Consider the following 144,179-nt stretch of genomic DNA (forward strand, 5'->3'; position numbering starts at 1 on the left):
ATAAGTTTCACAGAATGCATCTGTGTAGTTTTTATTTGAAGATATTTTTTTCCCAATGTTGGCCTCTTAGCGCTTTGCATGTCCAATTGCAGTTTCTACAGAAAGAGTGTTTCAGAACGGCTCAATCAAAAGTAAGGTTCAACTCTGTTAGTTGAATGCACAGAACAGAAAGAATTTTCACAGAATGCTACTGTGTAGTTTATATTTGAATATATTCCTTTTTCCACTATTACCCTCTTAGCGCTCCGAATGTCCACTTGCATTTTCTACAGAAAGAGTGTTCAGAACTGCGCAATCAAAACTAAGGTTCAACTCTTTTAGTTGAACAAACAGAACAGAAAGAAGTTTCACACAATGATTCTGTGTAGTTTTTATTTGTAGACATTCTTTTTCCCAATATAGGCCTCTTAGCGCTCAGAATGTCCAATTGCAGTTTCTACAGAAAGAGTGTTTCAGAACGGCTCAATCAAAAGTAAGGTTCAACTCTGTTATTTGAATGCACAGAACAGAAAGAAGTTTCATACAATGCTTCTGTGTAGTTTATATTTGAACATATGCTTTTTTCCACTATTACCCACTTAGCGCTACGAATGTCCAGTTGCATTTTCTACAGACAGAGTGTTTCAAAACTGCTCAATCAAAAGTATGGTTTAACTCTGTTAGCTGAATGCTCAGATCAGAAAGAAGTTTCACAGAATGCTTCTGTGTAGTTTATATTTGAATATATTCCTTTTTCCACTACTACGCTCTTAGCGCTCCAAATGTCCAGTTGCATTTTCTACAGAAAGAGTGTTCAGATCTGCTCAATTAAAAGTATGGTTTAACTCTGTTAGCTGAATGCACAGATCAGAAAGAAGTTTCACCGAATGATTCTGTGTAGTTTATATTTGAAGACATTTCTTTTTCCACTATTACCCTCTTAGCGCTCCGAATCTACACTTGCATTTTCTACAAAAAGAGTGTTTCATAACTGCTCAATCAAAAATATGTTTTATCTCTGTTAACTGAATTTACAGATCAGAAATAAGTTTCACAGAATGCATCTGTGTAGTTTTTATTTGAAGATATTTTTTTCCCAATGTAGGCCTCTTAGCGCTTAGCATGTCCAATTGCAGTTTCTACAGAAAGAGTGTTTCAGAACGGGTCAATCAAAAGTAAGGTTCAACTCTGTTAGTTGAATGCACAGAACAGAAAGAATTTTCACAGAATGCTACTGTGTAGTTTATATTTGAATATATTCCTTTTTCCACTATTACCCTCTTAGCGCTCCGAATGTCCACTTGCATTTTCTACAGAAAGAGTGTTCAGAACTGCGCAATCAAAAGTATGGTTTAACTCTGTTAGCTTAATGAACATATCAGAAATAAGTTTCACACAATGCTTCTGTGTATTTTTTATTTGAAGATATTATTTTTCCCAATAGAGGCCTCTTAGCGCTCAGAATGTCCAATTGCAGTTTCTACAGAAAGAGTGTTTCAGAAAGGCTCAATCAAATGTAAGGTTCAACTCTGTTAGTTGAATGCACAGAACAGAAAGAAGTTTCACACAATGCTTCTGTGTAGTTTATATTTGAACATATTCTTTTTTCCACTATTACCCACTTAGCGCTGCGAATGTCCAGTTGCATTTTCTACAGACAGAGTGTTTCAAAACTGCTCAATCAAAAGTATGGTTTAACTCTGTTAGCTGAATGCTCAGTTCAGAAAGAAGTTTCACAGAATGCTTCTGTGTAGTTTATATTTGAATATATTCCTTTTTCCACTACTACTCTCTTAGCGCTCCAAATGTCCAGTTGCATTTTCTACAGAAAGAGTGTTCAGATCTGCTCAATCAAAAGTATGGTTTAACTCTGTTAGCTGAATGCACAGATCAGAAACAAGTTTCACAGAATGATTCTGTGTAGTTTATATTTGGAGACATTCCTTTTTCCACTATTACCCTCTTAGCGCTCCGAATCTCCACTTGCATTTTCTACAGAAAGAGTGTTTCAGAACGGCTCAATCAAAACTAAGGTTCAACTCTTTTAGTTGAACAAACAGAACAGAAAGAAGTTTCACACAATTCTTCTGTGTAGTTTTTATTTGTAGACATTCTTTTTCCCAGTATAGGCCTCTTAGCGCTCAGAATTTCCAATTGCAGTTTCTACAGAAAGAGTGTTTCAGAACGGCTCAATCAAAAGTAAGGTTCAACTCTGTTAGTTGAATGCACAGAACAGAAAGTAGTTTCATACAATGCTTCTGTGTAGTTTATATTTGAACATATTCTTTTTTCCACTATTACCCACTTAGCGCTACGAATGTCCAGTTGCATTTTCTACAGACAGAGTGTTTTAAAACTGCTCAATCAAAATTATGGTTTAACTCTGTTAGCTGTATGCTCAGATCAGAAAGAAGTTTCACAGAATGCTTCTGTGTAGTTTATATTTGAATATATTCCTTTTTCCACTGCTACGCTCTTAGCGCTCCAAATGTCCAGTTGCATTTTCAACAGAAAGAGTGTTCAGATCTGCTCAATCAAAAGTATGGTTTAACTCTGTTAGCTGAATGCACAGATCAGAAAGAAGTTTCACCGAATGATTCTGTGTAGTTTATATTTGAAGACATTCCTTTTTCCACTATTACCCTCTTAGCGCTCCGAATCTCCACTTGCATTTTCTACAAAAAGAGTGTTTCATAACTGCTCAATCAAAAATATGTTTTATCTCTGTTAACTGAATTTACAGATCAGAAATAAGTTTCACAGAATGCATCTGTGTAGTTTTTATTTGAAGATATTTTTTCCCAATGTAGGCCTCTTAGCGCTTAGCATGTCCAATTGCAGTTTCTACAGAAAGAGTGTTTCAGAACGGCTCAATCAAAAGTAAGGTTCAACTCTGTTAGTTGAATGCACAGAACAGAAAGAATTTTCACAGAATGCTACTATGTAGTTTATATTTGAATATATTCCTTTTTCCACTGTTACCCTCTTAGCGCTCCGAATGTCCACTTGCATTTTCTACAGAAAGAGTGTTCAGAACTGCGCAATCAAAACTAAGGTTCAACTCTTTTAGTTGAACAAACAGAACAGAAAGAAGTTTCACACAATGATTCTGTGTAGTTTTTATTTGTAGACATTCTTTTTCCCAATATAGGCCTCTTAGCGCTCAGAATGTCCAATTGCAGTTTCTACAGAAAGAGTGTTTCAGAACGGCTCAATCAAAAGTAAGGTTCAACTCTGTTATTTGAATGCACAGAACAGAAAGAAGTTTCATACAATGCTTCTGTGTAGTTTATATTTGAACATATGCTTTTTTCCACTATTACCCACTTAGCGCTACGAATGTCCAGTTGCATTTTCTACAGACAGAGTGTTTCAAAACTGCTCAATCAAAAGTATGGTTTAACTCTGTTAGCTGAATGCTCAGATCAGAAAGAAGTTTCACAGAATGCTTCTGTGTAGTTTATATTTGAATATATTCCTTTTTCCACTACTACGCTCTTAGCGCTCCAAATGTCCAGTTGCATTTTCTACAGAAAGAGTGTTCAGATCTGCTCAATTAAAAGTATGGTTTAACTCTGTTAGCTGAATGCACAGATCAGAAAGAAGTTTCACCGAATGATTCTGTGTAGTTTATATTTGAAGACATTTCTTTTTCCACTATTACCCTCTTAGCGCTCCGAATCTACACTTGCATTTTCTACAAAAAGAGTGTTTCATAACTGCTCAATCAAAAATATGTTTTATCTCTGTTAACTGAATTTACAGATCAGAAATAAGTTTCACAGAATGCATCTGTGTAGTTTTTATTTGAAGATATTTTTTTCCCAATGTAGGCCTCTTAGCGCTTAGCATGTCCAATTGCAGTTTCTACAGAAAGAGTGTTTCAGAACGGGTCAATCAAAAGTAAGGTTCAACTCTGTTAGTTGAATGCACAGAACAGAAAGAATTTTCACAGAATGCTACTGTGTAGTTTATATTTGAATATATTCCTTTTTCCACTATTACCCTCTTAGCGCTCCGAATGTCCACTTGCATTTTCTACAGAAAGAGTGTTCAGAACTGCGCAATCAAAAGTATGGTTTAACTCTGTTAGCTTAATGAACATATCAGAAATAAGTTTCACACAATGCTTCTGTGTATTTTTTATTTGAAGATATTATTTTTCCCAATAGAGGCCTCTTAGCGCTCAGAATGTCCAATTGCAGTTTCTACAGAAAGAGTGTTTCAGAAAGGCTCAATCAAATGTAAGGTTCAACTCTGTTAGTTGAATGCACAGAACAGAAAGAAGTTTCACACAATGCTTCTGTGTAGTTTATATTTGAACATATTCTTTTTTCCACTATTACCCACTTAGCGCTGCGAATGTCCAGTTGCATTTTCTACAGACAGAGTGTTTCAAAACTGCTCAATCAAAAGTATGGTTTAACTCTGTTAGCTGAATGCTCAGTTCAGAAAGAAGTTTCACAGAATGCTTCTGTGTAGTTTATATTTGAATATATTCCTTTTTCCACTACTACTCTCTTAGCGCTCCAAATGTCCAGTTGCATTTTCTACAGAAAGAGTGTTCAGATCTGCTCAATCAAAAGTATGGTTTAACTCTGTTAGCTGAATGCACAGATCAGAAAGAAGTTTCACCGAATGATTCTGTGTAGTTTATATTTGGAGACATTCCTTTTTCCACTATTACCCTCTTAGCGCTCCGAATCTCCACTTGCATTTTCTACAGAAAGAGTGTTTCAGAACGGCTCAATCAAAACTAAGTTTCAACTCTTTTAGTTGAACAAACAGAACAGAAAGAAGTTTCACACAATTCTTCTGTGTAGTTTTTATTTGTAGACATTATTTTTCCCAATATAGGCCTCTTAGCGCTCAGAATGTCCAATTGCAGTTTCTACAGAAAGAGTGTTTCAGAACGGCTCAATCAAAAGTAAGGTTCAACTCTGTTAGTTGAATGCACAGAACAGAAAGAAGTTTCATACAATGCTTCTGTGTAGTTTATATTTGAACATATTCTTTTTTCCACTATTACCCACTTAGCGCTACGAATGTCCAGTTGCATTTTCTACAGACAGAGTGTTTTAAAACTGCTCAATCAAAATTATGGTTTAACTCTGTTAGCTGTATGCTCAGATCAGAAAGAAGTTTCACACAATGCTTCTGTGTAGTTTATATTTGAATATATTCCTTTTTCCACTGCTACGCTCTTAGCGCTCCAAATGTCCAGTTGCATTTTCAACAGAAAGAGTGTTCAGATCTGCTCAATCAAAAGTATGGTTTAACTCTGTTAGCTGAATGCACAGATCAGAAAGAAGTTTCACTGAATGATTCTGTGTAGTTTATATTTGAAGACATTCCTTTTTCCACTATTACCTTCTTAGCGCTCCGAATCTCCACTTGCATTTTCTACAAAAAGAGTGTTTCATAACTGCTCAATCAAAAATATGTTTTATCTCTGTTAACTGAATTTACAGATCAGAAATAAGTTTCACAGAATGCATCTGTGTAGTTTTTATTTGAAGATATTTTTTCCCAATGTAGGCCTCTTAGCGCTTAGCATGTCCAATTGCAGTTTCTACAGAAAGAGTGTTTCAGAACGGCTCAATCAAAAGTAAGGTTCAACTCTGTTAGTTGAATGCACAGAACAGAAAGAATTTTCACAGAATGCTACTATGTAGTTTATATTTGAATATATTCCTTTTTCCACTGTTACCCTCTTAGCGCTCCGAATGTCCACTTGCATTTTCTACAGAAAGAGTGTTCAGAACTGCGCAATCAAAACTAAGGTTCAACTCTTTTAGTTGAACAAACAGAACAGAAAGAAGTTTCGCACAATGCTTCTGTGTAGTTTTTATTTGTAGACATTCTTTTTCCCAATATAGGCCTCTTAGCGCTCAGAATGTCCAATTGCAGTTTCTACAGAAAGAGTGTTTCAGAACGGCTCAATCAAAAGTAAGGTTCAACTCTGTTATTTGAATGCACAGAACAGAAAGAAGTTTCATACAATGCTTCTGTGTAGTTTATATTTGAACATATTCTTTTTTCCACTATTACCCACTTAGCGCTACGAATGTCCAGTTGCATTTTCTACAGACAGAGTGTTTCAAAGCTGCTCAATCAAAAGTATGGTTTAACTCTGTTAGCTGAATGCTCAGATCAGAAAGAAGTTTCACAGAATGCTTCTGTGTAGTTTATATTTGAATATATTCCTTTTTCCACTACTACGCTCTTAGCGCTCCAAATGTCCAGTTGCATTTTCTACAGAAAGAGTGTTCAGATCTGCTCAATCAAAAGTATGGTTTAACTCTGTTAGCTGAATGCACAGATCAGAAAGAAGTTTCACCGAATGATTCTGTGTAGTTTATATTTGAAGACATTTCTTTTTCCACTATTACCCTCTTAGCGCTCCGAATCTACACTTGCATTTTCTACAAAAAGAGTGTTTCATAACTGCTCAATCAAAAATATGTTTTATCTCTGTTAACTGAATTTACAGATCAGAAATAAGTTTCACAGAATGCATCTGTGTAGTTTTTATTTGAAGATATTTTTTTCCCAATGTAGCCCTCTTAGCGCTTAGCATGTCCAATTGCAGTTTCTACAGAAAGAGTGTTTCAGAACGGCTCAATCAAAAGTAAGGTTCAACTCTGTTAGTTGAATGCACAGAACAGAAAGAATTTTCACAGAATGCTACTGTGTAGTTTATATTTGAATATATTCCTTTTTCCACTATTACCCTCTTAGCGCTCCGAATGTCCACTTGCATTTTCTACAGAAAGAGTGTTCAGAACTGCGCAATCAAAAGTATGGTATAACTCTGTTAGCTTAATGAACATATCAGAAATAAGTTTCACACAATGCTTCTGTGTATTTTTTATTTGAAGATATTATTTTTCCCAATAGAGGCCTCTTAGCGCTCAGAATGTCCAATTGCAGTTTCTACAGAAAGAGTGTTTCAGAAAGGCTCAATCAAAATAAGGTTCAACTCTGTTAGTTGAATGCACAGAACAGAAAGAAGTTTCATACAATGCTTCTGTGTAGTTTATATTTGAATATATTCTTTTTTCCACTATTACCCACTTAGCGCTACGAATGTCCAGTTGCATTTTCTACAGACAGAGTGTTTCAAAACTGCTCAATCAAAAGTATGGTTTAACTCTGTTAGCTGAATGCTCAGATCAGAAAGAAGTTTCACAGAATGCTTCTGTGTAGTTTATATTTGAATATATTCCTTTTTCCACTACTACTCTCTTAGCGCTCCAAATGTCCAGTTGCATTTTCTACAGAAAGAGTGTTCAGATCTGCTCAATCAAAAGTATGGTTTAACTCTGTTAGCTGAATGCACAGATCAGAAAGAAGTTTCACAGAATGATTCTGTGTAGTTTATATTTGGAGACATTCCTTTTTCCACTATTACCCTCTTAGCGCTCCGAATCTCCACTTGCATTTTCTACAGAAAGGGTGTTTCAGAACGGCTCAATCAAAACTAAGGTTCAACTCTTTTAGTTGAACAAACAGAACAGAAAGAAGTTTCACACAATTCTTCTGTGTAGTTTTTATTTGTAGACATTCTTTTTCCCAATATAGGCCTCTTAGCGCTCAGAATGTCCAATTGCAGTTTCTACAGAAAGAGTGTTTCAGAACGGCTCAATCCAAAGTAAGGTTCAACTCTGTTAGTTGAAAGCACAGAACAGAAAGAAGTTTCATACAATGCTTCTGTGTAGTTTATATTTGAACATATTCTTTTTTCCACTATTAACCACTTAGCGCTACGAAAGTCCAGTTGCATTTTCTACAGACAGAGTGTTTCAAAACTGCTCAATCAAAAGTATGGTTTAACTCTGTTAGCTGAATGCTCAGATCAGAAAGAAGTTTCACAGAATGCTTCTGTGTAGTTTATATTTGAATATATTCCTTTTTCCACTACTATGCTGTTAGCGCTCCAAATGTCCAGTTGCATTTTCTACAGAAAGAGTGTTCAGATCTGCTCAATCAAAAGTATGGTTTAACTCTGTTAGCTGAATGCACAGATCAGAAAGAAGTTTCACCGAATGATTCTGTGTAGTTTATATTTGAAGACATTCCTTTTTCCACTATTACCCTCTTAGCGCTCCGAATCTCCACTTGCATTTTCTACAAAAAGAGTGTTTCATAACTGCTCAATCAAAAATATGTTTTATCTCTGTTAACTGAATTTACAGATCAGAAATAAGTTTCACAGAATGCATCTGTGTAGTTTTTATTTGAAGATATTTTTTCCCAATGTAGGCCTCTTAGCGCTTAGCATGTCCAATTGCAGTTTCTACAGAAAGAGTGTTTCAGAACGGCTCAATCAAAAGTAAGGTTCAACTCTGTTAGTTGAATGCACAGAACAGAAAGAATTTTCACAGAATGCTACTGTGTAGTTTATATTTGAATATATTCCTTTTTCCACTATTACCCTCTTAGCGCTCCGAATGTCCACTTGCATTTTCTACAGAAAGAGTGTTCAGAACTGCGCAATCAAAAGTATGGTTTAACTCTGTTAGCTTAATGAACATATCAGAAATAAGTTTCACACAATGCTTCTGTGTAGTTTTTATTTGAAGATATTATTTTTCTCAATAGAGGCCTCTTAGCGCTCAGAATGTCCAATTGCAGTTTCTACAGAAAGAGTGTTTCAGAACGGCTCAATCAAAACTAAGGTTCAACCCTTTTAGTTGAACAAACAGAACAGAAAGAAGTTTCACACAATTCTTCTGTGTAGTTTTTATTTGAAGATATTATTTTTCCCAATAGAGGCCTCTTAGCGCTCAGAATGTCCAGTTGCAGTTTCTACAGAAAGAGTGTTTAAGAAAGGCTCAATCAAAAGTAAGGTTCAACTCTGTTAGTTGAATGCACAGAACAGGAAGAATTTTCACAGAATGCTACTGTGTACTTTATATTTGAATATATTCCTTTTTCCACTATTACCCTCTTAGCGCTCCGAATGTCCACTTGCATTTTCTACAGAAAGAGTGTTCAGAACTGCGCAATCAAAACTAAGGTTCAACTCTTTTAGTTGAACAAACAGAACAGAAAGAAGTTTCACACAATGCTTCTGTGTATTTTTTATTTGAAGATATTATTTTTCCCAATAGAGGCCTCTTAGCGCTCAGAATGTCCAATTGCAGTTTCTACAGAAAGAGTGTTTCAGAAAGGCTCAATCAAAATAAGGTTCAACTCTGTTAGTTGAATGCACAGAACAGAAAGAAGTTTCATACAATGCTTCTGTGTAGTTTATATTTGAATATATTCCTTTTTCCACTATTACCCTCTTAGCGCTCCGAATGTCCACTTGCATTTTCTACAGAAAGAGTGTTCAGAACTGCGCAATCAAAAGTATGGTTTAACTCTGTTAGCTTAATGAACATATCAGAAATAAGTTTCACACAATGCTTCTGTGTATTTTTTATTTGAAGATATTATTTTTCCCAATAGAGGCCTCTTAGCGCTCAGAATGTCCAATTGCAGTTTCTACAGAAAGAGTGTTTCAGAAAGGCTCAATCAAATGTAAGGTTCAACTCTGTTAGTTGAATGCACAGAACAGAAAGAAGTTTCACACAATGCTTCTGTGTAGTTTATATTTGAACATATTCTTTTTTCCACTATTACCCACTTAGCGCTGCGAATGTCCAGTTGCATTTTCTACAGACAGAGTGTTTCAAAACTGCTCAATCAAAAGTATGGTTTAACTCTGTTAGCTGAATGCTCAGTTCAGAAAGAAGTTTCACAGAATGCTTCTGTGTAGTTTATATTTGAATATATTCCTTTTTCCACTACTACTCTCTTAGCGCTCCAAATGTCCAGTTGCATTTTCTACAGAAAGAGTGTTCAGATCTGCTCAATCAAAAGTATGGTTTAACTCTGTTAGCTGAATGCACAGATCAGAAAGAAGTTTCACCGAATGATTCTGTGTAGTTTATATTTGGAGACATTCCTTTTTCCACTATTACCCTCTTAGCGCTCCGAATCTCCACTTGCATTTTCTACAGAAAGAGTTTTTCAGAACGGCTCAATCAAAACTAAGGTTCAACTCTTTTAGTTGAACAAACAGAACAGAAAGAAGTTTCACACAATTCTTCTGTGTAGTTTTTATTTGTAGACATTATTTTTCCCAATATAGGCCTCTTAGCGCTCAGAATGTCCAATTGCAGTTTCTACAGAAAGAGTGTTTCAGAACGGCTCAATCAAAAGTAAGGTTCAACTCTGTTAGTTGAATGCACAGAACAGAAAGAAGTTTCATACAATGCTTCTGTGTAGTTTATATTTGAACATATTCTTTTTTCCACTATTACCCACTTAGCGCTACGAATGTCCAGTTGCATTTTCTACAGACAGAGTGTTTTAAAACTGCTCAATCAAAATTATGGTTTAACTCTGTTAGCTGTATGCTCAGATCAGAAAGAAGTTTCACAGAATGCTTCTGTGTAGTTTATATTTGAATATATTCCTTTTTCCACTGCTACGCTCTTAGCGCTCCAAATGTCCAGTTGCATTTTCAACAGAAAGAGTGTTCAGATCTGCTCAATCAAAAGTATGGTTTAACTCTGTTAGCTGAATGCACAGATCAGAAAGAAGTTTCACTGAATGATTCTGTGTAGTTTATATTTGAAGACATTCCTTTTTCCACTATTACCTTCTTAGCGCTCCGAATCTCCACTTGCATTTTCTACAAAAAGAGTGTTTCATAACTGCTCAATCAAAAATATGTTTTATCTCTGTTAACTGAATTTACAGATCAGAAATAAGTTTCACAGAATGCATCTGTGTAGTTTTTATTTGAAGATATTTTTTCCCAATGTAGGCCTCTTAGCGCTTAGCATGTCCAATTGCAGTTTCTACAGAAAGAGTGTTTCAGAACGGCTCAATCAAAAGTAAGGTTCAACTCTGTTAGTTGAATGCACAGAACAGAAAGAATTTTCACAGAATGCTACTATGTAGTTTATATTTGAATATATTCCTTTTTCCACTGTTACCCTCTTAGCGCTCCGAATGTCCACTTGCATTTTCTACAGAAAGAGTGTTCAGAACTGCGCAATCAAAACTAAGGTTCAACTCTTTTAGTTGAACAAACAGAACAGAAAGAAGTTTCGCACAATGCTTCTGTGTAGTTTTTATTTGTAGACATTCTTTTTCCCAATATAGGCCTCTTAGCGCTCAGAATGTCCAATTGCAGTTTCTACAGAAAGAGTGTTTCAGAACGGCTCAATCAAAAGTAAGGTTCAACTCTGTTATTTGAATGCACAGAACAGAAAGAAGTTTCATACAATGCTTCTGTGTAGTTTATATTTGAACATATTCTTTTTTCCACTATTACCCACTTAGCGCTACGAATGTCCAGTTGCATTTTCTACAGACAGAGTGTTTCAAAGCTGCTCAATCAAAAGTATGGTTTAACTCTGTTAGCTGAATGCTCAGATCAGAAAGAAGTTTCACAGAATGCTTCTGTGTAGTTTATATTTGAATATATTCCTTTTTCCACTACTACGCTCTTAGCGCTCCAAATGTCCAGTTGCATTTTCTACAGAAAGAGTGTTCAGATCTGCTCAATCAAAAGTATGGTTTAACTCTGTTAGCTGAATGCACAGATCAGAAAGAAGTTTCACCGAATGATTCTGTGTAGTTTATATTTGAAGACATTTCTTTTTCCACTATTACCCTCTTAGCGCTCCGAATCTACACTTGCATTTTCTACAAAAAGAGTGTTTCATAACTGCTCAATCAAAAATATGTTTTATCTCTGTTAACTGAATTTACAGATCAGAAATAAGTTTCACAGAATGCATCTGTGTAGTTTTTATTTGAAGATATTTTTTTCCCAATGTAGCCCTCTTAGCGCTTAGCATGTCCAATTGCAGTTTCTACAGAAAGAGTGTTTCAGAACGGCTCAATCAAAAGTAAGGTTCAACTCTGTTAGTTGAATGCACAGAACAGAAAGAATTTTCACAGAATGCTACTGTGTAGTTTATATTTGAATATATTCCTTTTTCCACTATTACCCTCTTAGCGCTCCGAATGTCCACTTGCATTTTCTACAGAAAGAGTGTTCAGAACTGCGCAATCAAAAGTATGGTATAACTCTGTTAGCTTAATGAACATATCAGAAATAAGTTTCACACAATGCTTCTGTGTATTTTTTATTTGAAGATATTATTTTTCCCAATAGAGGCCTCTTAGCGCTCAGAATGTCCAATTGCAGTTTCTACAGAAAGAGTGTTTCAGAAAGGCTCAATCAAAATAAGGTTCAACTCTGTTAGTTGAATGCACAGAACAGAAAGAAGTTTCATACAATGCTTCTGTGTAGTTTATATTTGAATATATTCTTTTTTCCACTATTACCCACTTAGCGCTACGAATGTCCAGTTGCATTTTCTACAGACAGAGTGTTTCAAAACTGCTCAATCAAAAGTATGGTTTAACTCTGTTAGCTGAATGCTCAGATCAGAAAGAAGTTTCACAGAATGCTTCTGTGTAGTTTATATTTGAATATATTCCTTTTTCCACTACTACTCTCTTAGCGCTCCAAATGTCCAGTTGCATTTTCTACAGAAAGAGTGTTCAGATCTGCTCAATCAAAAGTATGGTTTAACTCTGTTAGCTGAATGCACAGATCAGAAAGAAGTTTCACAGAATGATTCTGTGTAGTTTATATTTGGAGACATTCCTTTTTCCACTATTACCCTCTTAGCGCTCCGAATCTCCACTTGCATTTTCTACAGAAAGGGTGTTTCAGAACGGCTCAATCAAAACTAAGGTTCAACTCTTTTAGTTGAACAAACAGAACAGAAAGAAGTTTCACACAATTCTTCTGTGTAGTTTTTATTTGTAGACATTCTTTTTCCCAATATAGGCCTCTTAGCGCTCAGAATGTCCAATTGCAGTTTCTACAGAAAGAGTGTTTCAGAACGGCTCAATCAAAAGTAAGGTTCAACTCTGTTAGTTGAAAGCACAGAACAGAAAGAAGTTTCATACAATGCTTCTGTGTAGTTTATATTTGAACATATTCTTTTTTCCACTATTAACCACTTAGCGCTACGAAAGTCCAGTTGCATTTTCTACAGACAGAGTGTTTCAAAACTGCTCAATCAAAAGTATGGTTTAACTCTGTTAGCTGAATGCTCAGATCAGAAAGAAGTTTCACAGAATGCTTCTGTGTAGTTTATATTTGAATATATTCCTTTTTCCACTACTATGCTGTTAGCGCTCCAAATGTCCAGTTGCATTTTCTACAGAAAGAGTGTTCAGATCTGCTCAATCAAAAGTATGGTTTAACTCTGTTAGCTGAATGCACAGATCAGAAAGAAGTTTCACCGAATGATTCTGTGTAGTTTATATTTGAAGACATTCCTTTTTCCACTATTACCCTCTTAGCGCTCCGAATCTCCACTTGCATTTTCTACAAAAAGAGTGTTTCATAACTGCTCAATCAAAAATATGTTTTATCTCTGTTAACTGAATTTACAGATCAGAAATAAGTTTCACAGAATGCATCTGTGTAGTTTTTATTTGAAGATATTTTTTCCCAATGTAGGCCTCTTAGCGCTTAGCATGTCCAATTGCAGTTTCTACAGAAAGAGTGTTTCAGAACGGCTCAATCAAAAGTAAGGTTCAACTCTGTTAGTTGAATGCACAGAACAGAAAGAATTTTCACAGAATGCTACTGTGTAGTTTATATTTGAATATATTCCTTTTTCCACTATTACCCTCTTAGCGCTCCGAATGTCCACTTGCATTTTCTACAGAAAGAGTGTTCAGAACTGCGCAATCAAAAGTATGGTTTAACTCTGTTAGCTTAATGAACATATCAGAAATAAGTTTCACACAATGCTTCTGTGTAGTTTTTATTTGAAGATATTATTTTTCTCAATAGAGGCCTCTTAGCGCTCAGAATGTCCAATTGCAGTTTCTACAGAAAGAGTGTTTCAGAACGGCTCAATCAAAACTAAGGTTCAACCCTTTTAGTTGAACAAACAGAACAGAAAGAAGTTTCACACAATTCTTCTGTGTAGTTTTTATTTGAAGATATTATTTTTCCCAATAGAGGCCTCTTAGCGCTCAGAATGTCCAGTTGCAGTTTCTACAGAAAGAGTGTTTAAGAAAGGCTCAATCAAAAGTAAGGTTCAACTCTGTTAGTTGAATGCACAGAACAGGAAGAATTTTCACAGAATGCTACTGTGTACTTTATATTTGAATATATTCCTTTTTCCACTATTACCCTCTTAGCGCTCCGAATGTCCACTTGCATTTTCTACAGAAAGAGTGTTCAGAACTGTGCAATCAAAACTAAGGTTCAACTCTTTTAGTTGAACAAACAGAACAGAAAGAAGTTTCACACAATGCTTCTGTGTATTTTTTATTTGAAGATATTATTTTTCCCAATAGAGGCCTCTTAGCGCTCAGAATGTCCAATTGCAGTTTCTACAGAAAGAGTGTTTCAGAAAGGCTCAATCAAAATAAGGTTCAACTCTGTTAGTTGAATGCACAGAACAGAAAGAAGTTTCATACAATGCTTCTGTGTAGTTTATATTTGAATATATTCTTTTTTCCACTATTACCCACTTAGCGCTACGAATGTCCAGTTGCATTTTCTACAGACAGAGTGTTTCAAAACTGCTCAATCAAAAGTATGGTTTAACTCTGTTAGCTGAATGCTCAGATCAGAAAGAAGTTTCACAGAATGCTTCTGTGTAGTTTATATTTGAATATATTCCTTTTTCCACTACTACTCTCTTAGCGCTCCAAATGTCCAGTTGCATTTTCTACAGAAAGAGTGTTCAGATCTGCTCAATCAAAAGTATGGTTTAACTCTGTTAGCTGAATGCACAGATCAGAAAGAAGTTTCACAGAATGATTCTGTGTAGTTTATATTTGGAGACATTCCTTTTTCCACTATTACCCTCTTAGCGCTCCGAATCTCCACTTGCATTTTCTACAGAAAGGGTGTTTCAGAACGGCTCAATCAAAACTAAGGTTCAACTCTTTTAGTTGAACAAACAGAACAGAAAGAAGTTTCACACAATTCTTCTGTGTAGTTTTTATTTGTAGACATTCTTTTTCCCAATATAGGCCTCTTAGCGCTCAGAATGTCCAATTGCAGTTTCTACAGAAAGAGTGTTTCAGAACGGCTCAATCAAAAGTAAGGTTCAACTCTGTTAGTTGAAAGCACAGAACAGAAAGAAGTTTCATACAATGCTTCTGTGTAGTTTATATTTGAACATATTCTTTTTTCCACTATTAACCACTTAGCGCTACGAATGTCCAGTTGCATTTTCTACAGACAGAGTGTTTCAAAACTGCTCAATCAAAAGTATGGTTTAACTCTGTTAGCTGAATGCTCAGATCAGAAAGAAGTTTCACAGAATGCTTCTGTGTAGTTTATATTTGAATATATTCCTTTTTCCACTACTATGCTGTTAGCGCTCCAAATGTCCAGTTGCATTTTCTACAGAAAGAGTGTTCAGATCTGCTCAATCAAAAGTATGGTTTAACTCTGTTAGCTGAATGCACAGATCAGAAAGAAGTTTCACCGAATGATTCTGTGTAGTTTATATTTGAAGACATTCCTTTTTCCACTATTACCCTCTTAGCGCTCCGAATCTCCACTTGCATTTTCTACAAAAAGAGTGTTTCATAACTGCTCAATCAAAAATATGTTTTATCTCTGTTAACTGAATTTACAGATCAGAAATAAGTTTCACAGAATGCATCTGTGTAGTTTTTATTTGAAGATATTTTTTCCCAATGTAGGCCTCTTAGCGCTTAGCATGTCCAATTGCAGTTTCTACAGAAAGAGTGTTTCAGAACGGCTCAATCAAAAGTAAGGTTCAACTCTGTTAGTTGAATGCACAGAACAGAAAGAATTTTCACAGAATGCTACTGTGTAGTTTATATTTGAATATATTCCTTTTTCCACTATTACCCTCTTAGCGCTCCGAATGTCCACTTGCATTTTCTACAGAAAGAGTGTTCAGAACTGCGCAATCAAAAGTATGGTTTAACTCTGTTAGCTTAATGAACATATCAGAAATAAGTTTCACACAATGCTTCTGTGTAGTTTTTATTTGAAGATATTATTTTTCTCAATAGAGGCCTCTTAGCGCTCAGAATGTCCAATTGCAGTTTCTACAGAAAGAGTGTTTCAGAACGGATCAATCAAAACTAAGGTTCAACCCTTTTAGTTGAACAAACAGAACAGAAAGAAGTTTCACACAATTCTTCTGTGTAGTTTTTATTTGAAGATATTATTTTTCCCAATAGAGGCCTCTTAGCGCTCAGAATGTCCAGTTGCAGTTTCTACAGAAAGAGTGTTTAAGAAAGGCTCAATCAAAAGTAAGGTTCAACTCTGTTAGTTGAATGCACAGAACAGGAAGAATTTTCACAGAATGCTACTGTGTACTTTATATTTGAATATATTCCTTTTTCCACTATTACCCTCTTAGCGCTCCGAATGTCCACTTGCATTTTCTACAGAAAGAGTGTTCAGAACTGCGCAATCAAAACTAAGGTTCAACTCTTTTAGTTGAACAAACAGAACAGAAAGAAGTTTCACACAATGCTTCTGTGTAGTTTTTATTTGTAGACATTCTTTTTCCCAATATAGGCCTCTTAGTGCTCAGAATGTCCAATTGCAGTTTCTACAGAAAGAGTGTTTCAGAACGGCTCAATCAAAAGTAAGGTTCAACTCTGTTATTTGAATGCACAGAACAGAAAGAAGTTTCATAAAATGCTTCTGTGTAGTTTATATTTGAACATATTCTTTTTTCCACTATTACCCACTTAGCGCTACGAATGTCCAGTTGCATTTTCTACAGACAGAGTGTTTCAAAACTGCTCAATCAAAAGTACGGTTTAACTCTGTTAGCTGAATGCTCAGATCAGAAAGAAGTTTCACAGAATGCTTCTGTGTAGTTTATATTTGAATATATTCCTTTTTCCACTACTACTCTCTTAGCGCTCCAAATGTCCAGTTGCATTTTCTACAGAAAGAGTGTTCAGATCTGCTCAATCAAAAGTATGGTTTAACTCTGTTAGCTGAATGCACAGATCAGAAAGAAGTTTCACAGAATGATTCTGTGTAGTTTATATTTGGAGACATTCCTTTTTCCACTATTACCCTCTTAGCGCTCCGAATCTCCACTTGCATTTTCTACAGAAAGGGTGTTTCAGAACGGCTCAATCAAAACTAAGGTTCAACTCTTTTAGTTGAACAAACAGAACAGAAAGAAGTTTCACACAATTCTTCTGTGTAGTTTTTATTTGTAGACATTCTTTTTCCCAATATAGGCCTCTTAGCGCTCAGAATGTCCAATTGCAGTTTCTACAGAAAGAGTGTTTCAGAACGGCTCAATCAAAAGTAAGGTTCAACTCTGTTAGTTGAAAGCACAGAACAGAAAGAAGTTTCATACAATGCTTCTGTGTAGTTTATATTTGAACATATTCTTTTTTCCACTATTAACCACTTAGCGCTACGAATGTCCAGTTGCATTTTCTACAGACAGAGTGTTTCAAAACTGCTCAATCAAAAGTATGGTTTAACTCTGTTAGCTGAATGCTCAGATCAGAAAGAAGTTTCACAGAATGCTTCTGTGTAGTTTATATTTGAATATATTCCTTTTTCCACTACTATGCTGTTAGCGCTCCAAATGTCCAGTTGCATTTTCTACAGAAAGAGTGTTCAGATCTGCTCAATCAAAAGTATGGTTTAACTCTGTTAGCTGAATGCACAGATCAGAAAGAAGTTTCACCGAATGATTCTGTGTAGTTTATATTTGAAGACATTCCTTTTTCCACTATTACCATCTTAGCGCTCCGAATCTCCACTTGCATTTTCTACAAAAAGAGTGTTTCATAACTGCTCAATCAAAAATATGTTTTATCTCTGTTAACTGAATTTACAGATCAGAAATAAGTTTCACAGAATGCATCTGTGTAGTTTTTATTTGAAGATATTTTTTCCCAATGTAGGCCTCTTAGCGCTTAGCATGTCCAATTGCAGTTTCTACAGAAAGAGTGTTTCAGAACGGCTCAATCAAAAGTAAGGTTCAACTCTGTTAGTTGAATGCACAGAACAGAAAGAATTTTCACAGAATGCTACTGTGTAGTTTATATTTGAATATATTCCATTTTCCACTATTACCCTCTTAGCGCTCCGAATGTCCACTTGCATTTTCTACAGAAAGAGTGTTCAGAACTGCGCAATCAAAAGTATGGTTTAACTCTGTTAGCTTAATGAACATATCAGAAATAAGTTTCACTCAATGCTTCTGTGTAGTTTTTATTTGAAGATATTATTTTTCTCAATAGAGGCCTCTTAGCGCTCAGAATGTCCAATTGCAGTTTCTACAGAAAGAGTGTTTCAGAACGGCTCAATCAAAACTAAGGTTCAACCCTTTTAGTTGAACAAACAGAACAGAAAGAAGTTTCACACAATTCTTCTGTGTAGTTTTTATTTGAAGATATTATTTTTCCCAATAGAGGCCTCTTAGCGCTCAGAATGTCCAGTTGCAGTTTCTACAGAAAGAGTGTTTAAGAAAGGCTCAATCAAAAGTAAGGTTCAACTCTGTTAGTTGAATGCACAGAACAGGAAGAATTTTCACAGAATGCTACTGTGTACTTTATATTTGAATATATTCCTTTTTCCACTATTACCCTCTTAGCGCTCCGAATGTCCACTTGCATTTTCTACAGAAAGAGTGTTCAGAACTGCGCAATCAAAACTAAGGTTCAACTCTTTTAGTTGAACAAACAGAACAGAAAGAAGTTTCACACAATGCTTCTGTGTAGTTTTTATTTGTAGACATTCTTTTTCCCAATATAGGCCTCTTAGTGCTCAGAATGTCCAATTGCAGTTTCTACAGAAAGAGTGTTTCAGAACGGCTCAATCAAAAGTAAGGTTCAACTCTGTTATTTGAATGCACAGAACAGAAAGAAGTTTCATAAAATGCTTCTGTGTAGTTTATATTTGAACATATTCTTTTTTCCACTATTACCCACTTAGCGCTACGAATGTCCAGTTGCATTTTCTACAGACAGAGTGTTTCAAAACTGCTCAATCAAATGTACGGTTTAACTCTGTTAGCTGAATGCTCAGATCAGAAAGAAGTTTCACAGAATGCTTCTGTGTAGTTTATATTTGAATATATTCCTTTTTCCACTACTACGCTCTTAGCGCTCCAAATGTCAAGTTGCATTTTCTACAGAAAGAGTGTTCAGATCTGCTCAATCAAAAGTATGGTTTAACTCTGTTAGCTGAATGCACAGATCAGAAAGAAGTTTCACCGAATGATTCTGTGTAGTTTATATTTGAAGACATTCCTTTTTCCACTATTACCCTCTTAGCGCTCCGAATCTACACTTGCATTTTCTACAAAAAGAGTGTTTCATAACTGCTCAATCAAAAATATGTTTTATCTCTGTTAACTGAATTTACAGATCAGAAATAAGTTTCACAGAATGCATCTGTGTAGTTTTTATTTGAAGATATTTTTTTCCCAATGTTGGCCTCTTAGCGCTTTGCATGTCCAATTGCAGTTTCTACAGAAAGAGTGTTTCAGAACGGCTCAATCAAAAGTAAGGTTCAACTCTCTTAGTTGAATGCACAGAACAGAAAGAATTTTCACAGAATGCTACTGTGTAGTTTATATTTGAATATATTCCTTTTTCCACTATTACCCTCTTAGCGCTCAGAATGTCCACTTGCATTTTCTACAGAAAGAGTGTTCAGAACTGCGCAATCAAAAGTATGGTTTAACTCTGTTAGCTTAATGAACATATCAGAAATAAGTTTCACACAATGCTTCTGTGTATTTTTTATTTGAAGATATTTTTTTTCCCAATAGAGGCCTCTTAGCGCTCAGAATGTCCAATTGCAGTTTCTACAGAAAGAGTGTTTCAGAAAGGCTCAATCAAAAGTAAGGTTCAACTCTGTTAGTTGAATGCACAGAACAGAAAGAAGTTTCATACAATGCTTCTGTGTAGTTTATATTTGAACATATTCTTTTTTCCACTATTACCCACTTAGCGCTACGAATGTCCAGTTGCATTTTCTACAGACAGAGTGTTTCAAAACTGCTCAATCAAACGTATGGTTTAACTCTGTTAGCTGTATGCTCAGATCAGAAATAAGTTTCACAGAATGCTTCTGTGTAGTTTATATTTGAATATATTCCTTTTTCCGCTACTACTCTCTTAGCGCTCCAAATGTCCAGTTGCATTTTCTACAGAAAGAGTGTTCAGATCTGCTCAATCAAAAGTATGGTTTAACACTGTTAGCTGAATGCACAGATCAGAAAGAAGTTTCACAGAATGATTCTGTGTAGTTTATATTTGGAGACATTCCTTTTTCCACTATTACCCTATTAGCGCTCCGAATCTCCACTTGCATTTTCTACAGAAAGAGTGTTTCAGAACGGCTCAATCAAAACTAAGGTTCAACTCTCTTAGTTGAACAAACAGAACAGAAAGGAGTTTCACACAATTCTTCTGTGTAGTTTTTATTTGTAGACATTCTTTTTCCCAATATAGGCCTCTTAGCGCATAGAATGTCCAATTGCAGTTTCTACAGAAAGAGTGTTTCAGAACGGCTCAATCAAAAGTAAGGTTCAACTCTGTTAGTTGAATGCACAGAACAGAAAGAAGTTTCATACAATGCTTCTGTGTAGTTTATATTTGAACATATTCTTTTTTCCACTAACACCCACTTAGCGCTACGAAGGTCCAGTTGCATTTTCTACAGACAGAGTGTTTCAAAACTACTCAATTAAAAGTATGGTTGAACTCTGTTAGTTGAATGCTCAGATCAGAAAGAAGTTTCACAGAATGCTTCTGTGTAGTTTATATTTGAATATATTCCTTTTTCCACTACTACTCTCTTAGCGCTCCAAATGTCCAGTTGCATTTTCTACAGAAAGAGTGTTCAGATCTGCTCAATCAAAAGTATGGTTTAACTCTGTTAGCTGAATGCACAGATCAGAAAGAAGTTTCACAGAATGATTCTGTGTAGTTTATATTTGGAGACATTCCTTTTTCCACTATTACCCTCTTAGCGCTCCGAATCTCCACTTGAATTTCTACAGAAAGGGTGTTTCAGAACGGCTCAATCAAAACTAAGGTTCAACTCTTTTAGTTGAACAAACAGAACAGAAAGAAGTTTCACACAATTCTTCTGTGTAGTTTTTATTTGTAGACATTCTTTTTCCCAATATAGGCCTCTTAGCGCTCAGAATGTCCAATTGCAGTTTCTACAGAAAGAGTGTTTCAGAAAGGCTCAATCAAAAGTAAGGTTCAACTCTGTTAGTTGAAGGCACAGAACAGAAAGAAGTTTCATACAATGCCTCTGTGTAGCTTATATTTGAACATATTATTTTTTCCACTATTACCCACTTAGCGCTACGAATGTCCAGTTGCATTTTCTACAGACAGAGTGTTTCAAAACTGCTCAATCAAAAGTATGGTTTAACTCTGTTAGCTGAATGCTCAGATCAGAAAGAAGTTTCACAGAATGCTTCTGTGTAGTTTATATTTGAATATATTCCTTTTTCCGCTACTACTCTCTTAGCGCTCCAAATGTCCAGTTGCATTTTCTACAGAAAGAGTGTTCAGATCTGCTGAATCAAAAGTATGGTTTAACTCTGTTAGCTGAATGCACAGATCAGAAAGAAGTTTCACAGAATGATTCTGTGTAGTTTATATTTGGAGACATTACTTTTTCCACTATTACCCTCTTAGCGCTCAGAAGGTCCAATTGCAGTTTCTACAGAAAGAGTGTTTCAGAACGGCTCAATCAAAACTAAGGTTCAACTCTTTTATTTGAACAAACAGAACAGAAAGAAGTTTCACACAATTCTTCTGTGTAGTTTTTATTTGTAGACATTCTTTTTCCCAATATAGGCCTCTTAGCGCTCAGAATGTCCAATTGCAGTTTCTACAGAAAGAGTGTTTCAGAACGGCTCAATCAAAAGTAAGGTTCAACTCTGTTAGTTGAATGCACAGAATAGAAAGAAATTTCATACAATGCTTCTGTGTAGCTTATATTTGAACATATTCTTTTTTCCACTATTACGCACTTAGCGCTACGAATGTCCAGTTGCATTTTCTACAGACAGAGTGTTTCAAAACTGCTCAATCAAAACTATGGTTTTACTCTGTTAGCTGAATGCTCAGATCAGAAAGAAGTTTCACAGAATGCTTCTGTGTAGTTTATATTTGAATATATTACTTTTTCCGCTACTACTCTCTTAGCGCTCCAAATGTCCAGTTGCATTTTCTACAGAAAGAGTGTTCAGATCTGCTCAATCAAAGGTATGGTTTAACTCTGTTAGCTGAATGCACAGATCAGAAAGAAGTTTCACAGAATGATCCTGTGTAGTTTATATTTGGAGACATTCCTTTTTCCACTATTACCCTATTAGCGCTCCGAATCTCCACTTGCATTTTCTACAGAAAGAGTGTTTCAGAACGGCTCAATCAAAATAAGGTTCAACTCTCTTAGTTGAACAAACAGAACAGAAAGGCGTTTCACACAATTCTTCTGTGTAGTTTTTATTTGTAGACATTCTTTTTCCCAATATAGGCCTCTTAGCGCTCAGAATGTCCAATTGCAGTTTCTACAGAAAGAGTGTTTCAGAACGGCTCAATCAAAAGTAAGGTTCAACTCTGTTAGTTGAATGCACAGAACAGAAAGAAGTTTCATACAATGCTTCTGTGTAGTTTATATTTGAACATATTCTTTTTTCCACTATTACCCACTTAGCGCTACGAATGTCCAGTTGCATTTTCTACAGACAGAGTGTTTCAAAACTGCTCAATCAAAAGTATGGTTTAACTCTGTTAGCTGAATGCTCAGATCAGAAAGTAGTTTCACAGAATGCTTCTGTGTAGTTTATATTTGAATATATTCCTTTTTCCACTACTACGCTCTTAGCGCTCCAAATGTCCAGTTGCATTTTCTACAGAAAGAGTGTTCAGATCTGCTCAATCAAAACTATGGTTTAACTCTGTTAGCTGAATGCACAGATCAGAAAGAAGTTTCACCGAATGATTCTGTGTAGTTTATATTTGAAGACATTCCTTTTTCCACTATTACCCTCTTAGCGCTCGGAATCTCCACTTGCATTTTCTACAAAAAGAGTGTTTCATAACTGCTGAATCAAAAATATGTTTTATCTCTGTTAACTGAATTTACAGATCAGAAATAAGTTTCACAGAATGCATCTGTGTAGTTTTTATTTGAAGATATTCTTTTTCCCAATGTAGGCCTCTTAGCGCTTAGCATGTCCAATTGCAATTTCTACAGAAAGAGTGTTTCAGAACGGCTCAATCAAAAGTAGGGTTCAACTCTGTTATTTGAATGCACAGAACAGAAAGAATTTTCACAGAATGCTACTGTGTAGTTTATATTTGAATATATTCCTTTTTCCACTATTACCCTCTTAGCGCTCCGAATGTCCACTTGCATTTTCTACAGAAAGAGTGTTCAGAACTGCGCAATCAAAAGTATGGTTTAACTCTGTTAGCTTAATGAACATATCAGAAATAAGTTTCACACAATGCTTCTGTGTAGTTTTTATTTGAAGTTATTATTTTTCCCAATAGAGGCCTCTTAGCGCTCAGAATGTCCAATTGCAGTTTGTACAGAAAGAGTGTTTCAGAAAGGCTCAATCAAAAGTAAGGTTCAACTCTGTTAGTTGAATGCACAGAACAGAAAGAAGTTTCATACAATGCTTCTGTGTAGCTTATATTTGAACATATTCTTTTTTCCACTATTACCCACTTGGCGCTACGAATGTCCAGTTGCATTTTCTACAGACAGAGTGTTTCAAAACTGCTCAATCAAAAGTATGGTTTAACTCTGTTAGCTGAATGCTCAGATCAGAAAGAAGTTTCACAGAATGCTTCTGTGTAGTTTATATTTGAATATATTCCTTTTTCCACTACTACTCTCTTAGCGCTCCAAATGTCCAGTTGCATTTTCTACAGAAAGAGTGTTCAGATCTGCTCAATCAAAAGTATGATTTAACTCTGTTAGCTGAATGCACAGATCAGAAAGAAGTTTCACAGAATGATTCTGTGTAGTTTATATTTGGAGACATTCCTTTTTCCACTATTACCCTCTTAGCGCTCCGAATCTCCACTTGCATTTTCTACAGAAAGAGTGTTTCAGAACGGCTCAATCAAAACTAAAGTTCAACTCTTTTAGTTGAACAAACAGAACAGAAAGAATTTTCACACAATTCTTCTGTGTAGCTTTTATTTGTAGACATTCTTTTTCCCAATATAGGACTCTTAGCGCTCAGAATGTCCAATTGCAGTTTCTACAGAAAGAGTGTTTCAGAACGGCTCAATCAAAAGTAAGGTTCAACTCTGTTAGTTGAATGCACAGAACAGAAAGAAGTTTCATACAATGCTTCTGTGTAGTTTATATTTGAACATATTCTTTTTTCCACTATTACCCACTTAGCGCTACGAATGTCCAGTTGCATTTTCTACAGACAGAGTGTTTCAAAACTGCTCAATCAAAAGTATGGTTTAATTCTGTTAGCTGAATGCTCATATCAGAAAGAAGTTTCACCGAATGCTTCTGTGTAGTTTATATTTGAATATATTCCTTTTTCCGCTACTACTCTCTTAGCGCTCCAAATGTCCAGTTGCATTTTCTACAGAAAGAGTGTTCAGATCTGCTCAATCAAAAGTATGGTTTAACTCTGTTAGCTTAATGAACATATCAGAAATAAGTTTCACACAATGCTTCTGTGTAGTTTTTATTTGAAGATATTATTTTTCCCAATTGAGGCCTCTTAGCGCTCAGAATGTCCAATTGCAGTTTCTACAGAAAGAGTGTCTCAGAAAGGCTCAATCAAAAGTAAGGTTCAACTCTGTTAGTTGAATGCACAGAACAGAAAGAATTTTCATACAATGCTTCTGTGTAGTTTATATTTGAACATATTTTTTTTCCACTATTACCCACTTAGCGCTACGAATGTCCAGTTGCAGTTTCTACAGACAGAGTGTTTCAAAACTGCTCAATCAAAAGTATGGTTTAACTCTGTTAGCTGAATGCTCAGATCAGAAAGAAATTTCACAGAATGCTTCTGTGTAGTTTATATTTGAATATATTCCTTTTTCCGCTACTACTCTCTTAGCGCTCCAAATGTCCAGTTGCATTTTCTACAGAAAGAGTGTTCAGATCTGCTCAATCAAAAGTATGGTTTAACTCTGTTAGCTGAATGCACAGATCAGAAAGAAGTTTCACAGAATGATTCTGTGTAGTTTATATTTGGAGACATTCCTTTTTCCACTATTACCCTCTTAGCGCTCCGAATCTCCACTTGCATTTTCTACAGAAAGAGTGTTTCAGAACGGCTCAATCAAAACTAAGGTTCAACTCTTTAAGTTGAACAAACAGAACAGAAAGAAGTTTCACACAATTCTTCTGTGTAGTTTTTATTTGTAGACATTCTTATTCCCAATATAGGCCTCTTAGCGCTCAGAATGTCCAATTGCAGTTTCTACAGAAAGAGTGTTTCAGAACGGCTCAATCAAAAGTAAGGTTCAACTCTGTTAGTTGAATGCACAGAACAGAAAGAAGTTTCATACAATGCTTCTGTGTAGTTTATATTTGAACATATTCTTTTTTCCACTATTACCCACTTAGCGCTTCGAATGTCCAGTTGCATTTTCTACAGACAGAGTGTTTCAAAACTGCTCAATCAAAAGTATGGTTTAACTCTGTTAGCTGAATGCTCAGATCAGAAAGAAGTTTCACAGAATGCTTCTGTGTAGTTTATATTTGAATATATTCCTTTTTCCACTACTACGCTCTTAGCGCTCTAAATGTCCAGTTGCATTTTCTACAGAAAGAGTGTTCAGATCTGCTCAATCAAAAGTATGGTTTAACTCTGTTAGCTGAATGCACAGATCAGAAAGAAGTTTCACAGAATGATTCTGTGTAGTTTATATTTGGAGACATTCCTTTTTCCACTATTACCCTCTTAGCGCTCCGAATCTCCACTTGCATTTTCTACAGAAAGAGTGTTTCAGAACGGCTCAATCAAAACTAAAATTCAACTCTTTTAGTTGAACAAAGAGAACAGAAAGAAGTTTCACACAATTCTTCTTTGTAGTTTTTATTTGTAGACATTCTTTTTCCCAATATACGCCTCTTAGCGCTCAGAATGTCCAATTGCAGTTTCTACAGAAAGAGTGTTTCAGAACGGCTCAATCTAAAGTAAGGTTCAACTCTGTTAGTTGAATGCACAGAACAGAAAGAAGTTTCATACAATGCTTCTGTGTAGTTTATATTTGAACATATTCTTTTTTCCACTATTACCCACTTAGCGCTACGAATGTCCAGTTGCATTTTCTACAGACAGAGTGTTTCAAAACTGCTCAATCAAAAGTATGGTTTAACTCTGTTAGCTGAATGCTCAGATCAGAAAGAAGTTTCACAGAATGCTTCTGTGTAGTTTATATTTGAATATACTCCTTTTTCCACTACTACGCTCTTAGCGCTCCAAATGTGCAGTTGCATTTTCTACACAAAGAGTGTTCAGATCTGCTCAATCAAAAGTATGGTTTAACACTGTTAGCTGAATGCACAGATCAGAAAGAAGTTTCACCGAATGATTCTGTGTAGTTTATATTTGAAGACATTCCTTTTTCCACTATTACCCACTTAGCGCTCCGAATCTCCACTTGCATTTTCTACAAAAAGAGTGTTTCATAACTGCTCAATCAAAAATATGTTTTATCTCTGTTAACTGAATTTACAGATCAGAAATAAGTTTCACAGAATGCACCTGTGTAGTTTTTATTTGAAGATATTCTTTTTCCCAATGTAGGCCCCTTAGCGCTTAGCATGTCCAATTGCAGTTTCTTCAGAAAGAGTGTTTCAGAACGGCTCAATCAAAAGTAAGGTTCAACTCTGTTAGTTGAATGCACAGAACAGAAAGAATTTTCACAGAATGCTACTGTGTAGTTTATATTTGAATATATTCCTTTTTCCACTATTACCCTCTTAGCGCTCCGATTGTCCACTTGCATTTTCTACAGAAAGAGTGTTCAGAACTGCGCAATCAAAAGTATGGTTTAACTCTGTTAGCTTAATGAACATATCAGAAATAAGTTTCACACAATGCTTCTGTGTAGTTTTTATTTGAAGATATTATTTTTCCCAATAGAGGCCTCTTAGCACTCAGAATGTCCAATTGCAGTTTCTACAGAAAGAGTGTTTCCGAAAGGCTCAATCAAAAGTGAGGTTCAACTCTGTTAGTTGAATGCACAGAACAGAAAGAAGTTTCATACAATGCTTCTGTGTAGTTTATATTTGAACATATTCTTTTTTCCACTATTACCCACTTAGCGCTACGAATGTCCAGTTGCATTTTCTACAGACAGAGTGTTTCAAAACTGCTCAATCAAAATTATGGTTTAACTCTGTTAGCTGAATGCTCAGATCAGAAAGAAGTTTCACAGAATGCTTCTGTGTAGTTTATATTTTAATATATTCCTTTTTCCACTACTACGCTCTTAGCGCTCCAAATGTCCAGTTGCATTTTCTACAGAAAGAGTGTTCAGATCTGCTCAATCAAAACTATGGTTTAACTCTGTTAGCTGAATGCACAGATCAGAAAGAAGTTTCACCGAATGATTCTGTGTAGTTTATATTTGAAGACATTCCGTTTTCCACTATTACCCTATTAGCGCTCCGAATCTCCACTTGCATTTTCTACAAAAAGAGTGTTTCATAACTGCTCAATCAAAAATATGTTTTATCTCTGTTAACTGAATTTACAGATCAGAAATAAGTTTCACAGAATGCATCTGTGTAGTTTTTATTTGAAGATATTCTTTTTCCCAATGTAGGCCTCTTAGCGCTTAGCATGTCCAATTGCAATTTCTACAGAAAGAGTGTTTCAGAACGGCTCAATCATAAGTAGGGTTCAACTCTGTTATTTGAATGCACAGAACAGAAAGAATTTTCACAGAATGCTACTGTGTATTTTATATTTGAATATATTCCTTTTTCCACTATTACCCTCTTAGCGCTCCGAATGTCCACTTGCATTTTCTACAGAAAGAGTGTTCAGAACTGCGCAATCAAAAGTATGGTTTAACTCTGTTAGATTAATGAACATATCAGAAATAAGTTTCACACAATGCTTCTGTGTAGTTTTTATTTGAAGATATTTTTTTTCCCAATAGAGGCCTCTTAGCGCTCAGAATGTCCAATTGCAGTTTCTACAGAAAGAGTGTTTCAGAAAGGCTCAATCAAAAGTAAGGTTCAACTCTGTTAGTTGAATGCACAGAACAGAAAGAAATTTCATACAATGCTTCTGTGTAGCTTTTATTTGAACATATTCTTTATTCCCCTATTACCCACTTAGCGCTACGAATGTCCAGTTGCATTTTCTACAGACAGAGTGTTTCAAAACTGCTCAATCAAAACTATGGTTTAACTCTGTTAGCTGAATGCTCAGATCAGAAAGAAGTTTCACAGAATGCTTCTGTGTAGTTTATATTTGAATATATTCCTTTTTCCGCTACTACTCTCTTAGCGCTCCAAATGTCCAGTTTCATTTTCTACAGAAAGAGTGTTCAGATCTGCTCAATCAAAGGTATGGTTTAACTCTGTTAGCTGAATGCACAGATCAGAAAGAAGTTTCACAGAATGATTCTGTGTAGTTTATATTTGGAGACATTCCTTTTTCCACTATTACCCTATTAGCGCTCCGAATCTCCACTTGCATTTTCTACAGAAAGAGTGTTTCAGAACGGCTCAATCAAAATAAGGTTCAACTCTCTTAGTTGAACAAACAGAACAGAAAGGAGTTTCACACAATTCTTCTGTGTAGTTTTTATTTGTAGACATTCTTTTTCCCAATATAGGCATCTTAGCGCTCAGAATGTCCAATTGCAGTTTCTACAGAAAGAGTGTTTCAGAACGGCTCAATCAAAAGTAAGGTTCAACTCTGTTAGTTGAATGCACAGAACAGAAAGAAGTTTCATACAATGCTTCTGTGTAGTTTATATTTGAACATATTCTTTTTTCCACTATTACCCACTTAGCGCTACGAATGTCCAGTTGCATTTTCTACAGACAGAGTGTTTCAAAACTACTCAATCAAAAGTATGGTTTAACTCTGTTAGCTGAATGCTCAGATCAGAAAGAAGATTCACAGAATGCTTCTGTGTAGTTTATATTTGAATATATTCCTTTTTCCACTACTACTCTCTTAGCGCTCCAAATGTCCAGTTGCATTTTCTACAGAAAGAGTGTTCAGATCTGCTGAATCAAAAGTATGGTTTAACTCTGTTAGCTGAATTCACAGATCAGAAAGAAGTTTCACAGAATGATTCTGTGTAGTTTATATTTGGAGACATTCCTTTTTCCACTATTACCCTCTTAGCGCTCCGAATCTCCACTTGCATTTTCTACAGAAAGTGTGTTTCAGAACGGCTCAATCAAAACTAAGGTTCAACTCTTTTAGTTGAACAAACAGAACAGAAAGAAGTTTCACACAATTCTTCTGTGTAGTTTTTATTTGTAGACATTCTTTTTCCCAATATAGGCCTCTTAGCGCTCAGAATGTCCAATTGCAGTTTCTACAGAAAGAGTGTTTTAGAACGGCTCAATCAAAAGTAAGGTTCAACTCTGTTAGTTGAATGCACAGAACAGAAAGAAGTTTCATACAATGCTTCTGTGTAGTTTATATTTGAACATATTCTTTTTTCCACTATTACCCACTTAGCGCTACGAATGTCCAGTTGAATTTTCTACAGACAGAGTGTTTCAAAACTGCTCAATCAAAAGTATGGTTTAACTCTGTTAGCTGAATGCTCAGATCAGAAAGAAGTTTCACAGAATGCTTCTGTGTAGTTTATATTTGAATATATTCCTTTTTCCACTACTACGCTCTTAGCGCTCCAAATGTCCAGTTGCATTTTCTACAGAAAGAGTGTTCAGATCTGCTCAATCAAAAGTATGGTTTAACTCTGTTAGCTGAATGCACAGATCAGAAAGAAGTTTCACCGAATGATTCTGTGTAGTTTATATTTGAAGACATTCATTTTTCCACTATTACCCACTTAGCGCTCCGAATCTCCACTTGCATTTTCTACAAAAAGAGTTTTTCATAACTGCTCAATCAAAAATATGTTTTATCTCTGTTAACTGAATTTACAGATCAGAAATAAGTTTCACAGAATGCATCTGTGTAGTTTTTATTTGAAGATATTCTTTTTCCCAATGTAGGCCTCTTAGCGCTTAGCATGTCCAATTGCAGTTTCTACAGAAAGAGTGTTTCAGAACGGCTCAATCAAAAGTAAGGTTCAACTCTGTTAGTTGAATGCACAGAACAGAAAGAATTTTCACAGAATGCTACTGTGTAGTTTATATTTGAATATATTCCTTTTTCCACTATTACCCTCTTAGCGCTCCGAATGTCCACTTGCATTTTCTACAGAAAGAGTGTTCAGAACTGCGCAATCAAAAGTATGGTTTAACTCTGTTAGCTTAATGAACATATCAGAAATAAGTTTCACACAATGCTTCTGTGTAGTTTTTATTTGAAGATATTATTTTTCCCAATAGAGGCCTCTTAGCGCTCAGAATGTCCATTTGCAGTTTCTACAGAAAGAGTGTTTCAGAAAGGCTCAATCAAAAGTAAGGTTCAACTCTGTTAGTTGAATGCACAGAACAGAAAGTAGTTTCATACAATGCTTCTGTGTAGTTTATATTTGAACATATTCTTTTTTCCACTATTACCCACTTAGCGCTACGAATGTCCAGCTGCATTTTCTACAGACAGAGTGTTTCAAAACTGCTCAATCAAAATTATGGTTTAACTCTGTTAGATGAATGCTCAGATCAGAAAGAAGTTTCACAGAATGCTTCTGTGTAGTTTATATTTGAATATATTCCTTTTTCCACTACTACTCTCTTAGCGCTGCAAATGTCCAGTTGCATTTTCTACAGAAAGAGTGTTCAGATCTGCTCAATCAAAAGTATGGTTTAACTCTGTTAGCTGAATGCACAGATCAGAAAGAAGTTTCACAGAATGATTCTGTGTAGTTTATATTTGGAGACATTCCTTTTTCCACTATTACCCTCTTAGCGCTCCCAATCTCCACTTGCATTTTCTACAGAAAGAGTGTTTCAGAACGGCTCAATCAAAACTAAGGTTCAACTCTTTTAGTTGAACAAACAGAACAGAAAGAAGTTTCACACAATTCTTCTGTGTAGTTTTTATTTGTAGACATTCTTTTTCCCAATATAGGCCTCTTAGCGCTCAGAATGTCCAATTGCAGTTTCTACAGAAAGAGTGTTTCAGAAAGGCTCAATCAAAAGTAAGGTTCAACTCTGTTAGTTGAATGCACAGAACAGAAAGAAGTTTCATACAATGCTTCTGTGTAGTTTATATTTGAACATATTCTTTTTTCCACTATTACCCACTTAGCGCTACGAATGTCCAGTTGCATTTTCTACAGACAGAGTGTTTCAAAACTGCTCAATCAAAAGTATGGTTTAACTCTGTTAGCTGAATGCTCAGATCAGAAAGTAGTTTCACAGAATGCTTCTGTGTAGTTTATATTTGAATATATTCCTTTTTCCACTACTACGCTCTTAGCGCTCCAAATGTCCAGTTGCATTTTCTACAGAAAGAGTGTTCAGATCTTCTCAATCAAAACTATGGTTTAACTCTGTTAGCTGAATGCACAGATCAGAAAAAGTTTCACCGAATGATTCTGTGTAGTTTATATTTGAAGACATTCCTTTTTCCACTATTACCCTTTTAGCGCTCGGAATCTCCACTTGCATTTTCTACAAAAAGAGAGATTCGTAACTGCTGAATCAAAAATATGTTTTATCTCTGTTAACTGAATTTACAGATCAGAAATAAGTTTCACAGAATGCATCTGTGTAGTTTTTATTTGAAGATATTCTTTTTCCCAATGTAGGCCTCTTAGCGCTTAGCATGTCCAATTGCAATTTCTACAGAAAGAGTGTTTCAGAACGGCTCAATCAAAAGTAGGGTTCAACTCTGTTATTTGAATGCACAGAACAGAAAGAATTTTCACAGAATGCTACTGTGTAGTTTATATTTGAATATATTCCTTTTTCCACTATTACCCTCTTAGCGCTCCGAATGTCCACTTGCATTTTCTACAGAAAGAGTGTTCAGAACTGCGCAATCAAAAGTATGGTTTAACTCTGTTAGCTTAATGAACATATCAGAAATAAGTTTCACACAATGCTTCTGTGTAGTTTTTATTTGAAGATATTATTTTTCCCAATAGAGGCCTCTTAGCGCTCAGAATGTCCAATTGCAGTTTGTACAGAAAGAGTGTTTCAGAAAGGCTCAATCAAAAGTAAGGTTCAACTCTGTTAGTTGAATGCACAGAACAGAAAGAAGTTTCATACAATGCTTCTGTGTAGCTTATATTTGAACATATTCTTTTTTCCACTATTACCCACTTAGCGCTACGAATGTCCAGTTGCATTTTCTACAGACAGAGTGTTTCAAAACTGCTCAATCAAAAGTATGGTTTAACTCTGTTAGCTGAATGCTCAGATCAGAAAGAAGTTTCACAGAATGCTTCTGTGTAGTTTATATTTGAATATATTCCTTTTTCCGCTACTACTCTCTTAGCGCTCCAAATGTCCAGTTGCATTTTCTACAAAAAGAGTGTTCAGATCTGCTCAATCAAAAGTATGGTTTAACTCTGTTAGCTGAATGCACAGATCAGAAAGAAGTTTCACAGAATGATTCTGTGTAGTTTATATTTGGAGACATTCCTTTTTCCACTATTACCCTATTAGCGCTCCGAATCTCCACTTGCATTTTATACAGAAAGAGAGTTTCAGAACGGCTCAATCAAAACTAAGGTTCAACTCTCTTAGTTGAACAAACAGAACAGAAAGGAGTTTCACACAATTCTTCTGTGTAGTTTTTATTTGTAGACATTCTTTTTCCCAATATAGGCCTCTTAGCGCTCAGAATGTCCAATTGCAGTTTCTACAGAAAGAGTGTTTCAGAACGGCTCAATCAAAAGTAAGGTTCAACTCTGTTAGTTGAATGCACAGAACAGAAAGAAGTTTCATACAATGCTTCTGTGTAGTTTATATTTGAACATATTCTTTTTTCCACTAACACCCACTTAGCGCTACGAATGTCCAGTTGCATTTTCTACAGACAGAGTGTTTCAAAACTACTCAATTAAAAGTATGGTTTAACTCTGTTAGCTGAATGCTCAGATCAGAAAGAAGTTTCACAGAATGCTTCTGTGTAGTTTATATTTGAATATATTCCTTTTTCCACTACTACTCTCTTAGCGCTCCAAATGTCCAGTTGCATTTTCTACAGAAAGAGTGTTCAGATCTGCTGAATCAAAAGTATGGTTTAACTCTGTTAGCTGAATGCACAGATCAGAAAGAAGTTTCACAGAATGATTCTGTGTAGTTTATATTTGGAGACATTCCTTTTTCCACTATTACCCTCTTAGCGCTCCGAATCTCCACTTGCATTTTCTACAGAAAGAGTGTTTCAGAACGGCTCAATCAAAACTAAGGTTCAACTCTTTTAGTTGAACAAACAGAACAGAAAGAAGTTTCACACAATTCTTCTGTGTAGTTTTTATTTGTAGACATTCTTTTTCCCAATATAGGCCTCTTAGCGCTCAGAATGTCCAATTGCAGTTTCTACAGAAAGAGTGTTTCAGAACGGCTCAATCAAAAGTAAGGTTCAACTCTGTTAGTTGAATGCACAGAACAGAAAGTAGTTTCATACAATGCTTCTGTGTAGTTTATATTTGAACATATTCTTTTTTCCACTATTACCCACTTAGCGCTACGAATGTCCAGTTGCATTTTCTACAGACAGAGTGTTTCAAAACTGCTCAATCAAAAGTATGGTTTAACTCTGTTAGCTGAATGCTCAGATCAGAAAGAAGTTTCACAGAATGCTTCTGTGTAGTTTATATTTGAATATATTCCTTTTTTCACTACTACGCTCTTAGCGCTCCAAATGTCCAGTTGCATTTTCTACAGAAAGAGTGTTCAGATCTGCTCAATCAAAACTATGGTTTAACTCTGTTAGCTGAATGCACAGATCAGAAAGAAGTTTCACCGAATGATTCTGTGTAGTTTATATTTGAAGACATTCCTTTTTCCACTATTACTCTCTTAGCGCTCAGAATCTCCACTTGCATTTTATACAAAAAGAGTGTTTCATAACTGCTCAATCAAAAATATGTTTTATCTCTGTTAACTGAATTTACAGATCAAAAATAAGTTTCACAGAATGCATCTGTGTAGTTTTTATTTGAAGATATTCTTTTTCCCAATGTAGGCCTCTTAGCGCTTAGCATGTCCAATTGCAGTTTCTACAGAAAGAGTGTTTCAGAACGGCTCAATTAAAAGTAAGGTTCAACTCTGTTAGTTGAATGCACAGAACAGAAAGAATTTTCACAGAATGCTACTGTGTAGTTTATATTTGAATATATTCCTTTTTCCACTATTACCCTCTTAGCGCTCCGAATGTCCACTTGCATTTTCTACAGAAAGAGTGTTCAGAACTGCACAATCAAAAGTATGGTTTAACTCTGTTAGCTTAATGAACATATCAGAAATAAGTTTCACACAATGTTTCTGTGTAGTTTTTATTTGAAGATATTATTTTTCCCAATAGAGGCCTCTTAGCGCTCAGAATGTCCAATTGCAGTTTCTACAGAAAGAGTGTTTCAGAAAGGCTCAATCAAAAGTAAGGTTCAACTCTGTTAGTTGAATGCACAGAACAGAAAGAATTTTCATACAATGCTTCTGTGTAGTTTATATTTGAACATATTCTTTTTTCCACTATTACCCACTTAGCGCTACGAATGTCCAGTTGCATTTTCTACAGACAGAGTGTTTCAAAACTGCTCAATCAAAAGTATGGTTTAACTCTGTTAGCTGAATGCTCAGATCAGAAAGAAGTTTCACAGAATGCTTCTGTGTAGTTTATAATTGAATATATTCCTTTTTCCACTACTACGCTCTTAGCGCTCCAAATGTCCAGTTGCATTTTCTACAGAAATTGTGTTCAGATCTGCTCAATCAAAAGTATGGTTTAACTCTGTTAGCTGAATGCACAGATCAGAAAGAAGTTTCACAGAATGATTCTGTGTAGTTTATATTTGGAGACATTCCTTTTTCCACTATTACCCTCTTAGCGCTCCGAATCTCCACTTGCATTTTCTACAGAAAGAGTGTTTCAGAACGGCTCAATCAAAACTAAGGTTCAACTCTTTTAGTTGAACAAACAGAACAGAAAGAAGTTTCACACAATTCTTCTGTGTAGTTTTTCTTTGTAGACATTCTTTTTCCCAATATAGGCCTCTTAGCGCTCAGAATGTCCAATTGCAGTTTCTACAGAAAGAGTGTTTCAGAACGGCTCAATCAAAAGTAAGGTTCAACTCTGTTAGTTGAATGCACAGAACAGAAAGAAGTTTCATACAATGCTTCTGTGTAGTTTATATTTGAACATATTCTTTTTTCCACTATTACCCACTTAGCGCTACGAATGTCCAGTTGCATTTTCTACAGACAGAGTGTTTCAAAACTGCTCAATCAAAAGTATGGTTTAACTCTGTTAGCTGAATGCTCAGATCAGAAAGAAGTTTCACAGAATGCTTCTGTGTAGTTTATATTTGAATATATTCCTTTTTCCACTACTACGCTCTTAGCGCTCCAAATGTCCAGTTGCATTTTCTACAGAAAGAGTGTTCAGATCTGCTCAATCAAAAGTATGGTTTAACTCTGTTAGCTGAATGCACAGATCAGAAAGAAGTTTCACCGAATGATTCTGTGTAGTTTATATTTGAAGACATTCCTTTTTCCACTATTACCCTCTTAGTGCTCCGAATCTCCACTTGCATTTTCTACAAAAAGATTGTTTCATAACTGCTCAATCAAAAATATGTTTTATCTCTGTTAACTGAATTTACAGATCGGAAATAGGTTTCACAGAATGCATCTGTGTAGTGTTTATTTGAAGATATTATTTTTCCCAATGTAGGCCTCTTAGCGCTTAGCATGTCCAATTGCAGTTTCTACAGAAAGAGTGTTTCAGAACGGCTCAATCAAAAGTAAGGTTCAACTCTGTTAGTTGAATGCACAGAACAGAAAGAATTTTCACAGAATGCTACTGTGTAGTTTATATTTGAATATATTCCTTTCTCCACTATTACCCTCTTAGCGCTCCGAATGTCCACTTGCATTTTCTACAGAAAGAGTGTTCAGAACTGCGCAATCAAAAATATGGTTCAACTCTGTTAGCTTAATGAACATATCAGAAATAAGTTTCACACAATGCTTCTGTGTAGTTTTTATTTGAAGATATTATTTTTCCCAATATAGGCCTCTTAGCGCTCAGAATGTCCAATTGCAGTTTCTACAGAAAGAGTGTTTCAGAAAGGCTCAATCAAAAGTAAGGTTCAACTCTGTTAGTTGAATGCACAGAACAGAAAGAAATTTCATACAATGCTTCTGTGTAGTTTATATTTGAACATATTCTTTTTTCCACTATTACCCACTTGGCGCTACGAATGTCCAGTTGCATTTTCTACAGACAGAGTGTTTCAAAACTGCTCAATCAAAAGTATGGTTTAACTCTGTTAGCTGAATGCTCAGATCAGAAAGAAGTTTCACAGAATGCTTCTGTGTAGTTTATATTTGAATATATTCCTTTTTCCACTACTACTCTCTTAGCGCTCCAAATGTCCAGTTGCATTTTCTACAGAAAGAGTGTTCAGATCTGCTCAATCAAAAGTATGATTTAACTCTGTTAGCTGAATGCACAGATCAGAAAGAAGTTTCACAGAATGATTCTGTGTAGTTTATATTTGGAGACATTCCTTTTTCCACTATTACCCTCTTAGCGCTCCGAATCTCCACTTGCATTTTCTACAGAAAGAGTGTTTCAGAACGGCTCAATCAAAACTAAAGTTCAACTCTTTTAGTTGAACAAACAGAACAGAAAGAAGTTTCACACAATTCTTCTGTGTAGCTTTTATTTGTAGACATTCTTTTTCCCAATATAGGCCTCTTAGCGCTCAGAATGTCCAATTGCAGTTTCTACAGAAAGAGTGTTTCAGAACGGCTCAATCAAAAGTAAGGTTCAACTCTGTTAGTTGAATGCACAGAACAGAAAGAAGTTTCATACAATGCTTCTGTGTAGTTTATATTTGAACATATTCTTTTTTCCACTATTACCAACTTAGCGCTACGAATGTCCAGTTGCATTTTCTACAGACAGAGTGTTTCAAAACTGCTCAATCAAAAGTATGGTTTAACTCTGTTAGCTGAATGCTCATATCAGAAAGAAGTTTCACCGAATGCTTCTGTGTAGTTTATATTTGAATATATTCCTTTTTCCGCTACTACTCTCTTAGCGCTCCAAATGTCCAGTTGCATTTTCTACAGAAAGAGTGTTCAGATCTGCTCAATCAAAAGTATGGTTTAACTCTGTTAGCTTAATGAACATATCAGAAATAAGTTTCACACTATGTTCTGTGTAGTTTTTATTTGAAGATATTATTTTTCCCAATTGAGGCCTCTTAGCGCTCAGAATGTCCAATTGCAGTTTCTACAGAAAGAGTGTTTCAGAAAGGCTCAATCAAAAGTAAGGTTCAACTCTGTTAGTTGAATGCACAGAACAGAAAGAATTTTCATACAATGCTTCTGTGTAGTTTATATTTGAACATATTTTTTTTCCACTATTACCCACTTAGCGCTACGAATGTCCAGTTGCATTTTCTACAGACAGAGTGTTTCAAAACTGCTCAATCAAAAGTATGGTTTAAATCTGTTAGCTGAATGCTCAGATCAGAAAGAAATTTCACAGAATGCTTCTGTGTAGTTTATATTTGAATATATTCCTTTTTCCGCTACTACTCTCTTAGCGCTCCAAATGTCCAGTTGCATTTTCTACAGAAAGAGTGTTCAGATCTGCTCAATCAAAAGTATGGTTTAACTCTGTTAGCTGAATGCACAGATCAGAAAGAAGTTTCACAGAATGATTCTGTGTAGTTTATATTTGGAGACATTCCTTTTTCCACTATTACCCTCTTAGCGCTCCGAATCTCCACTTGCATTTTCTACAGAAAGAGTGTTTCAGAACGGCTCAATCAAAACTAAGGTTCAACTCTTTTAGTTGAACAAACAGAACAGAAAGAAGTTTCACACAATTCTTCTGTGTAGTTTTTATTTGTAGACATTCTTATTCCCAATATAGGCCTCTTAGCGCTCAGAATGTCCAATTGCAGTTTCTACAGAAAGAGTGTTTCAGAACGGCTCAATCAAAAGTAAGGTTCAACTCTGTTAGTTGAATGCACAGAACAGAAAGAAGTTTCATACAATGCTTCTGTGTAGTTTATATTTGAACATATTTTTTTTCCACTATTACCCACTTAGCGCTACGAATGTCCAGTTGCATTTTCTACAGACAGTTTCAAAACTGCTCAATCAAAAGTATGGTTTAACTCTGTTAGCTGAATGCTCAGATCAGCAAGAAGTTTCACAGAATGCTTCTGTGTAGTTTATATTTGAATATATTCCTTTTTCCACTACTACGCTCTTAGCGCTCTAAATGTCCAGTTGCATTTTCTACAGAAAGAGTGTTCAGATCTGCTCAATCAACAGTATGGTTTAACTCTGTTAGCTGAATGCACAGATCAGAAAGAAGTTTCACAGAATGATTCTGTGTAGTTTATATTTGGAGACATTCCTTTTTCCACTATTACCCTCTTAGCGCTCCGAATCTCCACTTGCATTTTCTACAGAAAGAGTGTTTCAGAACGGCTCAATCAAAACTAAAATTCAACTCTTTTAGTTGAACAAAGAGAACAGAAAGAAGTTTCACACAATTCTTCTTTGTAGTTTTTATTTGTAGACATTCTTTTTCCCAATATACGCCTCTTAGCGCTCAGAATGTCCAATTGCAGTTTCTACAGAAAGAGTGTTTCAGAACGGCTCAATCTAAATTAAGGTTCAACTCTGTTAGTTGAATGCACAGAACAGAAAGAAGTTTCATACAATGCTTCTGTGTAGTTTATATTTGAACATATTCTTTTTTCCACTATTACCCACTTAGCGCTACGAATGTCCAGTTGCATTTTCTACAGACAGAGTGTTTCAAAACTGCTCAATCAAAAGTATGGTTTAACTCTGTTAGCTGAATGCTCAGATCAGAAAGAAGTTTCACAGAATGCTTCTGTGTAGTTTATATTTGAATATACTCCTTTTTCCACTACTACGCTCTTAGCGCTCCAAATGTGCAGTTGCATTTTCTACAGAAAGAGTGTTCAGATCTGCTCAATCAAAAGTATGGTTTAACACTGTTAGCTGAATGCACAGATCAGAAAGAAGTTTCACCGAATGATTCTGTGTAGTTTATATTTGAAGACATTCCTTTTTCCACTATTACCCCCTTAGCGCTCCGAATCTCCACTTGCATTTTCTACAAAAAGAGTGTTTCATAACTGCTCAATCAAAAATATGTTTTATCTCTGTTAACTGAATTTACAGATCAGAAATAAGTTTCACAGAATGCATCTGTGTAGTTTTTATTTGAAGATATTCTTTTTCCCAATGTAGGCCTCTTAGCGCTTAGCATGTCCAGTTGCATTTTCTACAGAAAGAGTGTTCAGATCTGCTCAATCAAAAGTATGGTTTAACTCTGTTAGCTGAATGCACAGATCAGAAAGAAGTTTCACAGAATGATTCTTTGTAGTTTATATTTGAATATATTCCTTTTTCCACTATTACCCTCTTAGCGCTCCGAATGTCCACTTGCAGTTTCTACAGAAAGAGTGTTCAGAACTGCGCGATCAAAAGTATGGTTTAACTCTGTTAGCTTAATGAACATATCAGAAATAAGTTTCACACAATGCTTCTGTGTAGTTTTTATTTGAAGATATTATTTTTCCCAATATAGGCCTCTTAGCGCTCAGAATGTCCAATTGCAGTTTCTACAGAAAGAGTGTTTCAGAAAGGCTCAATCAAAACTAAGGTTCAACTCTGTTAGTTGAATGCACAGAACAGAATGAAATTTCATACAATGCTTCTGTGTAGTTTATATTTGAACATATTCTTTTTTCCACTATTACCCACTTGGCGCTACGAATGTCCAGTTGCATTTTCTACAGAAAGAGTGTTCAGATCTGCTCAATCAAAAGTATGGTTTAACTCTGTTAGCTGAATGCACAGATCAGAAAGAAGTTTCACAGAATGATTCTGTGTAGTTTATATTTGGAGACATTCATTTTTCCACTATTACCCTCTTAGCGCTCCGAATCTCCACTTGCATTTTCTACAGAAAGAGTGTTTCAGAACGGCTCAATCAAAACTAAAGTTCAACTCATTTAGTTGAACAAACAGAACAGAAAGAAGTTTCACACAATTCTTCTGTGTAGTTTTTATTTGTAGACATTCTTTTTCCCAATATAGGCCTCTTAGCGCTCAGAATGTCCAATTGCAGTTTCTACAGAAAGAGTGTTTCAGAACGGCTCAATCAAAAGTAAGGTTCAACTCTGTTAGTTGAATGCACAGAACAGAAAGAAGTTTCATGCAATGCTTCTGTGTAGTTTATATTTGAACATATTCTTTTTTCCACTATTACCCACTTAGCGCTACGAATGTCCAGTTGCATTTTCTATAGACAGAGTGTTTCAAAACTGCTCAATCAAAAGTATGGTTTAACTCTGTTAGCTGAATGCTCAGATCAGAAAGAAGTTTCACAGAATGCTTCTGTGTAGTTTATATTTGAATATATTCCTTTTTCCACTACTACGCTCTTAGCGCTCCAAATGTCCAGTTGCATTTTCTACAGAAAGAGTGTTCAGATCTGCTCAATCAAAAGTATGGTTTAACTCTGTTAGCTGAATGCACAGATCAGAAAGAAGTTTCACCGGATGCTTCTGTGTAGTTTATATTTGAAGACATTCCTTTTTCCACTATTACCCTCTTAGCGCTCCGAAACTCCACTTGCATTTTCTACAAAAAGAGTGTTTCATAACTGCTCAATCAAAAATATGTTTTATCTCTGTTAACTGAATTTACAGATCAGAAATAAGTTTCACAGAATGCATCTGTGTACTTTTTATTTGAAGATATTCTTTTTCCCAATGTAGGCCTCTTAGCGCTTAGCATGTCCAATTGCAGTTTCTACAGAAAGAGTGTTTCAGAACGGCTCAATTAAAAGTAAGGTTCAACTCTGTTAGTTGAATGCACAGAACAGAAAGAATTTTCACAGAATGCTACTGTGTAGTTTATATTTGAATATATTCCTTTTTCCACTATTACCCTCTTAGCGCTCCGAATGTCCACTTGCATTTTCTACAGAAAGAGTGTTCAGAACTGCGCAATCAAAAGTATGGTTTAACTCTGTTAGCTTAATGAACATATCAGAAATAAGTTTCACACAATGCTTCCGTGTAGTTTTTATTTGAAGATATTATTTTTCCCAATAGAGGCCTCTTAGCGCTCAGAATGTCCAATTGCAATTTCTACAGAAAGAGTGTTTCAGAAAGGCTCAATCAAAAGTAAGGTTCAACTCTGTTAGTTGAATGCACAGAACAGAAAGAAGTTTCATACAATGCTTCTGTGTAGTTTATATTTGAACATATTATTTTTTCCACTATTACCCACTTAGCACTACGAATGTCCAGTTGCATTTTCTACAGACAGAGTGTTTCAAAACTGCTCAATCAAAAGTATGGTTTAACTCTGTTAGCTGAATGCTCAGATCAGAAAGAAGTTTCACAGAATGCTTCTGTGTAGTTTATATTTGAATATATTCCTTTTTCCACTACTACTCTCTTAGCGCTCCAAATGTCCAGTTGCATTTTCTACAGAAAGAGTGTTCAGATCTGCTCAATCAAAAGTATGATTTAACTCTGTTAGCTGAATGCACAGATCAGAAAGAAGTTTCACAGAATGATTCTGTGTAGTTTATATTTGGAGACATTCCTTTTTCCACTATTACCCTCTTAGCGCTCCGAATCTCCACTTGCATTTTCTACAGAAAGAGTGTTTCAGAACGGCTCAATCAAAACTAAAGTTCAACTCTTTTAGTTGAACAAACAGAACAGAAAGAAGTTTCACACAATTCTTCTGTGTAGCTTTTATTTGTAGACATTCTTTTTCCCAATATAGGCCTCTTAGCGCTCAGAATGTCCAATTGCAGTTTCTACAGAAAGAGTGTTTCAGAACGGCTCAATCAAAAGTAAGGTTCAACTCTGTTAGTTGAATGCACAGAACAGAAAGAAGTTTCATACAATGCTTCTGTGTAGTTTATATTTGAACATATTCTTTTTTCCACTATTACCCACTTAGCGCTACGAATGTCCAGTTGCATTTTCTACAGACAGAGTGTTTCAAAACTGCTCAATCAAAAGTATGGTTTAACTCTGTTAGCTGAATGCTCATATCAGAAAGAAGTTTCACCGAATGCTTCTGTGTAGTTTATATTTGAATATATTCCTTTTTCCGCTACTACTCTCTTAGCGCTCCAAATGTCCAGTTGCATTTTCTACAGAAAGAGTGTTCAGATCTGCTCAATCAAAAGTATGGTTTAACTCTGTTAGCTTAATGAACATATCAGAAATAAGTTTCACACTATGTTCTGTGTAGTTTTTATTTGAAGATATTATTTTTCCCAATTGAGGCCTCTTAGCGCTCAGAATGTCCAATTGCAGTTTCTACAGAAAGAGTGTTTCAGAAAGGCTCAATCAAAAGTAAGGTTCAACTCTGTTAGTTGAATGCACAGAACAGAAAGAATTTTCATACAATGCTTCTGTGTAGTTTATATTTGAACATATTTTTTTTCCACTATTACCCACTTAGCGCTACGAATGTCCAGTTGCATTTTCTACAGACAGAGTGTTTCAAAACTGCTCAATCAAAAGTATGGTTTAAATCTGTTAGCTGAATGCTCAGATCAGAAAGAAATTTCACAGAATGCTTCTGTGTAGTTTATATTTGAATATATTCCTTTTTCCGCTACTACTCTCTTAGCGCTCCAAATGTCCAGTTGCATTATCTACAGAAAGAGTGTTCAGATCTGCTCAATCAAAAGTATGGTTTAACTCTGTTAGCTGAATGCACAGATCAGAAAGAAGTTTCACAGAATGATTCTGTGTAGTTTATATTTGGAGACATTCCTTTTTCCACTATTACCCTCTTAGCGCTCCGAATCTCCACTTGCATTTTCTACAGAAAGAGTGTTTCAGAACGGCTCAATCAAAACTAAGGTTCAACTCTTTTAGTTGAACAAACAGAACAGAAAGAAGTTTCACACAATTCTTCTGTGTAGTTTTTATTTGTAGACATTCTTATTCCCAATATAGGCCTCTTAGCGCTCAGAATGTCCAATTGCAGTTTCTACAGAAAGAGTGTTTCAGAACGGCTCAATCAAAAGTAAGGTTCAAATCTGTTAGTTGAATGCACAGAACAGAAAGAAGTTTCATACAATGCTTCTGTGTAGTTTATATTTGAACATATTCTTTTTTCCACTATTACCCACTTAGCGCTACGTATGTCCAGTTGCATTTTCTACAGACAGTTTCAAAACTGCTCAATCAAAAGTATGGTTTAACTCTGTTAGCTGAATGCTCAGATCAGCAAGAAGTTTCACAGAATGCTTCTGTGTAGTTTATATTTGAATATATTCCTTTTTCCACTACTACGCTCTTAGCGCTCTAAATGTCCAGTTGCATTTTCTACAGAAAGAGTGTTCAGATCTGCTCAATCAAAAGTATGGTTTAACTCTGTTAGCTGAATGCACAGATCAGAAAGAAGTTTCACAGAATGATTCTGTGTAGTTTATATTTGGAGACATTCCTTTTTCCACTATTACCCTCTTAGCGCTCCGAATCTCCACTTGCATTTTCTACAGAAAGAGTGTTTCAGAACGGCTCAATCAAAACTAAAATTCAACTCTTTTAGTTGAACAAAGAGAACAGAAAGAAGTTTCACACAATTCTTCTTTGTAGTTTTTATTTGTAGACATTCTTTTTCCCAATATACGCCTCTTAGCGCTCAGAATGTCCAATTGCAGTTTCTACAGAAAGAGTGTTTCAGAACGGCTCAATCTAAATTAAGGTTCAACTCTGTTAGTTGAATGCACAGAACAGAAAGAAGTTTCATACAATGCTTCTGTGTAGTTTATATTTGAACATATTCTTTTTTCCACTATTACCCACTTAGCGCTACGAATGTCCAGTTGCATTTTCTACAGACAGAGTGTTTCAAAACTGCTCAATCAAAAGTATGGTTTAACTCTGTTAGCTGAATGCTCAGATCAGAAAGAAGTTTCACAGAATGCTTCTGTGTAGTTTATATTTGAATATACTCCTTTTTCCACTACTACGCTCTTAGCGCTCCAAATGTGCAGTTGCATTTTCTACAGAAAGAGTGTTCAGATCTGCTCAATCAAAAGTATGGTTTAACACTGTTAGCTGAATGCACAGATCAGAAAGAAGTTTCACCGAATGATTCTGTGTAGTTTATATTTGAAGACATTCCTTTTTCCACTATTACCCCCTTAGCGCTCCGAATCTCCACTTGCATTTTCTACAAAAAGAGTGTTTCATAACTGCTCAATCAAAAATATGTTTTATCTCTGTTAACTGAATTTACAGATCAGAAATAAGTTTCACAGAATGCATCTGTGTAGTTTTTATTTGAAGATATTCTTTTTCCCAATGTAGGCCTCTTAGCGCTTAGCATGTCCAGTTGCATTTTCTACAGAAAGAGTGTTCAGATCTGCTCAATCAAAAGTATGGTTTAACTCTGTTAGCTGAATGCACAGATCAGAAAGAAGTTTCACAGAATGATTCTTTGTAGTTTATATTTGAATATATTCCTTTTTCCACTATTACCCTCTTAGCGCTCCGAATGTCCACTTGCAGTTTCTACAGAAAGAGTGTTCAGAACTGCGCGATCAAAAGTATGGTTTAACTCTGTTAGCTTAATGAACATATCAGAAATAAGTTTCACACAATGCTTCTGTGTAGTTTTTATTTGAAGATATTATTTTTCCCAATATAGGCCTCTTAGCGCTCAGAATGTCCAATTGCAGTTTCTACAGAAAGAGTGTTTCAGAAAGGCTCAATCAAAACTAAGGTTCAACTCTGTTAGTTGAATGCACAGAACAGAATGAAATTTCATACAATGCTTCTGTGTAGTTTATATTTGAACATATTCTTTTTTCCACTATTACCCACTTGGCGCTACGAATGTCCAGTTGCATTTTCTACAGAAAGAGTGTTCAGATCTGCTCAATCAAAAGTATGGTTTAACTCTGTTAGCTGAATGCACAGATCAGAAAGAAGTTTCACAGAATGATTCTGTGTAGTTTATATTTGGAGACATTCATTTTTCCACTATTACCCTCTTAGCGCTCCGAATCTCCACTTGCATTTTCTACAGAAAGAGTGTTTCAGAACGGCTCAATCAAAACTAAAGTTCAACTCATTTAGTTGAACAAACAGAACAGAAAGAAGTTTCACACAATTCTTCTGTGTAGTTTTTATTTGTAGACATTCTTTTTCCCAATATAGGCCTCTTAGCGCTCAGAATGTCCAATTGCAGTTTCTACAGAAAGAGTGTTTCAGAACGGCTCAATCAAAAGTAAGGTTCAACTCTGTTAGTTGAATGCACAGAACAGAAAGAAGTTTCATGCAATGCTTCTGTGTAGTTTATATTTGAACATATTCTTTTTTCCACTATTACCCACTTAGCGCTACGAATGTCCAGTTGCATTTTCTATAGACAGAGTGTTTCAAAACTGCTCAATCAAAAGTATGGTTTAACTCTGTTAGCTGAATGCTCAGATCAGAAAGAAGTTTCACAGAATGCTTCTGTGTAGTTTATATTTGAATATATTCCTTTTTCCACTACTACGCTCTTAGCGCTCCAAATGTCCAGTTGCATTTTCTACAGAAAGAGTGTTCAGATCTGCTCAATCAAAAGTATGGTTTAACTCTGTTAGCTGAATGCACAGATCAGAAAGAAGTTTCACCGGATGCTTCTGTGTAGTTTATATTTGAAGACATTCCTTTTTCCACTATTACCCTCTTAGCGCTCCGAAACTCCACTTGCATTTTCTACAAAAAGAGTGTTTCATAACTGCTCAATCAAAAATATGTTTTATCTCTGTTAACTGAATTTACAGATCAGAAATAAGTTTCACAGAATGCATCTGTGTACTTTTTATTTGAAGATATTCTTTTTCCCAATGTAGGCCTCTTAGCGCTTAGCATGTCCAATTGCAGTTTCTACAGAAAGAGTGTTTCAGAACGGCTCAATTAAAAGTAAGGTTCAACTCTGTTAGTTGAATGCACAGAACAGAAAGAATTTTCACAGAATGCTACTGTGTAGTTTATATTTGAATATATTCCTTTTTCCACTATTACCCTCTTAGCGCTCCGAATGTCCACTTGCAGTTTCTACAGAAAGAGTGTTCAGAACTGCGCGATCAAAAGTATGGTTTAACTCTGTTAGCTTAATGAACATATCAGAAATAAGTTTCACACAATGCTTCCGTGTAGTTTTTATTTGAAGATATTATTTTTCCCAATAGAGGCCTCTTAGCGCTCAGAATGTCCAATTGCAATTTCTACAGAAAGAGTGTTTCAGAAAGGCTCAATCAAAAGTAAGGTTCAACTCTGTTAGTTGAATGCACAGAACAGAAAGAAGTTTCATACAATGCTTCTGTGTAGTTTATATTTGAACATATTATTTTTTCCACTATTACCCACTTAGCACTACGAATGTCCAGTTGCATTTTCTACAGACAGAGTGTTTCAAAACTGCTCAATCAAAAGTATGGTTTAACTCTGTTAGCTGAATGCTCAGATCAGAAAGAAGTTTCACAGAATGCTTCTGTGTAGTTTATATTTGAATATATTCCTTTTTCCACTACTACTCTCTTAGCGCTCCAAATGTCCAATTGCATTTTCTACAGAAAGATTGTTCAGATCTGCTCAATCAAAAGTATGGTTTAACTCTGTTAGCTGAATGCACAAATCAGAAAGAAGTTTCACAGAATGATTCTGTGTAGTTTATATTTGGAGACATTCCTTTTTCCACTATTACACTCTTAGCGCTCCGAATCTCCACTTGCATTTTCTACAGAAAGAGTGTTTCAGAACGGCTCAATCAAAACTAAGGTTCAACTCTTTTAGTTGAACAAACAGAACAGAAAGAAGTTTCACACAATTCTTCTGTGTAGTTTTTATTTGTAGACATTCTTTTTCCCAATATAGGCCACTTAGCGCTCAGAATGTCCAATTGCAGTTTCTACAGAAAGAGTGTTTCAGAACGGCTCAATCAAAAGTAAGGTTCAACTCTGTTAGTTGAATGCACAGAACAGAAAGAAGTTTCATACAATGCTTCTGTGTAGTTTATATTTGAACATATTATTTTTTCCACTATTACCCACTTAGCGCTACGAATGTCCAGTTGCATTTTCTACAGACAGAGTGTTTCAAAACTGCTCAATCAAAAGTATGGTTTAACTCTGTTAGCTGAATGCTCAGATCAGAATTAAGTTTCACAGAATGATTCTGTGTAGTTTATATTTGAATATATTTCTTTTTCCACTACTACGCTCTTAGCGCTCCAAATTTCCAGTTGCATTTTCTACAGAAAGAGTGTTCAGATCTGCTCAATCAAAAGTATGGTTTAACTCTGTTAGCTGAATGCACAGATCAGAAAGAAGTTTCACCGAATGATTCTGTGTAGTTTATAGTTGAAGACATTTTTTTTTCCACTATTACCCTCTTAGCGCTCCGAATCTCCACTTGCATTTTCTACAAAAAGTGTGTTTCATAACTGCTCAATCAAAAATATGTTTTATCTCTGTTAACTGAATTTACATATCAGAAATAAGTTTCACAGAATGCATCTGTGTAGTTTTTATTTGAAGATATTCTTTTTCCCAATGTAGGCCTCTTAGCGCTTAGCATGTCCAATTGCAGTTTCTACAGAAAGAGTGTTTCAGAACGGCTCAATCAAAAGTAAGGTTCAACTCTGTTAGTTGAATGCACAGAACAGAAAGAATTTTCACAGAATGCTACTGTGTAGTTTATATTTGAATATATTCCTTTTTCCACTATTACCCTCTTAGCGCTCCGAATGTCCACTTGCATTTTCTACAGAAAGAGTGTTCAGAACTGCGCAATCAAAAGTATTGTTTAACTCTGTTAGCTTAATGAACATATCAGAAATAAGTTTCACACAATGCTTCTGTGTAGTTTTTATTTGAAGATATTATTTTTCCCAATATAGGCCTGTTAGCGCTCAGAATGTCCAATTGCAGTTTCTACAGAAAGAGTGTTTCAGAAAGGCTCAATCAAACTAAGGTTCAACTCTGTTACTTGAATGCACAGAACAGAATGAAATTTCATACAATGCTTCTGTGTAGTTTATATTTGAACATATTCTTTTTTCCACTATTACCCACTTGGCGCTACGAATGTCCAGTTGCATTTTCTACAGACAGAGTGTTTCAAAACTGCTCAATCTAAAGTATGGTTTAACTCTGTTAGCTGAATGCTCAGATCAGAAAGAAGTTTCACCGAATGCTTCTGTGTAGTTTATATTTGAATATATTCCTTTTTCCACTACTACTCTCTTAGCGCTCCAAATGTCCAGTTGCATTTTCTACAGAAAGAGTGTTCAGATCTGCTCAATCAAAAGTATGGTTTAACTCTGTTAGCTGAATGCACAGATCAGAAAGAAGTTTCACCGAATGATTCTGTGTAGTTTATATTTGGAGACATTCATTTTTCCACTATTACCCTCTTAGCGCTCCGAATCTCCACTTGCATTTTCTACAGAAAGAGTGTTTCAGAACGGCTCAATCAAAACTAAAGTTCAACTCTTTTAGTTGAACAAACAGAACAGAAAGAAGTTTCACACAATTCTTCTGTGTAGTTTTTATTTGTAGACATTCTTTTTCCCAATATAGGCCTCTTAGCGCTCAGAATGTCCAATTGCAGTTTCTACCGAAAGAGTGTTTCAGAACGGCTCAATCAAATGTAAGGTTCAACTCTGTTAGTTGAATGCACAGAACAGAAAGAAGTTTCATACAATGCTTCTGTGTAGTTTATATTTGAACATATTCTTTTTTCCACTATTACCCACTTAGCGCTACGAATGTCCAGTTGCATTTTCTATAGACAGAGTGTTTCAAAACTGCTCAATCAAAAGTATGGTTTAACTCTGTTAGCTGAATGCTCAGATCAGAAAGAAGTTTCACAGAATGCTTCTGTGTAGTTTATATTTGAATATATTCCTTTTTCCACTACTACGCTCTTAGCGCTCCAAATGTCCAGTTGCATTTTCTACAGAAAGAGTGTTCAGATCTGCTCAATCAAAAGTATGGTTTAACTCTGTTAGCTGAATGCACAGATCAGAAAGAAGTTTCACCGAATGATTCTGTGTAGTTTATATTTGAAGACATTCCTTTTTCCACTATTACCCTCTTAGCGCTCCGAATCTCCACTTGCATTTTCTACAAAAAGAGTGTTTCATAACTGCTCAATCAAAAATATGTTTTATCTCTGTGAACTGAATTTACAGATCAGAAATAAGTTTCACAGAATGCATCTGTGTAGTTTTTATTTGAAGATATTCTTTTTCCCAATGTAGGCCTCTTAGCGCTTAGCATGTCCAATTGCAGTTTCTACAGAAAGAGTGTTTCAGAACGGCTCAATTAAAAGTAAGGTTCAACTGTGTTAATTGAATGCACCGAACAGAAAGAATTTTCACAGAATGCTACTGTGTAGTTTATATTTGAATATATTCCTTTTTCCACTATTACCCTCTTAGCGCTCCGAATGTCCACTTGCATTTTCTACAGAAAGAGTGTTCAGAACTGCGCAATCAAAAGTATGGTTTAACTCTGTTAGCTTAATGAACATATCAGAAATAAGTTTCACACAATGCTTCTGTGTAGTTTTTATTTGAAGATATTATTTTTCCCAATATAGGCCTGTTAGCGCTCAGAATGTCCAATTGCAGTTTCTACAGAAAGAGTGTTTCAGAAAGGCTCAATCAAAACTAAGGTTCAACTCTGTTAGTTGAATGCACAGAACAGAATGAAATTTCATACAATGCTTCTGTGTAGTTTATATTTGAACATATTCTTTTTTCCACTATTACCCACTTGGCGCTACAAATGTCCAGTTGCATTTTCTACAGACAGAGTGTTTCAAAACTGCTCAATCAAAAGTATGGTTTAACTCTGTTAGCTGAATGCTCAGATCAGAAAGAAGTTTCACCGAATGCTTCTGTGTAGTTTATATTTGAATATATTCCTTTTTCCACTACTACTCTCTTAGCGCTCCAAATGTCCTGTTGCATTTTCTACAGAAAGAGTGTTCAGATCTGCTCAATCAAAAGTATGGTTTAACTCTGTTAGCTGAATGCACAGATCAGAAAGAAGTTTCACAGAATGATTCTGTGTAGTTTATATTTGGAGACATTCCTTTTTCCACTATTACCCTCTTAGCGCTCCGAATCTCCACTTGCATTTTCTACAGAAAGAGTGTTTCAGAACGGCTCAATCAAAACTAAAGTTCAAATCTTTTAGTTGAACAAACAGAACTGAAAGAAGTTTCACACAATTCTTCTGTGTAGTTTTTATTTGTAGACATTCTTTTTCCCAATATAGGCCTCTTAGCGCTCAGAATGTCCAATTGCAGTTTCTACAGAAAGAGTGTGTCAGAACGGCTCAATCAAAAGTAAGGTTCAACTCTGTTAGTTGAATGCACAGAACAGAAAGAAGTTTCATACAATGCTTCTGTGTAGTTTATATTTGAACATATTCTTTTTTCCACTATTACCCACTTAGCGCTACGAATGTCCAGTTGCATTTTCTACAGACAGAGTGTTTCAAAACTGCTCAATCAAAAGTATGGTTTAACTCTGTTAGCTCAATGCTCAGATCAGAAAGAAGTTTCACGTAATGCTTCTCTGTAGTTTATATTTGAATATATTCCTTTTTCCACTACTACGCTCTTAGCGCTCCAAATGTCCAGTTGCATTTTCTACAGAAAGAGTGTTCAGATCTGCTCAATCAAAAGTATGGTTTAACTCTGTTAGCTGAATGCACAGATCAGAAAGAAGTTTCACCGAATGATTCTGTGTAGTTTATAGTTGAAGACATTCCTTTTTCCACTATTGCCCTCTTAGCGCTCCGAATCTCCACTTGCATTTTCTACAAAAAGAGTGTTTCATAACTGCTCAATCAAAAATATGTTTTATCTCTGTTATCTGAATTTACATATCAGAAATAAGTTTCACAGAATGCATCTGTGTAGTTTTTACTTGAAGATATTCTTGTTCCCAATGTAGGCCTCTTAGCGCTTAGCATGTCCAATTGCAGTTTCTACAGAAAGAGTGTTTCAGAACGGCTCAATCAAAAGTAAGGTTCAACTCTGTTAGTTGAATGCACAGAACAGAAAGAATTTTCACAGAATGCTACTGTGTAGTTTATATATGAATATATTCCTTTTTCCACTATTACCCTCTTAGCGCTCCGAATGTCCACTTGCATTTTCTACAGAAAGAGTGTTCAGAACTGCGCAATCAAAAGTATGGTTTAACTCTGTTAGCTTAATGAACATATCAGAAATAAGTTTCACACAATGCTTCTGTGTAGTTTTTATTTGAAGATATTATTTTTCCCAATATAGGCCTCTTAGCGCTCAGAATGTCCAATTGCAGTTTCTACAGAAAGAGTGTTTCAGAAAGGCTCAATCAAAACTAAGGTTCAACTCTGTTAGTTGAATGCACAGAACAGAATGAAATTTCATACAATGCTTCTGTGTAGTTTATATTTGAACATATTCTTTTTTCCACTATTACCCACTTGGCGCTACGAATGTCCAGTTGCATTTTCTACAGACAGAGTGTTTCAAAACTGCTCAATCAAAAGTATGGTTTAACTCTGTTAGCTGAATGCTCAGATCAGAAAGAAGTTTCACCGAATGCTTCTGTGTAGTTTATATTTGAATATATTCCTTTTTCCACTACTACTCTCTTAGCGCTCCAAATGTCCAGTTGCATTTTCTACAGAAAGAGTGTTCAGATCTGCTCAATCAAAAGTATGGTTTAACTCTGTTAGCTGAATGCACAGATCAGAAAGAAGTTTCACAGAATGATTCTGTGTAGTTTATATTTGGAGACATTCCTTTTTCCACTATTACCCTCTTAGCGCTCCGAATCTCCACTTGCATTTTCTACAGAAAGAGTGTTTCAGAACGGCTCAATCAAAACTAAAGTTCAACTCTTTTAGCTGAACAAACAGAACAGAAAGAAGTTTCACACAATTCTTCTGTGTAGTTTTTATTTGTAGACATTCTTTTTCCCAATATAGGCCTCTTAGCGCTCAGAATGTCCAATTGCAGTTTCTACAGAAAGAGTGTTTCAGAACGGCTCAATCAAAAGTAAGGTTCAACTCTGTTAGTTGAATGCACAGAACAGAAAGAAGTTTCATACAATGCTTCTGTGTAGTTTATATTTGAACATATTCTTTTTTCCACTATTACCCACTTAGCGCTACGAATGTCCAGTTGCATTTTCTATAGACAGAGTGTTTCAAAACTGCTCAATCAAAAGTATGGTTTAACTCTGTTAGCTGAATCCTCAGATCAGAAAGAAGTTTCACAGAATGCTTCTGTGTAGTTTATATTTGAATATATTCCTTTTTCCACTATTACCCTCTTAGCGCTCCGAATGTCCACTTGCATTTTCTACAGAAAGAGTGTTCAGAACTGCGCAATCAAAAGTATGGTTTAACTCTGTTAGCTTAATGAACATATCAGAAATAAGTTTCACACAATGCTTCCGTGTAGTTTTTATTTGAAGATATTATTTTTCCCAATAGAGGCCTCTTAGCGCTCAGAATGTCCAATTGCAGTTTCTACAGAAAGAGTGTTTCAGAAAGGCTCAATCAAAAGTAAGTTTCAACTCTGTTAGTTGAATGCACAGAACAGAAAGAAGTTTCATACAATGCTTCTGTGTAGTTTATATTTGAACATATTCTTTTTTCCACTATTACCCACTTAGCACTACGAATGTCCAGTTGCATTTTCTACAGACAGAGTGTTTCAAAACTGCTCAATCAAAAGTATGGTTTAAATCTGTTAGCTGAATGCTCAGATCAGAAAGAAGTTTCACAGAATGCTTCTGTGTAGTTTATATTTGAATATATTCCTTTTTCCACTACTACTCTCTTAGCGCTCCAAATGTCCAGTTGCATTTTCTACAGAAAGATTGTTCAGATCTGCTCAATCAAAAGTATGGTTTAACTCTGTTAGCTGAATGCACAGATCAGAAAGAAGTTTCACAGAATGATTCTGTGTAGTTTATATTTGGAGACATTCCTTTTTCCACTATTACCCTCTTAGCGCTCCGAATCTCCACTTGCATTTTCTACAGAAAGAGTGTTTCAGAACGGCTTAATCAAAACTAAGGTTCAACTCTTTTAGTTGAACAAACAGAACAGAAAGAAGTTTCACACAATTCTTCTGTGTAGTTTTTATTTGTAGACATTCTTTTTCCCAATGTAGGCCTCTTAGCGCTCAGAATGTCCAATTGCAGTTTCTACAGAAAGAGTGTTTCAGAACGGCTCAATCAAAAGTAAGGTTCAACTCTGTTAGTTGAATGCACAGAACAGAAAGAAGTTTCATACAATGCTTCTTTGTAGTTTATATTTGAACATATTCTTTTTTCCACTATTACCCACTTAGCGCTACGAATGTCCAGTTGCATTTTCTACAGACAGAGTGTTTCAAAACTGCTCAATCAAAAGTATGGTTTAACTCTGTTAGCTGAATGCTCAGATCAGAAAGAAGTTTCACAGAATGCTTCTGTGTAGTTTATATTTGAATATATTCCTTTTTCCACTACTACGCTCTTAGCGCTCCAAATGTCCAGTTGCATTTTCTACAGAAAGAGTGTTCAGATCTGCTCAATCAAAAGTATGGTTTAACTCGGTTAGCTGAATGCACAGATCAGAAAGAAGTTTCACCGAATGATTCTGTGTAGTTTATATTTGAAGACATTCCTTTTTCCACTATTACCCTCTTAGCGCTCCGAATCTCCACTTGCATTTTCTACAAAAAGAGTGTTTCATAACTGCTCAATCAAAAATATGTTTTATCTCTGTTAACTGAATTTACAGATCAGAAATAAGTTTCACAGAATGCATCTGTGTAGTTTTTATTTGAAGATATTCTTTTTCCCAATGTAGGCCTCTTAGCGCTTAGCATGTCCAATTGCAGTTTCTACAGAAAGAGTGTTTCAGAACGGCTCAATTAAAAGTAAGGTTCAACTCTGTTAGTTGAATGCACAGAACAGAAAGAATTTTCACAGAATGCTACTGTGTAGTTTATATTTGAATATATTCCTTTTTCCACTATTACCCTCTTAGCGCTCCGAATGGCCACTTGCATTTTCTACAGAAAGAGTGTTCAGAACTGCGCAATCAAAAGTATGGTTTAACTCTGTTAGCTTAATGAACATATCAGAAATAAGTTTCACACAATGCTTCTGTGTAGTTTTTATTTGAAGATATTATTTTTCCCAATAGAGGCCTCTTAGCGCTCAGAATGTCCAATTGCAGTTTCTACAGAAAGAGTGTTTCAGAAAGGCTCAATCAAAAGTAAGGTTCAACTCTGTTAGTTGAATGCACAGAACAGAAAGAAGTTTCATACAATGCTTCTGTGTAGTTTATATTTGAACATATTTTTTTTCCACTATTACCCACTTAGCGCTACGAATGTCCAGTTGCATTTTCTACAGACAGAGTGTTTCAAAACTGCTCAATCAAAAGTATGGTTTAACTCTGTTAGCTGAATGCTCAGATCAGAAAGAAGTTTCACAGAATGCTTCTGTGTAGTTTATATTTGAATATATTCCTTTTTCCACTACTACACTCTTAGCGCTCCAAATGTCCAGTTGCATTTTCTACAGAAAGAGTGTTCAGATCTGCTCAATCAAAAGTATGGTTTAACTCTGTTAGCTGAATGCACAGATCAGAAAGAAGTTTCACCGAATGATTCTGTGTAGTTTATATTGGAAGACATTCCTTTTTCCACTATTACCCACTTAGCGCTCCGAATCTCCACTTGCATTTTCTACAAAAAGAGTGTTTCATAACTGCTCAATCAAAAATATGTTTTACCTCTGTTAACTGAATTTACAGATCAGAAATAAGTTTCACAGAATGCATCTGTGTAGTTTTTATTTGAAGATATTTTTTTCCCAATGTAGGCCTCTTAGCGCTTAGCATGTCCAATTGCAGTTTCTACAGAAAGAGTGTTTCAGAACGGCTCAATCAAAAGTAGGGTTCAACTCTGTTATTTGAATGCACAGAACAGAAAGAATTTTCACAGAATGCTACTGTGTAGTTTATATTTGAATATATTCCTTTTTCCACTATTACCCTCTTAGCGCTCCGAATGTCCACTTGCATTTTCTACAGAAAGAGTGTTCAGAACTGCGCAATCAAAAGTATGGTTTAACTCTGTTAGCTTAATGAACATATCAGAAATAAGTTTCACACAATGCTTCTGTGTAGTTTTTATTTGAAGATATTATTTTTCCCAATGGAGGCCTCTTAGCGCTCAGAATGTCCAATTGCAGTTTGTACAGAAAGAGTGTTTCAGAAAGGCTCAATCAAAAGTAAGGTTCAACTCTGTTAGTTGAATGCACAGAACAGAAAGAAGTTTCATACAATGCTTCTGTGTAGCTTATATTTGAACATATTCTTTTTTCCACTATTACCCACTTAGCGCTACGAATGTCCAGTTGCATTTTCTACAGACAGAGTGTTTCAAAACTGCTCAATCAAAAGTATGGTTTAACTCTGTTAGCTGAATGCTCAGATCAGAAACAAGTTTCACAGAATGCTTCTGTGTAGTTTATATTTGAATATATTCCTTTTTCCGCTACTACTCTCTTAGCGCTCCAAATGTCCAGTTGCATTTTCTACAAAAAGAGTGTTCAGATCTGCTCAATCAAAAGTATGGTTTAACTCAGTTAGCTGAATGCACAGATCAGAAAGAAGTTTCACAGAATGATTCTGTGTAGTTTATATTTGGAGACATTCCTTTTTCAACTATTACCATATTAGCGCTCCGAATCTCCACTTGCATTTTCTACAGAAAGAGTGTTTCAGAACGGCTCAATCAAAACTAAGGTTCAACTCTCTTAGTTGAACAAACAGAACAGAAAGGAGTTTCACACAATTCTTCTGTGTAGTTTTTATTTGTAGACATTCTTTTTCCCAATATAGGCCTCTTAGCGCTCAGAATGTCCAATTGCAGTTTCTACAGAAAGAGTGTTTCAGAACGGCTCAATCAAAAGTAAGGTTCAACTCTGTTAGTTGAATGCACAGAACAGAAAGGAGTTTCATACAATGCTTCTGTGTAGTTTATATTTGAACATATTCTTTTTTCCACTAACACCCACTTAGCGCTACGAATGTCCAGTTGCATTTTCTACAGACAGAGTGTTTCAAAACTACTCAATTAAAAGTATGGTTTAACTCTGTTAGCTGAATGCTCAGATCAGGAAGAAGTTTCACAGAATGCTTCTGTGTAGTTTATATTTGAATATATTCCTTTTTCCACTACTACTCTCTTAGCGCTACAAATGTCCAGTTGCATTTTCTACAGAAAGAGTGTTCAGATCTGCTGAATCAAAAGTATGGTTTAACTCTGTTAGCTGAATGCACAGATCAGAAAGAAGTTTCACAGAATGATTCTGTGTAGTTTATATTTGGAGACATTCCTTTTTCCACTATTACCCTCTTAGCGCTCCGAATCTCCACTTGCATTTTCTACAGAAAGAGTGTTTCAGAACGGCTCAATCAAAACTAAGGTTCAACTCTTTTAGTTGAACAAACAGAACAGAAAGAAGTTTCACACAATTCTTCTGTGTAGTTTTTATTTGTAGACATTCTTTTTCCCAATATAGGCCTCTTAGCGCTCAGAATGTCCAATTGCAGTTTCTACAGAAAGAGTGTTTCAGAACGGCTCAATCAAAAGTAAGGTTAAACTCTGTTAGTTGAATGCACAGAACAGAAAGAAGTTTCATACAATGCTTCTGTGTAGTTTATATTTGAACATATTCTTTTTTCCACTATTACCCACTTAGCGCTACGAATGTCCAGTTGCATTTTCTATAGACAGAGTGTTTCAAAACTGCTCAATCAAAAGTATGGTTTAACTCTGTTAGCTGAATCCTCAGATCAGAAAGAAGTTTCACAGAATGCTTCTGTGTAGTTTATATTTGAATATATTCCTTTTTCCACTACTACGCTCTTAGCGCTCCAAATGTCCAGTTGCATTTTCTACAGAAAGAGTGTTCAGATCTGCTCAATCAAAAGTATGGTTTAACTCTGTTAGCTGAATGCACAGATCAGAAAGAAGTTTCACCGAATGATTCTGTGTAGTTTATATTTGAAGACATTCCTTTTTCCACTATTACCCTCTTAGCGCTCCGAATCTCCACTTGCATTTTCTACAAAAAGAGTGTTTCATAACTGCTCAATCAAAAATATGTTTTATCTCTGTTAACTGAATTTACAGATCAGAAATAAGTTTCACAGAATGCATCTGTGTAGTTTTTATTTGAAGATATTCTTTTTCCCAATGTAGGCCTCTTAGCGCTTAGCATGTCCAATTGCAGTTTCTACAGAAAGAGTGTTTCAGAACGGCTCAATTAAAAGTAAGGTTCAACTCTGTTAGTTGAATGCACAGAACAGAAAGAATTTTCACAAAATGCTACTGTGTAGTTTATATTTGAATATATTCCTTTTTCCACTATTACCCTCCTAGCGCTCCGAATGTCCACTTGCATTTTCTACAGAAAGAGTGTTCAGAACTGCGCAATCAAAAGTATGGTTTAACTCTGTTAGCTTAATGAACATATCAGAAATAAGTTTCACACAATGCTTCCGTGTAGTTTTTATTTGAAGATATTATTTTTCCCAATAGAGGCCTCTTAGCGCTCAGAATGTCCAATTGCAGTTTCTACAGAAAGAGTGTTTCAGAAAGGCTCAATCAAAAGTAAGGTTCAACTCTGTTAGTTGAATGCACAGAACAGAAAGAAGTTTCATACAATGCTTCTGTGTAGCTTATATTTGAACATATTCTTTTTTCCACTATTACCCACTTAGCGCTACGAATGTCCAGTTGCATTTTCTACAGACAGAGTGTTTCAAAACTGCTCAATCAAAAGTATGGTTTAACTCTGTTAGCTGAATGCTCAGATCAGAAACAAGTTTCACAGAATGCTTCTGTGTAGTTTATATTTGAATATATTCCTTTTTCCGCTACTACTCTCTTAGCGCTCCAAATGTCCAGTTGCATTTTCTACAAAAAGAGTGTTCAGATCTGCTCAATCAAAAGTATGGTTTAACTCTGTTAGCTGAATGCACAGATCAGAAAGAAGTTTCACAGAATGATTCTGTGTAGTTTATATTTGGAGACATTCCTTTTTCCACTATTACCCTATTAGCGCTCCGAATCTCCACTTGCATTTTCTACAGAAAGAGTGTTTCAGAACGGCTCAATCAAAACTAAGGTTAAACTCTCTTAGTTGAACAAACAGAACAGAAAGGAGTTTCACACAATTCTTCTGTGTAGTTTTTATTTGTAGACATTCTTTTTCCCAATATAGGCCTCTTAGCGCTCAGAATGTCCAATTGCAGTTTCTACAGAAAGAGTGTTTCAGAACGGCTCAATCAAAAGTAAGGTTCAACTCTGTTAGTTGAATGCACAGAACAGAAAGAAGTTTCATACAATGCTTCTGTGTAGTTTATATTTGAACATATTCTTTTTTCCACTAACACCCACTTAGCGCTACGAATGTCCAGTTGCATTTTCTACACACAGAGTGTTTCAAAACTACTCAATTAAAAGTATGGTTTAACTCTGTTAGCTGAATGCTCAGATCAGAAAGAAGTTTCACAGAATGCTTCTGTGTAGTTTATATTTGAATATATTACTTTTTCCACTACTACTCTCTTAGCGCTACAAATGTCCAGTTGCATTTTCTACAGAAAGAGTGTTCAGATCTGCTGAATCAAAAGTATGGTTTAACTCTGTTAGCTGAATGCACAGATCAGAAAGAAGTTTCACAGAATGATTCTGTGTAGTTTATATTTGGAGACATTCCTTTTTCCACTATTACCCTCTTAGCGCTCCGAATCTCCACTTGCATTTTCTACAGAAAGAGTGTTTCAGAACGGCTCAATCAAAACTAAGGTTCAACTCTTTTAGTTGAACAAACAGAACAGAAAGAAATTTCACACAATTCTTCTGTGTAGTTTTTATTTGTAGACATTCTTTTTCCCAATATAGGCCTCTTAGCGCTCAGAATGTCCAATTGCAGTTTCTACAGAAAGAGTGTTTCATAACGGCTCAATCAAAAGTAAGGTTAAACTCTGTTAGTTGAATGCACAGAACAGAAAGAAGTTTCATACAATGCTTCTGTGTAGTTTATATTTGAACATATTCTTTTTTCCACTATTACCCACTTAGCGCTACGAATGTCCAGTTGCATTTTCTATAGACAGAGTGTTTCAAAACTGCTCAATCAAAAGTATGGTTTAACTCTGTTAGCTGAATCCTCAGATCAGAAAGAAGTTTCACAGAATGCTTCTGTGTAGTTTATATTTGAATATATTCCTTTTTCCACTACTACGCTCTTAGCGCTCCAAATGTCCAGTTGCATTTTCTACAGAAAGAGTGTTCAGATCTGCTCAATCAAAAGTATGGTTTAACTCTGTTAGCTGAATGCACAGATCAGAAAGAAGTTTCACCGAATGATTCTGTGTAGTTTATATTTGAAGACATTCCTTTTTCCACTATTACCCTCTTAGCGCTCCGAATCTCCACTTGCATTTTCTACAAAAAGTGTGTTTCATAACTGCTCAATCAAAAATATGTTTTATCTCTGTTAACTGAATTTACAGATCAGAAATAAGTTTCACAGAATGCATCTGTGTAGTTTTTATTTGAAGATATTCTTTTTCCCAATGTAGGCCTCTTAGCGCTTAGCATGTCCAATTGCAGTTTCTACAGAAAGAGTGTTTCAGAACGGCTCAATTAAAAGTAAGGTTCAACTCTGTTAGTTGAATGCACAGAACAGAAAGAATTTTCACAAAATGCTACTGTGTAGTTTATATTTGAATATATTCCTTTTTCCACTATTACCCTCTTAGCGCTCCGAATGTCCACTTGCATTTTCTACAGAAAGAGTGTTCAGAACTGCGCAATCAAAAGTATGGTTTAACTCTGTTAGCTTAATGAACATATCAGAAATAAGTTTCACACAATGCTTCCGTGTAGTTTTTATTTGAAGATATTATTTTTCCCAATAGAGGCCTCTTAGCGCTCAGAATGTCCAATTGCAGTTTCTACAGAAAGAGTGTTTCAGAAAGGCTCAATCAAAAGTAAGGTTCAACTCTGTTAGTTGAATGCACAGAACAGAAAGAAGTTTCATACAATGCTTCTGTGTAGTTTATATTTGAACATATTCTTTTTTCCACTATTACCCACTTAGCACTACGAATGTCCAGTTGCATTTTCTACAGACAGAGTGTTTCAAAACTGCTCAATCAAAAGTATGGTTTAACTCTGTTAGCTGAATGCTCAGATCAGAAAGAAGTTTCACCGAATGCTTCTGTGTAGTTTATATTTGAATATATTCCTTTTTCCACTACTACTCTCTTAGCGCTCCAAATGTCCAGTTGCATTTTCTACAGAAAGAGTGTTCAGATCTGCTCAATCAAAAGTATGGTTTAACTCTGTTAGCTGAATGCACAGATCAGAAAGAAGTTTCACAGAATGATTCTGTGTAGTTTATATTTGGAGACATTCCTTTTTCCACTATTACCCTCTTAGCGCTCCGAATCTCCACTTGCATTTTCTACAGAAAGAGTGTTTCAGAACGGCTCAATCAAAACTAAAGTTCAACTCTTTTAGCTGAACAAACAGAACAGAAAGAAGTTTCACACAATTCTTCTGTGTAGTTTTTATTTGTAGACATTCTTTTTCCCAATATAGGCCTCTTAGCGCTCAGAATGTCCAATTGCAGTTTCTACAGAAAGAGTGTTTCAGAACGGCTCAATCAAAAGTAAGGTTCAACTCTGTTAGTTGAATGCACAGAACAGAAAGAAGTTTCATACAATGCTTCTTTGTAGTTTATATTTGAACATATTCTTTTTTCCACTATTACCCACTTAGCGCTACGAATGTCCAGTTGCATTTTCTACAGACAGAGTGTTTCAAAACTGCTCAATCAAAAGTATGGTTTAACTCTGTTAGCTGAATGCTCAGATCAGAAAGAAGTTTCACGTAATGCTTCTGTGTAGTTTATATTTGAATATATTCCTTTTTCCACTACTACGCTCTTAGCGCTCCAAATGTCCAGTTGCATTTTCTACAGAAAGAGTGTTCAGATCTGCTCAATCAAAAGTATGGTTTAACTCTGTTAGCTGAATGCACAGATCAGAAAGAAGTTTCACCGAATGATTCTGTGTAGTTTATAGTTGAAGACATTCCTTTTTCCACTATTGCCCTCTTAGCGCTCCGAATCTCCACTTGCATTTTCTACAAAAAGAGTGTTTCATAACTGCTCAATCAAAAATATGTTTTATCTCTGTTATCTGAATTTACATATCAGAAATAAGTTTCACAGAATGCATCTGTGTAGTTTTTACTTGAAGATATTCTTGTTCCCAATGTAGGCCTCTTAGCGCTTAGCATGTCCAATTGCAGTTTCTACAGAAAGAGTGTTTCAGAACGGCTCAATCAAAAGTAAGGTTCAACTCTGTTAGTTGAATGCACAGAACAGAAAGAATTTTCACAGAATGCTACTGTGTAGTTTATATATGAATATATTCCTTTTTCCACTATTACCCTCTTAGCGCTCCGAATGTCCACTTGCATTTTCTACAGAAAGAGTGTTCAGAACTGCGCAATCAAAAGTATGGTTTAACTCTGTTAGCTTAATGAACATATCAGAAATAAGTTTCACACAATGCTTCTGTGTAGTTTTTATTTGAAGATATTATTTTTCCCAATATAGGCCTCTTAGCGCTCAGAATGTCCAATTGCAGTTTCTACAGAAAGAGTGTTTCAGAAAGGCTCAATCAAAACTAAGGTTCAACTCTGTTAGTTGAATGCACAGAACAGAATGAAATTTCATACAATGCTTCTGTGTAGTTTATATTTGAACATATTCTTTTTTCCACTATTACCCACTTGGCGCTACGAATGTCCAGTTGCATTTTCTACAGACAGAGTGTTTCAAAACTGCTCAATCAAAAGTATGGTTTAACTCTGTTAGCTGAATGCTCAGATCAGAAAGAAGTTTCACCGAATGCTTCTGTGTAGTTTATATTTGAATATATTCCTTTTTCCACTACTACTCTCTTAGCGCTCCAAATGTCCAGTTGCATTTTCTACAGAAAGAGTGTTCAGATCTGCTCAATCAAAAGTATGGTTTAACTCTGTTAGCTGAATGCACAGATCAGAAAGAAGTTTCACAGAATGATTCTGTGTAGTTTATATTTGGAGACATTCCTTTTTCCACTATTACCCTCTTAGCGCTCCGAATCTCCACTTGCATTTTCTACAGAAAGAGTGTTTCAGAACGGCTCAATCAAAACTAAAGTTCAACTCTTTTAGCTGAACAAACAGAACAGAAAGAAGTTTCACACAATTCTTCTGTGTAGTTTTTATTTGTAGACATTCTTTTTCCCAATATAGGCCTCTTAGCGCTCAGAATGTCCAATTGCAGTTTCTACAGAAAGAGTGTTTCAGAAAGGCTCAATCAAAAGTAAGGTTCAACTCTGTTAGTTGAATGCACAGAAGAGAAAGAAGTTTCATACAATGCTTCTGTGTAGTTTATATTTGAACATATTTTTTTTCCACTATTACCCACTTAGCGCTACGAATGTCCAGTTGCATTTTCTACAGACAGAGTGTTTCAAAACTGCTCAATCAAAAGTATGGTTTAACTCTGTTAGCTGAATGCTCAGATCAGAAAGAAGTTTCACAGAATGCTTATGTGTAGTTTATATTTGAATATATTCCTTTTTCCACTACTACACTCTTAGCGCTCCAAATGTCCAGTTGCATTTTCTACAGAAAGAGTGTTCAGATCTGCTCAATCAAAAGTATGGTTTAACTCTGTTAGCTGAATGCACAGATCAGAAAGAAGTTTCACCGAATGATTCTGTGTAGTTTATATTGGAAGACATTCCTTTTTCCACTATTACCCACTTAGCGCTCCGAATCTCCACTTGCATTTTCTACAAAAAGAGTGTTTCATAACTGCTCAATCAAAAATATGTTTTACCTCTGTTAACTGAATTTACAGATCAGAAATAAGTTTCACAGAATGCATCTGTGTAGTTTTTATTTGAAGATATTTTTTTCCCAATGTAGGCCTCTTAGCGCTTAGCATGTCCAATTGCAGTTTCTACAGAAAGAGTGTTTCAGAACGGCTCAATCAAAAGTAGGGTTCAACTCTGTTATTTGAATGCACAGAACAGAAAGAATTTTCACAGAATGCTACTGTGTAGTTTATATTTGAATATATTCCTTTTTCCACTATTACCCTCTTAGCGCTCCGAATGTCCACTTGCATTTTCTACAGAAAGAGTGTTCAGAACTGCGCAATCAAAAGTATGGTTTAACTCTGTTAGCTTAATGAACATATCAGAAATAAGTTTCACACAATGCTTCTGTGTAGTTTTTATTTGAAGATATTATTTTTCCCAATGGAGGCCTCTTAGCGCTCAGAATGTCCAATTGCAGTTTGTACAGAAAGAGTGTTTCAGAAAGGCTCAATCAAAAGTAAGGTTCAACTCTGTTAGTTGAATGCACAGAACAGAAAGATGTTTCATACAATGCTTCTGTGTAGCTTATATTTGAACATATTCTTTTTTCCACTATTACCCACTTAGCGCTACGAATGTCCAGTTGCATTTTCTACAGACAGAGTGTTTCAAAACTGCTCAATCAAAAGTATGGTTTAACTCTGTTAGCTGAATGCTCAGATCAGAAAGAAGTTTCACAGAATGCTTCTGTGTAGTTTATATTTGAATATATTCCTTTTTCCGCTACTACTCTCTTAGCGCTCCAAATGTCCAGTTGCATTTTCTACAAAAAGAGTGTTCAGATCTGCTCAATCAAAAGTATGGTTTAACTCTGTTAGCTGAATGCACAGATCAGAAAGAAGTTTCACAGAATGATTCTGTGTAGTTTATATTTGGAGACATTCCTTTTTCCACTATTACCCTCTTAGCGCTCCGAATCTCCACTTGCATTTTCTACAGAAAGAGTGTTTCAGAACGGCTCAATCAAAACTAAGGTTCAACTCTCTTAGTTGAACAAACAGAACAGAAAGAAGTTTCACACAATTCTTCTGTGTAGTTTTTATTTGTAGACATTCTTTTTCCCAATATAGGCCTCTTAGCGCTCAGAATGTCCAATTGCAGTTTCTACAGAAAGAGTGTTTCAGAACGGCTCAATCAAAAGTAAGGTTCAACTCTGTTAGTTGAATGCACAGAACAGAAAGAAGTTTCATACAATGCTTCTTTGTAGTTTATATTTGAACATATTCTTTTTTCCACTATTACCCACTTAGCGCTACGAATGTCCAGTTGCATTTTCTACAGACAGAGTGTTTCAAAACTGCTCAATCAAAAGTATGGTTTAACTCTGTTAGCTGAATGCTCAGATCAGAAAGAAGTTTCACGTAATGCTTCTGTGTAGTTTATATTTGAATATATTCCTTTTTCCACTACTACGCTCTTAGCGCTCCAAATGTCCAGTTGCATTTTCTACAGAAAGAGTGTTCAGATCTGCTCAATCAAAAGTATGGTTTAACTCTGTTAGCTGAATGCACAGATCAGAAAGAAGTTTCACCGAATGATTCTGTGTAGTTTATAGTTGAAGACATTCCTTTTTCCACTATTGCCCTCTTAGCGCTCCGAATCTCCACTTGCATTTTCTACAAAAAGAGTGTTTCATAACTGCTCAATCAAAAATATGTTTTATCTCTGTTATCTGAATTTACATATCAGAAATAAGTTTCACAGAATGCATCTGTGTAGTTTTTACTTGAAGATATTCTTGTTCCCAATGTAGGCCTCTTAGCGCTTAGCATGTCCAATTGCAGTTTCTACAGAAAGAGTGTTTCAGAACGGCTCAATCAAAAGTAAGGTTCAACTCTGTTAGTTGAATGCACAGAACAGAAAGAATTTTCACAGAATGCTACTGTGTAGTTTATATATGAATATATTCCTTTTTCCACTATTACCCTCTTAGCGCTCCGAATGTCCACTTGCATTTTCTACAGAAAGAGTGTTCAGAACTGCGCAATCAAAAGTATGGTTTAACTCTGTTAGCTTAATGAACATATCAGAAATAAGTTTCACACAATGCTTCTGTGTAGTTTTTATTTGAAGATATTATTTTTCCCAATATAGGCCTCTTAGCGCTCAGAATGTCCAATTGCAGTTTCTACAGAAAGAGTGTTTCAGAAAGGCTCAATCAAAACTAAGGTTCAACTCTGTTAGTTGAATGCACAGAACAGTATGAAATTTCATACAATGCTTCTGTGTAGTTTATATTTGAACATATTCTTTTTTCCACTATTACCCACTTGGCGCTACGAATGTCCAGTTGCATTTTCTACAGACAGAGTGTTTCAAAACTGCTCAATCAAAAGTATGGTTTAACTCTGTTAGCTGAATGCTCAGATCAGAAAGAAGTTTCACCGAATGCTTCTGTGTAGTTTATATTTGAATATATTCCTTTTTCCACTACTACTCTCTTAGCGCTCCAAATGTCCAGTTGCATTTTCTACAGAAAGAGTGTTCAGATCTGCTCAATCAAAAGTATGGTTTAACTCTGTTAGCTGAATGCACAGATCAGAAAGAAGTTTCACAGAATGATTCTGTGTAGTTTATATTTGGAGACATTCCTTTTTCCACTATTACCCTCTTAGCGCTCCGAATCTCCACTTGCATTTTCTACAGAAAGAGTGTTTCAGAACGGCTCAATCAAAACTAAAGTTCAACTCTTTTAGCTGAACAAACAGAACAGAAAGAAGTTTCACACAATTCTTCTGTGTAGTTTTTATTTGTAGACATTCTTTTTCCCAATATAGGCCTCTTAGCGCTCAGAATGTCCAATTGCAGTTTCTACAGAAAGAGTGTTTCAGAAAGGCTCAATCAAAAGTAAGGTTCAACTCTGTTAGTTGAATGCACAGAAGAGAAAGAAGTTTCATACAATGCTTCTGTGTAGTTTATATTTGAACATATTTTTTTTCCACTATTACCCACTTAGCGCTACGAATGTCCAGTTGCATTTTCTACAGACAGAGTGTTTCAAAACTGCTCAATCAAAAGTATGGTTTAACTCTGTTAGCTGAATGCTCAGATCAGAAAGAAGTTTCACAGAATGCTTATGTGTAGTTTATATTTGAATATATTCCTTTTTCCACTACTACACTCTTAGCGCTCCAAATGTCCAGTTGCATTTTCTACAGAAAGAGTGTTCAGATCTGCTCAATCAAAAGTATGGTTTAACTCTGTTAGCTGAATGCACAGATCAGAAAGAAGTTTCACCGAATGATTCTGTGTAGTTTATATTGGAAGACATTCCTTTTTCCACTATTACCCACTTAGCGCTCCGAATCTCCACTTGCATTTTCTACAAAAAGAGTGTTTCATAACTGCTCAATCAAAAATATGTTTTACCTCTGTTAACTGAATTTACAGATCAGAAATAAGTTTCACAGAATGCATCTGTGTAGTTTTTATTTGAAGATATTTTTTTCCCAATGTAGGCCTCTTAGCGCTTAGCATGTCCAATTGCAGTTTCTACAGAAAGAGTGTTTCAGAACGGCTCAATCAAAAGTAGGGTTCAACTCTGTTATTTGAATGCACAGAACAGAAAGAATTTTCACAGAATGCTACTGTGTAGTTTATATTTGAATATATTCCTTTTTCCACTATTACCCTCTTAGCGCTCCGAATGTCCACTTGCATTTTCTACAGAAAGAGTGTTCAGAACTGCGCAATCAAAAGTATGGTTTAACTCTGTTAGCTTAATGAACATATCAGAAATAAGTTTCACACAATGCTTCTGTGTAGTTTTTATTTGAAGATATTATTTTTCCCAATGGAGGCCTCTTAGCGCTCAGAATGTCCAATTGCAGTTTGTACAGAAAGAGTGTTTCAGAAAGGCTCAATCAAAAGTAAGGTTCAACTCTGTTAGTTGAATGCACAGAACAGAAAGATGTTTCATACAATGCTTCTGTGTAGCTTATATTTGAACATATTCTTTTTTCCACTATTACCCACTTAGCGCTACGAATGTCCAGTTGCATTTTCTACAGACAGAGTGTTTCAAAACTGCTCAATCAAAAGTATGGTTTAACTCTGTTAGCTGAATGCTCAGATCAGAAAGAAGTTTCACAGAATGCTTCTGTGTAGTTTATATTTGAATATATTCCTTTTTCCGCTACTACTCTCTTAGCGCTCCAAATGTCCAGTTGCATTTTCTACAAAAAGAGTGTTCAGATCTGCTCAATCAAAAGTATGGTTTAACTCTGTTAGCTGAATGCACAGATCAGAAAGAAGTTTCACAGAATGATTCTGTGTAGTTTATATTTGGAGACATTCCTTTTTCCACTATTACCCTATTAGCGCTCCGAATCTCCACTTGCATTTTCTACAGAAAGAGTGTTTCAGAACGGCTCAATCAAAACTAAGGTTCAACTCTCTTAGTTGAACAAACAGAACAGAAAGGAGTTTCACACAATTCTTCTGTGTAGTTTTTATTTGTAGACATTCTTTTTCCCAATATAGGCCTCTTAGCGCCCAGAATGTCCAATTGCAGTTTCTACAGAAAGAGTGTTTCAGAACGGCTCAATCAAAAGTAAGGTTCAACTCTGTTAGTTGAATGCACAGAACAGAAAGAAGTTTCATACAATGCTTCTGTGTAGTTTATATTTGAACATATTCTTTTTTCCACTAACACCCACTTAGCGCTACGAATGTCCAGTTGCATTTTCTACAGACAGAGTGTTTCAAAACTACTCAATTAAAAGTATGGTTTAACTCTGTTAGCTGAATGCTCAGATCAGAAAGAAGTTTCACAGAATGCTTCTGTGTAGTTTATATTTGAATATATTCCTTTTTCCACTACTACTCTCTTAGCGCTACAAATGTCCAGTTGCATTTTCTACAGAAAGAGTGTTCAGATCTGCTGAATCAAAAGTATGGTTTAACTCTGTTAGCTGAATGCACAGATCAGAAAGAAGTTTCACCGAATGATTCTGTGTAGTTTATATTGGAAGACATTCCTTTTTCCACTATTACCCACTTAGCGCTCCGAATCTCCACTTGCATTTTCTACAAAAAGAGTGTTTCATAACTGCTCAATCAAAAATATGTTTTACCTCTGTTAACTGAATTTACAGATCAGAAATAAGTTTCACAGAATGCATCTGTGTAGTTTTTATTTGAAGATATTTTTTTCCCAATGTAGGCCTCTTAGCGCTTAGCATGTCCAATTGCAGTTTCTACAGAAAGAGTGTTTCAGAACGGCTCAATCAAAAGTAGGGTTCAACTCTGTTATTTGAATGCACAGAACAGAAAGAATTTTCACAGAATGCTACTGTGTAGTTTATATTTGAATATATTCCTTTTTCCACTATTACCCTCTTAGCGCTCCGAATGTCCACTTGCATTTTCTACAGAAAGAGTGTTCAGAACTGCGCAATCAAAAGTATGGTTTAACTCTGTTAGCTTAATGAACATATCAGAAATAAGTTTCACACAATGCTTCTGTGTAGTTTTTATTTGAAGATATTATTTTTCCCAATGGAGGCCTCTTAGCGCTCAGAATGTCCAATTGCAGTTTGTACAGAAAGAGTGTTTCAGAAAGGCTCAATCAAAAGTAAGGTTCAACTCTGTTAGTTGAATGCACAGAACAGAAAGATGTTTCATACAATGCTTCTGTGTAGCTTATATTTGAACATATTCTTTTTTCCACTATTACCCACTTAGCGCTACGAATGTCCAGTTGCATTTTCTACAGACAGAGTGTTTCAAAACTGCTCAATCAAAAGTATGGTTTAACTCTGTTAGCTGAATGCTCAGATCAGAAAGAAGTTTCACAGAATGCTTCTGTGTAGTTTATATTTGAATATATTCCTTTTTCCGCTACTACTCTCTTAGCGCTCCAAATGTCCAGTTGCATTTTCTACAAAAAGAGTGTTCAGATCTGCTCAATCAAAAGTATGGTTTAACTCTGTTAGCTGAATGCACAGATCAGAAAGAAGTTTCACAGAATGATTCTGTGTATTTTATATTTGGAGACATTCCTTTTTCCTCTATTACCCTATTAGCGCTCCGAATCTCCACTTGCATTTTCTACAGAAAGAGTGTTTCAGAACGGCTCAATCAAAACTAAGGTTCAACTCTCTTAGTTGAACAAACAGAACAGAAAGGAGTTTCACACAATTCTTCTGTGTAGTTTTTATTTGTAGACATTCTTTTTCCCAATATAGGCCTCTTAGCGCCCAGAATGTCCAATTGCAGTTTCTACAGAAAGAGTGTTTCAGAACGGCTCAATCAAAAGTAAGGTTCAACTCTGTTAGTTGAATGCACAGAACAGAAAGAAGTTTCATACAATGCTTCTGTGTAGTTTATATTTGAACATATTCTTTTTTCCACTAACACCCACTTAGCGCTACGAATGTCCAGTTGCATTTTCTACAGACAGAGTGTTTCAAAACTACTCAATTAAAAGTATGGTTTAACTCTGTTAGCTGAATGCTCAGATCAGAAAGAAGTTTCACAGAATGCTTCTGTGTAGTTTATATTTGAATATATTCCTTTTTCCACTACTACTCTCTTAGCGCTCCAAATGTCCAGTTGCATTTTCTACAGAAAGAGTGTTCAGATCTGCTGAATCAAAAGTATGGTTTAACTCTGTTAGCTGAATGCACAGATCAGAAAGAAGTTTCACAGAATGATTCTGTGTAGTTTATATTTGGAGACATTCCTTTTTCCACTATTACCCTCTTAGCGCTCCGAATCTCCACTTGCATTTTCTACAGAAAGAGTGTTTCAGAACGGCTCAATCAAAACTAAGGTTCAACACTTTTAGTTGAACAAACAGAACAGAAAGAAGTTTCACACAATTCTTCTGTGTAGTTTTTATTTGTAGACATTCTTTTTCCCAATATAGGCCTCTTAGCGCTCAGAATGTCCAATTGCAGTTTCTACAGAAAGAGTGTTTCAGAACGGCTCAATCAAAAGTAAGGTTCAACTCTGTTAGTTGAATGCACAGAACAGAAAGAAGTTTCATACAATGCTTCTGTGTAGTTTATATTTGAACATATTCTTTTTTCCACTATTACCCACTTAGCGCTACGAATGTCCAGTTGCATTTTCTATAGACAGAGTGTTTCAAAACTGCTCAATCAAAAGTATGGTTTAACTCTGTTAGCTGAATCCTCAGATCAGAAAGAAGTTTCACAGAATGCTTCTGTGTAGTTTATATTTGAATATATTCCTTTTTCCACTACTACGCTCTTAGCGCTCCAAATGTCCAGTTGCATTTTCTACAGAAAGAGTGTTCAGATCTGCTCAATCAAAAGTATGGTTTAACTCTGTTAGCTGAATGCACAGATCAGAAAGAAGTTTCACCGAATGATTCTGTGTAGTTTATATTTGAAGACATTCCTTTTTCCACTATTACCCTCTTAGCGCTCCGAATCTCCACTTGCATTTTCTACAAAAAGAGTGTTTCATAACTGCTCAATCAAAAATATGTTTTATCTCTGTTAACTGAATTTACAGATCAGAAATAAGTTTCACAGAATGCATCTGTGTAGTTTTTATTTGAAGATATTCTTTTTCCCAATGTAGGCCTCTTAGCGCTTAGCATGTCCAATTGCAGTTTCTACAGAAAGAGTGTTTCAGAATGGCTCAATTAAAAGTAAGGTTCAACTCTGTTAGTTGAATGCACAGAACAGAAAGAATTTTCACAGAATGCTACTGTGTAGTTTATATTTGAATATATTCCTTTTTCCACTATTACCCTCTTAGCGCTCCGAATGTCCACTTGCATTTTCTACAGAAAGAGTGTTCAGATCTGCTCAATCAAAAGTATGGTTTAACTCTGTTAGCTGAATGCACAGATCAGAAAGAAGTTTCACAGAATGATTCTGTGTAGTTTATATTTGGAGACATTCCTTTTTCCACTATTACCCTCTTAGCGCTCCGAATCTCCACTTGCATTTTCTACAGAAAGAGTGTTTCAGAACGGCTTAATCAAAACTAAGGTTCAACCCTTTTAGTTGAACAAACAGAACAGAAAGAAGTTTCACACAATTCTTCTGTGTAGTTTTTATTTGTAGACATTCTTTTTCCCAATATAGGCCTCTTAGCGCTCAGAATGTCCAATTGCAGTTTCTACAGAAAGAGTGTTTCAGAACGGCTCAATCAAAAGTAAGGTTCAACTCTGTTAGTTGAATGCACAGAACAGAAAGAAGTTTCATACAATGCTTCTTTGTAGTTTATATTTGAACATATTCTTTTTTCCACTATTACCCACTTAGCGCTACGAATGTCCAGTTGCATTTTCTACAGACAGAGTGTTTCAAAACTGCTCAATCAAAAGTATGGTTTAACTCTGTTAGCTGAATGCTCAGATCAGAAAGAAGTTTCACAGAATGCTTCTGTGTAGTTTATATTTGAATATATTCCTTTTTCCACTACTACGCTCTTAGCGCTCCAAATGTCCAGTTGCATTTTCTACAGAAAGAGTGTTCAGATCTGCTCAATCAAAAGTATGGTTTAACTCGGTTAGCTGAATGCACAGATCAGAAAGAAGTTTCACCGAATGATTCTGTGTAGTTTATATTTGAAGACATTCCTTTTTCCACTATTACCCTCTTAGCGCTCCGAATCTCCACTTGCATTTTCTACAAAAAGAGTGTTTCATAACTGCTCAATCAAAAATATGTTTTATCTCTGTTAACTGAATTTACAGATCAGAAATAAGTTTCACAGAATGCATCTGTGTAGTTTTTATTTGAAGATATTCTTTTTCCCAATGTAGGCCTCTTAGCGCTTAGCATGTCCAATTGCAGTTTCTACAGAAAGAGTGTTTCAGAACGGCTCAATTAAAAGTAAGGTTCAACTCTGTTAGTTGAATGCACAGAACAGAAAGAATTTTCACAGAATGCTACTGTGTAGTTTATATTTGAATATATTCCTTTTTCCACTATTACCCTCTTAGCGCTCCGAATGTCCACTTGCATTTTCTACAGAAAGAGTGTTCAGAACTGCGCAATCAAAAGTATGGTTTAACTCTGTTAGCTTAATGAACATATCAGAAATAAGTTTCACACAATGCTTCTGTGTAGTTTTTATTTGAAGATATTATTTTTCCCAATAGAGGCCTCTTAGCGCTCAGAATGTCCAATTGCAGTTTCTACAGAAAGAGTGTTTCAGAAAGGCTCAATCAAAAGTAAGGTTCAACTCTGTTAGTTGAATGCACAGAACAGAAAGAAGTTTCATACAATGCTTCTGTGTAGTTTATATTTGAACATATTTTTTTTCCACTATTACCCACTTAGCGCTACGAATGTCCAGTTGCATTTTCTACAGACAGAGTGTTTCAAAACTGCTCAATCAAAAGTATGGTTTAACTCTGTTAGCTGAATGCTCAGATCAGAAAGAAGTTTCACAGAATGCTTCTGTGTAGTTTATATTTGAATATATTCCTTTTTCCACTACTACACTCTTAGCGCTCCAAATGTCCAGTTGCATTTTCTACAGAAAGAGTGTTCAGATCTGCTCAATCAAAAGTATGGTTTAACTCTGTTAGCTGAATGCACAGATCAGAAAGAAGTTTCACCGAATGATTCTGTGTAGTTTATATTGGAAGACATTCCTTTTTCCACTATTACCCACTTAGCGCTCCGAATCTCCACTTGCATTTTCTACAAAAAGAGTGTTTCATAACTGCTCAATCAAAAATATGTTTTACCTCTGTTAACTGAATTTACAGATCAGAAATAAGTTTCACAGAATGCATCTGTGTAGTTTTTATTTGAAGATATTTTTTTCCCAATGTAGGCCTCTTAGCGCTTAGCATGTCCAATTGCAGTTTCTACAGAAAGAGTGTTTCAGAACGGCTCAATCAAAAGTAGGGTTCAGCTCTGTTATTTGAATGCACAGAACAGAAAGAATTTTCACAGAATGCTACTGTGTAGTTTATATTTGAATATATTCCTTTTTCCACTATTACCCTCTTAGCGCTCCGAATGTCCACTTGCATTTTCTACAGAAAGAGTGTTCAGAACTGCGCAATCAAAAGTATGGTTTAACTCTGTTAGCTTAATGAACATATCAGAAATAAGTTTCACACAATGCTTCTGTGTAGTTTTTATTTGAAGATATTATTTTTCCCAATGGAGGCCTCTTAGCGCTCAGAATGTCCAATTGCAGTTTGTACAGAAAGAGTGTTTCAGAAAGGCTCAATCAAAAGTAAGGTTCAACTCTGTTAGTTGAATGCACAGAACAGAAAGATGTTTCATACAATGCTTCTGTGTAGCTTATATTTGAACATATTCTTTTTTCCACTATTACCCACTTAGCGCTACGAATGTCCAGTTGCATTTTCTACAGACAGAGTGTTTCAAAACTGCTCAATCAAAAGTATGGTTTAACTCTGTTAGCTGAATGCTCAGATCAGAAAGAAGTTTCACAGAATGCTTCTGTGTAGTTTATATTTGAATATATTCCTTTTTCCGCTACTACTCTCTTAGCGCTCCAAATGTCCAGTTGCATTTTCTACAAAAAGAGTGTTCAGATCTGCTCAATCAAAAGTATGGTTTAACTCTGTTAGCTGAATGCACAGATCAGAAAGAAGTTTCACAGAATGATTCTGTGTAGTTTATATTTGGAGACATTCCTTTTTCCACTCTTACCCTATTAGCGCTCCGAATCTCCACTTGCATTTTCTACAGAAAGAGTGTTTCAGAACGGCTCAATCAAAACTAAGGTTCAACTCTCTTAGTTGAACAAACAGAACAGAAAGGAGTTTCACACAATTCTTCTGTGTAGTTTTTATTTGTAGACATTCTTTTTCCCAATATAGGCCTCTTAGCGCCCAGAATGTCCAATTGCAGTTTCTACAGAAAGAGTGTTTCAGAACGGCTCAATCAAAAGTAAGGTTCAACTCTGTTAGTTGAATGCACAGAACAGAAAGAAGTTTCATACAATGCTTCTGTGTAGTTTATATTTGAACATATTCTTTTTTCCACTAACACCCACTTAGCGCTACGAATGTCCAGTTGCATTTTCTACAGACAGAGTGTTTCAAAACTACTCAATTAAAAGTATGGTTTAACTCTGTTAGCTGAATGCTCAGATCAGAAAGAAGTTTCACAGAATGCTTCTGTGTAGTTTATATTTGAATATATTCCTTTTTCCACTACTACTCTCTTAGCGCTCCAAATGTCCAGTTGCATTTTCTACAGAAAGAGTGTTCAGATCTGCTGAATCAAAAGTATGGTTTAACACTGTTAGCTGAATGCACAGATCAGAAAGAAGTTTCACAGAATGATTCTGTGTAGTTTATATTTGGAGACATTCCTTTTTCCACTATTACCCTCTTAGCGCTCCGAATCTCCACTTGCATTTTCTACAGAAAGAGTGTTTCAGAACGGCTCAATCAAAACTAAGGTTCAACTCTTTTAGTTGAACAAACAGAACAGAAAGAAGTTTCACACAATTCTTCTGTGTAGTTTTTATTTGTAGACATTCTTTTTCCCAATATAGGCCTCTTAGCGCTCAGAATGTCCAATTGCAGTTTCTACAGAAAGAGTGTTTCAGAACGGCTCAATCAAAAGTAAGGTTCAACTCTGTTAGTTGAATGCACAGAACAGAAAGTAGTTTCATACAATGCTTCTGTGTAGTTTATATTTGAACATATTCTTTTTTCCACTATTACCCACTTAGCGCTACGAATGCCCAGTTGCATTTTCTACAGACAGAGTGTTTCAAAACTGCTCAATCAAAAGTATGGTTTAACTCTGTTAGCTGAATGCTCAGATCAGAAAGAAGTTTCACAGAATGCTTCTGTGTAGTTTATATTTGAATATATTCCTTTTTTCACTACTACGCTCTTAGCGCTCCAAATGTCCAGTTGCATTTTCTACAGAAAGAGTGTTCAGATCTGCTCAATCAAAACTATGGTTTAACTCTGTTAGCTGAATGCACAGATCAGAAAGAAGTTTCACCGAATGATTCTGTGTAGTTTATATTTGAAGACATTCCTTTTTCCACTATTACAATCTTAGCGCTCCGAATCTCCACTTGCATTTTATACAAAAAGAGTGTTTCATAACTGCTCAATCAAAAATATGTTTTATCTCTGTTAACTGAATTTACAGATCAAAAATAAGTTTCACAGAATGCATCTGTGTAGTTTTTATTTGAAGATATTCTTTTTCCCAATGTAGGCCTCTTAGCGCTTAGCATGTCCAATTGCAGTTTCTACAGAAAGAGTGTTTCAGAACGGCTCAATTAAAAGTAAGGTTCAACTCTGTTAGTTGAATGCACAGAACAGAAAGAATTTTCACAGAATGCTACTGTGTAGTTTATATTTGAATATATTCCTTTTTCCACTATTACCCTCTTAGCGCTCCGAATGTCCACTTGCATTTTCTACAGAAAGAGTGTTCAGAACTGCGCAATCAAAAGTATGGTTTAACTCTGTTAGCTTAATGAACATATCAGAAATAAGTTTCACACAATGCTTCTGTGTAGTTTTTATTTGAAGATATTATTTTTCCCAATGGAGGCCTCTTAGCGCTCAGAATGTCCAATTGCAGTTTGTACAGAAAGAGTGTTTCAGAAAGGCTCAATCAAAAGTAAGGTTCAACTCTGTTAGTTGAATGCACAGAACAGAAAAAAGTTTCATACAATGCTTCTGTGTAGCTTATATTTGAACATATTCTTTTTTCCACTATTACCCACTTAGCGCTACGAATGTCCAGTTGCATTTTCTACAGACAGAGTGTTTCAAAACTGCTCAATCAAAAGTATGGTTTAACTCTGTTAGCTGAATGCTCAGATCAGAAAGAAGTTTCACAGAATGCTTCTGTGTAGTTTATATTTGAATATATTCCTTTTTCCGCTACTACTCTCTTAGCGCTCCAAATGTCCAGTTGCATTTTCTACAAAAAGAGTGTTCAGATCTGCTCAATCAAAAGTATGGTTTAACTCTGTTAGCTGAATGCACAGATCAGAAAGAAGTTTCACAGAATGATTCTGTGTAGTTTATATTTGGAGACATTCCTTTTTCCACTATTACCCTATTAGCGCTCCGAATCTCCACTTGCATTTTCTACAGAAAGAGTGTTTCAGAACGGCTCAATCAAAACTAAGGTTCAACTCTCTTAGTTGAACAAACAGAACAGAAAGGAGTTTCACACAATTCTTCTGTGTAGTTTTTATTTGTAGACATTCTTTTTCCCAATATAGGCCTCTTAGCGCTCAGAATGTCCAATTGCAGTTTCTACAGAAAGAGTGTTTCAGAACGGCTCAATCAAAAGTAAGGTTCAACTCTGTTAGTTGAATGCACAGAACAGAAAGAAGTTTCATACAATGCTTCTGTGTAGTTTATATTTGAACATATTCTTTTTTCCACTAACACCCACTTAGCGCTACGAATGTCCAGTTGCATTTTCTACAGACAGAGTGTTTCAAAACTACTCAATTAAAAGTATGGTTTAACTCTGTTAGCTGAATGCTCAGATCAGAAAGAAGTTTCACAGAATGCTTCTGTGTAGTTTATATTTGAATATATTCCTTTTTCCACTACTACTCTCTTAGCGCTCCAAATGTCCAGTTGCATTTTCTACAGAAAGAGTGTTCAGATCTGCTCAATCAAAAGTATGGTTTAACTCTGTTAGCTGAATGCACAGATCAGAAAGAAGTTTCACAGAATGATTCTGTGTAGTTTATATTTGGAGACATTCCTTTTTCCACTATTACCCTCTTAGCGCTCCGAATCTCCACTTGCATTTTCTACAGAAAGAGTGTTTCAGAACGGCTCAATCAAAACTAAGGTTCAACTCTTTTAGTTGAACAAACAGAACAGAAAGAAGTTTCACACAATTCTTCTGTGTAGTTTTTATTTGTAGACATTCTTTTTCCCAATATAGGCCTCTTAGCGCTCAGAATGTCCAATTGCAGTTTCTACAGAAAGAGTGTTTCAGAACGGCTCAATCAAAAGTAAGGTTCAACTCTGTTAGTTGAATGCACAGAACAGAAAGTAGTTTCATACAATGCTTCTGTGTAGTTTATATTTGAACATATTCTTTTTTCCACTATTACCCACTTAGCGCTACGAATGCCCAGTTGCATTTTCTACAGACAGAGTGTTTCAAAACTGCTCAATCAAAAGTATGGTTTAACTCTGTTAGCTGAATGCTCAGATCAGAAAGAAGTTTCACAGAATGCTTCTGTGTAGTTTATATTTGAATATATTCCCTTTTTCACTACTACGCTCTTAGCGCTCCAAATGTCCAGTTGCATTTTCTACAGAAAGAGTGTTCAGATCTGCTCAATTAAAACTATGGTTTAACTCTGTTAGCTGAATGCACAGATCAGAAAGAAGTTTCACCGAATGATTCTGTGTAGTTTATATTTGAAGACATTCCTTTTTCCACTATTACCCTCTTAGCGCACCGAATCTCCACTTGCATTTTATACAAAAAGAGTGTTTCATAACTGCTCAATCAAAAATATGTTTTATCTCTGTTAACTGAATTTACAGATCAAAAATAAGTTTCACAGAATGCATCTGTGTAGTTTTTATTTGAAGATATTCTTTTTCCCAATGTAGGCCTCTTAGCGCTTAGCATGTCCAATTGCAGTTTCTACAGAAAGAGTGTTTCAGAACGGCTCAATTAAAAGTAAGGTTCAACTCTGTTAGTTGAATGCACAGAACAGAAAGAATTTTCACAGAATGCTACTGTGTAGTTTATATTTGAATATATTCCTTTTTCCACTATTACCCTCTTAGCGCTCCGAATGTCCACTTGCATTTTCTACAGAAAGAGTGTTCAGAACTGCACAATCAAAAGTATGGTTTAACTCTGTTAGCTTAATGAACATATCAGAAATAAGTTTCACACAATGCTTCTGTGTAGTTTTTATTTGAAGATATTATTTTTCCCAATAGAGGCCTCTTAGCGCTCAGAATGTCCAATTGCAGTTTCTACAGAAAGAGTGTTTCAGAAAGGCTCAATCAAAACTAAGGTTCAACTCTGTTAGTTGAATGCACAGAACAGAATGAAATTTCATACAATGCTTCTGTGTAGTTTATATTTGAACATATTCTTTTTTCCACTATTACCCACTTGGCGCTACAAATGTCCAGTTGCATTTTCTACAGACAGAGTGTTTCAAAACTGCTCAATCAAAAGTATGGTTTAACTCTGTTAGCTGAATGCTCAGATCAGAAAGAAGTTTCACCGAATTCTTCTGTGTAGTTTATATTTGAATATATTCCTTTTTCCACTACTACTCTCTTAGCGCTCCAAATGTCCTGTTGCATTTTCTACAGAAAGAGTGTTCAGATCTGCTCAATCAAAAGTATGGTTTAACTCTGTTAGCTGAATGCACAGATCAGAAAGAAGTTTCACAGAATGATTCTGTGTAGTTTATATTTGGAGACATTCCTTTTTCCACTATTACCCTCTTAGCGCTCCGAATCTCCACTTGCATTTTCTACAGAAAGAGTGTTTCAGAACGGCTCAATCAAAACTAAAGTTCAAATCTTTTAGTTGAACAAACAGAACTGAAAGAAGTTTCACACAATTCTTCTGTGTAGTTTTTATTTGTAGACATTCTTTTTCCCAATATAGGCCTCTTAGCGCTCAGAATGTCCAATTGCAGTTTCTACAGAAAGAGTGTGTCAGAACGGCTCAATCAAAAGTAAGGTTCAACTCTGTTAGTTGAATGCACAGAACAGAAAGAAGTTTCATACAATGCTTCTGTGTAGTTTATATTTGAACATATTCTTTTTTCCACTATTACCCACTTAGCGCTACGAATGTCCAGTTGCATTTTCTACAGACAGAGTGTTTCAAAACTGCTCAATCAAAAGTATGGTTTAACTCTGTTAGCTGAATGCTCAGATCAGAAAGAAGTTTCACGTAATGCTTCTGTGTAGTTTATATTTGAATATATTCCTTTTTCCACCTCTACGCTCTTAGCGCTCCAAATGTCCAGTTGCATTTTCTACAGAAAGAGTGTTCAGATCTGCTCAATCAAAAGTATGGTTTAACTCTGTTAGCTGAATGCACAGATCAGAAAGAAGTTTCACCGAATGATTCTGTGTAGTTTATAGTTGAAGACATTCCTTTTTCCACTATTGCCCTCTTAGCGCTCCGAATCTCCACTTGCATTTTCTACAAAAAGAGTGTTTCATAACTGCTCAATAAAAAATATGTTTTATCTCTGTTAACTGAATTTACATATCAGAAATAAGTTTCACAGAATGCATCTGTGTAGTTTTTACTTGAAGATATTCTTGTTCCCAATATAGGCCTCTTAGCGCTTAGCATGTCCAATTGCAGTTTCTACAGAAAGAGTGTTTCAGAACGGCTCAATCAAAAGTAAGGTTCAACTCTGTTAGTTGAATGCACAGAACAGAAAGAATTTTCACAGAATGCTACTGTGTAGTTTATATATGAATATATTCCTTTTTCCACTATTACCCTCTTAGCGCTCCGAATGTCCACTTGCATTTTCTAAAGAAAGAGTGTTCAGAACTGCGCAATCAAAAGTATGGTTTAATTCTGTTAGCTTAATGAACATATCAGAAATAAGTTTCACACAATGCTTCTGTGTAGTTTTTATTTGAAGATATTATTTTTCCCAATATAGGCCTCTTAGCGCTCAGAATGTCCAATTGCAGTTTCTACAGAAAGAGTGTTTCAGAAAGGCTCAATCAAAACTAAGGTTCAACTCTGTTAGTTGAATGCACAGAACAGAATGAAATTTCATACAATGCTTCTGTGTAGTTTATATTTGAACATATTCTTTTTTCCACTATTACCCACTTGGCGCTACGAATGTCCAGTTGCATTTTCTACAGACAGAGTGTTTCAAAACTGCTCAATCAAAAGTATGGTTTAACTCTGTTAGCTGAATGCTCAGATCAGAAAGAAGTTTCACCGAATGCTTCTGTGTAGTTTATATTTGAATATATTCCTTTTTCCACTACTACTCTCTTAGCGCTCCAAATGTCCAGTTGCATTTTCTACAGAAAGAGTGTTCAGATCTGCTCAATCAAAAGTATGGTTTAACTCTGTTAGCTGAATGCACAGATCAGAAAGAAGTTTCACAGAATGATTCTGTGTAGTTTATATTTGGAGACATTCCTTTTTCCACTATTACCCTCTTAGCGCTCCGAATCTCCACTTGCATTTTCTACAGAAAGAGTGTTTCAGAACGGCTCAATCAAAACTAAAGTTCAACTCTTTTAGCTGAACAAACAGAACAGAAAGAAGTTTCACACAATTCTTCTGTGTAGTTTTTATTTGTAGACATTCTTTTTCCCAATATAGGCCTCTTAGCGCTCGGAATGTCCAATTGCAGTTTCTACAGAAAGAGTGTTTCAGAACGGCTCAATCAAAAGTAAGGTTCAACTCTGTTAGTTGAATGCACAGAACAGAAAGAAGTTTCATACAATGCTTCTGTGTAGTTTATATTTGAACATATTCTTTTTTCCACTATTACCCACTTAGCGCTACGAATGTCCAGTTGCATTTTCTATAGACAGAGTGTTTCAAAACTGCTCAATCAAAAGTATGGTTTAACTCTGTTAGCTGAATCCTCAGATCAGAAAGAAGTTTCACAGAATGCTTCTGTGTAGTTTATATTTGAATATATTCCTTTTTCCACTACTACGCTCTTAGCGCTCGAAATGTCCAGTTGCATTTTCTACAGAAAGAGTGTTCAGATCTGCTCAATCAAAAGTATGGTTTAACTCTGTTAGCTGAATGCACAGATCAGAAAGAAGTTTCACCAAATGATTCTGTGTAGTTTATATTTGAAGACATTCCTTTTTCCACTATTACCATCTTAGCGCTCCGAATCTCCACTTGCATTTTCTACAAAAAGAGTGTTTCATAACTGCTCAATCAAAAATATGTTTTATCTCTGTTAACTGAATTTACAGATCAGAAATAAGTTTCACAGAATGCATCTGTGTAGTTTTTATTTGAAGATATTCTTTTTCCCAATGTAGGCCTCTTAGCGCTTAGCATGTCCAATTGCAGTTTCTACAGAAAGAGTGTTTCAGAACGGCTCAATTAAAAGTAAGGTTCAACTGTGTTAATTGAATGCACCGAACAGAAAGAATTTTCACAGAATGCTACTGTGTAGTTTATATTTGAATATATTCCTTTTTCCACTATTACCCTCTTAGCGCTCCGAATGTCCACTTGCATTTTCTACAGAAAGAGTGTTCAGAACTGCGCAATCAAAAGTATGGTTTAACTCTGTTAGCTTAATGAACATATCAGAAATACGTTTCACACAATGCTTCCGTGTAGTTTTAATTTGAAGATATTATTTTTCCCAATAGAGGCCTCTTAGCGCTCAGAATGTCCAATTGCAGTTTCTACAGAAAGAGTGTTTCAGAAAGGCTCAATCAAAAGTAAGGTTCAACTCTGTTAGTTGAATGCACAGAACAGAAAGAAGTTTCATACAATGCTTCTGTGTAGTTTATATTTGAACATATTCTTTTTTCCACTATTACCCACTTAGCGCTACGAATGTCCAGTTGCATTTTCTACAGACAGAGTGTTTCAAACTGCTCAATCAAAAGTATGGTTTAACTCTGTTAGCTGAATGCTCAGATCAGAAAGAAGTTTCACAGAATGCTTCTGTGTAGTTTATATTTGAATATATTCCTTTTTCCACTACTACTCTCTTTGCGCTCCAAATGTCCAGTTGCATTTTCTACAGAAAGATTGTTCAGATCTGCTCAATCAAAAGTATGGTTTAACTCTGTTAGCTGAATGCACAGATCAGAAAGAAGTTTCACAGAATGATTCTGTGTAGTTTATATTTGGAGACATTCCTTTTTCCACTATTACCCTCTTAGCGCTCCGAATCTCCACTTGCATTTTCTACAGAAAGAGTGTTTCAGAACGGCTCAATCAAAACTAAGGTTCAACTCTTTTAGTTGAACAAACAGAACAGAAAGAAGTTTCACACAATTCTTCTGTGTAGTTTTTATTTGTAGACATTCTTTTTCCCAATATAGGCCTCTTAGCGCTCAGAATGTCCAATTGCAGTTTCTACAGAAAGAGTGTTTCAGAACGGCTCAATCAAAAGTAAGGTTCAACTCTGTTAGTTGAATGCACAGAACAGAAAGGAGTTTCATACAATGCTTCTGTGTAGTTTATATTTGAACATATTCTTTTTTCCACTATTACCCACTTAGCGCTACGAATGTCCAGTTGCATTTTCTACAGACAGAGTGTTTCAAAACTGCTCAATCAAAAGTATGGTTTAACTCTGTTAGCTGAATGCTCAGATCAGAAAGAAGTTTCACATAATGCTTCTGTGTAGTTTATATTTGAATATATTCCTTTTTCCACTACTATGCTCTTAGCGCTCCAAATGTCCAGTTGCATTTTCTACAGAAAGAGTGCTCAGATCTGCTCAATCAAAAGTATGGTTTAACTCTGTTAGCTGAATGCACAGATCAGAAAGAAGTTTCACCGAATGATTCTGTGTAGTTTATAGTTGAAGACATTCCTTTTTCCACTATTACCCTCTTAGCGCTCCGAATCTCTACTTGCATTTTCTACAAAAAGAGTGTTTCATAACTGCTCAATCAAAAATATGTTTTATCTCTGTTAACTGAATTTACATATCAGAAATAAGTTTCACAGAATGCATCTGTGTAGTTTTTATTTGAAGATATTCTTTTTCCCAATGTAGGCCTCCTAGCGCTTAGCATGTCCAATTGCAGTTTCTACAGAAAGAGTGTTTCAGAACGGCTCAATCAAAAGTAAGGTTCAACTCTGTTAGTTGAATGCACAGAACAGAAAGAATTTTCACAGAATGCTACTGTGTAGTTTATATTTGAATATATTCCTTTTTCCACTATTACCCTCTTAGCGCTCCGAATGTCCACTTGAATTTTCTACAGAAAGAGTGTTCAGAACTGCGCAATCAAAAGTATGGTTTAACTCTGTTAACTTAATGAACATATCAGAAATAAGTTTCACACAATGCTTCTGTGTAGTTTTTATTTGAAGATATTATTTTTCCCAATATAGGCCTGTTAGCGCTCAGAATGTCCAATTGCAGTTTCTACAGAAAGAGTGTTTCAGAAAGGCTCAATCAAAACTAAGGTTCAACTCTGTTAGTTGAATGCACAGAACAGAATGAAATTTCATACAATGCTTCTGTGTAGTTTATATTTGAACATATTCTTTTTTCCACTATTACCCACTTGGCGCTACAAATGTCCAGTTGCATTTTCTACAGACAGAGTGTTTCAAAACTGCTCAATCAAAAGTATGGTTTAACTCTGTTAGCTGAAAGCTCAGATCAGAAAGAAGTTTCACCGAATGCTTCTGTGTAGTTTATATTTGAATATATTCCTTTTTCCACTACTACTCTCTTAGCGCTCCAAATGTCCTGTTGCATTTTCTACAGAAAGAGTGTTCAGATCTGCTCAATCAAAAGTATGGTTTAACTCTGTTAGCTGAATGCACAGATCAGAAAGAAGTTTCACAGAATGATTCTGTGTAGTTTATATTTGGAGACATTCCTTTTTCCACTATTACCCTCTTAGCGCTCCGAATCTCCACTTGCATTTTCTACAGAAAGAGTGTTTCAGAACGGCTCAATCAAAACTAAAGTTCAACACTTTTAGTTGAACAAACAGAACTGAAAGAAGTTTCACACAATTCTTCTGTGTAGTTTTTATTTGTAGACATTCTTTTTCCCAATATAGGCCTCTTAGCGCTCAGAATGTCCAATTGCAGTTTCTACAGAAAGAGTGTGTCAGAACGGCTCAATCAAAAGTAAGGTTCAACTCTGTTAGTTGAATGCACAGAACAGAAAGAAGTTTCATACAATGCTTCTGTGTAGTTTATATTTGAACATATTCTTTTTTCCACTATTACCCACTTAGCGCTACGAATGTCCAGTTGCATTTTCTACAGACAGAGTGTTTCAAAACTGCTCAATCAAAAGTATGGTTTAACTCTGTTAGCTGAATGCTCAGATCAGAAAGAAGTTTCACGTAATGCTTCTGTGTAGTTTATATTTGAATATATTCCTTTTTCCACCTCTACACTCTTAGCGCTCCAAATGTCCAGTTGCATTTTCTACAGAAAGAGTGTTCAGATCTGCTCAATCAAAAGTATGGTTTAACTCTGTTAGCTGAATGCACAGATCAGAAAGAAGTTTCACCGAATGATTCTGTGTAGTTTATATTTGAAGACATTCCTTTTTCCACTATTACCCTCTTAGCGCTCCGAATCTCCACTTGCATTTTCTACAAAAAGAGTGTTTCATAACTGCTCAATCAAAAATATGTTTTATCTCTGTTAACTGAATTTACAGATCAGAAATAAGTTTCACAGAATGCATCTGTGTAGTTTTTATTTGAAGATATTCTTTTTCCCAATGTAGGCCTCTTAGCGCTTAGCATGTCCAATTGCAGTTTCTACAGAAAGAGTGTTTCAGAACGGCTCAATTAAAAGTAAGGTTCAACTCTGTTAGTTGAATGCACAGAACAGAAAGAATTTTCACAGAATGCTACTGTGTAGTTTATATTTGAATATATTTCTTTTTCCACTATTACCCTCTTAGCGCTCCGAATGTCCACTTGCATTTTCTACAGAAAGAGTGTTCAGAACTGCGCAATCAAAAGTATGGTTTAACTCTGTTAGCTTAATGAACATATCAGAAATAAGTTTCACACAATGCTTCTGTGTAGTTTTTATTTGAAGATATTATTTTTCCCAATAGAGGCCTCTTAGCGCTCAGAATGTCCAATTGCAGTTTCTACAGAAAGAGTGTTTCAGAAAGGCTCAATCAAAAGTAAGGTTCAACTCTGTTAGTTGAATGCACAGAACAGAAAGAAGTTTCATACAATGCTTCTGTGTAGTTTATATTTGAACATATTTTTTTTCCACTATTACCCACTTAGCGCTACGAATGTCCAGTTGCATTTTCTACAGACAGAGTGTTTCAAAACTGCTCAATCAAAAGTATGGTTTAACTCTGTTAGCTGAATGCTCAGATCAGAAAGAAGTTTCACAGAATGCTTCTGTGTAGTTTATATTTGAATATATTCCTTTTTCCACTACTACACTCTTAGCGCTCCAAATGTCCAGTTGCATTTTCTACAGAAAGAGTGTTCAGATCTGCTCAATCAAATGTATGGTTTAACTCTGTTAGCTGAATGCACAGATCAGAAAGAAGTTTCACCGAATGATTCTGTGTAGTTTATATTGGAAGACATTCCTTTTTCCACTATTACCCACTTAGCGCTCCGAATCTCCACTTGCATTTTCTACAAAAAGAGTGTTTCATAACTGCTCAATCAAAAACATGTTTTACCTCTGTTAACTGAATTTACAGATCAGAAATAAGTTTCACAGAATGCATCTGTGTAGTTTTTATTTGAAGATATTTTTTTCCCAATGTAGGCCTCTTAGCGCTTAGCATGTCCAATTGCAGTTTCTACAGAAAGAGTGTTTCAGAACGGCTCAATCAAAAGTAAGGTTCAACCCTGTTAGTTGAATGCACAGAACAGAAAGTATTTTCACAGAATGCTACTGTGTAGTTTATATTTGAATATATTCCTTTTTCCACTATTACCCTCTTAGCGCTCCGAATGTCCACTTGCATTTTCTACAGAAAGAGTGTTCAGAACTGCGCAATCAAAAGTATGGTTTAACTCTGTTAACTTAATGAACATATCAGAAATAAGTTTCACACAATGCTTCTGTGTAGTTTTTATTTGAAGATATTATTTTTCCCAATATAGGCCTCTTAGCGCTCAGAATGTCCAATTGCAGTTTTTACAGAAAGAGTGTTTCAGAAAGGCTCAATCAAAATTAAGGTTCAACTCTGTTAGTTGAATGCACAGAACAGAAAGAAATTTCATACAATGCTTCTGTGTAGTTTATATTTGAACATATTCTTTTTTCCACTATTACCCACTTGGCGCTACGAATGTCCAGTTGCATTTTCTACAGACAGAGTGTTTCAAAACTGCTCAATCAAAAGTATGGTTTAACTCTGTTAGCTGAATGCTCAGATCAGAAAGAAGTTTCACAGAATGCTTCTGTGTAGTTTATATTTGAATATATTCCTTTTTCCACTACTACGCTCTTAGCGCTCCAAATGTCCAGTTGCATTTTCTACAGAAAGAGTGTTCAGATCTGCTCAATCAAAATTATGGTTTAACTCTGTTAGCTGAATGCACAGATCAGAAAGAAGTTTCACCGAATGATTCTGTGTAGTTTATATTTGAAGACATTCCTTTTTCCACTATTACCCTCTTAGCGCTCCGAATGTCCACTTGCATTTTCTACAGAAAGAGTGTTCAGAACTGCGCAATCAAAAGTATGGTTTAACTCTGTTAGCTTAATGAACATATCAGAAATAAGTTTCACACAATGCTTCCGTGTAGTTTTTATTTGAAGATATTATTTTTCCCAATAGAGGCCTCTTAGCGCTCAGAATGTCCAATTGCAGTTTCCACAGAAAGAGTGTTTCAGAAAGGCTCAATCAAAAGTAAGGTTCAACTCTGTTAGTTGAATGCACAGAACAGAAAGAAGTTTCATACAATGCTTCTGTGTAGTTTATATTTGAACATATTCTTTTTTCCACTATTACCCACTTAGCGCTACGAATGTCCAGTTGCATTTTCTACAGACAGAGTGTTTCAAAACTGCTCAATCAAAAGTATGGTTTAAATCTGTTAGCTGAATGCTTAGATCAGAAAGTAGTTTCACAGAATGCTTCTGTGTAGTTTATATTTGAATATATTCCTTTTTCCACTACTACTCTCTTAGCGCTCCAAATGTCCAGTTGCATTTTCTACAGAAAGATTGTTCAGATCTGCTCAATCAAAAGTATGGTTTAACTCTGTTAGCTGAATGCACAGATCAGAAAGAAGTTTCACAGAATGATTCTGTGTAGTTTATATTTGGAGACATTCCTTTTTCCACTATTACCCTCTTAGCGCTCCGAATCTCCACTTGCATTTTCTACAGAAAGAGTGTTTCAGAACGGCTCAATCAAAACTAAGGTTCAACTCTTTTAGTTGAACAAACAGAACAGAAAGAAGTTTCACACAATTCTTCTGTGTAGTTTTTATTTGTAGACATTCTTTTTCCCAATATAGGCCTCTTAGCGCTCAGAATGTCCAATTGCAGTTTCTACAGAAGGAGTGTTTCAGAACGGCTCAATCAAAAGTAAGGTTCAACTCTGTTAGTTGAATGCACAGAACAGAAAGAAGTTTCATACAATGCTTCTTTGTAGTTTATATTTGAACATATTCTTTTTTCCACTATTACCCACTTAGCGCTACGAATGTCCAGTTGCATTTTCTACAGACAGAGTGTTTCAGAACTGCTCAATCAAAAGTATGGTTTAACTCTGTTAGCTGAATGCTCAGATCAGAAAGAAGTTTCACAGAATGCTTCTGTGTAGTTTATATTTGAATATATTCCTTTTTCCACTACTACGCTCTCAGCGCTCCAAATGTCCAGTTGCATTTTCTACAGAAAGAGTGTTCAGATCTGCTCAATCAAAAGTATGGTTTAACTCGGTTAGCTGAATGCACAGATCAGAAAGAAGTTTCACCGAATGATTCTGTGTAGTTTATATTTGAAGACATTCCTTTTTCCACTATTACCCTCTTAGCGCTCCGAATCTCCACTTGCATTTTCTACAAAAAGAGTGTTTCATAACTGCTGAATCAAAAATATGTTTTATCTCTGTTAACTGAATTTACAGATCAGAAATAAGTTTCACAGAATGCATCTGTGTAGTTTTTATTTGAAGATATTCTTTTTCCCAATGTAGGCCTCTTAGCGCTTAGCATGTCCAATTGCAGTTTCTACAGAAAGAGTGTTTCAGAACGGCTCAATTAAAAGTAAGGTTCAACTCTGTTAGTTGAATGCACAGAACAGAAAGAATTTTCACAGAATGCTACTGTGTAGTTTATATTTGAATATATTCCTTTTTCCACTATTACCCTCTTAGCGCTCCGAATGTCCACTTGCATTTTCTACAGAAAGAGTGTTCAGAACTGCGCAATCAAAAGTGTGGTTTAACTCTGTTAGCTGAATGCACAGATCAGAAAGAAGTTTCACAGAATGATTCTGTGTAGTTTATATTTGGAGACATTCCTTTTTCCACTATTACCCTCTTAGCGCTCCGAATCTCCACTTGCATTTTCTACAGAAAGAGTGTTTCAGAACGGCTCAATCAAAACTAAGGTTCAACTCTTTTAGTTGAACAAACAGAACAGAAAGAAGTTTCACACAATTCTTCTGTGTAGTTTTTATTTGTAGACATTCTTTTTCCCAATATAGGCCTCTTAGCGCTCAGAATGTCCAATTGCAGTTTCTACAGAAAGAGTGTTTCAGAAAGGCTCAATCAAAAGTAAGGTTCAACTCTGTTAGTTGAATGCACAGAACAGAAAGAAGTTTCATACAATGCTTCTGTGTAGTTTATATTTGAACATATTTTTTTTCCACTATTACCCACTTAGCGCTACGAATGTCCAGTTGCATTTTCTACAGACAGAGTGTTTCAAAACTGCTCAATCAAAAGTATGGTTTAACTCTGTTAGCTGAATGCTCAGATCAGAAAGAAGTTTCACAGAATGCTTCTGTGTAGTTTATATTTGAATATATTCCTTTTTCCACTACTACACTCTTAGCGCTCCAAATGTCCAGTTGCATTTTCTACAGAAAGAGTGTTCAGATCTGCTCAATCAAAAGTATGGTTTAACTCTGTTAGCTGAATGCACAGATCAGAAAGAAGATTCACCGAATGATTCTGTGTAGTATATTGGAAGACATTCCTTTTTCCACTATTACCCACTTAGCGCTCCGAATCTCCACTTGCATTTTCTACAAAAAGAGTGTTTCATAACTGCTCAATCAAAAACATGTTTTACCTCTGTTAACTGAATTTACAGATCAGAAATAAGTTTCACAGAATGCATCTGTGTAGTTTTTATTTGAAGATATTTTTTTCCCAATGTAGGCCTCTTAGCGCTTAGCATGTCCAATTGCAGTTTCTACAGAAAGAGTGTTTCAGAACGGCTCAATCAAAAGTAAGGTTCAACCCTGTTAGTTGAATGCACAGAACAGAAAGAATTTTCACAGAATGCTACTGTGTAGTTTATATTTGAATATATTCCTTTTTCCACTATTACCCTCTTAGCGCTCCGAATGTCCACTTGCATTTTCTACAGAAAGAGTGTTCAGAACTGCGCAATCAAAAGTATGGTTTAACTCTGTTAACTTAATGAACATATCAGAAATAAGTTTCACACAATGCTTCTGTGTAGTTTTTATTTGAAGATATTTTTTTTCCCAATATAGGCCTCTTAGCGCTCAGAATGTCCAATTGCAGTTTTTACAGAAAGAGTGTTTCAGAAAGGCTCAATCAAAACTAAGGTTCAACTCTGTTAGTTGAATGCACAGAACAGAAAGAAATTTCATACAATGCTTCTGTGTAGTTTATATTTGAACATATTCTTTTTTCCACTATTACCCACTTGGCGCTACGAATGTCCAGTTGCATTTTCTACAGACAGAGTGTTTCAAAACTGCTCAATCAAAAGTATGGTTTAACTCTGTTAGCTGAATGCTCGGATCAGAAAGAAGTTTCACAGAATGCTTCTGTGTAGTTTATATTTGAATATATTCCTTTTTCCACTACTACGCTCTTAGCGCTCCAAATGTCCAGTTGCATTTTCTACAGAAAGAGTGTTCAGATCTGCTCAATCAAAATTATGGTTTAACTCTGTTAGCTGAATGCACAGATCAGAAAGAAGTTTCACCGAATGATTCTGTGTAGTTTATATTTGAAGACATTCCTTTTTCCACTATTACCCTCTTAGCGCTCCGAATCTCCACTTGCATTTTCTACAAAAAGAGTGTTTCATAACTGCTCAATCAAAAATATGTTTTATCTCTGTTAACTGAATTTACAGATCAGAAATAAGTTTCACAGAATGCATCTGTGTAGTTTTTATTTGAAGATATTCTTTTTCCCAATGTAGGCCTCTTAGCGCTTAGCATGTCCAATTGCAGTTTCTACAGAAAGAGTGTTTCAGAACGGCTCAATTAAAAGTAAGGTTCAACTCTGTTAGTTGAATGCACAGAACAGAAAGAATTTTCACAGAATGCTACTGTGTAGTTTATATTTGAATATATTCCTTTTTCCACTATTACCCTCTTAGCGCTCCGAATGTCCACTTGCATTTTCTACAGAAAGAGTGTTCAGAACTGCGCAATCAAAAGTATGGTTTAACTCTGTTAGCTTAATGAACATATCAGAAATAAGTTTCACACAATGCTTCCGTGTAGTTTTTATTTGAAGATATTATTTTTCCCAATAGAGGCCTCTTAGCGCTCAGAATGTCCAATTGCAGTTTCCACAGAAAGAGTGTTTCAGAAAGGCTCAATCAAAAGTAAGGTTCAACTCTGTTAGTTGAATGCACAGAACAGAAAGAAGTTTCATACAATGCTTCTGTGTAGTTTATATTTGAACATATTCTTTTTTCCACTATTACCCACTTAGCGCTACGAATGTCCAGTTGCATTTTCTACAGACAGAGTGTTTCAAAACTGCTCAATCAAAAGTATGGTTTAAATCTGTTAGCTGAATGCTCAGATCAGAAAGTAGTTTCACAGAATGCTTCTGTGTAGTTTATATTTGAATATATTCCTTTTTCCACTACTACTCTCTTAGCGCTCCAAATGTCCAGTTGCATTTTCTACAGAAAGATTGTTCAGATCTGCTCAATCAAAAGTATGGTTTAACTCTGTTAGCTGAATGCACAGATCAGAAAGAAGTTTCACAGAATGATTCTGTGTAGTTTATATTTGGAGACATTCCTTTTTCCACTATTACCCTCTTAGCGCTCCGAATCTCCACTTGCATTTTCTACAGAAAGAGTGTTTCAGAACGGCTCAATCAAAACTAAGGTTCAACTCTTTTAGTTGAACAAACAGAACAGAAAGAAGTTTCACACAATTCTTCTGTGTAGTTTTTATTTGTAGACATTCTTTTTCCCAATATAGGCCTCTTAGCGCTCAGAATGTCCAATTGCAGTTTCTACAGAAGGAGTGTTTCAGAACGGCTCAATCAAAAGTAAGGTTCAACTCTGTTAGTTGAATGCACAGAACAGAAAGAAGTTTCATACAATGCTTCTTTGTAGTTTATATTTGAACATATTCTTTTTTCCACTATTACCCACTTAGCGCTACGAATGTCCAGTTGCATTTTCTACAGACAGAGTGTTTCAGAACTGCTCAATCAAAAGTATGGTTTAACTCTGTTAGCTGAATGCTCAGATCAGAAAGAAGTTTCACAGAATGCTTCTGTGTAGTTTATATTTGAATATATTCCTTTTTCCACTACTACGCTCTCAGCGCTCCAAATGTCCAGTTGCATTTTCTACAGAAAGAGTGTTCAGATCTGCTCAAGCAAAAGTATGGTTTAACTCGGTTAGCTGAATGCACAGATCAGAAAGAAGTTTCACCGAATGATTCTGTGTAGTTTATATTTGAAGACATTCCTTTTTCCACTATTACCCTCTTAGCGCTCCGAATCTCCACTTGCATTTTCTACAAAAAGAGTGTTTCATAACTGCTCAATCAAAAATATGTTTTATCTCTGTTAACTGAATTTACAGATCAGAAATAAGTTTCACAGAATGCATCTGTGTAGTTTTTATTTGAAGATATTCTTTTTCCCAATGTAGGCCTCTTAGCGCTTAGCATGTCCAATTGCAGTTTCTACAGAAAGAGTGTTTCAGAACGGCTCAATTAAAAGTAAGGTTCAACTCTGTTAGTTGAATGCACAGAACAGAAAGAATTTTCACAGAATGCTACTGTGTAGTTTATATTTGAATATATTCCTTTTTCCACTATTACCCTCTTAGCGCTCCGAATGTCCACTTGCATTTTCTACAGAAAGAGTGTTCAGAACTGCGCAATCAAAAGTGTGGTTTAACTCTGTTAGCTGAATGCACAGATCAGAAAGAAGTTTCACAGAATGATTCTGTGTAGTTTATATTTGGAGACATTCCTTTTTCCACTATTACCCTCTTAGCGCTCCGAATCTCCACTTGCATTTTCTACAGAAAGAGTGTTTCAGAACGGCTCAATCAAAACTAAGGTTCAACTCTTTTAGTTGAACAAACAGAACAGAAAGAAGTTTCACACAATTCTTCTCTGTAGTTTTTATTTGTAGACATTCTTTTTCCCAATATAGGCCTCTTAGCGCTCAGAATGTCCAATTGCAGTTTCTACAGAAAGAGTGTTTCAGAAAGGCTCAATCAAAAGTAAGGTTCAACTCTGTTAGTTGAATGCACAGAACAGAAAGAAGTTTCATACAATGCTTCTGTGTAGTTTATATTTGAACATATTTTTTTTCCACTATTACCCACTTAGCGCTACGAATGTCCAGTTGCATTTTCTACAGACAGAGTGTTTCAAAACTGCTCAATCAAAAGTATGGTTTAACTCTGTTAGCTGAATGCTCAGATCAGAAAGAAGTTTCACAGAATGCTTCTGTGTAGTTTATATTCGAATATATTCCTTTTTCCACTACTACACTCTTAGCGCTCCAAATGTCCAGTTGCATTTTCTACAGAAAGAGTGTTCAGATCTGCTCAATCAAAAGTATGGTTTAACTCTGTTAGCTGAATGCACAGATCAGAAAGAAGATTCACCGAATGATTCTGTGTAGTATATTGGAAGACATTCCTTTTTCCACTATTACCCACTTAGCGCTCCGAATCTCCACTTGCATTTTCTACAAAAAGAGTGTTTCATAACTGCTCAATCAAAAACATGTTTTACCTCTGTTAACTGAATTTACAGATCAGAAATAAGTTTCACAGAATGCATCTGTGTAGTTTTTATTTGAAGATATTTTTTTCCCAATGTAGGCCTCTTAGCGCTTAGCATGTCCAATTGCAGTTTCTACAGAAAGAGTGTTTCAGAACGGCTCAATCAAAAGTAAGGTTCAACCCTGTTAGTTGAATGCACAGAACAGAAAGAATTTTCACAGAATGCTACTGTGTAGTTTATATTTGAATATATTCCTTTTTCCACTATTACCCTCTTAGCGCTCCGAATGTCCACTTGCATTTTCTACAGAAAGAGTGTTCAGAACTGCGCAATCAAAAGTATGGTTTAACTCTGTTAACTTAATGAACATATCAGAAATAAGTTTCACACAATGCTTCTGTGTAGTTTTTATTTGAAGATATTTTTTTTCCCAATATAGGCCTCTTAGCGCTCAGAATGTCCAATTGCAGTTTTTACAGAAAGAGTGTTTCAGAAAGGCTCAATCAAAACTAAGGTTCAACTCTGTTAGTTGAATGCACAGAACAGAAAGAAATTTCATACAATGCTTCTGTGTAGTTTATATTTGAACATATTCTTTTTTCCACTATTACCCACTTGGCGCTACGAATGTCCAGTTGCATTTTCTACAGACAGAGTGTTTCAAAACTGCTCAATCAAAAGTATGGTTTAACTCTGTTAGCTGAATGCTCGGATCAGAAAGAAGTTTCACAGAATGCTTCTGTGTAGTTTATATTTGAATATATTCCTTTTTCCACTACTACGCTCTTAGCGCTCCAAATGTCCAGTTGCATTTTCTACAGAAAGAGTGTTCAGATCTGCTCAATCAAAATTATGGTTTAACTCTGTTAGCTGAATGCACAGATCAGAAAGAAGTTTCACCGAATGATTCTGTGTAGTTTATATTTGAAGACATTCCTTTTTCCACTATTACCCTCTTAGCGCTCCGAATCTCCACTTGCATTTTCTACAAAAAGAGTGTTTCATAACTGCTCAATCAAAAATATGTTTTATCTCTGTTAACTGAATTTACAGATCAGAAATAAGTTTCACAGAATGCATCTGTGTAGTTTTTATTTGAAGATATTCTTTTTCCCAATGTAGGCCTCTTAGCGCTTAGCATGTCCAATTGCAGTTTCTACAGAAAGAGTGTTTCAGAACGGCTCAATTAAAAGTAAGGTTCAACTCTGTTAGTTGAATGCACAGAACAGAAAGAATTTTCACAGAATGCTACTGTGTAGTTTATATTTGAATATATTCCTTTTTCCACTATTACCCTCTTAGCGCTCCGAATGTCCACTTGCATTTTCTACAGAAAGAGTGTTCAGAACTGCGCAATCAAAAGTATGGTTTAACTCTGTTAGCTTAATGAACATATCAGAAATAAGTTTCACACAATGCTTCCGTGTAGTTTTTATTTGAAGATATTATTTTTCCCAATAGAGGCCTCTTAGCGCTCAGAATGTCCAATTGCAGTTTCCACAGAAAGAGTGTTTCAGAAAGGCTCAATCAAATGTAAGGTTCAACTCTGTTAGTTGAATGCACAGAACAGAAAGAAGTTTCATACAATGCTTCTGTGTAGTTTATATTTGAACATATTCTTTTTTCCACTATTACCCACTTAGCGCTACGAATGTCCAGTTGCATTTTCTACAGACAGAGTGTTTCAAAACTGCTCAATCAAAAGTATGGTTTAAATCTGTTAGCTGAATGCTCAGATCAGAAAGTAGTTTCACAGAATGCTTCTGTGTAGTTTATATTTGAATATATTCCTTTTTCCACTACTACTCTCTTAGCGCTCCAAATGTCCAGTTGCATTTTCTACAGAAAGATTGTTCAGATCTGCTCAATCAAAAGTATGGTTTAACTCTGTTAGCTGAATGCACAGATCAGAAAGAAGTTTCACAGAATGATTCTGTGTAGTTTATATTTGGAGACATTCCTTTTTCCACTATTACCCTCTTAGCGCTCCGAATCTCCACTTGCATTTTCTACAGAAAGAGTGTTTCAGAACGGCTCAATCAAAACTAAGGTTCAACTCTTTTAGTTGAACAAACAGAACAGAAAGAAGTTTCACACAATTCTTCTGTGTAGTTTTTATTTGTAGACATTCTTTTTCCCAATATAGGCCTCTTAGCGCTCAGAATGTCCAATTGCAGTTTCTACAGAAAGAGTGTTTCAGAACGGCTCAATCAAAAGTAAGGTTCAACTCTGTTAGTTGAATGCACAGAACAGAAAGAAGTTTCATACAATGCTTCTTTGTAGTTTATATTTGAACATATTCTTTTTTCCACTATTACCCACTTAGCGCTACGAATGTCCAGTTGCATTTTCTACAGACAGAGAGTTTCAAAACTGCTCAATCAAAAGTATGGTTTAACTCTGTTAGCTGAATGCTCAGATCAGAAAGAAGTTTCACAGAATGCTTCTGTGTAGTTTATATTTGAATATATTCCTTTTTCCACTACTACGCTCTCAGCGCTCCAAATGTCCAGTTGCATTTTCTACAGAAAGAGTGTTCAGATCTGCTCAATCAAAAGTATGGTTTAACTCGGTTAGCTGAATGCACAGATCAGAAAGAAGTTTCACCGAATGATTCTGTGTAGTTTATATTTGAAGACATTCCTTTTTCCACTATTACCCTCTTAGCGCTCCGAATCTCCACTTGCATTTTCTACAAAAAGAGTGTTTCATAACTGCTCAATCAAAAATATGTTTTATCTCTGTTAACTGAATTTACAGATCAGAAATAAGTTTCACAGAATGCATCTGTGTAGTTTTTATTTGAAGATATTCTTTTTCCCAATGTAGGCCTCTTAGCGCTTAGCATGTCCAATTGCAGTTTCTACAGAAAGAGTGTTTCAGAACGGCTCAATTAAAAGTAAGGTTCAACTCTGTTAGTTGAATGCACAGAACAGAAAGAATTTTCACAGAATGCTACTGTGTAGTTTATATTTGAATATATTCCTTTTTCCACTATTACCCTCTTAGCGCTCCGAATGTCCACTTGCATTTTCTACAGAAAGAGTGTTCAGAACTGCGCAATCAAAAGTATGGTTTAACTCTGTTAGCTGAATGCACAGATCAGAAAGAAGTTTCACAGAATGATTCTGTGTAGTTTATATTTGGAGACATTCCTTTTTCCACTATTACCCTCTTAGCGCTCCGAATCTCCACTTGCATTTTCTACAGAAAGAGTGTTTCAGAACGGCTCAATCAAAACTAAGGTTCAACTCTTTTAGTTGAACAAACAGAACAGAAGGAAGTTTCACACAATTCTTCTGTGTAGTTTTTATTTGTAGACATTCTTTTTCCCAATATAGGCCTCTTAGCGCTCAGAATGTCCAATTGCAGTTTCTACAGAAAGAGTGTTTCAGAACGGCTCAATCAAAAGTAAGGTTCAACTCTGTTAGTTGAATGCACAGAACAGAAAGAAGTTTCATACAATGCTTCTTTGTAGTTTATATTTGAACATATTCTTTTTTCCACTATTACCCACTTAGCGCTACGAATGTCCAGTTGCATTTTCTACAGACAGAGTGTTTCAAAACTGCTCAATCAAAAGTATGGTTTAACTCTGTTAGCTGAATGCTCAGATCAGAAAGAAGTTTCACAGAATGCTTCTGTGTAGTTTATATTTGAATATATTCCTTTTTCCACTACTACGCTCTTAGCGCTCCAAATGTCCAGTTGCATTTTCTACAGAAAGAGTGTTCAGATCTGCTCAATCAAAAGTATGGTTTAACTCGGTTAGCTGAATGCACAGATCAGAAAGAAGTTTCACCGAATGATTCTGTGTAGTTTATATTTGAAGACATTCCTTTTTCCACTATTACCCTCTTAGCGCTCCGAATCTCCACTTGCATTTTCTACAAAAAGAGTGTTTCATAACTGCTCAATCAAAAATATGTTTTATCTCTGTTAACTGAATTTACAGATCAGAAATAAGTTTCACAGAATGCATCTGTGTACTTTTTATTTGAAGATATTCTTTTTCCCAATGTAGGCCTCTTAGCGCTTAGCATGTCCAATTGCAGTTTCTACAGAAAGAGTGTTTCAGAACGGCTCAATTAAAAGTAAGGTTCAACTCTGTTAGTTGAATGCACAGAACAGAAAGAATTTTCACAGAATGCTACTGTGTAGTTTATATTTGAATATATTCCTTTTTCCACTATTACCCTCTTAGCGCTCCGAATGTCCACTTGCATTTTCTACAGAAAGAGTGTTCAGAACTGCGCAATCAAAAGTATGGTTTAACTCTGTTAGCTTAATGAACATATCAGAAATAAGTTTCACACAATGCTTCTGTGTAGTTTTTATTTGAAGATATTATTTTTCCCAATAGAGGCCTCTTAGCGCTCAGAATGTCCAATTGCAGTTTCTACAGAAAGAGTGTTTCAGAAAGGCTCAATCAAAAGTAAGGTTCAACTCTGTTAGTTGAATGCACAGAACGAAAGAAGTTTCATACAATGCTTCTGTGTAGTTTATATTTGAACATATTTTTTTTCCACTATTACCCACTTAGCGCTACGAATGTCCAGTTGCATTTTCTACAGACAGAGTGTTTCAAAACTGCTCAATCAAAAGTATGGTTTAACTCTGTTAGCTGAATGCTCAGATCAGAAAGAAGTTTCACAGAATGCTTCTGTGTAGTTTATATTTGAATATATTCCTTTTTCCACTACTACTCTCTTAGCGCTCCAAATGTCCAGTTGCATTTTCTACAGAAAGAGTGTTCAGATCTGCTCAATCAAAAGTATGGTTTAACTCTGTTAGCTGAATGCACAGATCAGAAAGAAGTTTCACCGAATGATTCTGTGTAGTTTATATTGGAAGACATTCCTTTTTCCACTATTACCCACTTAGCGCTCCGAATCTCCACTTGCATTTTCTACAAAAAGAGTGTTTCATAACTGCTCAATCAAAAATATGTTTTACCTCTGTTAACTGAATTTACAGATCAGAAATAAGTTTCACAGAATGCATCTGTGTAGTTTTTATTTGAAGATATTTTTTTCCCAATGTAGGCCTCTTAGCGCTTAGCATGTCCAATTGCAGTTTCTACAGAAAGAGTGTTTCAGAACGGCTCAATCAAAAGTAAGGTTCAACCCTGTTAGTTGACTGCACAGAACAGAAAGAATTTTCACAGAATGCTACTGTGTAGTTTATATTTGAATATATTCCTTTTTCCACTATTACCCTCTTAGCGCTCCGAATGTCCACTTGCATTTTCTACAGAAAGAGTGTTCAGAACTGCGCAATCAAAAGTATGGTTTAACTCTCTTAACTTAATGAACATATCAGAAATAAGTTTCACACAATGCTTCTGTGTAGTTTTTATTTGAAGATATTATTTTTCCCAATATAGGCCTCTTAGCGCTCAGAATGTCCAATTGCAGTTTCTACAGAAAGAGTGTTTCAGAAAGGCTCAATCAAAACTAAGGTTCAACTCTGTTAGTTGAATGCACAGAACAGAAAGAAATTTCATACAATGCTTCTGTGTAGTTTATATTTGAACATATTCTTTTTTCCACTATTACCCACTTGGCGCTACGAATGTCCAGTTGCATTTTCTACAGACAGAGTGTTTCAAAACTGCTCAATCAAAAGTATGGTTTAACTCTGTTAGCTGAATGCTCAGATCAGAAAGAAGTTTCACAGAATGCTTCTGTGTAGTTTATATTTGAATATATTCCTTTTTCCACTACTACGCTCTTAGCGCTCCAAATGTCCAGTTGCATTTTCTACAGAAAGAGTGTTCAGATCTGCTCAATCAAAATTATGGTTTAACTCTGTTAGCTGAATGCACAGATCAGAAAGAAGTTTCACCGAATGATTCTGTGTAGTTTATATTTGAAGACATTCCTTTTTCCACTATTACCCTCTTAGCGCTCCGAATCTCCACTTGCATTTTATACAAAAAGAGTGTTTCATAACTGCTCAATCAAAAATATGTTTTATCGCTGTTAACTGAATTTACAGATCAGAAATAAGTTTCACAGAATGCATCTGTGTAGTTTTTATTTGAAGATATTCTTTTTCCCAATGTAGGCCTCTTAGCGCTTAGGATGTCCAATTGCAGTTTCTACAGAAAGAGTGTTTCAGAACGGCTCAATTAAAAGTAAGGTTCAACTCTGTTAGTTGAATGCACAGAACAGAAAGAATTTTCACAGAATGCTACTGTGTAGTTTATATTTGAATATATTCCTTTTTCCACTATTACCCTCTTAGCGCTCCGAATCTCCACTTGCATTTTCTACAGAAAGAGTGTTCAGAACTGCGTAATCAAAAGTATGGTTTAACTCTGTTAGCTTAATGAACATATCAGAAATAAGTTTCACACAATGCTTCCGTGTAGTTTTTATTTGAAGATATTATTTTTCCCAATAGAGGCCTCTTAGCGCTCAGAATGTCCAATTGCAGTTTCTACAGAAAGAGTGTTTCAGAAAGGCTCAATCAAAAGTAAGGTTCAACTCTGTTAGTTGAATGCACAGAACAGAAAGAAGTTTCATACAATGCTTCTGTGTAGTTTATATTTGAACATATTCTTTTTTCCACTATTACCCACTTAGCGCTACGAATGTCCAGTTGCATTTTCTACAGACAGAGTGTTTCAAAACTGCTCAATCAAAAGTATGGTTTAAATCTGTTAGCTGAATGCTCAGATCAGAAGGTAGTTTCACAGAATGCTTCTGTGTAGTTTATATTTGAATATATTCCTTTTTCCACTACTACTCTCTTAGCGCTCCAAATGTCCAGTTGCATTTTCTACAGAAAGATTGTTCAGATCTGCTCAATCAAAAGTATGGTTTAACTCTGTTAGCTGAATGCACAGATCAGAAAGAAGTTTCACAGAATGATTCTGTGTAGTTTATATTTGGAGACATTCCTTTTTCCACTATTACCCTCTTAGCGCTCCGAATCTCCACTTGCATTTTCTACAGAAAGAGTGTTTCAGAACGGCTCAATCAAAACTAAGGTTCAAATCTTTTAGTTGAACAAACAGAACAGAAAGAAGTTTCACACAATTCTTCTGTGTAGTTTTTATTTGTAGACATTCTTTTTCCCAATATAGGCCTCTTAGCGCTCAGAATGTCCAATTGCAGTTTCTACAGAAAGAGTGTTTCAGAACGGCTCAATCAAAAGTAAGGTTCAACTCTGTTAGTTGAATGCACAGAACAGAAAGAAGTTTCATACAATGCTTCTTTGTAGTTTATATTTGAACATATTCTTTTTTCCACTATTACCCACTTAGCGCTACGAATGTCCAGTTGCATTTTCTACAGACAGAGTGTTTCAAAACTGCTCAATCAAAAGTATGGTTTAACTCTGTTAGCTGAATGCTCAGATCAGAAAGAAGTTTCACAGAATGCTTCTGTGTAGTTTATATTTGAATATATTCCTTTTTCCACTACTACTCTCTTAGCGCTCCAAATGTCCAGTTGCATTTTCTACAGAAAGAGTGTTCAGATCTGCTCAATCAAAAGTATGGTTTAACTCTGTTAGCTGAATGCACAGATCAGAAAGAAGTTTCACCGAATGATTCTGTGTAGTTTATATTGGAAGACATTCCTTTTTCCACTATTACCCACTTAGCGCTCCGAATCTCCACTTGCATTTTCTACAAAAAGAGTGTTTCATAACTGCTCAATCAAAAATATGTTTTACCTCTGTTAACTGAATTTACAGATCAGAAATAAGTTTCACAGAATGCATCTGTGTAGTTTTTATTTGAAGATATTTTTTTCCCAATGTAGGCCTCTTAGCGCTTAGCATGTCCAATTGCAGTTTCTACAGAAAGAGTGTTTCAGAACGGCTCAATCAAAAGTAAGGTTCAACCCTGTTAGTTGAATGCACAGAACAGAAAGAATTTTCACAGAATGCTACTGTGTAGTTTATATTTGAATATATTCCTTTTTCCACTATTACCCTCTTAGCGCTCCGAATGTCCACTTGCATTTTCTACAGAAAGAGTGTTCAGAACTGCGCAATCAAAAGTATGGTTTAACTCTGTTAACTTAATGAACATATCAGAAATAAGTTTCACACAATGCTTCTGTGTAGTTTTTATTTGAAGATATTATTTTTCCCAATATAGGCCTCTTAGCGCTCAGAATGTCCAATTGCAGTTTCTACAGAAAGAGTGTTTCAGAAAGGCTCAATCAAAACTAAGGTTCAACTCTGTTAGTTGAATGCACAGAACAGAAAGAAATTTCATACAATGCTTCTGTGTAGTTTATATTTGAACATATTCTTTTTTCCACTATTACCCACTTGGCGCTACGAATGTCCAGTTGCATTTTCTACAGACAGAGTGTTTCAAAACTGCTCAATCAAAAGTATGGTTTAACTCTGTTAGCTGAATGCTCAGATCAGAAAGAAGTTTCACAGAATGCTTCTGTGTAGTTTATATTTGAATATATTCCTTTTTCCACTACTACGCTCTTAGCGCTCCAAATGTCCAGTTGCATTTTCTACAGAAAGAGTGTTCAGATCTGCTCAATCAAAATTATGGTTTAACTCTGTTAGCTGAATGCACAGATCAGAAAGAAGTTTCACCGAATGATTCTGTGTAGTTTATATTTGAAGACATTCCTTTTTCCACTATTACCCTCTTAGCGCTCCGAATCTCCACTTGCATTTTCTACAAAAAGAGTGTTTCATAACTGCTCAATCAAAAATATGTTTTATCTCTGTTAACTGAATTTACAGATCAGAAATAAGTTTCACAGAATGCATCTGTGTAGTTTTTATTTGAAGATATTCTTTTTCCCAATGTAGGCCTCTTAGCGCTTAGCATGTCCAATTGCAGTTTCTACAGAAAGAGTGTTTCAGAACGGCTCAATTAAAAGTAAGGTTCAACTCTGTTAGTTGAATGCACAGAACAGAAAGAATTTTCACAGAATGCTACTGTGTAGTTTATATTTGAATATATTCCTTTTTCCACTATTACCCTCTTAGCGCTCCGAATGTCCACTTGCATTTTCTACAGAAAGAGTGTTCAGAACTGCGCAATCAAAAGTATGGTTTAACTCTGTTAGCTTAATGAACATATCAGAAATAAGTTTCACACAATGCTTCCGTGTAGTTTTTATTTGAAGATATTATTTTTCCCAATAGAGGCCTCTTAGCGCTCAGAATGTCCAATTGCAGTTTCTACAGAAAGAGTGTTTCAGAAAGGCTCAATCAAAATTAAGGTTCAACTCTGTTAGTTGAATGCACAGAACAGAAAGAAGTTTCATACGATGCTTCTGTGTAGTTTATATTTGAACATATTCTTTTTTCCACTATTACCCACTTAGCGCTACGAATGTCCAGTTGCATTTTCTACAGACAGAGTGTTTCAAACTTGCTCAATCAAAAGTATGGTTTAAATCTGTTAGCTGAATGCTCAGATCAGAAAGTAGTTTCACAGAATGCTTCTGTGTAGTTTATATTTGAATATATTCCTTTTTCCACTACTACTCTCTTAGCGCTCCAAATGTCCAGTTGCATTTTCTACAGAAAGATTGTTCAGATCTGCTCAATCAAAAGTATGGTTTAACTCTGTTAGCTGAATGCACAGATCAGAAAGAAGTTTCACAGAATGATTCTGTGTAGTTTATATTTGGAGACATTCCTTTTTCCACTATTACCCTCTTAGCGCTCCGAATCTCCACTTGCATTTTCTACAGAAAGAGTGTTTCAGAACGGCTCAATCAAAACAAAGGTTCAACTCTTTTAGTTGAACAAACAGAACAGAAAGAAGTTTCACACAATTCTTCTGTGTAGTTTTTATTTGTAGACATTCTTTTTCCCAATATAGGCCTCTTAGCGCTCAGAATGTCCAATTGCAGTTTCTACAGAAAGAGTGTTTCAGAACGGCTCAATCAAAAGTAAGGTTCATCTCTGTTAGTTGAATGCACAGAACAGAAAGAAGTTTCATACAATGCTTCTTTGTAGTTTATATTTGAACATATTCTTTTTTCCACTATTACCCACTTAGCGCTACGAATGTCCAGTTGCATTTTCTACAGACAGAGTGTTTCAAAACTGCTCAATCAAAAGTATGGTTTAACTCTGTTAGCTGAATGCTCAGATCAGAAAGAAGTTTCACAGAATGCTTCTGTGTAGTTTATATTTGAATATATTCCTTTTTCCACTACTACGCTCTCAGCGCTCCAAATGTCCAGTTGCATTTTCTACAGAAAGAGTGTTCAGATCTGCTCAATCAAAAGTATGGTTTAACTCGGTTAGCTGAATGCACAGATCAGAAAGAAGTTTCACCGAATGATTCTGTGTAGTTTATATTTGAAGACATTCCTTTTTCCACTATTACCCTCTTAGCGCTCCGAATCTCCACTTGCATTTTCTACAAAAAGAGTGTTTCATAACTGCTCAATCAAAAATATGTTTTATCTCTGTTAACTGAATTTACAGATCAGAAATAAGTTTCACAGAATGCATCTGTGTAGTTTTTATTTGAAGATATTCTTTTTCCCAATGTAGGCCTCTTAGCGCTTAGCATGTCCAATTGCAGTTTCTACAGAAAGAGTGTTTCAGAACGGCTCAATTAAAAGTAAGGTTCAACTCTGTTAGTTGAATGCACAGAACAGAAAGAATTTTCACAGAATGCTACTGTGTAGTTTATATTTGAATATATTCCTTTTTCCACTATTACCCTCTTAGCGCTCCGAATGTCCACTTGCATTTTCTACAGAAAGAGTGTTCAGAACTGCGCAATCAAAAGTATGGTTTAACTCTGTTAGCTTAATGAACATATCAGAAATAAGTTTCACACAATGCTTCTGTGTAGTTTTTATTTGAAGATATTATTTTTCCCAATAGAGGCCTCTTAGCGCTCAGAATGTCCAATTGCAGTTTCTACAGAAAGAGTGTTTCAGAAAGGCTCAATCAAAAGTAAGGTTCAACTCTGTTAGTTGAATGCACAGAACAGAAAGAAGTTTCATACAATGCTTCTGTGTAGTTTATATTTGAACATATTTTTTTTCCACTATTACCCACTTAGCGCTACGAATGTCCAGTTGCATTTTCTACAGACAGAGTGTTTCAAAACTGCTCAATCAAAAGTATGGTTTAACTCTGTTAGCTGAATGCTCAGATCAGAAAGAAGTTTCACAGAATGCTTCTGTGTAGTTTATATTTGAATATATTCCTTTTTCCACTACTACTCTCTTAGCGCTCCAAATGTCCAGTTGCATTTTCTACAGAAAGAGTGTTCAGATCTGCTCAATCAAAAGTATGGTTTAACTCTGTTAGCTGAATGCACAGATCAGAAAGAAGTTTCACCGAATGATTCTGTGTAGTTTATATTTGAAGACATTCCTTTTTCCACTATTACCCACTTAGCGCTCCGAATCTCCACTTGCATTTTCCACAAAAAGAGTGTTTCATAACTGCTCAATCAAAAGTATGGTTTAACTCTGTTAACTTAATGAACATATCAGAAATAAGTTTCACACAATGCTTCTGTGTAGTTTTTATTTGAAGATATTATTTTTCCCAATAGAGGCCTCTTAGCGCTCAGAATGTCCAATTGCAGTTTCTACAGAAAGAGTGTTTCAGAAAGGCTCAATCAAAAGTAAGGTTCAACTCTGTTAGTTGAATGCACAGAACAGAAAGTAGTTTCATACAATGCTTCTGTGTAGTTTATATTTGAACATATTTTTTTTCCACTATTACCCACTTAGCGCTACGAATGTCCAGTTGCATTTTCTACAGACAGAGTGTTTCAAAACTGCTCAATCAAAAGTATGGTTTAACTCTGTTAGCTGAATGCTCAGATCAGAAAGAAGTTTCACAGAATGCTTCTGTGTAGTTTATATTTGAATATATTCCTTTTTCCACTACTACTCTCTTAGCGCTCCAAATGTCCAGTTGCATTTTCTACAGAAAGAGTGTTCAGATCTGCTCAATCAAAAGTATGGTTTAACTCTGTTAGCTGAATGCACAGATCAGAAAGAAGTTTCACCGAATGCTACTGTGTAGTTTATATTTGAATATATTCCTTTTTCCACTATTACCCTCTTAGCGCTCCGAATGTCCACTTGCATTTTCTACAGAAAGAGTGTTCAGAACTGCGCAATCAAAAGTATGGTTTAACTCTGTTAACTTAATGAACATATCAGAAATAAGTTTCACACAATGCTTCTGTGTAGTTTTTATTTGAAGATATTATTTTTCCCAATATAGGCCTCTTAGCGCTCAGAATGTCCAATTGCAGTTTCTACAGAAAGAGTGTTTCAGAAAGGCTCAATCAAAACTAAGGTTCAACTCTGTTAGTTGAATGCACAGAACAGAAAGAAATTTCATACAATGCTTCTGTGTAGTTTATATTTGAACATATTCTTTTTTCCACTATTACCCACTTGGCGCTACGAATGTCCAGTTGCATTTTCTACAGACAGAGTGTTTCAAAACTGCTCAATCAAAAGTATGGTTTAACTCTGTTAGCTGAATGCTCAGATCAGAAAGAAGTTTCACAGAATGCTTCTGTGTAGTTTATATTTGAATATATTCCTTTTTCCACTACTACGCTCTTAGCGCTCCAAATGTCCAGTTGCATTTTCTACAGAAAGAGTGTTCAGATCTGCTCAATCAAAATTATGGTTTAACTCTGTTAGCTGAATGCACAGATCAGAAAGAAGTTTCACCGAATGATTCTGTGTAGTTTATATTTGAAGACATTCCTTTTTCCACTATTACCCTCTTAGCGCTCCGAATCTCCACTTGCATTTTCTACAAAAAGAGTGTTTCATAACTGCTCAATCAAAAATATGTTTTATCTCTGTTAACTGAATTTACAGATCAGAAATAAGTTTCACAGAATGCATCTGTGTAGTTTTTATTTGAAGATATTCTTTTTCCCAATGTAGGCCTCTTAGCGCTTAGCATGTCCAATTGCAGTTTCTACAGAAAGAGTGTTTCAGAACGGCTCAATCAAAAGTAAGGTTCAACTCTGTTAGTTGAATGCACAGAACAGAAAGAATTTTCACAGAATGCTACTGTGTAGTTTATATTTGAATATATTCCTTTTTCCACTATTACCCTCTTAGCGCTCCGAATGTCCACTTGCATTTTCTACAGAAAGAGTGTTCAGAACTGCGCAATCAAAAGTATGGTTTAACTCTCTTAGCTTAATGAACATATCAGAAATAAGTTTCACACAATGCTTCTGTGTAGTTTTTATTTGAAGATATTATTTTTCCCAATATAGGCCTCTTAGCGCTCAGAATGTCCAATTGCAGTTTCTACAGAAAGAGTGTTTCAGAAAGGCTCAATCAAAACTAAGGTTCAACTCTGTTAGTTGAATGCACAGAACAAAATGAAATTTCATACAATGCTTCTGTGTAGTTTATATTTGAACATATTCTTTTTTCCACTATTACCCACTTGGCGCTACGAATGTCCAGTTGCATTTTCTACAGACAGAGTGTTTCAAAACTGCTCAATCAAAAGTATGGTTTAACTCTGTTAGCTGAATGCTCAGATCAGAAAGAAGTTTCACCGAATGCTTCTGTGTAGTTTATATTTGAATATATTCCTTTTTCCACTATTACCCTCTTAGCGCTCCGAATGTCCACTTGCATTTTCTACAGAAAGAGTGTTCAGAACTGCGCAATCAAAAGTATGGTTTAACTCTGTAAACTTAATGAACATATCAGAAATAAGTTTCACACAATGCTTCTGTGTAGTTTTTATTTGAAGATATTATTTTTCCCAATATAGGCCTCTTAGCGCTCAGAATGTCCAATTGCAGTTTCTACAGAAAGAGTGTTTCAGAAAGGCTCAATCAAAACTAAGGTTCAACTCTGTTATTTGAATGCACAGAACAGAAAGAAATTTCATACAATGCTTCTGTGTAGTTTATATTTGAACATATTCTTTTTTCCACTATTACCCACTTGGCGCTACGAATGTCCAGTTGCATTTTCTACAGACAGAGTGTTTCAAAACTGCTCAATCAAAAGTATGGTTTAACTCTGTTAGCTGAATGCTCAGATCAGAAAGAAGTTTCACAGAATGCTTCTGTGTAGTTTATATTTGAATATATTCCTTTTTCCACTACTACGCTCTTAGCGCTCCAAATGTCCAGTTGCATTTTCTACAGAAAGAGTGTTCAGATCTGCTCAATCAAAATTATGGTTTAACTCTGTTAGCTGAATGCACAGATCAGAAAGAAGTTTCACCGAATGATTCTGTGTAGTTTATATTTGAAGACATTCCTTTTTCCACTATTACCCTCTTAGCGCTCCGAATCTCCACTTGCATTTTCTACAAAAAGAGTGTTTCATAACTGCTCAATCAAAAATATGTTTTATCTCTGTTAACTGAATTTACAGATCAGAAATAAGTTTCACAGAATGCATCTGTGTAGTTTTTATTTGAAGATATTCTTTTTCCCAATGTAGGCCTCTTAGCGCTTAGCATGTCCAATTGCAGTTTCTACAGAAAGAGTGTTTCAGAACGGCTCAATTAAAAGTAAGGTTCAACTCTGTTAGTTGAATGCACAGAACAGAAAGAATTTTCACAGAATGCTACTGTGTAGTTTATATTTGAATATATTCCTTTTTCCACTATTACCCTCTTAGCGCTCCGAATGTCCACTTGCATTTTCTACAGAAAGAGTGTTCAGAACTGCGCAATCAAAAGTATGGTTTAACTCTGTTAGCTTAATGAACATATCAGAAATAAGTTTCACACAATGCTTCCGTGTAGTTTTTATTTGAAGATATTATTTTTCCCAATAGAGGCCTCTTAGCGCTCAGAATGTCCAATTGCAGTTTCTACAGAAAGAGTGTTTCAGAAAGGCTCAATCAAAATTAAGGTTCAACTCTGTTAGTTGAATGCACAGAACAGAAAGAAGTTTCATACAATGCTTCTGTGTAGTTTATATTTGAACATATTTTTTTTCCACTATTACCCACTTAGCGCTACGAATGTCCAGTTGCATTTTCTACAGACAGAGTGTTTCAAAACTGCTCAATCAAAAGTATGGTTTAAATCTGTTAGCTGAATGCTCAGATCAGAAAGTAGTTTCACAGAATGCTTCTGTGTAGTTTATATTTGAATATATTCCTTTTTCCACTACTACTCTCTTAGCGCTCCAAATGTCCAGTTGCATTTTCTACAGAAAGATTGTTCAGATCTGCTCAATCAAAAGTATGGTTTAACTCTGTTAGCTGAATGCACAGATCAGAAAGAAGTTTCACAGAATGATTCTGTGTAGTTTATATTTGGAGACATTCCTTTTTCCACTATTACCCTCTTAGCGCTCCGAATCTCCACTTGCATTTTCTACAGAAACAGTGTTTCAGAACGGCTCAATCAAAACTAAGGTTCAACTCTTTTAGTTGAACAAACATAACAGAAAGAAGTTTCACACAATTCTTCTGTGTAGTTTTTATTTGTAGACATTCTTTTTCCCAATATAGGCCTCTTAGCGCTCAGAATGTCCAATTGCAGTTTCTACAGAAAGAGTGTTTCAGAACGGCTCAATCAAAAGTAAGGTTCAACTCTGTTAGTTGAATGCACAGAACAGAAAGAAGTTTCATACAATGCTTCTTTGTAGTTTATATTTGAACATATTCTTTTTTCCACTATTACCCACTTAGCGCTACGAATGTCCAGTTGCATTTTCTACAGACAGAGTGTTTCAAAACTGCTCAATCAAAAGTATGGTTTAACTCTGTTAGCTGAATGCTCAGATCAGAAAGAAGTTTCACAGAATGCTTCTGTGTAGTTTATATTTGAATATATTCCTTTTTCCACTACTACGCTCTCAGCGCTCCAAATGTCCAGTTGCATTTTCTACAGAAAGAGTGTTCAGATCTGCTCAATCAAAAGTATGGTTTAACTCGGTTAGCTGAATGCACAGATCAGAAAGAAGTTTCACCGAATGATTCTGTGTAGTTTATATTTGAAGACATTCCTTTTTCCACTATTACCCTCTTAGCGCTCCGAATCTCCACTTGCATTTTCTACAAAAAGAGTGTTTCATAACTGCTCAATCAAAAATATGTTTTATCTCTGTTAACTGAATTTACAGATCAGAAATAAGTTTCACAGAATGCATCTGTGTAGTTTTTATTTGAAGATATTCTTTTTCCCAATGTAGGCCTCTTAGCGCTTAGCATGTCCAATTGCAGTTTCTACAGAAAGAGTGTTTCAGAACGGCTCAATTAAAAGTAAGGTTCAACTCTGTTAGTTGAATGCACAGAACAGAAAGAATTTTCACAGAATGCTACTGTGTAGTTTATATTTGAATATATTCCTTTTTCCACTATTACCCTCTTAGCGCTCCGAATGTCCACTTGCATTTTCTACAGAAAGAGTGTTCAGAACTGCGCAATCAAAAGTATGGTTTAACTCTGTTAGCTTAATGAACATATCAGAAATAAGTTTCACACAATGCTTCTGTGTAGTTTTTATTTGAAGATATTATTTTTCCCAATAGAGGCCTCTTAGCGCTCAGAATGTCCAATTGCAGTTTCTACAGAAAGAGTGTTTCAGAAAGGCTCAATCAAAAGTAAGGTTCAACTCTGTTAGTTGAATGCACAGAACAGAAAGAAGTTTCATACAATGCTTCTGTGTAGTTTATATTTGAACATATTTTTTTTCCACTATTACCCACTTAGCGCTACGAATGTCCAGTTGCATTTTCTACAGACAGAGTGTTTCAAAACTGCTCAATCAAAAGTATGGTTTAACTCTGTTAGCTGAATGCTCAGATCAGAAAGAAGTTTCACAGAATGCTTCTGTGTAGTTTATATTTGAATATATTCCTTTTTCCACTACTACTCTCTTAGCGCTCCAAATGTCCAGTTGCATTTTCTACAGAAAGAGTGTTCAGATCTGCTCAATCAAAAGTATGGTTTAACTCTGTTAGCTGAATGCACAGATCAGAAAGAAGTTTCACCGAATGATTCTGTGTAGTTTATATTTGAAGACATTCCTTTTTCCACTATTACCCTCTTAGCGCTCCGAATCTCCACTTGCATTTTCTACAAAAAGAGTGTTTCATAACTGCTCAATCAAAAATATGTTTTATCTCTGTTAACTGAATTTACAGATCAGAAATAAGTTTCACAGAATGCATCTGTGTAGTTTTTATTTGAAGATATTCTTTTTCCCAATGTAGGCCTCTTAGCGCTTAGCATGTCCAATTGCAGTTTCTACAGAAAGAGTGTTTCAGAACGGCTCAATCAAAAGTAACGTTCAACTCTGTTAGTTGAATGCACAGAACAGAAAGAATTTTCACAGAATGCTACTGTGTAGTTTATATTTGAATATATTCCTTTTTCCACAATTACCCTCTTAGCGCTCCGAATGTCCACTTGCATTTTCTACAGAAAGAGTGTTCCGAACTGCGCAATCAAAAGTATGGTTTAACTCTCTTAGCTTAATGAACATATCAGAAATAAGTTTCACACAATGCTTCTGTGTAGTTTTTATTTGAAGATATTATTTTTCCCAATATAGGCCTCTTAGCGCTCAGAATGTCCAATTGCAGTTTCTACAGAAAGAGTGTTTCAGAAAGGCTCAATCAAAACTAAGGTTCAACTCTGTTAGTTGAATGCACAGAACAAAATGAAATTTCATACAATGCTTCTGTGTAGTTTATATTTGAACATATTCTTTTTTCCACTATTACCCACTTGGCGCTACGAATGTCCAGTTGCATTTTCTACAGACAGAGTGTTTCAAAACTGCTCAATCAAAAGTATGGTTTAACTCTGTTAGCTGAATGCTCAGATCAGAAAGAAGTTTCACCGAATGCTTCTGTGTAGTTTATATTTGAATATATTCCTTTTTCCACTATTACCCTCTTAGCGCTCCGAATGTCCACTTGCATTTTCTACAGAAAGAGTGTTCAGAACTGCGCAATCAAAAGTATGGTTTAACTCTGTAAACTTAATGAACATATCAGAAATAAGTTTCACACAATGCTTCTGTGTAGTTTTTATTTGAAGATATTATTTTTCCCAATATAGGCCTCTTAGCGCTCAGAATGTCCAATTGCAGTTTCTACAGAAAGAGTGTTTCAGAAAGGCTCAATCAAAACTAAGGTTCAACTCTGTTATTTGAATGCACAGAACAGAAAGAAATTTCATACAATGCTTCTGTGTAGTTTATATTTGAACATATTCTTTTTTCCACTATTACCCACTTGGCGCTACGAATGTCCAGTTGCATTTTCTACAGACAGAGTGTTTCAAAACTGCTCAATCAAAAGTATGGTTTAACTCTGTTAGCTGAATGCTCAGATCAGAAAGAAGTTTCACAGAATGCTTCTGTGTAGTTTATATTTGAATATATTCCTTTTTCCACTACTACGCTCTTAGCGCTCCAAATGTCCAGTTGCATTTTCTACAGAAAGAGTGTTCAGATCTGCTCAATCAAAATTATGGTTTAACTCTGTTAGCTGAATGCACAGATCAGAAAGAAGTTTCACCGAATGATTCTGTGTAGTTTATATTTGAAGACATTCCTTTTTCCACTATTACCCTCTTAGCGCTCCGAATCTCCACTTGCATTTTCTACAAAAAGAGTGTTTCATAACTGCTCAATCAAAAATATGTTTTATCTCTGTTAACTGAATTTACAGATCAGAAATAAGTTTCACAGAATGCATCTGTGTAGTTTTTATTTGAAGATATTCTTTTTCCCAATGTAGGCCTCTTAGCGCTTAGCATGTCCAATTGCAGTTTCTACAGAAAGAGTGTTTCAGAACGGCTCAATTAAAAGTAAGGTTCAACTCTGTTAGTTGAATGCACAGAACAGAAAGAATTTTCACAGAATGCTACTGTGTAGTTTATATTTGAATATATTCCTTTTTCCACTATTACCCTCTTAGCGCTCCGAATGTCCACTTGCATTTTCTACAGAAAGAGTGTTCAGAACTGCGCAATCAAAAGTATGGTTTAACTCTGTTAGCTTAATGAACATATCAGAAATAAGTTTCACACAATGCTTCCGTGTAGTTTTTATTTGAAGATATTATTTTTCCCAATAGAGGCCTCTTAGCGCTCAGAATGTCCAATTGCAGTTTCTACAGAAAGAGTGTTTCAGAAAGGCTCAATCAAAATTAAGGTTAAACTCTGTTAGTTGAATGCACAGAACAGAAAGAAGTTTCATACAATGCTTCTGTGTAGTTTATATTTGAACATATTCTTTTTTCCACTATTACCCACTTAGCGCTTCGTATGTCCAGTTGCATTTTCTACAGACAGAGTGTTTCAAAACTGCTCAATCAAAAGTATGGTTTAAATCTGTTAGCTGAATGCTCAGATCAGAAAGTAGTTTCACAGAATGCTTCTGTGTAGTTTATATTTGAATATATTCCTTTTTCCACTACTACTCTCTTAGCGCTCCAAATGTCCAGTTGCATTTTCTACAGAAAGATTGTTCAGATCTGCTCAATCAAAAGTATGGTTTAACTCTGTTAGCTGAATGCACAGATCAGAAAGAAGTTTCACAGAATGATTCTGTGTAGTTTATATTTGGAGACATTCCTTTTTCCACTATTACCCTCTTAGCGCTCCGAATCTCCACTTGCATTTTCTACAGAAAGAGTGTTTCAGAACGGCTCAATCAAAACTAAGGTTCAACTCTTTTAGTTGAACAAACAGAACAGAAAGAAGTTTCACACAATTCTTCTGTGTAGTTTTTATTTGTAGACATTCTTTTTCCCAATATAGGCCTCTTAGCGCTCAGAATGTCCAATTGCAGTTTCTACAGAAAGAGTGTTTCAGAACGGCTCAATCAAAAGTAAGGTTCAACTCTGTTAGTTGAATGCACAGAACAGAAAGAAGTTTCATACAATGCTTCTTTGTAGTTTATATTTGAACATATTCTTTTTTCCACTATTACCCACTTAGCGCTACGAATGTCCAGTTGCATTTTCTACAGACAGAGTGTTTCAAAACTGCTCAATCAAAAGTATGGTTTAACTCTGTTAGCTGAATGCTCAGATCAGAAAGAAGTTTCACAGAATGCTTCTGTGTAGTTTATATTTGAATATATTCCTTTTTCCACTACTACGCTCTCAGCGCTCCAAATGTCCAGTTGCATTTTCTACAGAAAGAGTGTTCAGATCTGCTCAATCAAAAGTATGGTTTAACTCGGTTAGCTGAATGCACAGATCAGAAAGAAGTTTCACCGAATGATTCTGTGTAGTTTATATTTGAAGACATTCCTTTTTCCACTATTACCCTCTTAGCGCTCCGAATCTCCACTTGCATTTTCTACAAAAAGAGTGTTTCATAACTGCTCAATCAAAAATATGTTTTATCTCTGTTAACTGAATTTACAGATCAGAAATAAGTTTCACAGAATGCATCTGTGTAGTTTTTATTTGAAGATATTCTTTTTCCCAATGTAGGCCTCTTAGCGCTTAGCATGTCCAATTGCAGTTTCTACAGAAAGAGTGTTTCAGAACGGCTCAATTAAAAGTAAGGTTCAACTCTGTTAGTTGAATGCACAGAACAGAAAGAATTTTCACAGAATGCTACTGTGTAGTTTATATTTGAATATATTCCTTTTTCCACTATTACCCTCTTAGCGCTCCGAATGTCCACTTGCATTTTCTACAGAAAGAGTGTTCAGAACTGCGCAATCAAAAGTATGGTTTAACTCTGTTAGCTTAATGAACATATCAGAAATAAGTTTCACACAATGCTTCTGTGTAGTTTTTATTTGAAGATATTATTATTCCCAATAGAGGCCTCTTAGCGCTCAGAATGTCCAATTGCAGTTTCTACAGAAAGAGTGTTTCAGAAAGGCTCAATCAAAAGTAAGGTTCAACTCTGTTAGTTGAATGCACAGAACAGAAAGAAGTTTCATACAATGCTTCTGTGTAGTTTATATTTGAACATATTTTTTTTCCACTATTACCCACTTAGCGCTACGAATGTCCAGTTGCATTTTCTACAGACAGAGTGTTTCAAAACTGCTCAATCAAAAGTATGGTTTAACTCTGTTAGCTGAATGCTCAGATCAGAAAGAAGTTTCACAGAATGCTTCTGTGTAGTTTATATTTGAATATATTCCTTTTTCCACTACTACTCTCTTAGCGCTCCAAATGTCCAGTTGCATTTTCTACAGAAAGAGTGTTCAGATCTGCTCAATCAAAAGTATGGTTTAACTCTGTTAGCTGAATGCACAGATCAGAAAGAAGTTTCACCGAATGATTCTGTGTAGTTTATATTTGAAGACATTCCTTTTTCCACTATTACCCACTTAGCGCTCCGAATCTCCACTTGCATTTTCCACAAAAAGAGTGTTTCATAACTGCTCAATCAAAAGTATGGTTTAACTCTGTTAACTTAATGAACATATCAGAAATAAGTTTCACACAATGCTTCTGTGTAGTTTTTATTTGAAGATATTATTTTTCCCAATAGAGGCCTCTTAGCGCTCAGAATGTCCAATTGCAGTTTCTACAGAAAGAGTGTTTCAGAAAGGCTCAATCAAAAGTAAGGTTCAACTCTGTTAGTTGAATGCACAGAACAGAAAGAAGTTTCATACAATGCTTCTGTGTAGTTTATATTTGAACATATTTTTTTTCCACTATTACCCACTTAGCGCTACGAATGTCCAGTTGCATTTTCTACAGACAGAGTGTTTCAAAACTGCTCAATCAAAAGTATGGTTTAACTCTGTTAGCTGAATGCTCAGATCAGAAAGAAGTTTCACAGAATGCTTCTGTGTAGTTTATATTTGAATATATTCCTTTTTCCACTACTACTCTCTTAGCGCTCCAAATGTCCAGTTGCATTTTCTACAGAAAGAGTGTTCAGATCTGCTCAATCAAAAGTATGGTTTAACTCTGTTAGCTGAATGCACAGATCAGAAAGAAGTTTCACCGAATGCTACTGTGTAGTTTATATTTGAATATATTCCTTTTTCCACTATTACCCTCTTAGCGCTCCGAATGTCCACTTGCATTTTCTACAGAAAGAGTGTTCAGAACTGCGCAATCAAAAGTATGGTTTAACTCTGTTAACTTAATGAACATATCAGAAATAAGTTTCACACAATGCTTCTGTGTAGTTTTTATTTGAAGATATTATTTTTCCCAATATAGGCCTCTTAGCGCTCAGAATGTCCAATTGCAGTTTCTACAGAAAGAGTGTTTCAGAAAGGCTCAATCAAAACTAAGGTTCAACTCTGTTAGTTGAATGCACAGAACAGAAAGAAATTTCATACAATGCTTCTGTGTAGTTTATATTTGAACATATTCTTTTTTCCACTATTACCCACTTGGCGCTACGAATGTCCAGTTGCATTTTCTACAGACAGAGTGTTTCAAAACTGCTCAATCAAAAGTATGGTTTAACTCTGTTAGCTGAATGCTCAGATCAGAAAGAAGTTTCACAGAATGCTTCTGTGTAGTTTATATTTGAATATATTCCTTTTTCCACTACTACGCTCTTAGCGCTCCAAATGTCCAGTTGCATTTTCTACAGAAAGAGTGTTCAGATCTGCTCAATCAAAATTATGGTTTAACTCTGTTAGCTGAATGCACAGATCAGAAAGAAGTTTCACCGAATGATTCTGTGTAGTTTATATTTGAAGACATTCCTTTTTCCACTATTACCCTCTTAGCGCTCCGAATCTCCACTTGCATTTTCTACAAAAAGAGTGTTTCATAACTGCTCAATCAAAAATATGTTTTATCTCTGTTAACTGAATTTACAGATCAGAAATAAGTTTCACAGAATGCATCTGTGTAGTTTTTATTTGAAGATATTCTTTTTCCCAATGTAGGCCTCTTAGCGCTTAGCATGTCCAATTGCAGTTTCTACAGAAAGAGTGTTTCAGAACGGCTCAATCAAAAGTAAGGTTCAACTCTGTTAGTTGAATGCACAGAACAGAAAGAATTTTCACAGAATGCTACTGTGTAGTTTATATTTGAATATATTCCTTTTTCCACAATTACCCTCTTAGCGCTCCGAATGTCCACTTGCATTTTCTACAGAAAGAGTGTTCAGAACTGCGCAATCAAAAGTATGGTTTAACTCTCTTAGCTTAATGAACATATCAGAAATAAGTTTCACACAATGCTTCTGTGTAGTTTTTATTTGAAGATATTATTTTTCCCAATATAGGCCTCTTAGCGCTCAGAATGTCCAATTGCAGTTTCTACAGAAAGAGTGTTTCAGAAAGGCTCAATCAAAACTAAGGTTCAACTCTGTTAGTTGAATGCACAGAACAAAATGAAATTTCATACAATGCTTCTGTGTAGTTTATATTTGAACATATTCTTTTTTCCACTATTACCCACTTGGCGCTACGAATGTCCAGTTGCATTTTCTACAGACAGAGTGTTTCAAAACTGCTCAATCAAAAGTATGGTTTAACTCTGTTAGCTGAATGCTCAGATCAGAAAGAAGTTTCACAGAATGCTTCTGTGTAGTTTATATTTGAATATATTCCTTTTTCCACTACTACGCTCTTAGCGCTCCAAATGTCCAGTTGCATTTTCTACAGAAAGAGTGTTCAGATCTGCTCAATCAAAATTATGGTTTAACACTGTTAGCTGAATGCACAGATCAGAAAGAAGTTTCACCGAATGATTCTGTGTAGTTTATATTTGAAGACATTCCTTTTTCCACTATTACCCTCTTAGCGCTCCGAATCTCCACTTGCATTTTCTACAAAAAGAGTGTTTCATAACTGCTCAATCAAAAATATGTTTTATCTCTGTTAACTGAATTTACAGATCAGAAATAAGTTTCACAGAATGCATCTGTGTAGTTTTTATTTGAAGATATTCTTTTTCCCAATGTAGGCCTCTTAGCGCTTAGCATGTCCAATTGCAGTTTCTACAGAAAGAGTGTTTCAGAACGGCTCAATTAAAAGTAAGGTTCAACTCTGTTAGTTGAATGCACAGAACAGAAAGAATTTTCACAGAATGCTACTGTGTAGTTTATATTTGAATATATTCCTTTTTCCACTATTACCCTCTTAGCGCTCCGAATGTCCACTTGCATTTTCTACAGAAAGAGTGTTCAGAACTGCGCAATCAAAAGTATGGTTTAACTCTGTTAGCTTAATGAACATATCAGAAATAAGTTTCACACAATGCTTCCGTGTAGTTTTTATTTGAAGATATTATTTTTCCCAATAGAGGCCTCTTAGCGCTCAGAATGTCCAATTGCAGTTTCTACAGAAAGAGTGTTTCAGAAAGGCTCAATCAAAATTAAGGTTCAACTCTGTTAGTTGAATGCACAGAACAGAAAGAAGTTTCATAGAATGCTTCTGTGTAGTTTATATTTGAACATATTCTTTTTTCCACTATTACCCACTTAGCGCTACGAATGTCCAGTTGCATTTTCTACAGACAGAGTGTTTCAAAACTGCTCAATCAAAAGTATGGTTTAAATCTGTTAGCTGAATGCTCAGATCAGAAAGTAGTTTCACAGAATGCTTCTGTGTAGTTTACATTTGAATATATTCCTTTTTCCACTACTACTCTCTTAGCGCTCCAAATGTCCAGTTGCATTTTCTACAGAAAGATTGTTCAGATCTGCTCAATCAAAAGTATGGTTTAACTCTGTTAGCTGAATGCACAGATCAGAAAGAAGTTTCACAGAATGATTCTGTGTAGTTTATATTTGGAGACATTCCTTTTTCCACTATTACCCTCTTAGCGCTCCGAATCTCCACTTGCATTTTCTACAGAAAGAGTGTTTCAGAACGGCTCAATCAAAACTAAGGTTCAACTCTTTTAGTTGAACAAACAGAACAGAAAGAAGTTTCACACAATTCTTCTGTGTAGTTTTTATTTGTAGACATTCTTTTTCCCAATATAGGCCTCTTAGCGCTCAGAATGTCCAATTGCAGTTTCTACAGAAAGAGTGTTTCAGAACGGCTCAATCAAAAGTAAGGTTCAACTCTGTTAGTTGAATGCACAGAACAGAAAGAAGTTTCATACAATGCTTCTTTGTAGTTTATATTTGAACATATTCTTTTTTCCACTATTACCCACTTGGCGCTACGAATGTCCAGTTGCATTTTCTACAGACAGAGTGTTTCAAAACTGCTCAATCAAAAGTATGGTTTAACTCTGTTAGCTGAATGCTCAGATCAGAAAGAAGTTTCACAGAATGCTTCTGTGTAGTTTATATTTGAATATATTCCTTTTTCCACTACTACGCTCTCAGCGCTCCAAATGTCCAGTTGCATTTTCTACAGAAAGAGTGTTCAGATCTGCTCAATCAAAAGTATGGTTTAACTCGGTTAGCTGAATGCACAGATCAGAAATAAGTTTCACCGAATGATTCTGTGTAGTTTATATTTGAAGACATTCCTTTTTCCACTATTACCCTCTTAGCGCTCCGAATCTCCACTTGCATTTTCTACAAAAAGAGTGTTTCATAACTGCTCAATCAAAAATATGTTTTATCTCTGTTAACTGAATTTACAGATCAGAAATAAGTTTCACAGAATGCATCTGTGTAGTTTTTATTTGAAGATATTCTTTTTCCCAATGTAGGCCTCTTAGCGCTTAGCATGTCCAATTGCAGTTTCTACAGAAAGAGTGTTTCAGAACGGCTCAATTAAAAGTAAGGTTCAACTCTGTTAGTTGAATGCACAGAACAGAAAGAATTTTCACAGAATGCTACTGTGTAGTTTATATTTGAATATATTCCTTTTTCCACTATTACCCTCTTAGCGCTCCGAATGTCCACTTGCATTTTCTACAGAAAGAGTGTTCAGAACTGCGCAATCAAAAGTATGGTTTAACTCTGTTAGCTTAATGAACATATCAGAAATAAGTTTCACACAATGCTTCTGTGTAGTTTTTATTTGAAGATATTATTTTTCCCAATAGAGGCCTCTTAGCGCTCAGAATGTCCAATTGCAGTTTCTACAGAAAGAGTGTTTCAGAAAGGCTCAATCAAAAGTAAGGTTCAACTCTGTTAGTTGAATGCACAGAACAGAAAGAAGTTTCATACAATGCTTCTGTGTAGTTTATATTTGAACATATTTTTTTTCCACTATTACCCACTTAGCGCTACGAATGTCCAGTTGCATTTTCTACAGACAGAGTGTTTCAAAACTGCTCAATCAAAAGTATGGTTTAACTCTGTTAGCTGAATGCTCAGATCAGAAAGAAGTTTCACAGAATGCTTCTGTGTAGTTTATATTTGAATATATTCCTTTTTCCACTACTACTCTCTTAGCGCTCCAAATGTCCAGTTGCATTTTCTACAGAAAGAGTGTTCAGATCTGCTCAATCAAAAGTATGGTTTAACTCTGTTAGCTGAATGCACAGATCAGAAAGAAGTTTCACCGAATGATTCTGTGTAGTTTATATTTGAAGACATTCCTTTTTCCACTATTACCCACTTAGCGCTCCGAATCTCCACTTGCATTTTCCACAAAAAGAGTGTTTCATAACTGCTCAATCAAAAGTATGGTTTAACTCTGTTAACTTAATGAACATATCAGAAATAAGTTTCACACAATGCTTCTGTGTAGTTTTTATTTGAAGATATTATTTTTCCCAATAGAGGCCTCTTAGCGCTCAGAATGTCCAATTGCAGTTTCTACAGAAAGAGTGTTTCAGAAAGGCTCAATCAAAAGTAAGGTTCAACTCTGTTAGTTGAATGCACAGAACAGAAAGAAGTTTCATACAATGCTTCTGTGTAGTTTATATTTGAACATATTTTTTTTCCACTATTACCCACTTAGCGCTACGAATCTCCAGTTGCATTTTCTACAGACAGAGTGTTTCAAAACTGCTCAATCAAAAGTATGGTTTAACTCTGTTAGCTGAATGCTCAGATCAGAAAGAAGTTTCACAGAATGCTTCTGTGTAGTTTATATTTGAATATATTCCTTTTTCCACTACTACTCTCTTAGCGCTCCAAATGTCCAGTTGCATTTTCTACAGAAAGAGTGTTCAGATCTGCTCAATCAAAAGTATGGTTTAACTCTGTTAGCTGAATGCACAGATCAGAAAGAAGTTTCACCGAATGCTACTGTGTAGTTTATATTTGAATATATTCCTTTTTCCACTATTACCCTCTTAGCGCTCCGAATGTCCACTTGCATTTTCTACAGAAAGAGTGTTCAGAACTGCGCAATCAAAAGTATGGTTTAACTCTGTTAACTTAATGAACATATCAGAAATAAGTTTCACACAATGCTTCTGTGTAGTTTTTATTTGAAGATATTATTTTTCCCAATATAGGCCTCTTAGCGCTCAGAATGTCCAATTGCAGTTTCTACAGAAAGAGTGTTTCAGAAAGGCTCAATCAAAACTAAGGTTCAACTCTGTTAGTTGAATGCACAGAACAGAAAGAAATTTCATACAATGCTTCTGTGTAGTTTATATTTGAACATATTCTTTTTTCCACTATTACCCACTTGGCGCTACGAATGTCCAGTTGCATTTTCTACAGACAGAGTGTTTCAAAACTGCTCAATCAAAAGTATGGTTTAACTCTGTTAGCTGAATGCTCAGATCAGAAAGAAGTTTCACAGAATGCTTCTGTGTAGTTTATATTTGAATATATTCCTTTTTCCACTACTACGCTCTTAGCGCTCCAAATGTCCAGTTGCATTTTCTACAGAAAGAGTGTTCAGATCTGCTCAATCAAAATTATGGTTTAACTCTGTTAGCTGAATGCACAGATCAGAAAGAAGTTTCACCGAATGATTCTGTGTAGTTTATATTTGAAGACATTCCTTTTTCCACTATTACCCTCTTAGCGCTCCGAATCTCCACTTGCATTTTCTACAAAAAGAGTGTTTCATAACTGCTCAATCAAAAATATGTTTTATCTCTGTTAACTGAATTTACAGATCAGAAATAAGTTTCACAGAATGCATCTGTGTAGTTTTTATTTGAAGATATTCTTTTTCCCAATGTAGGCCTCTTAGCGCTTAGCATGTCCAATTGCAGTTTCTACAGAAAGAGTGTTTCAGAACGGCTCAATTAAAAGTAAGGTTCAACTCTGTTAGTTGAATGCACAGAACAGAAAGAATTTTCACAGAATGCTACTGTGTAGTTTATATTTGAATATATTCCTTTTTCCACTATTACCCTCTTAGCGCTCCGAATGTCCACTTGCATTTTCTACAGAAAGAGTGTTCAGAACTGCGCAATCAAAAGTATGGTTTAACTCTGTTAGCTTAATGAACATATCAGAAATAAGTTTCACACAATGCTTCTGTGTAGTTTTTATTTGAAGATATTATTTTTCCCAATAGAGGCCTCTTAGCGCTCAGAATGTCCAATTGCAGTTTCTACAGAAAGAGTGTTTCAGAAAGGCTCAATCAAAAGTAAGGTTCAACTCTGTTAGTTGAATGCACAGAACAGAAAGAAGTTTCATACAATGCTTCTGTGTAGTTTATATTTGAACATATTCTTTTTTCCACTATTACCCACTTAGCGCTACGAATGTCCAGTTGCATTTTCTACAGACAGAGTGTTTCAAAACTGCTCAATTAAAAGTATGGTTTAACTCTGTTAGCTGAATGCTCAGATCAGAAAGAAGTTTCACAGAATGCTTCTGTGTAGTTTATATTTGAATATATTCCTTTTTCCACTACTACTCTCTTAGCGCTCCAAATGTCCAGTTGCATTTTCTACAGAAAGAGTGTTCAGATCTGCTCAATCAAAAGTATGTTTTAACTCTGTTAGCTGAATGCACAGATCAGAAAGAAGTTTCACCGAATGATTCTGTGTAGTTTATATTTGAAGACATTCCTTTTTCCACTATTACCCACTTAGCGCTCCGAATCTCCACTTGCATTTTCTACAAAAAGAGTGTTTCATAACTGCTCAATCAAAAGTATGGTTTAACTCTGTTAACTTAATGAACATATCAGAAATAAGTTTCACACAATGCTTCTGTGTAGTTTTTATTTGAAGATATTATTTTTCCCAATAGAGGCCTCTTAGCGCTCAGAATGTCCAATTGCAGTTTCTACAGAAAGAGTGTTTCAGAAAGGCTCAATCAAAAGTAAGGTTCAACTCTGTTAGTTGAATGCACAGAACAGAAAGAAGTTTCATACAATGCTTCTGTGTAGTTTATATTTGAACATATTTTTTTTCCACTATTACCCACTTAGCGCTACGAATGTCCAGTTGCATTTTCTACAGACAGAGTGTTTCAAAACTGCTCAATCAAAAGTATGGTTTAACTCTGTTAGCTGAATGCTCAGATCAGAAAGAAGTTTCACAGAATGCTTCTGTGTAGTTTATATTTGAATATATTCCTTTTTCCACTACTACTCTCTTAGCGCTCCAAATGTCCAGTTGCATTTTCTACAGAAAGAGTGTTCAGATCTGCTCAATCAAAAGTATGGTTTAACTCTGTTAGCTGAATGCACAGATCAGAAAGAAGTTTCACCGAATGCTACTGTGTAGTTTATATTTGAATATATTCCTTTTTCCACTATTACCCTCTTAGCGCTCCGAATGTACACTTGCATTTTCTACAGAAAGAGTGTTCAGAACTGCGCAATCAAAAGTATGGTTTAACTCTGTTAACTTAATGAACATATCAGAAATAAGTTTCACACAATGCTTCTGTGTAGTTTTTATTTGAAGATATTATTTTTCCCAATATAGGCCTCTTAGCGCTCAGAATGTCCAATTGCAGTTTCTACAGAAAGAGTGTTTCAGAAAGGCTCAATCAAAACTAAGGTTCAACTCTGTTAGTTGAATGCACAGAACAGAAAGAAATTTCATACAATGCTTCTGTGTAGTTTATATTTGAACATATTCTTTTTTCCACTATTACCCACTTAGCGCTACGAATGTCCAGTTGCATTTTCTACAGACAGAGTGTTTAAAAACTGCTCAATCAAAAGTATGGTTTAAATCTGTTAGCTGAATGCTCAGATCAGAAAGAAGTTTCACAGAATGCTTCTGTGTAGTTTATATTTGAATATATTACTTTTTCCACTACTACGCTCTTAGTGCTCCAATTGTCCAGTTGCATTTTCTACAGAAAGAGTGTTCAGATCTGCTCAATCAAAATTATGGTTTAACTCTGTTAGCTGAATGCACAGATCAGAAAGAAGTTTCACCGAATGATTCTGTGTAGTTTATATTTGAAGACATTCCTTTTTCCACTATTACCCTCTTAGCGCTCCGAATCTCCACTTGCATTTTCTACAAAAAGAGTGTTTCATAACTGCTCAATCAAAAATATGTTTTATCTCTGTTAACTGAATTTACAGATCAGAAATAAGTTTCACAGAATGCATCTGTGTAGTTTTTATTTGAAGATATTCTTTTTCCCAATGTAGGCCTCTTAGCGCTTAGCATGTCCAATTGCAGTTTCTACAGAAAGAGTGTTTCAGAACGGCTCAATCAAAAGTAAGGTTCAACTCTGTTAGTTGAATGCACAGAACAGAAAGAATTTTCACAGAATTCTACTGTGTAGTTTATATTTGAATATATTCCTTTTTCCACAATTAACCTCTTAGCGCTCGGAATGTCCACTTGCATTTTCTACAGAAAGAGTGTTCAGAACTGCGCAATCAAAAGTATGGTTTAACTCTCTTAGCTTAATGAACATATCAGAAATAAGTTTCACACAATGCTTCTGTGTAGTTTTTATTTGAAGATATTATTTTTCCCAATATAGGCCTCTTAGCGCTCAGAATGTCCAATTGCAGTTTCTACAGAAAGAGTGTTTCAGAAAGGCTCAATCAAAACTAAGGTTCAACTCTGTTAGTTGAATGCACAGAACAGAATGAAATTTCATACAATGCTTCTGTGTAGTTTATATTTGAACATATTCTTTTTTCCACTATTACCCACTTGGCGCTACGAATGTCCAGTTGCATTTTCTACACACAGAGTGTTTCAAAACTGCTCAATCAAAAGTATGGTTTAACTCTGTTAGCTGAATGCTCAGATCAGAAAGAAGTTTCACCGAATGCTTCTGTGTAGTTTATATTTGAATATATTCCTTTTTCCACTACTACTCTCTTAGCGCTCCAAATGTCCAGTTGCATTTTCTACAGAAAGAGTGTTCAGATCTGCTCAATCAAAAGTATGGTTTAACTCTGTTAGCTGAATGCACAGATCAGAAAGAAGTTTCACAGAATGATTCTGTGTAGTTTATATTTGGAGACATTCATTTTTCCACTATTACCCTCTTAGCGCTCCGAATCTCCACTTGCATTTTCTACAGAAAGAGTGTTTCAGAACGGCTCAATCAAAACTAAAGTTCAACTCTTTTAGTTGAACAAACAGAACAGAAAGTAGATTCACACAATTCTTCTGTGTAGTTTTTATTTGTAGACATTCTTTTTCCCAATATAGGCCTCTTAGCGCTCAGAATGTCCAATTGCAGTTTCTACAGAATGAGTGTTTCAGAATGGCTCAATCAAAAGTAAGGTTTAACTCTGTTAGTTGAATGCACAGAACAGAAAGAAGTTTCATACAATGCTTCTGTGTAGTTTATATTTGAACATATTCTTTTTTCCACTATTACCCACTTAGCGCTACGAATGTCCAGTTGCATTTTCTATAGACAGAGTGTTTCAAAACTGCTCAATCAAAAGTATGGTTTAACTCTGTTAGCTGAATGCACAGATCAGAAAGAAGTTTCACCGAATGATTCTGTGTAGTTTATATTTGAAGACATTACTTTTTCCACTATTACCCTCTTAGCGCTCCGAATCTCCACTTGCATTTTCTACAAAAAGTGTGTTTCATAACTGCTCAATCAAAAATATGTTTTATCTCTGTTAACTGAATTTACAGATCAGAAATAAGTTTCACAGAATGCATCTGTGTAGTTTTTATTTGAAGATATTCTTTTTCCCAATGTAGGCCTCTTAGCGCTTAGCATGTCCAATTGCAGTTTCTACAGAAAGAGTGTTTCAGAACGGCTCAATTAAAAGTAAGGTTCAACTCTGTTAGTTGAATGCACAGAACAGAAAGAATTTTCACAGAATGCTACTGTGTAGTTTATATTTGAATATATTCCTTTTTCCACTATTACCCTCTTAGCGCTCCGAATGTCCACTTGCATTTTCTACAGAAAGAGTGTTCAGAACTGCGCAATCAAAAGTATGGTTTAACTCTGTTAGCTTAATGAACATATCAGAAATAAGTTTCACACAATGCTTCTGTGTAGTTTTTATTTGAAGATATTATTTTTCCCAATAGAGGCCTCTTAGCGCTCAGAATGTCCAATTGCAGTTTCTACAGAAAGAGTGTTTCAGAAAGGCTCAATCAAAAGTAAGGTTCAAATCTGTTAGTTGAATGCACAGAACAGAATGAAGTTTCATACAATGCTTCTGTGTAGTTTATATTTGAACATATTCTTTTTTCCACTATTACCCACTTAGCGCTACGAATGTCCAGTTGCATTTTCTACAGACAGAGTGTTTCAAAACTGCTCAATCAAAAGTATGGTTTAACTCTGTTAGCTGAATGCTCAGATCAGAAAGAAGTTTCACAGAATGCTTCTGTGTAGTTCATATTTGAATATATTCCTTTTTCCACTACTACTCTCTTAGCGCTCCAAATGTCCAGTTGCATTTTCTACAGAAAGAGTGTTCAGATCTGCTCAATCAAAAGTATGGTTTAACTCTGTTAGCTGAATGCACAGATCAGAAAGAAGTTTCACAGAATGATTCCGTGCAGTTTATATTTGGAGACATTCCTTTTTCCACTATTACCCTCTTAGCGCTCCGAATCTCCACTTGCATTTTCTACAGAAAGAGTGTTTCAGAACGGCTCAATCAAAACTAATGTTCAACTATTTTAGTTGAACAAACAGAACAGAAAGAAGTTTCACACAATTGTTCTGTGTAGTTTTTATTTGTAGACATTCTTTTTCCCAATATAGGCCTCTTAGTGCTCAGAATGTCCAATTGCAGTTTCTACAGAAAGAGTGTTTCAGAACGGCTCAATCAAAAGTAAGGTTCAACTCTGTTAGTTGAATGCACAGAACAGAAAGAAGTTTCATACAATGCTTCTCTGTAGTTTATATTTGAACATATTCTTTTTTCCACTATTTCCCACTTAGCGCTACGAATGTCCAGTTGCATTTTCTACAGACAGAGTGTTTCAAAACTGCTCAATCAAAAGTATGGTTTAACTCTGTTAGCTGAATGCTCAGATCAGAAAGAAGTTTCACAGAATGCTTCTGTGTAGTTTATATTTGAATATATTCCTTTTTCCACTACTACGCTCTTAGCGCTCCAAATGTCCAGTTGCATTTTCTACAGAAAGAGTGTTCAGATCTGCTCAATCAAAAGTATGGTTTAACTCTGTTAGCTGAATGCACAGATCAGAAAGAAGTTTCACCGAATGATTCTGTGTAGTTTATATTTGAAGACATTCCTTTTTCCACTATTACCCTCTTAGCGCTCCGAATCTCCACTTGCATTTTCTACAAAAAGAGTGTTTCATAACTGCTCAATCAAAAATATGTTTTATCTCTGTTAACTGAATTTACAGATCAGAAATAAGTTTCACAGAATGCATCTGTGTAGTTTTTATTTGAAGATATTATTTTTCCCAATGTAGGCCTCTTAGCGCTTAGAATGTCCAATTGCAGTTTCTACAGAAAGAGTGTTTCAGAACGGCTCAATTAAAAGTAAGGTTCAACTCTGTTAGTTGAATGCACAGAACAGAAAGAATTTTCACAGAATGCTACTGTGTAGTTTATATTTGAATATATTCCTTTTTCCACTATTACCCTCTTAGCGCTCCGAATGTCCACTTGCATTTTCTACAGAAAGAGTGTTCAGAACTGCACAATCAAAAGTATGGTTTAACTCTGTTAGCTTAATGAACATATCAGAAATAAGTTTCACACAATGCTTCTGTGTAGTTTTTATTTGAAGATATTTTTTTTCCCAATAGAGGCCTCTTAGCGCTCAGAATGTCCAATTGCAGTTTCTACAGAAAGAGTGTTTCAGAAAGGCTCAATCAAAAGTAAGGTTCAACTCTGTTAGTTGAATGCACAGAACAGAAAGAATTTTCATACAATGCTTCTGTGTAGTTTATATTTGAACATATTCTTTTTTCCACTATTACCCACTTAGCGCTACGAATGTCCAGTTGCATTTTCTACAGACAGAGTGTTTCAAAACTGCTCAATCAAAAGTATGGTTTAACTCTGTTAGCTGAATGCTCAGATCAGAAAGAAGTTTCACAGAATGCTTCTGTGTAGTTTATATTTGAATATATTCCTTTTTCCACTACTACTCTCTTAGCGCTCAAAATGTCCAGTTGCATTTTCTACAGAAAGACTGTTCAGATCTGCTCAATCAAAAGTATGGTTTAACTCTGTTAGCTGAATGCACAGATCAGAAAGAAGTTTCACAGAATGATTCTGTGTAGTTTATATTTGGAGACATTCATTTTTCCACTATTACCCTCTTAGCGCTCCGAATCTCCACTTGCATTTTCTACAGAAAGAGTGTTTCAGAACGGCTCAATCAAAACTAAAGTTCAACTCTTTTAGTTGAACAAACAGAACAGAAAGTAGTTTCACACAATTCTTCTGTGTAGTTTTTATTTGTAGACATTCTTTTTCCCAATATAGGCCTCTTAGCGCTCAGAATGTCCAATTGCAGTTTCTACAGAAAGAGTGTTTCAGAATGGCTCAATCAAAAGTAAGGTTTAACTCTGTTAGTTGAATGCACAGAACAGAAAGAAGTTTCATACAATGCTTCTGTGTAGTTTATATTTGAACATATTCTTTTTTCCACTATTACCCACTTAGCGCTACGAATGTCCAGTTGCATTTTCTATAGACAGAGTGTTTCAAAACTGCTCAATCAAAAGTATGGTTTAACTCTGTTAGCTGAATGCACAGATCAGAAAGAAGTTTCACCGAATGATTCTGTGTAGTTTATATTTGAAGACATTCCTTTTTCCACTATTACCATCTTAGCGCTCCGAATCTCCACTTGCATTTTCTACAAAAAGAGTGTTTCATAACTGCTCAATCAAAAATATGTTTTATCTCTGTTAACTGAATTTACAGATCAGAAATAAGTTTCACAGAATGCATCTGTGTAGTTTTTATTTGAAGATATTCTTTTTCCCAATGTAGGCCTCTTAGCGCTTAGCATGTCCAATTGCAGTTTCTACAGAAAGAGTGTTTCAGAACGGCTCAATTAAAAGTAAGGTTCAACTCTGTTAGTTGAATGCACAGAACAGAAAGAATTTTCACAGAATGCTACTGTGTAGTTTATATTTGAATATATTCCTTTTTCCACTATTACCCTCTTAGCGCTCCGAATGTCCACTTGCATTTTCTACAGAAAGAGTGTTCAGAACTGCGCAATCAAAAGTATGGTTTAACTCTGTTAGCTTAATGAACATATCAGAAATAAGTTTCACACAATGCTTCTGTGTAGTTTTTATTTGAAGATATTATTTTTCCCAATAGAGGCCTCTTAGCGCTCAGAATGTCCAATTGCAGTTTCTACAGAAAGAGTGTTTCAGAAAGGCTCAATCAAAAGTAAGGTTCAAATCTGTTAGTTGAATGCACAGAACAGAATGAAGTTTCATACAATGCTTCTGTGTAGTTTATATTTGAACATATTCTTTTTTCCACTATTACCCACTTAGCGCTACAAATGTCCAGTTGCATTTTCTACAGACAGAGTGTTTCAAAACTGCTCAATCAAAAGTATGGTTTAACTCTGTTAGCTGAATGCTCAGATCAGAAAGAAGTTTCACAGAATGCTTCTGTGTAGTTCATATTTGAATATATTCCTTTTTCCACTACTACTCTCTTAGCGCTCCAAATGTCCAGTTGCATTTTCTACAGAAAGAGTGTTCAGATCTGCTCAATCAAAAGTATGGTTTAACTCTGTTAGCTGAATGCACAGATCAGAAAGAAGTTTCACAGAATGATTCCGTGCAGTTTATATTTGGAGACATTCCTTTTTCCACTATTACCCTCTTAGCGCTCCGAATCTCCACTTGCATTTTCTACAGAAAGAGTGTTTCAGAACGGCTCAATCAAAACTAAGGTTCAACTATTTTAGTTGAACAAACAGAACAGAAAGAAGTTTCACACAATTGTTCTGTGTAGTTTTTATTTGTAGACATTCTTTTTCCCAATATAGGCCTCTTAGTGCTCAGAATGTCCAATTGCAGTTTCTACAGAAAGAGTGTTTCAGAACGGCTCAATCAAAAGTAAGGTTCAACTCTGTTAGTTGAATGCACAGAACAGAAAGAAGTTTCATACAATGCTTCTGTGTAGTTTATATTTGAACATATTCTTTTTTCCACTATTACCCACTTAGCGCTACGAATGTCCTGTTGCATTTTCTACAGACAGAGTGTTTCAAAACTGCTCAATCAAAAGTATGGTTTAACTCTGTTAGCTGAATGCTCAGATCAGAAAGAAGTTTCACAGAATGCTTCTGTGTAGTTTATAATTGAATATATTCCTTTTTCCAATACTACGCTCTTAGCGCTCCAAATGTCCAGTTGCATTTTCTACAGAAAGAGTGTTCAGATCTGCTCAATCAAAAGTATGGTTTAACTCTGTTAGCTGAATGCACAGATCAGAAAGAAGTTTCACCGAATGATTCTGTGTAGTTTATAGTTGAAGACATTCCTTTTTCCACTATTACCCTCTTAGCGCTCCGAATCTCCACTTGCATTTTCTACAAAAAGAGTGTTTAATAACTGCTCAGTCAAAAATATGTTTTATCTCTGTTAACTGAATTTACAGATCAGAAATAAGTTTCACAGAATGCATCTGTGTAGTTTTTATTTGAAGATATTCTTTTTCCCAATGTAGGCCTCTTAGCGCTTAGCATGTCCAATTGCAGTTTCTACAGAAAGAGTGTTTCAGAACGGCTCAATCAAAAGTAAGGTTCAACTCTGTTAGTTGAATGCACAGAACAGAAAGAATTTTCACAGAATGCTACTGTGTAGTTTATATTTGAATATATTCCTTTTTCCACTATTACCCTCTTAGCGCTCCGAATATCCACTTGCATTTTCTACAGAAAGAGTGTTCAGAACTGCGCAATCAAAAGTATGGTTTAACTCTGTTAGCTTAATGAACATATCAGAAATAAGTTTCACACAATGCTTCTGTGTAGTTTTTATTTGAAGATATTATTTTTCCCAATAGAGGCCTCTTAGCGCTCAGAATGTCCAATTGCAGTTTCTACAGAAAGAGTGTTTCAGAAAGGCTCAATCAAATTAAGGTTCAACTCTGTTAGTTGAATGCACAGAACAGAAAGAAGTTTCATACAATGCTTCTGTGTAGTTTATATTTGAACATATTCTTTTTTCCACTATTACCCACTTAGCGCTACGAATGTCCAGTTGCATTTTCTACAGACAGAGTGTTTCAAAACTGCTCAATCAAAAGTATGGTTTAACTCTGTTAGCTGAATGCTCAGATCAGAAAGAAGTTTCACAGAATGCTTCTGTGTAGTTTATATTTGAATATATTCCTTTTTCCACTACTAATCTCTTAGCGCTCCAAATGTCCAGTTGCATTTTCTACAGAAAGAGTGTTCAGATCTGCTCAATCAAAAGTATGGTTTAACTCTGTTAGCTGAATGCACAGATCAGAAAGAAGTTTCACCGAATGATTCTGTGTAGTTTATATTTGAAGACATTCCTTTTTCCACTATTACCCTCTTAGCGCTCCGAATCTCCACTTTCATTTTCTACGAAAAGAGTGTTTCATAACTGCTCAATCAAAAACATGTTTTACCTCTGTTAACTGAATTTACAGATCAGAAATAAGTTTCACAGAATGCATCTGTGTAGTTTTTATTTGAAGATATTCTTTTTCCCAATGTAGGCCTCTTAGCGCTTAGCATGTCCAATTGCAGTTTCTACAGAAAGAGTGTTTCAGAACGGCTCAATCAAAAGTAAGGTTCAACCCTGTTAGTTGAATGCACAGAACAGAAAGAATTTTCACAGAATGCTACTGTGTAGTTTATATTTGAATATATTCCTTTTTCCACTATTACCCTCTTAGCGCTCCGAATGTCCACTTGCATTTTCTACAGAAAGAGTGTTCAGAACTGCGCAATCAAAAGTATGGTTTAACTCTGTTAGCTTAATGAACATATCAGAAATAAGTTTCACACAATGCTTCTGTGTAGTTTTTATTTGAAGATATTATTTTTCCCAATATAGGCCTCTTAGCGCTCAGAATGTCCAATTGCAGTTTCTAAAGAAAGAGTGTTTCAGAAAGGCTCAATCAAAACTAAGGTTCAACTCTGTTAGTTGAATACACAGAACAGAAAGAAATTTCATACAATGCTTCTGTGTAGTTTATATTTGAACATATTCTTTTTTCCACTATTACCCACTTGGCGCTACGAATGTCCAGTTGCATTTTCTACAGACAGAGTGTTTCAAAACTGCTCAATCAAAAGTATGGTTTAACTCTGTTAGCTGAATGCTCAGATCAGAAAGAAGTTTCACAGAATGCTTCTGTGTAGTTTATATTTGAATATATTCCTTTTTCCACTACTACTCTCTTAGCGCTCCAAATGTCCAGTTGCATTTTCTACAGAAAGAGTGTTCAGATCTGCTCAATCAAAAGTATGGTTTAACTCTGTTAGCTGAATGCACAGATCAGAAATAAGTTTCACAGAATGATTCTGTGTAGTTTATATTTGGAGACATTCCTTTTTCCACTATTACCCTCTTAGCGCTCCGAATCTCCACTTGCATTTTCTACAGAAAGAGTGTTTCAGAACGGCTCAATCAAAACTAAGGTTCAACTCTTTTAGTTGAACAAACAGAACAGAAAGAAGTTTCACACAATTCTTCTGTGTAGTTTTTATTTGTAGACATTCTTTTTCCCAATATAGGCCTCTTAGCGCTCAGAATGTCCAATTGCAGTTTCTACAGAAAGAGTGTTTCAGAACGGCTCAATCAAAAGTAAGGTTCAACTCTGTTAGTTGAATGCACAGAACAGAAAGAAGTTTCATACAATGCTTCTGTGTAGTTTATATTTGAACATATTCTTTTTTCCACTATTACCCACTTAGCGCTACGAATGTCCAGTTGCATTTTCTACAGACAGAGTGTTTCAAAACTGCTCAATCAAAAGTATGGTTTAACTCTGTTAGCTGAATGCTCAGATCAGAAAGAAGTTTCACAGAATGCTTCTGTGTAGTTTATAATTGAATATATTCCTTTTTCCAATACTACGCTCTTAGCGCTCCAAATGTCCAGTTGCATTTTCTACAGAAAGAGTGTTCAGATCTGCTCAATCAAAAGTATGGTTTAACTCTGTTAGCTGAATGCACAGATCAGAAAGAAGTTTCACCGAATGATTCTGTGTAGTTTATAGTTGAAGACATTCCTTTTTCCACTATTACCCTCTTAGCGCTCCGAATCTCCACTTGCATTTTCTACAAAAAGAGTGTTTAATAACTGCTCAGTCAAAAATATGTTTTATCTCTGTTAACTGAATTTACAGATCAGAAATAAGTTTCACAGAATGCATCTGTGTAGTTTTTATTTGAAGATATTCTTTTTCCCAATGTAGGCCTCTTAGCGCTTAGCATGTCCAATTGCAGTTTCTACAGAAAGAGTGTTTCAGAACGGCTCAATCAAAAGTAAGGTTCAACTCTGTTAGTTGAATGCACAGAACAGAAAGAATTTTCACAGAATGCTACTGTGTAGTTTATATTTGAATATATTCCTTTTTCCACTATTACCCTCTTAGCGCTCCGAATATCCACTTGCATTTTCTACAGAAAGAGTGTTCAGAACTGCGCAATCAAAAGTATGGTTTAACTCTGTTAGCTTAATGAACATATCAGAAATAAGTTTCACACAATGCTTCTGTGTAGTTTTTATTTGAAGATATTATTTTTCCCAATAGAGGCCTCTTAGCGCTCAGAATGTCCAATTGCAGTTTCTACAGAAAGAGTGTTTCAGAAAGGCTCAATCAAATTAAGGTTCAACTCTGTTAGTTGAATGCACAGAACAGAAAGAAGTTTCATACAATGCTTCTGTGTAGTTTATATTTGAACATATTCTTTTTTCCACTATTACCCACTTAGCGCTACGAATGTCCAGTTGCATTTTCTACAGACAGAGTGTTTCAAAACTGCTCAATCAAAAGTATGGTTTAACTCTGTTAGCTGAATGCTCAGATCAGAAAGAAGTTTCACAGAATGCTTCTGTGTAGTTTATATTTGAATATATTCCTTTTTCCACTACTAATCTCTTAGCGCTCCAAATGTCCAGTTGCATTTTCTACAGAAAGAGTGTTCAGATCTGCTCAATCAAAAGTATGGTTTAACTCTGTTAGCTGAATGCACAGATCAGAAAGAAGTTTCACCGAATGATTCTGTGTAGTTTATATTTGAAGACATTCCTTTTTCCACTATTACCCTCTTAGCGCTCCGAATCTCCACTTTCATTTTCTACAAAAAGAGTGTTTCATAACTGCTCAATCAAAAACATGTTTTACCTCTGTTAACTGAATTTACAGATCAGAAATAAGTTTCACAGAATGCATCTGTGTAGTTTTTATTTGAAGATATTCTTTTTCCCAATGTAGGCCTCTTAGCGCTTAGCATGTCCAATTGCAGTTTCTACAGAAAGAGTGTTTCAGAACGGCTCAATCAAAAGTAAGGTTCAACCCTGTTAGTTGAATGCACAGAACAGAAAGAATTTTCACAGAATGCTACTGTGTAGTTTATATTTGAATATATTCCTTTTTCCACTATTACCCTCTTAGCGCTCCGAATGTCCACTTGCATTTTCTACAGAAAGAGTGTTCAGAACTGCGCAATCAAAAGTATGGTTTAACTCTGTTAGCTTAATGAACATATCAGAAATAAGTTTCACACAATGCTTCTGTGTAGTTTTTATTTGAAGATATTATTTTTCCCAATATAGGCCTCTTAGCGCTCAGAATGTCCAATTGCAGTTTCTACAGAAAGAGTGTTTCAGAAAGGCTCAATCAAAACTAAGGTTCAACTCTGTTAGTTGAATACACAGAACAGAAAGAAATTTCATACAATGCTTCTGTGTAGTTTATATTTGAACATATTCTTTTTTCCACTATTACCCACTTGGCGCTACGAATGTCCAGTTGCATTTTCTACAGACAGAGTGTTTCAAAACTGCTCAATCAAAAGTATGGTTTAACTCTGTTAGCTGAATGCTCAGATCAGAAAGAAGTTTCACAGAATGCTTCTGTGTAGTTTATATTTGAATATATTCCTTTTTCCACTACTACTCTCTTAGCGCTCCAAATGTCCAGTTGCATTTTCTACAGAAAGAGTGTTCAGATCTGCTCAATCAAAAGTATGGTTTAACTCTGTTAGCTGAATGCACAGATCAGAAATAAGTTTCACAGAATGATTCTGTGTAGTTTATATTTGGAGACATTCCTTTTTCCACTATTACCCTCTTAGCGCTCCGAATCTCCACTTGCATTTTCTACAGAAAGAGTGTTTCAGAACGGCTCAATCAAAACTAAGGTTCAACTCTTTTAGTTGAACAAACAGAACAGAAAGAAGTTTCACACAATTCTTCTGTGTAGTTTTTATTTGTAGACATTCTTTTTCCCAATATAGGCCTCTTAGCGCTCAGAATGTCCAATTGCAGTTTCTACAGAAAGAGTGTTTCAGAACGGCTCAATCAAAAGTAAGGTTCAACTCTGTTAGTTGAATGCACAGAACAGAAAGAAGTTTCATACAATGCTTCTGTGTAGTTTATATTTGAACATATTCTTTTTTCCACTATTACCCACTTAGCGCTACGAATGTCCAGTTGCATTTTCTACAGACAGAGTGTTTCAAAACTGCTCAATCAAAAGTATGGTTTAAATCTGTTAGCTGAATGCTCAGATCAGAAAGAAGTTTCACAGAATGCTTCTGTGTAGTTTATATTTGAATACATTCCTTTTTCCACTACTACGCTCTTAGCGCTCCAAATGTCCAGTTGCATTTTCTACAGAAAGAGTGTTCAGATCTGCTCAATCAAAAGTATGGTTTAACTCTGTTAGCTGAATGCACAGATCAGAAAGAAGTTTCACCGAATGATTCTGTGTAGTTTATATTTGAAGACATTCCTTTTTCCACTATTACCCTCTTAGCGCTCCGAATCTCCACTTGCATTTTCTACAAAAAGAGTGTTTCATAACTGCTCAATCAAAAATATGTTTTATCTCTGTTAACTGAATTTACAGATCAGAAATAAGTTTCACAGAATGCATCTGTGTAGTTTTTATTTGAAGATATTCTTTTTCCCAATGTAGGCCTCTTAGCGCTTAGCATGTCCAATTGCAGTTTCTACAGAAAGAGTGTTTCAGAACGGCTCAATTAAAAGTAAGGTTCAACTCTGTTAGTTGAATGCACAGAACAGAAAGAATTTTCACAGAATGCTACTGTGTAGTTTATATTTGAATATATTACTTTTTCCACTATTACCCTCTTAGCCCTCCGAATGTCCACTTGCATTTTCTACAGAAAGAGTGTTCAGAACTGCACAATCAAAAGTATGGTTTAACTCTGTTAGCTTAATGAACTTATCAGAAATAAGTTTCACACAATGCTTCTGTGTAGTTTTTATTTGAAGATATTATTTTCCCAATAGAGGCCTCTTAGCGCTCAGAATGTCCAATTGCAGTTTCTACAGAAAGAGTGTTTCAGAAAGGCTCAATCAAAAGTAAGGTTCAACTCTGTTAGTTGAATGCACAGAACAGAAAGAATTTTCATACAATGCTTCTGTGTAGTTTATATTTGAACATATTCTTTTTTCCACTATTACCCACTTAGCGCTACGAATGTCCAATTGCATTTTCTACAGACAGAGTGTTTCAAAACTGCTCAATCAAAAGTATGGTTTAACTCTGTTAGCTGAATGCTCAGATCAGAAAGAAGTTTCACAGAATGCTTCTGTGTAGTTTATATTTGAATATATTCCTTTTTCCACTACTACTCTCTTAGCGCTCCAAATGTCCAGTTGCATTTTCTACAGAAAGAGTGTTCAGATCTGCTCAATCAAAAGTATGGTTAACTCTGTTAGCTGAATGCACAGATCAGAAAGAATTTTCACAGAATGATTCTGTGTAGTTTATATTTGGAGACATTCCTTTTTCCACTATTACCCTCTTAGCGCTCCGAATCTCCACTTGCATTTTCTACAGAAAGAGTGTTTCAGAACGGCTCAATCAAAACTAAGGTTCAACTCTTTTAGTTGAACAAACAGAACAGAAAGAAGTTTCACACAATTCTTCTGTGTAGTTTTTATTTGTAGACATTCATTTTCCCAATATAGGCCTCTTAGCGCTCAGAATGTCCAATTGCAGTTTCTACAGAAAGAGTGTTTCAGAACGGCTCAATCAAAAGTAAGGTTCAACTCTGTTAGTTGAATGCACAGAACAGAAAGAAGTTTCATACAATGCTTCTGTGTAGTTTATATTTGAACGTATTCTTTTTTCCACTATTACCCACTTAGCACTACGAATGTCCAGTTGCATTTTCTACAGACAGAGTGTTTCAAAACTGCTCAATCAAAAGTATGGTTTAACTCTGTTAGCTGAATGCTCAGATCAGAAAGAAGTTTCACAGAATGCTTCTGTGTAGTTTATATTTGAATATATTCCTTTTTCCACTACTACGCTCTTAGCGCTCCAAATGTCCAGTTGCATTTTCAACAGAAAGAGTGTTCAGATCTGCTCAATCAAAAGTATGGTTTAACACTGTTAGCTGAATGCACAGATCAGAAAGAAGTTTCACCGAATGATTCTGTGTAGTTTATATTTGAAGATATTCCTTTTTCCACTATTACCCTCTTAGCGCTCCGAATCTCCACTTGCATTTTCTACAAAAACAGTGTTTCATAACTGCTCAATCAAAAATATGTTTTATCTCTCTTAACTGAATTTACAGATCAGAAATAAGTTTCACAGTATGCATCTGTGTAGTTTTTATTTGAAGATATTTTTTTCCCAATGTAGGCCTCTTAGCGCTTAGCATGTCCAATTGCAGTTTCTACAGAAAGAGTGTTTCAGAACGGCTCAATCAAAAGTAAGGTTCAACTCTGTTAGTTGAATGCACAGAACAGAAAGAATTTTCACAGAATGCTACTGTGTAGTTTATATTTGAATATATTCCTTTTTCCACTATTACCCTCTTAGCGCTCCGAATGTCCACTTGCAGTTTCTACAGAAAGAGTGTTCAGAACTGCGCGATCAAAAGTATGGTTTAACTCTGTTAGCTTAATGAACATATCAGAAATAAGTTTCACACAATGCTTCTGTGTAGTTTTTATTTGAAGATAATATTTTTCCCAATAGAGGCCTCTTAGCGCTCAGAATGTCCAATTGCAGTTTCTACAGAAAGAGTGTTTCAGAAAGGCTCAATCAAAAGTAAGGTTCAACTCTGTTAGTTGAATGCACAGAACAGAAAGAAGTTTCATACAATGCTTCTGTGTAGTTTATATTTGAACATATTCTTTTTTCCACTATTACCCACTTAGCGCTACGAATGTCCAGTTGCATTTTCTACAGACAGAGTGTTTCAAAACTGCTCAATCAAAATTATGGTTTAACTCTGTTAGCTGAATGCTCAGATCAGAAAGAAGTTTCACAGAATGCTTCTGTGTAGTTTATATTTGAATATATTCCTTTTTCCACTACTACTCTCTTAGCGCTCCAAATGTCCAGTTGCATTTTCTACAGAAAGAGTGTTCAGATCTGCTCAATCAAAAGTATGGTTTAACTCTGTTAGCTGAATGCACAGATCAGAAAGAAGTTTCACAGAATGATTCTGTGTAGTTTATATTTGGAGACATTCCTTTTTCCACTATTACCCTCTTAGCGCTCCGAATCTCCACTTGCATTTTCTACAGAAAGAGTGTTTCAGAACGGCTCAATCAAAACTAAGGTTCAACTCTTTTAGTTGAACAAACAGAACAGAAAGAAGTTTCACACAATTCTTCTGTGTAGTTTTTATTTGTAGACATTCATTTTCCCAATATAGGCCTCTTAGCGCTCAGAATGTCCAATTGCAGTTTCTACAGAAAGAGTGTTTCAGAACGGCTCAATCAAAAGTAAGGTTCAACTCTGTTAGTTGAATGCACAGAACAGAAAGAAGTTTCATACAATGCTTCTGTGTAGTTTATATTTGAACGTATTCTTTTTTCCACTATTACCCACTTAGCACTACGAATGTCCAGTTGCATTTTCTACAGACAGAGTGTTTCAAAACTGCTCAATCAAAAGTATGGTTTAACTCTGTTAGCTGAATGCTTAGATCAGAAAAAGTTTCACAGAATGCTTCTGTGTAGTTTATATTTGAATATATTCCTTTTTCCACTAATACGCTCTTAGCGCTCCAAATGTCCAGTTGCATTTTCAACAGAAAGATTGTTCAGATCTGCTCAATCAAAGGTATGGTTTAACTCTGTTAGCTGAATGCACAGATCAGAAAGAAGTTTCAGCGAATTATTCTGTGTAGTTTATATTTGAAGACATTCCTTTTTCCACTATTACCCACTTAGCGCTCCGAATCTCCACTTGCATCTTCTACAAAAAGAGTGTTTCATAACTGCTCAATTAAAAATATGTTTTATCTCTGTTAACTGAATTTACAGATCAGAAATAAGTTTCACAGAATGCATCTGTGTAGTTTTTATTTGAAGATATTCTTTTTACCAATGTAGGCCTCTGAGCGCTTAGCATGTCCAATTGCAGTTTCTACAGAAAGAGTGTTTCAGAACGGCTCAATCAAAAGTAAGGTTCAACTCTGTTAGTTGAATGCACAGAACAGAAAGAATTTTCACAGAATGCTACTGTGTAGTTTATATTTGAATATATTCCTTTTTCCACTATTACCCTCTTAGCGCTCCGAATGTCCACTTGCATTTTCTACAGAAAGAGTGTTCAGAACTGCACAATCAAAAGTATGGTTTAACTCTGTTAGCTTAATGAACATATCAGAAATAAGTTTCACACAATGCTTCTGTGTAGTTTTTATTTGAAGATATTATTTTTCCCAATAGAGGCCTCTTAGCGCTCAGAATGTCCAATTGCAGTTTCTACAGAAAGAGTGTTTCAGAAAGGCTCAATCAAAAGTAAGGTTCAACTCTGTTAGTTGAATGCACAGAACAGAAAGAAGTTTCATACAATGCTTCTGTGTAGTTTATATTTGAACATATTCTTTTTCCACTATTACCCACTTAGCGCTACGAATGTCCAGTTGCATTTTCTACAGACAGAGTGTTTCAAAACTGCTCAATCAAAAGTATGGTTTAACTCTGTTAGCTGAATGCTCAGATCAGAAAGAAGTTTCACAGAATGCTTCTGTGTAGTTTATATTTGAATATATTACTTTTTCCACTACTACTCTCTTAGCGCTCCAAATGTCCTGTTGCATTTTCTACAGAAAGAGTGTTCAGATCTGCTCAATCAAAAGTATGGTTTAACTCTGTTAGCTGAATGCACAGATCAGAAAGAAGTTTCACAGAATGATTCTGTGTAGTTTATATTTGGAGACATTCCTTTTTCCACTATTACCCTCTTAGCGCTCCGAATCTCCACTTGCATTTTCTACAGAAAGAGTGTTTCAGAACGGCTCAATAAAAACTAAGGTTCAACTCTTTTAGTTGAACAAACAGAACAGAAGGAAGTTTCACACAATTCTTCTGTGTAGTTTTTATTTGTAGACATTCTTTTTCCCAATATAGGCCTCTTAGCGCTCAGAATGTCCAATTGCAGTTTCTACAGAAAGAGTGTTTCAGAACGGCTCAATCAAAAGTAAGGTTCAACTCTGTTAGTTGAATGCACAGAACAGAAAGAAGTTTCATACAATGCTTCTGTGTAGTTTATATTTGAACATATTCTTTTTTCCACTATTACCCACTTAGCGCTACGAATGTCCAGTTGCATTTTCTACAGACAGAGTGTTTCAAAACTGCTCAATCAAACGTATGGTTTAACTCTGTTAGCTGTATGCTCAGATCAGAAAGAAGTTTCACAGAATGCTTCTGTGTAGTTTATATTTGAATATATTCCTTTTTCCACTACTACGCTCTTAGCGCTCCAAATGTCCAGTTGCATTTTCAACAGAAAGAGTGTTCAGATCTGCTCAATCAAAAGTATGGTTTAACTCTGTTAGCTGAATGCACAGATCAGAAAGAAGTTTCACCGAATGATTCTGTGTAGTTTATATTTGAAGACATTCCTTTTTCCACTATTACCCTCTTAGCGCTCCGAATCTCCACTTGCATTTTCTACAAAAAGAGTGTTTCATAACTGCTCAATTAAAAATATGTTTTATCTCTGTTAACTGAATTTACAGATCAGAAATAAGTTTCACAGAATGCATCTGTGTAGTTTTTATTTGAAGATATTCTTTTTCCCAATGTAGGCCTCTGAGCGCTTAGCATGTCCAATTGCAGTTTGTACAGAAAGAGTGTTTCAGAACGGCTCAATCAAAAGTAAGGTTCAACTCTGTTAGTTGAATGCACAGAACAGAAAGAATTTTCACAGAATGCTACTGTGTAGTTTATATTTGAATATATTCCTTTTTCCACTATTACCCTCTTAGCGCTCCGAATGTCCACTTGCATTTTCTACAGAAAGAGTGTTCAGAACTGCGCAATCAAAAGTATGGTTTAACTCTGTTAGCTTAATGAACATATCAGAAATAAGTTTCACACAATGCTTCTGTGTAGTTTTTATTTGAAGATATTATTTTTCCCAATAGAGGCCTCTTAGCGCTCAGAATGTCCAATTGCAGTTTCTACAGAAAGAGTGTTTCAGAAAGGCTCAATGAAAAGTAAGGTTCAACTCTGTTAGTTGAATGCACAGAACAGAAAGAAGTTTCATACAATGCTTCTGTGTAGTTTATATTTGAATATATTCTTTTTTCCACTATTACCCACTTAGCGCTACGAATGACCAGTTGCATTTTCTACAGACAGAGTGTTTCAAAACTGCTCAATCAAAAGTATGGTTTAACTCTGTTAGCTGAATGCTCAGATCAGAAAGAAGTTTCACAGAATGCTTCTGTGTAGTTTATATTTGAATATATTCCTTTTTCCACTACTACTCTCTTAGCGCTCCAAATGTCCAGTTGCATTTTCTACAGAAAGAGTGTTCAGATCTGCTCAATCAAAAGTATGGTTAACTCTGTTAGCTGAATGCACAGATCAGAAAGAAGTTTCACAGAATGATTCTGTGTAGTTTATATTTGGAGACATTCCTTTTTCCACTATTACCCTCTTAGCGCTCCGAATCTCCACTTGCATTTTCTACAGAAAGAGTGTTTCAGAACGGCTCAATCAAAACTAAGGTTCAACTCTTTTAGTTGAACAAACAGAACAGAAAGAAGTTTCACACAATTCTTCTGTGTAATTTTTATTTGTAGACATTCTTTTTCCCAATATAGGCCTCTTAGCGCTCAGAATGTCCAATTGCAGTTTCTACAGAAAGAGTGTTTCAGAATGGCTCAATCAAAAGTAAGGTTCAACTCTGTTAGTTGAATGCACAGAACAGAAAGAAGTTTCATACAATGCTTCTGTGTAGTTTATATTTGAACATATTCTTTTTTCCACTATTACCCACTTAGCGCTACGAATGTCCAGTTGCATTTTGTACAGACAGAGTGTTTCAAAACTGCTCAATCAAACGTATGGTTTAACTCTGTTAGCTGTATGCTCAGATCAGAAAGAAGTTTCACAGAATGCTTCTGTGTAGTTTATATTTGAATATATTCCTTTTTCCACTACTACGCTCTTAGCGCTCCAAATGTCCAGTTGCATTTTCAACAGAAAGAGTGTTCAGATCTGCTCAATCAAAAGTATGGTTTAACTCTGTTAGCTGAATGCACAGATCAGAAAGAAGTTTCACCGAATGATTCTGTGTAGTTTATATTTGAAGACATTCCTTTTTCCACTATTACCCTCTTAGAGCTCCGAATCTCCACTTGCATTTTCTACAAAAAGAGTGTTTCATAACTGCTCAATTAAAAATATGTTTTATCTCTGTTAACTGAATTTACAGATCAGAAATAAGTTTCACAGAATGCATCTGTATAGTTTTTATTTGAAGATATTCTTTTTCCCAATGTAGGCCTCTTAGCGCTTAGCATGTCCAATTGCAGTTTCTACAGAAAGAGTGTTTCAGAACGGCTTAATCAAAAGTAAGGTTCAACTCTGTTAGTTGAATGCACAGAACAGAAAGAATTTTCACAGAATGCTACTGTGTAGTTTATATTTGAATATATTCCTTTTTCCACTATTACCCTCTTAGCGCTCCGAATGTCCACTTGCATTTTCTACAGAAAGAGTGTTCAGAACTGCGCAATCAAAAGTATGGTTTAACTCTGTTAGCTTAATGAACATATCAGAAATAAGTTTCACACAATGCTTCTGTGTAGTTTTTATTTGAAGATATTATTTTTCCCAATAGAGGCCTCTTAGCGCTCAGAATGTCCAATTGCAGTTTCTACAGAAAGAGTGTTTCAGAAAGGCTCAATCAAAAGTAAGGTTCAACTCTGTTATTTGAATGCACAGAACAGAAAGAAGTTTCATACAATGCTTCTGTGTAGTTTATATTTGAACATATTCTTTTTTCCACTATTACCCACTTAGCGCTACGAATGTCCAGTTGCATTTTCTACAGACAGCGTGTTTCAAAACTGCTCAATCAAAAGTATGGTTTAACTCTGTTAGCTGAATGCTCAGATCAGAAAGAAGTTTCACAGAATGCTTCTGTGTAGTTTATATTTGAATATATTCCTTTTTCCACTGCTAATCTCTTAGCGCTCCAAATGTCCAGTTGCATTTTCTACAGAAAGAGTGTTCAGATCTGCTCAATCAAAAGTATGGTTAACTCTGTTAGCTGAATGCACAGATCAGAAAGAAGTTTCACAGAATGATTCTGTGTAGTTTATATTTGGAGACATTCCTTTTTCCACTATTACCCTCTTAGCGCTCCGAATCTCCACTTGCATTTTCTACAGAAAGAGTGTTTCAGAACGGCTCAATCAAAACTAAGGTTCAACTCTTTTAGTTGAACAAACAGAACAGAAAGAAGTTTCACACAATTCTTCTGTGTAGTTTTTATTTGTAGACATTCTTTTTCCCAATATAGGCCTCTTAGCGCTCAGAATGTCCAATTGCAGTTTCTACAGAAAGAGTGTTTCAGAACGGCTCAATCAAAAGTAAGGTTCAACTCTGTTAGTTGAATGCACAGAACAGAAAGAAGTTTCATACAATGCTTCTGTGTAGTTTATATTTGAACATATTCTTTTTTCCACTATTACCCACTTAGCGCTACGAATGTCTAGTTGCATTTTCTACAGACAGAGTGTTTCAAAACTGCTCAATCAAAAGTATGGTTTAACTCTGTTAGCTGTATGCTCAGATCAGAAAGAAGTTTCACAGAATGCTTCTGTGTAGTTTATATTTGAATATATTCCTTTTTCCACTACTACGCTCTTAGCGCTCCAAATGTCCAGTTGCATTTTCAACAGAAAGAGTGTTCAGATCTGCTCAATCAAAAGTATGGTTTAACTCTGTTAGCTGAATGCACAGATCAGAAAGAAGTTTCACCGAATGATTCTGTGTAGTTTATATTTGAAGACATTCCTTTTTCCACTATTACCCTCTTAGCGCTCCGAATCTCCACTTGCATTTTCTACAAAAAGAGTGTTTCATAACTGCTCAATCAAAAATATGTTTTATCTCTGTTAACTGAATTTACAGATCAGAAATAAGTTTCACAGAATGCATCTGTGTAGTTTTTATTTGAAGATATTCTTTTTCCCAATGTAGGCCTCTTAGCGCTTAGCATGTCCAATTGCAGTTTCTACAGAAAGAGTGTTTCAGAACGGCTCAATCAAAAGTAAGGTTCAACTCTGTTAGTTGAATGCACAGAACAGAAAGAATTTTCACAGAATGCTACTGTGTAGT

This window comes from Symphalangus syndactylus, chromosome 18 (assembly GCF_028878055.3).
Source record: "Symphalangus syndactylus isolate Jambi chromosome 18, NHGRI_mSymSyn1-v2.1_pri, whole genome shotgun sequence".
Lineage (NCBI taxonomy): Eukaryota > Metazoa > Chordata > Mammalia > Primates > Hylobatidae > Symphalangus > Symphalangus syndactylus.